The 144,179-nt window shown below is 42.3% G+C and overlaps 6 protein-coding genes across 6 annotated transcripts; 3 read left to right on the top strand and 3 right to left on the bottom strand.

The window, feature by feature from the left end:
* Positions 1 to 11,587: 11,587 nt before the first annotated feature.
* zgc:153913 (carboxypeptidase N subunit 2) lies at positions 11,588 to 14,541 on the bottom strand. The gene is made up of 2 exons (XM_014189863.3): positions 14,414 to 14,541; positions 11,588 to 14,093 (listed from the first exon to the last, which is right to left on the bottom strand). The coding sequence occupies exon 2, from the start codon at positions 14,085 to 14,087 to the stop codon at positions 12,489 to 12,491; it is 1,599 nt and encodes a 532-aa protein (XP_014045338.1). The 5' UTR covers positions 14,088 to 14,093; positions 14,414 to 14,541; the 3' UTR covers positions 11,588 to 12,488.
* A 3,111-nt stretch (positions 14,542 to 17,652) lies between these two features.
* Positions 17,653 to 24,477, top strand: cldn1 (claudin 1). The gene is made up of 4 exons (XM_014189862.3): positions 17,653 to 18,266; positions 19,519 to 19,683; positions 20,049 to 20,133; positions 20,358 to 24,477. The coding sequence occupies exons 1-4, from the start codon at positions 18,044 to 18,046 to the stop codon at positions 20,518 to 20,520; spliced, it is 636 nt and encodes a 211-aa protein (XP_014045337.1). The 5' UTR covers positions 17,653 to 18,043; the 3' UTR covers positions 20,521 to 24,477.
* A 46,483-nt stretch (positions 24,478 to 70,960) lies between these two features.
* Positions 70,961 to 76,510, top strand: bcl6 (B-cell lymphoma 6 protein homolog). Its single transcript, NM_001140313.1, is given in 8 exon segments — positions 70,961 to 70,977; positions 72,756 to 72,927; positions 73,037 to 73,258; positions 73,435 to 74,426; positions 74,538 to 74,705; positions 74,862 to 74,992; positions 75,072 to 75,209; positions 75,466 to 76,510. Coding segments are annotated over 7 exon segments (1,956 nt in total). The 5' UTR covers positions 70,961 to 70,977; positions 72,756 to 72,766; the 3' UTR covers positions 75,610 to 76,510.
* A 1,371-nt stretch (positions 76,511 to 77,881) lies between these two features.
* LOC106598849 (UMP-CMP kinase) lies at positions 77,882 to 86,748 on the bottom strand. Its single transcript, XM_014189860.3, has 5 exons — positions 86,630 to 86,748; positions 81,931 to 82,083; positions 81,660 to 81,736; positions 79,691 to 79,787; positions 77,882 to 79,387 (listed from the first exon to the last, which is right to left on the bottom strand). The coding sequence occupies exons 1-5, from the start codon at positions 86,651 to 86,653 to the stop codon at positions 79,346 to 79,348; spliced, it is 393 nt and encodes a 130-aa protein (XP_014045335.2). The 5' UTR covers positions 86,654 to 86,748; the 3' UTR covers positions 77,882 to 79,345.
* On the top strand, positions 86,055 to 89,914 carry LOC106598847 (protein FAM78B). The gene is made up of 3 exons (XM_014189859.3): positions 86,055 to 87,428; positions 87,813 to 88,092; positions 88,824 to 89,914. Exons 1-3 carry the CDS (start codon positions 87,094 to 87,096, stop codon positions 89,064 to 89,066), a joined length of 858 nt encoding a protein of 285 aa, XP_014045334.1. The 5' UTR covers positions 86,055 to 87,093; the 3' UTR covers positions 89,067 to 89,914.
* Positions 89,915 to 92,598: 2,684 nt separating this feature from the next.
* On the bottom strand, positions 92,599 to 128,952 carry LOC106598841 (UDP-N-acetylglucosamine transporter-like). Its single transcript, XM_045714506.2, has 8 exons — positions 128,437 to 128,952; positions 110,152 to 110,428; positions 109,712 to 109,866; positions 109,423 to 109,545; positions 109,000 to 109,174; positions 106,183 to 106,301; positions 94,273 to 94,406; positions 92,599 to 94,012 (listed from the first exon to the last, which is right to left on the bottom strand). The coding sequence occupies exons 1-8, from the start codon at positions 128,437 to 128,439 to the stop codon at positions 93,886 to 93,888; spliced, it is 1,113 nt and encodes a 370-aa protein (XP_045570462.1). The 5' UTR covers positions 128,440 to 128,952; the 3' UTR covers positions 92,599 to 93,885.
* Between the last annotated feature and the right edge of the window lie 15,227 nt (positions 128,953 to 144,179).

The following is a 144,179-nucleotide window of genomic DNA, read 5'->3' as shown; positions in this document are numbered from 1 at the left end:
TGTCACACTTTTAAGATATCACCCCTAGAAAATGGCTGAACACCTTTGGGTTAAATAAATTTGCTTTTTTAAACTTTGGTGGCTCAGTAACATAATTACGTTTCATCATAAAAGGTATTTTCATTATCGAACAACTTTCTAACTCAGCATATTTTCAACTTGGAAACACAGCAAAATCCCTCTCTCTTCCCAAATAATGTCAGTCAAACCCACTCCTGCTCATAATGCAGTCAATTAAGTTTACAGTACATCTCTGTTTGACCAAAACATACCATCCTGGCAATGTGTAAGAGCCCTAAAAGCCAAATAGAGCCTCCCTGATCAGAACTGGCCTTTGAGAAAGGGCCCCACAACACAAAAACAAAGGCAGGCCCCTCAATGGCTCAATGACTCCTCTCTGTGTGGCCCTCTCACTCTTCATAAAGGACCCAGCTCTTGTTTATCCAGGAAGAGGTTTAATGGTCCGCAGGGGGGAGGACCATGCTGTCACTTTCACCATGCTGGGACTAGAGGCTCATTGTTGAGTAGGTCCCAAGACTCCTCTAAGGCCAGGCTACTCTCTTCAGAGACAAGAGGGCTACTACTGAGTCTCTGCTCAGATTTTAGTTTCTTCTAGCCAATCGCCAGCTCCTCTCTCAACTCCTTCCTGTGGACCACCTGAAGTATAATGGATGCATTTGGACTGGTGTTGGGTGGAGGCCGGCCCGGGATTTAACAACAGCTGAGGGTCACTCTACTCAGAGAAATATCAACACTGTTTACCAGTGCTAGCTAAGACATTGGCCCAGCCAGTCTCATTCTTCTCCTTTCCCCTCCTTCCTGCCTCTTTTCTTCTATTGCGGGCCTTCCAGGCCGTCCCTCTCGCCCCCTGGGTTTGATGCTCGTTTTTCCCATACCTTCTAAAAGGGAGTATGACAAGCTTTAAGTTAGCTCAGGCCTGGCCCCTCAGTGTAATCTGTGATGGATGAGTTGTTGGTCACAAAGACAGTGACATGGTGACAGGAACCCTGCTATGGGAAACCTATCTTCCTGACATGTATCGGAAACCTCCGCTGTGACTGCCTCTATGGTGAATTGGCCTGTATTTTTCTTGGGGGCTGTAACAATGTTTTCCAAGGGTGAACTCTATGGGCAAATAGTTCACATGCAATGGTGACGCTAAACAAATCCATAGATTATGCATTTGACATCAGTGGTGAATGAATTCAGATACTTGTGAACTAGAGAATGGCCCCTCGTCAACCCATCCTATTCTCTTGTCTTTGAGTTATGAGCTTGTTATTGAAAACAAGATAATTATTCTCAAGGACTTACATACTTGGACGTGAAGGTTGTGCAGATACATGAATGTGTATCATCACAGGCCAGCAAACCCTTTCATGCTTGGGTATGAATGCCTAGAATTCTCTAGTTATACATGCATAATGTGTCGCTGACTATTAGTGTCCATATAATATTGTTCATTATTATCCAAAAGGCAAACACAGATCCTAGATCAGCACTCCTACTCTGAGACACTTTTTGAAGGTCCTATGCCGTGTTTACTTAGCTTTTAAACAATGTTGTCAAGTGGCAACATGACAATCTGACATCTGAATGGTTGAATTTTTCGCTGTAGAGACGACAATTGCTGTGGAATGATGTCACATGTCTCAAATCAAGGATATGACTACTGCACTTCATCACTAGCTACCAGATGTTCAAAGATGTTGGCTTTGGTGTCTGCCGGTCTCGTTTGAGGGTTCCTTTCTACTCCTGTTCTTGTTACGCTTGGCTCTCTGCCCATATGGGGTTATGGCCAGTGCCATAAAGATACACTTTCACTGCAGGTGTCCCTTCAAAGTAAGACAGCCCCATAACTCAGGATGGTTCGGTTACAACCTTGGCCTTTTAGGCTGTCGGTCTTTCTGACGGGGCAGGCGGACAGGAGACTGAAGGACCATGTGTGAGGCATCCGAGGGTGACCGTTGAGAAGGCTTGCAAAAGTTTTATGGGGATTTTAGCGGTGTGTATGTATCCCTGACCCAAGGTGTGGTTTAGAGGGAGTTTTAGGGGTGTGTATGTATCCCTGACCCAAGGTGTGGTTTAGAGGGGGTTTTAGCGGTGTGTATGTATCCCTGACCCAAGGTGTGGTATAGAGGAGGTTTTAGGGGTGTGTATGTATCCCGGACCCAAGGTGTGGTTTAGAGGAGGTTTTAGGGGTGTGTATGTATCCCTGACCCAAGGTGTGGTTTAGAGGGGGTTTTAGGGGTGTGTATGTATCCCTGACCCAAGGTGTGGTATAGAGGAGGTTTTAGGGGTGTGTATGTATCCCTGACCCAAGGTGTGGTTTAGAGGGGGTTTTAGGGGTGTGTATGTATCCCTGACCCAAGGTGTGGTTTAGAGGGAGGTTTTAGGGGTGTGTATGTATCCCTGACCCAAGGTGTGGTTTAGAGGGGGTTTTAGGGGTGTGTATGTATCCCTGACCCAAGGTGTGGTTTAGAGGGGGTTTTAGGGGTGTGTATGTATCCCTGACCCAAGGTGTGGTTTAGAGGGAGTTTTAGGGGTGTGTATGTATCCCTGACCCAAGGTGTGGTTTAGAGGGAGTTTTAGCGGTGTGTATGTATCCCTGACCCAAGGTGTGATTTAGAGGAGGTTTTAGGGGTGTGTATGTATCCCGGACCCAAGGTGTGGTTTAGAGGGGGTTTTAGGGGTGTGTATGTATCCCTGACCCAAGGTGTGGTTTAGAGGGGGTTTTAGGGGTGTGTATGTATCCCTGACCCAAGGTGTGGTTTAGAGGGGGTTTTAGGGGTGTGTATGTATCCCTGACCCAAGGTGTGATTTAGAGGAGGTTTTAGGGGTGTGTATGTATCCCTGACCCAAGGTGTGATTTAGAGGGAGTTTTAGGGGTGTGTATGTATCCCTGACCCAAGGTGTGGTTTAGAGGGGGTTTTAGGGGTGTGTACGTATCCCGGACCCAAGGTGTGGTTTAGAGGGGGTTTTAGGGGTGTTTATGGGGACTTGTGGATGCCTTGCCCAAAATATTGCAGGCCTGTTGCATCCTGGCTTATTGTGGTCCAAAAGTCATCCTGACTAGAAGCAGGACTTTCTGATCATGTGATCATGCTCTTATTAAAATATAATCATATGATTTGTATCTGTTTGTCGGATCCCCACCTGAAGCATGGTAATTATAGCCTATGTCCCAGATCTGTTTGTGTTGTTTGTGTCCAACTCATATGGTGTTATCACGACAATGACCATAGGAGTTGGACACAACATATGGATATTCCTATTTAGATTGCTGAAAGAAGCCATCAACATGTCAATCACGCCTCCACAGACATCGTAGTCTTTTAAAGCTGGAATCCTTACAGCTCTCCAGCCTCTGTTTCGGTAACAAGCTGAGGGACGGGGCTGGAGAAATGTAACCACTTTCAAGTTCATAGACAGAGTTATGGACGCAAGGACTGACCATCCATGATATCAAATGTGTAGTTTTAACCATGTTTTGAGGCTTTATGGTGTTTACGTTGTTTACAAACATTGGAGTAAAACAAGCTTATATTTTGGGTTCTGATGGGGTACAACTGTTGAACTAAGCTCATGAGACATTATTTATAAGTTATATTCTTCAAGAATCAATGGATATATATCATTCATTTATAAGTCCAAAATTGGATGTAGCACCTAAGGACTCTAAATTTAAGGAGTACCACCATGATTTTGTCTAATAATTATTTGCAGTATGATAGATACGTTGTTGTTTTAAAAAGGAGGGATTATCTTTCCAATATTGTCTTGGAACCTCTACAACTCTTTCTCCTAAACTCTTCATTGGAATCCCCATTGACTTGGCTATCTACAAACTACACTGAATAACAATATAAAACACAACATGCAACATGAGTTACAGTTCATATAAGGAAATTGGTCAATTGAAGTAAATGAATTAGTCCCTAATCTATGGCTTTCACATGACTGGGAATACAGCTATGCATTTGTTGGTCACAGATACCTTAAAAAACTAAATGTAGGGGCGTGGATCAGAGCACCAGTCAGTATCTGGTGTGACCACCATTTGCCTCATGCAGCTCGACACATCTCCTTCGCATAGAAGTTATAAGGCTGTGGAATGTTGTCCCACTCCTTTTCAATGGCTGTGCAAAGTTACTAGTTACTGGTGGGTACTGGAACACGCTGTCATACGCGTAAATCCAGAGCATCCCAAACACGCTCAATGGGTGGTGACATGTCCGGTGAGTATGCAGGCCCTGGAAGAACTGGGACATTTTCAGATTCCAGGAATTGTGTACAGATCCTTGCAACATGGACTGTGCATTATCATGCTGAAACATGAGGTGGTGGCGGCGGATGAAAGGCACGACAATGGGCCTCAGGATCTCATCACGGTATGTCTGTGCATTCAAATTGCCATCAATAAAATGCAATTGCGTCCGTTGTCCGTAGCTTATGCCTGCCCGTACCATAACCCCACCATGGGGCACTCTATTCAAACCGTTGACATCAGCAAACCGGTTGCTCACACAACGCCTTACACACTGTCTGCCATCTGCGTTGCACAGTTGAAACCTGTGAAGAACACACTTCTCCAGTGTGCCGGTGGCCATCGAAGGTGAGCCTTTGCCCACTTAAGTCGGTTAAGACGCCGAACTGCAGTCAGGTTAAGACCCTGGTGAGGACAACGTGCAGATGAGCTTCCCTGAGACGGTTTCTGACAGTTTGTGCAGAAAGTCTTCGGTTGTGCAAACCCACAGTTTCATCAACTGTCCGGGTGGCTGGTCTCAGACAATCCCACTGGTGAAGAAGCTGGATGTGGAGGTCCTGGGCTGGCGTGGTCACACGTGGTCTGCGATTGTGAGGCTGGTTGGATGTACCAAATTCTCTAAAATGACATTGGTAGAGAAATGAACGTTCAATTCTCTGGTAGCTCTGGTGAACATTCCTGCAGTCAGCATGCCAATTGCACGCTTCCTCAAAACATGAGTGTCACGACTTCCGCCGTAGTCGGCTCCTCTCCTTGTTCGGGCGGTGTTCGGCGGTCGACGTCACCGGCTTTCTATCCATCGCCGCTCCATTTTCCATGTATCCATTTGATTTGTCTTGTTCCCTGCACACCTGGTTTTCATTCCCCAATCAATTCATATGTATTTATTCCTCTGTTCCCCATCATGTCTTTGTGTAGGATTATTTGTGTTACGTGTATTTTGATATTGTGGATATTGTTACGCGCATTACTTTTTGTCTATGTTCCGTGTTTTGGGCACATTTTTATTTTTGTGCTGTCATTTTGACCGGAATAAAAAGTGCGCCTGTTTACTACACTCTGTTCTTCTGGCCATGGAGACGCAGGGGGTTCACGATGAGAGAATCACTCTCTTTCTCATTGACATTTTTACATTTTAGTCATTTAGCAGACGCTCATCGTGATATTGTGAGCGGACCAGCCACCACCGGCCTGAGGAGAGACACATGGAACGAGGGGTTAATATGGTAATCGGGTGGAAGCTGTAACCTGTAACATACCTCATTTACTCTCCTCGGGACTTTGAATAGCCCCACAAACCGCGGGCCCAGCTTCCGGCAGGGCAGGTGGAGGGGCAGGTTTCGGGTCGAGAGCCAGACCCTGTCCCCTGGTGCGAACACCGGGGCCTCACTGCGGTGACGGTCCGCGCTGGTCTTTTGGCGCAGCGTGGCCTGCTTGAGATGACCATGGGCGGCTTCCCAGGTCTCCTCCACACGTCTGAACCACTCGTCCACCGCAGGAGCCTCGGTTTGACTCCGATGCCACGGTGCCAGAACCGGCTGGTACCCCAATACACACTGAAAGGGGGAGAGGTTAGTGGAGGAGTGGCAGAGTGGCGGAGCGAGATCTGCGCCATCTCTGCCCAGGCCATGAACGCCGCCCACTCCCCCGGCTGGTCCTGGCAATAGGACCACAGAAACCTGCCCACATCCTGGTTCACTCTCTCCACCTGCTCATTACTCTCGGGGTGGAAACCCAGAGGTAAGGCTGATCGAGACCCCCAAACGTTCCATGAACACCCTCCAGACTCTCGAAGTGAACTGGGGACCCCGGTCAGACACTATATCCTCAGGCACCCCGTAGTGCCGGAAGACATGTGTAAACAGGGCCTCCGCAGTTTGTAGGGCCGTAGGGAGACCGGGCAGAGGGAGGAGATGACAGGACTTAGAGAAACAATCCACAATGACCAAGATCGTGGTGTTCCCCTGTGAGGGAGGAAGATCCGTTAGAAAATCAACCGACAGGTGTGACCAAGGCCGTTGTGGAACGGGTAAGTGATGTATGTAGCTTACCTCTGGGCACGTGCCTAGGAGCCTTACACTGGGCGCACACCGAGCAGGAGGAAACATAAACCCTCACATCCCGAGCCAAGGTGGGCCACCAGTACTTCCCAGACAGACAGCGCACCGTCCGACCGATCCCCGGATGACCAGAGGAGGGTGATGTGTGGGCCAGATAGATCAACTGGTCACGGACAGCAGACGGAATGTACTGAAGTCCGACGGGACACTGGAGTGGAGCGGGTTCAGTACGCAACGCCCGCTCAATGTCCGCGTCCAGCTCCCACACGACCGGCGCTACCAGGCAGGAGGCCGGGAGAATGGGAGTCTGATCCATGGGCCGCTCCTCTGTGTCATACAGCCGGGACAGTGCGTCTGCCTTAACATTCTGGGAACCTGGTCTGTAAGACAGGGTAAACACAAAACGGGTAAAGAACATGGCCCACCTTGCCTGACGAGGATTAAGTCTCCTAGCTGCTCGGATGTACTCCAGGTTGCGGTGGTCAGTCCAGATGAGGAAAGGGTGTCCAGCTGGTCAAACCACCCTCACGTTTGACCAGCTGCTCAAACGTGAGGGTGGTGTCACTGCAGGCCAACTCCCGACGGACTTCCTCGCGCAGACTGCAGCGGTAATGGTTGATCAGGGCCCTGTCATTCCATCCCAGGGTCCTAAACTCCAAGGTGAACTCCTGGGCACTCCTCGTCTCCTGCCTCAGATGGAAGAGGCGCTCACCCGCCGCTCTATCCTCGGGCAGGTGGTCGAAGACTACCTGGAAACGGCGGGTAAACTCCTCAAACTGCTCCAACGCTGCATCTCCCTCTCTCCACATGGCGTTGGCCCACTCCAGGGCTTTCCCGGTGAGGCACGAGACGAGGGCGGACACCCTCTCACGGCCCGACGGAGCCGGGTGGACAGTGGCCAGGTATAGGTCCAGTTGTAGAAGGAACCCCTGGCAGTTCGCAGCCTTCCCATCGTATTCCTGGGGCAGGGAGAGACAAATCCCACTGGGACCAGGATGAAGAGGGGCGCTCAGGGGAGACCCCGGTTGTGCTGGTGGAGGCGGTGGAAGAACTCCCTGTCTCTCCCAGCGGTCCATTGTCTGGACAACGCGGTCAATGGCGGTGCCAAGATGTTGGGGCATTGCTGCGTGCTCCCAGACGCGCTCCTCCACCCCTATAACCGGGGTACCTGCTCCTGCTGACTCCATAGTATTGGTCCGTAATTCTGTAATGCGATGCTACTGGCAGCAGAGAAGCCAGGCGCAGGAGAGAGGAAACTTATTTACAACGGTTGTGTTTAATAACCATAAACCACCGTCAACAGAATAATACAATAAATGGGTCAAACAAAACCCAGTAACTACCAGCATACCGTGCACAAGCACTACAACAAACAATTACGGACAAGGACATGGGAGGGAACAGGCGGTTAAATACACAACATGTAATTGATGGAATTGGAACCAGGTGTGATGGAAGACAATACAAAACCAATGGAAAATGAAAAATGGATCGGCAATGGCTAGAAGGTCGGTGACGTCGACCGCCGAACGCCGCCCAAACAAGGAGAGGAACCAACTTCGGCGGAAGTCATGACAGATGGATTGTTTTGGCAAAGGAGAAATGCTCACTAACAGGTATGTAAACAAATTTGTGGACAAAATTTGAGAGACATTTTCTGGGATATTTTATTTCAGCTCATGAAACATGGGACCCAGTTTACATGTTGTGTTTATACTTTTGCTCAGTGTATAATTGAAAACAACAATAAAAACATTGAAATGGGGAATCTCCATTGAGATACAACAAAGCATGAGTTGCATGCATAATAACAAACACTCCATCTGGAGTGTCCCAAGTGTCACAAACAAAACCAGGATCTCCGTTATAAGAGCAGGTCCCTCAGGTCCCTCTGTCCAGGGCTGCTGATTCATTCTTCCTCAATAATTGTAATTTGATGATAAGAAGCTTAAATTCTCTTGTTATCCTCCCACAGAGGAGACTGGGTGAAGAGCAGTGCAGCTAGAAGGGATTACCATTTGGGCCTGCTCTCCTCATCCACTTAACATCAGCATCAGGTCAGCTGTTCCTAATTTGGTCAGCGAAACTCATTGTCTCATGCCTTGGGTGTTTGGATGCATAAAGAGGGAGGAATATTAACCCCCAGGAATGAAGGGTAAACAGGCCTGTTTGTGTTTAGGGGGGGGATGTGGCTCATCATTGTATCATGGTGCATGAGTATGAGGGAGAGACCTGTGGCAGAATGCGACAGGTAGCCTAGTGGTTAAGAGCATTGGGCCAGTAACCGAAAGGTATCTGGTTTGAATCCCTGAGCTGACTAGGTGAAAAATAGGTATATGTGCCCTTGAGCAAGGCACAGAAGAGCATCTGCTAAATAACCAAAATGTTTAAAATGGCACTGAATCCACAGTGCTGGCTCTCAATCCGCCATTGACTGAATCGGTCGACAACTGACTGTAAGTGAGATGATGAGGGTAAACATTGTAGATATAAAACATTACTACCTTGCAAAATGGTTTTATCCTGTAATGTAGACCTATTGTCTTTTATACGAGTGAATTGATATATGACCTTGTCTTATCTCTATGATGTCCTGACTTGAACCTGTTACAATTACACTCTCACAACAAAGGTGATACCCAGAGGCTATAACTGACCCAGAGGCTATAACTGCCCCAGAGGCTATAACTGCCTCAGTCTATAACTGCCCCAGAGGCTATAACTGCCCCAGAGTCTACAACTGCCCCAGAGGCTATAACTGCCTCAGTCTATAACTGCCCCAGAGGCTATAACTGCCTCAGTCTACAACTGCCCCAGAGTCTACAACTGCCCCAGAGTCTACAACTGCCCCAGAGGCTATAACTGCCTCAGAGGCTATAACTGCCCCAGAGGCTATAACTGCCTCAGTCTACAACTGCCCCAGAGGCTATAACTGCCCCCAGAGGCTATAACTGCCCCAGAGGCTATAACTGCCTCAGTCTAGAACTGCCCCAGAGTCTACAACTCTCTCAGAGGCTATAACTGCCCCAGAGGCTATAACTGCCCCAGAGGCTATAACTGCCTCAGTCTACAACTGCCCCAGAGGCTATAACTGCCTCAGTCTACAACTGCCCCAGAGTCTACAACTGCCCCAAAGGCTATAACTGCCCCAGAGGCTACAACTGCACCGGAGTCTACAACTGCCCCGGAGTCTACAACTGCCCCAGAGGCTATAACTGCCCCAGTTGTGTATCGTCTCAAAGCCTCTGACCACAAATGATGGCCATAACCAAACCCCTCTCCTCAGGTTGTAGATCTCAGACGAACTATCCCCTTTGTCCTCTGAGCTCTGGTCTTCCCTCTCAGCCACTCTCCTCTCCTTGGCTGTCCTAAACTCTGTGGGAAACCTCTCAGCGCATTTGTGTCATTGGACATTGTGTGTCCTGGGAGATAATGCCCCCACTTCGAGATCCCGCATCCCTTCCATACAATCCCCACCCTTCCAGCTGAAGAGGTGCTGTGTGAAGTATGGTGCCCAGCACTAACTAGCCTATAAGTGAAGGACTGGGGGTTAAAAGGTGGTTTTCAACCAGCCTCGCAGGACAGCAGCACAGCCTCTTAACTCCCTCCCCACTGCTGTAAATTTACCATTCCATCATTTCTATTCCCCTGCTAATCTGGTAACTGTCAGTGATGGTCTAATGGATCTTAATGACTGATTTGATGGTGATGATAACTCTATTAAAGTTACAGGAGAAAGGATATAAGAGAGGGGTCCCGATCTGGCTAATTGACCTCTCCTCAGGACATCAGTCATTGCAGCTGCTGATTGGGTTATTAGCTGTATGGTTGTAATCAAGCTAATTTACAGTCTGATTGATTTATGTTGATGTTAGTATTTTACCTGTTATAACTGTCCCTAAGTGCAAATAAAGATGGTTAACTTTATACCGGTGTAAATAAAGGGACAAACTTCATACCGGTGCAAAGCTGCTCTGCATTCCATACCGAGTAGCTGATTGATTGAAAAGACAAGTTTTAAATTAATTCTAGATTTGTGTTCAATCAACAAAATGCTAAACCTCAAATTCCATTTGTATTTTTGGGTTAGTGTCCAGCTTCGTCTTAATGGCTGAATAGACTTGTTGTGCACCAAAGCTATAGGCAGCTGGCCCCAGGCATAAGCGACAAAAGCGGTTGCTTAGGGCCCCAATTTTAGGAACTTCTATTGAGAGTAAGAATAGTAGTACACCAAGCGCAATTTCTAAATTCGGCTGTGCTTCAGCAGTAGTTGGTAGTTAGTCTAGCCAGCTATCTAAACTTGCAGTTATCATTGCCAAATACAAACCGGTTCGCAGGGCACATACCCTTACCTCTAGGGGGCCCTCAATGATTTTGTTAGTCATTCTCACTCAGATACCATACTGTATTAACATGGCATAAGTCATTGCAAAATGGGTACAATTAAAGGAAATTAGCTTTAAAACTACGCCCCATGAGAAAATGTGTAGAATTGCAGGAAATGAACTTTCAAACTTTCATTTTTCTCTCCTCTGTCAAGAGGGGGACCTCTAAAAAGTTTTAACGCTAGTTGGGTGGCTCCCCAACCAAATCTCGCTTAAGGCCCCTAAAAGGCTAGGGCCGGCCCTGGTTATAGGACCAGTGATATTTGAGTGAACACCACAGTACTTATATTGTGCTCATTTGGTGATCATTAGATATGTGTATTGGGACAAATATTTCCCAACAATTCATGTTTACCTCTTAGTTTTGGTCAAGTGAGGATTACTCTGTTTCATGCCATCCCTGCCAACTTTGGACGCTGCTACTTTGTCATTTGAATTGTGATGTCAGCTCAGACCAAGGACACAATTGACCCGATGACCCCTGACCCTTATAAACCCTGGGGTTAGAGTGCTTTATTCAAGGTGTTGCCATCTGTGGGCCCCACTCATCCCTTTCCCCTTCTCCCCCCTCCTTCCTCATCTCTCTCTTTTCTCTCCCTGGTACTATCATCTTCTCCTGTGTCCAGGGGCAGAGGGGTGTGAAGACAAGTCTCTGTGGACGACTTGTTTGTCTCGATCAACTTTTAAACCCCAGAATAAAAGAGTGAGAGAAGCTCTTAAATTGATCTCCATGGGGGAGATTTGTATGCACCTGCACCCATGCTTATGTTTGTTGGATTTGTGTTCCAGAATTTTGTTTTCTCTGATTTCCCTATAACATGTTTGATCTTTTGCAGGGTCTTTCTTATTTAAATTATTTATAATAAAGGATAATACAAGAGTTATTCAAATATATTTCCAAATGGATTACTGCTTAGATTTAAAAAAAAAAAAATCATATCCACATGTTAACTGCATTGATTACTTTAAAATGGAGAGAAACAAGGTTACCACATTAATTATATTGTCTTCCACAGGAGGATTGATAGTTTTAGAGATGTTCAATTAGCCATACACTGATTGTCAGTTAAATTCATTCAGACTAATCAACTACACAAAACAACAAAGTTCATTGCTGGCGTGGTTGAAAGCAGCATGTGAATTTGTTGTTGCATGTCAATAGAGTTACCATCTACTACATCTAAACATGTGTGTTGATGTTTGAGAATCTACAGATAATCTACAAGTGACAGTGGTGCCGAAAGTGTGAGTAAACTTAAGGAACATGGCCAGTGAAGTCAATGGAGGAATAGAGTCATCTGCTGGCAAGAGCATACATTGCAGTAGATATATCTATTAGTATATGATTGTGTGGATGGTACTATGTTCATTACATAGTCTCTAGAACTCTAGGGATGAACTTTGAACCTCACAAGAGATAGTTCATCCACCTCTCTTATCTCTCAGCTATGAGTGGGAAACACTGTCAGCCTGGTTATCAGTTTTTAGTTTAAAAGTCTGTACAATATTGACATTGGCAGTAGGAGAGATTTGTTTAAGCCCATACCAATACTGCTTGTGTCCGCAAGACATCATATTATAAATTATTCAAAGCCAATACCTTCAAAATTAAATGAAATTCAGGTGGAATTCACTCTCATCTCATATACAGTATGTTGGCATATAAAATATTGTGTGTTTGATAAAACTCTATGATGTACATAGATGGATAAAGAAAATCCAATCTGCATAGAGAAGTTATTGCAAAGCTTCAGCCAATGCACTGACAAACACCATTCACACAGTGAGAGTTATAGTCCCATTGCTACACTGTGAAGATTCTGCCCAGTCCTTTTTCATGATGTACTCAGACGTGGTGCCGTCCCCTTCTTTGAAATGCACCATAAGTCTCAGTGGGGAACATTTAGTCACTTTGCACTTGATAGTAATGTTATCGTTGATGAACTGGACAGTACACTTGCTAGGGTGTGGCCTCTCTTCCAAGCCTTGGAAGGGGGTGGCTTTAGCTCTAGAAGAGAAATTACCTGGACACACCAGCTGGTCCCTCTCTAAGGAGACCAGACCCTGTCCTCTCAAAGGCTCAGGGCCTTTACAATACACATTACTCAGGTCCTCCACCATGTGACCGTGCTCCGCCACATAGTCATACAGATATAGCATGTGGCAGTCGCAGCTCCAGGGGTTCCTGCGCAGTCTCATCACATTCTCGTGTAAGAACGGGTCAAAGAAGCCCCGAGGAAGGGTCTGGAGGTTGTTCTCTGAGAGGTACAGCTGCTCCAAGAAGGCCTGGTCCTCAAACAGCATGGCCTCCAGAGAGCTCAGGTTGTTATTCTGCAGGTGGACGATTTCAATCTTGGTGAGATCTTGGAAGATAGTTCCCGGCAGCGATGTGAGCTGGTTCTCCGAGAGGTCCAGGTTTTGCAGGCTCGTCAGGTTCCGAAAGACGTCCTCTGGAAGGTTAGTGAGCTGGTTCATTGACAGAAACAGGTGTGTGAGACTGGTTAGACGGCCGAACGAGTCAGGCGAAAGCTGAACCAGCCTGTTGCCTTTGAGATCCAGCTCTTTCAAGCCAACGGGAAAGGTTCCAGAGCTCACATTTGTGATCAAGTTGCTGCGAAGGTTCAGATCCTCTAGTTTCTGTAAATGTGAAAAGACACCCTGAGGGAGGTAAGATATCTGGTTTCCCTGCAGGCAAAGCTCTTTCACGTGGGAGATGTTGTGGAAAGTGTCTGGCAAGAGGACGTTGATCATATTGTAGCCCAGTTTGAGGGACTCTAGCTGGGACAAGCCGCTGAGGAGCTCCTTGTCCACCCCTGTGAGCATGTTCAGGGACAAGTCAAGAGTGTGAATACTCAGGTTCTGGAAGAGCTGCCTGGGCAGGTGGGAGATGATGTTGCCCTTCAGCTGAAGAGTCCTCAGCTTCTGAAGCGAACTGAAGAGGCCGTCATTCAGTGACTTGAACCTGTTGAAGTTGAGCAAAAGTTTGGTGAGGTTTCTCTGCTTGCTGAAAGTACCTGGGTTCAAACAATCCAGTAAAGAGTTGCCGCTGATCTCCAGCTCCTCGAGCCCGGTCAAGCGATCAAAGGCCATGGTGGAGACATCCCGCAGCAAATTGTTGAAGAAGACCAGCTTGGTGAGATGGCGGCTGTACTGCATCGTGATCGAGCCCAGGTGCGTCATTCCCGTCGTCATAATGACCAACTCCTTCACCTCTGTGGAGATGTTCGTGGGCATGCTTCTCATGCTCTCCTCAGAACACATCACCTTAGTCGGCGTGAAACACTGGCATCTAGGAGGACAATTTATGTCGGAAGTGTTCCCTTGGTAAGAGAGGTGGAGCATCAGCCATAACATGGAACCAAAGTCTTTCCACATTATTCACTGTAGAAATAGAATGAAGAGATTTGAATGAAATGTATATTCTAGTATTTCAGATACCTCTGTTCTTTGAGTGAGCACATTGAGTACAGTGGGCAAAATGGAACACTTTCTCCAAATGTATTGGGTGAGGGGAATTACAATTCAGCTAGATGCTGACTGTGATGTTGACATCAACCCTCTAGAAAAGCCTCCCTGATATTTAGCATTTCACAGAAAGTCATGCTATTAGCTAACAATTTTTAAGACATAGCAGGGCCATTGCTGACTGTTTGATATTCTGTTTCTTAATCTCATAATCAAGAAAACCAATCATAACTTACCTGTGTTTTGTATCTGTGTTTAGAATTCCCACAAAGCAAAGGAAATAAATTCCCTTGTGGATTTGAGGGCTGAGTCCAACTGAGTCCAACACTGTGCAAATCCACCCACAACATACCTACATTAGGCAAGACAAACCCTTTGGCTGTTGGACAGATTCTGTCATTCAATCATTAGCTCACAGGGGACGAGGACGGGGCAGTTTCCGAAATCAAATGGGGCTGCTGAGATTCAAGGTGGTTGGTATGATATACAGTAGATATAGGGGGCCCATTTTGGAGACACTCTACACTGGTCATTGGGCGCTGCACTGTGACTGCCCTCTGAATCAGCCTAATCAGCCTTGTGTGTGTGTGTGTGTGTGTGTGTGTGTGTGTGTGTGTGTGTGTGTGTGTGTGTGTGTGTGTGTGTGTGTGTGTGTGTGTGTGTGTGTGTCAGACATGTTGGGTTCAGGAAGCAGAAGAGAAATGTCCATCTCAAAGTATTATTTTATACCAGGCCATGTGCAAACACTTTTACCAGAGACCAAGTGACTCGTAGTACATTGCTCATTACATTCAATTACAAACAGTAGCAGAGAAGAAGAAAAAAAACAAGACGTTCTGGCTTGGATGATAATTTAAGTGTGAGACTTTACTAAACCGTTACTGGACAACTGCCGTCTGTCATGGCCTGACCCTTGGAAGAGGTCATTTTCCATAGTAGAGTGGTCAGGGCGTGACAGGTGGTTGTTTTGGGTGGTTTTGGGTCTTCTGTTTATATGTGGGCTTTTTCTAGATTTCTATATCTATGTTTTGTTTTCTATGTTTTGGCCGGGTATGGTTTACAATCAGAGGCAGGTGTCTATCGTTGTCTCTGATTGGAAGCCATACTTAGGAAGCCTGTTTTTCCTTTGGGTTTTGTGGGTAGTTGTTTTCCGTTTTGTCAGTGTACCTTACGGAACTGTTGTCAGTCGTTTTATTGTTTTGGTTCGAGTGTCTTCATTAAAAGTTTAAATATGAGCACTATACACGCTGCGCCTTGATCTACTCATTTCAACGCTTGTGACACCGTCATGGTTCCCAGCTGAATCTCTTTTGAGTGCAATTTGCCTTGGAACAGTATAAGAAAAATGTGACTTCTTACTTAAAACTGGAATTTATATTCTACCTGAAATTGTATTTCTTGTTGAGTCATTAGACTACAGCAGGAAAATAATCCTGCAACAACTGGAAATTTGAATTATTATGTGGATTATAATTAATGGACATTTTTTGTAAGGGTTGCTACATTTCTCATTAGGGAACATCAAGTCTGACATTTTAAAGTGGAAATGACAAATTTTAGAAGCCTTTTTAATTATTGAAAATTCTCAGCAACAGTGTGATCAAATTAAGATCATAGTCTTTAATTTCTCTCACTAACTTTATTATGTAAGATATCCTTTTTTTCTACACAAAATGATGTTTTCCAATTATATTTTCTAGATGTAATGTAAATGGAGAAATTCTCAACTGACATGAAGTCATATTTTAAAGCTAAATCTGTCGAATTTGGAATAATAAAAAACTGATCTGTGTCAAAGTCGCTGTCTTCGTTGTAGTTGTAGAGTTCTGAAGGCATATTCAAATGATTCCTTTCCTTATTGTGACATCATTAGAATAACATCAGTGTTCTATTAATTATATGAATACGATTCTGTGGTGATGCCCTCTGTCATCATGTATGGAATTATAGGGTTCTGATGGAATTTGTTCGATTAGGTCTTTATGAAAGCAGGTTTGTGTGTCTTTTGTTTTTATGTTGTGTTTTCTCATTCATTACCTTCATTTATGATCAAATACCTGATAGACTTAGCATACCATTGGAAACGTGCTTTTTCTATCAAGTCATTGGTAGCCTACGACTACATTTTCTTGATCAACTAAATAAAACCTTTTGATCATTAAATAAAATAAATAAAAACCTGTAAAAGAAACTGGTGTCACACTTCACTGCGCCCTTTTAAAATAGGACAAAAAACTTCCACTAAGCGGCAATACAACCCTTTTCCAAAATGAATGGAACTCCAGGACATTCCTTCAGGTGGCCCCAAAGGATGCACTGTGTGTAGACTAAATCAGGGAGGTACTGCAGTGGGGTCCGACAATATATATGTATGTGTTTTTATGAATATCGCGAGCAACAACCGAATAAACACATTTTGAATAACAGTAGAAAAGAGGAGAACGAAGTATCTTCGTTCTAATAATGTCAACTTTATTTGTCAATCCTAATATTGAGCAAATTACACTCATTGAAGCCAATTACACTCACTGGAGTATCTGACATAGGCTTTGAAAAAGCAGCTGTCAATAGGCTACCAGTAAGGCTGAATGCTGGTAAGCTTTCTTAACATCAACATACATGTTTTGCCATGGCATACCTTCGTTTAACCAGCAAAACAGCTGCTCTTATCGAAAATGTGTTTGGAATTACCTTTCTAGCTAGCAGGCTATATTAGAGTTTACACTTCCTCCAATGATAATGTGGGTAGGTCAAAATAATGAAAAAACGATCTCCCAAATCTATTCATTTTAAATGTTGATTAGCCTGCTTATCCTTGCTATTACCATTAAGCTGGTGATAAGACAAGATATGTGATAAAAACGTATGGTGGGGTCTCCCTGGGTCGCCGGTTTGCCTGGGAGGGGGTCCCTGGGCAAGAAAAGGTTGAAGACCTCCGGACTAAATTACAAAATGTAAACTACACCTTTACCAGTGCGCCAAATAAGCGCAGGTTGACGTTAATTGGGATGAGTCCTGTCCTGGAGACAGAACTGAGTGATTTCTGCTAGATGGGCCAGCTGAAAAGTCAAAATTGGCTATATTGTACAAATTCTTGAAAACCAAAAAACGCTTTTTGGTCTTGATTTAAGGGTTAGGCATTAGGGTTAGCGGTGTGGTTAAGGTTAGGGTTAAAGTTAAAGTTAGGGTAAGGTTTAAAATCAGATGTTATGACTTTGTGGCTGTGCCATCTAGTGACCACTCTGCGGAGCTGCCTCCAGAATAAGATTACATACAAAAAACGCTAAACTGCCAACCAAGCGCAGACTGATATATCGAAGATGTTCTATTATATTGACAAGAAAGTAAAGTGACCGCTCCAACAATGGAAAATACATATCCTCAAAGATGGAGGCAGCGGGAGGAGGCGAGATCACGTGGGACCATTCTAGCCAATGAGAGGGTAGATACGCGTGTGACTATGCAGAACTCCGATATAGAATAACTGTTTTCAAAGTTGCCGAAATGCCACGTGCGTCCACTTATATCAGTGCATTCGTAATAACCTAACCATTACGAAACTTATATTCGATCAAATAAGGCTCTGTAGCAAATTAGCAATTCCATTTTTTATTGAACAAATCCGACAATCTCTCATTGGCCATAAAAAAAATCCTCACTTCGTGGTCTTATTTTCCTGGAGAGATTTTGGGCGGAGTAAACCCTCTCGCTTCATCTCTTCCTCTCTGGCTATACCTGAAGTTTCGTGGACCCTTCTGGAATTTGGGATTTTCTGTGGATTTTCTGTGAATACTGAGTGGACCCAATTGATCTCTCCTATATTATTGAGGATTTATCTTTAATTTATTAACCATTTATTTAGTGAAATGGCAAACGCGGGGATACAGCTCCTTGGATTCGTCTTGGCTTTTCTTGGCTTCATCGGGTTGATAGCATCCACGATCATGGCCGAGTGGAAACTGTCATCCTATGCTGGGGACAACATCATAACGGCGCAAGCCATGTACGAGGGGCTTTGGAAGTCCTGTGTGTCACAGAGCACTGGTCAAATCCAGTGTAAAGTGTACGATTCACTGCTCCAACTAACGGGTAATTTATTACTTGCATTTATGTTTCATGCTTTACAGTACTATAAAAACAATTATAAACGACTTATCAAGCCTTTTTCATGGTTCAAAACTTAGCACCAGAAGGCCTATAAATGAATCCACATCTGTAAAGTGTTCATAAAATACTTGATACTACTCCACTGTTGGAGCTAGGAACACGAGCATTTCACTACACCCGCAATAACATCTGCTAAATATGTGTATGTGACCATTAAAGTAAATGAATCTGATCTTTGAAAAGATGCATTACCCTACAATAAACCGAGGTTTAAGAACGTATCCCCCCATGCTACAGAAGATCTCATGCATGTACAGACAAGTCTTGAGAATGCCAAGGATAACCATCATGCCTGCTCCCCATGGTAACAGAGGAAAACACCTGAGCTCTATCTACACCAGGTTTAAAACACAACCCCATTGTGCGCCAGTGTCTGATAAAATGGAAATCTGAAGTCCATATTAATTCAAAATCCAATTTCTTAACAAATGTTTGAAGAATGTTTTAATAAAGAAAGCAATAATGCCCGAGTGGGTGTGGTACAGTATATTGCAATATACCATGGCTAAGGGCTGTTCTTACGCACAACGCAACACTGAACGCCTGGATACATCCCTTAGCCGTGGTATATTGGCAATATACCACAAAACCCAGAGGTGCCTTATTGCTATTAGAAACTGGTTACCAACTTAATTAAATCAGTAAAAATACATGTTTTGTCATACCCGTGGTATACAGTCTGATATACCATGGCTTTCAGCCTATCAGCATTCACCACTAGAACCACCCAGTTTATAATTAACATTCAGCATTTTCCTTGTCAATTGAAACTGCATTTTTTTTTTTACATTCAAGGTGATGAGACGCTATAATACATTTGCATTCTTGCCCAATTATCCATTTTCTATTATAATTTTATTAGCTCTGAATACATTGAGAATATAATATTCTTTAGGCAATCTGATGTTATTCAGTAGCTAGGCTATGAGACGCTATAATACATTTGCATTCTTGCCCAATTATCCATTTTCTATTATAATTTTATTAGCTCTGAATACATTGAGAATATAATATTCTTTAGGCAATCTGATGTTATTCAGTAGCTAGGCTATATGTAGGCCCTATGACGTATGTAATAACATGTAATGGCATAGTAATGACATAATCATTAAATATCAAATATGAAATTCTATTATTGATTGATCGTGTCTTCTGTCCTTTCTCTTGCCCCCAGGGATGGTGCAGGGCACACGAGGTCTCATGGTGGGTGCCATCCTGCTGGCTGGCATTGCCATCCTGGTGGCCATGGTGGGCATGAAGTGTACCACCTGTCTGGCTGAGGACCAGGAGCAGAAGGGCAAAGTTGCCCTGACTGGAGGAATCGTCATCATTATCGCAGGTAGGGTTTATAGTCCACACAGTGCCATGCAATAGATCTTTATTCATCTATTTGCATGAATATTGTTCTTCTTTTTTTGTTTGTTGCTGAAACAGTTCCCGACTTGACACACCAAAGAAAGTGTTATACAAAGGTGTTGACTAAAGAAAAAACACACTGGAAGTCATGCTAACTTGTAGTTAGTACCTCACCCACATGTTTAAAAATAGTAGGGGGTACTTACTTTTAAACTTGATGCCATTTTTCATCTGCCTACCCTGTCATCTCATACTGCATTACAAGCCCACATTTGTTTTCAACCAGATTCTTTCTACATAAATATCTATTGATGATTTTTCCTATGATGTTGTCCTCCTGTCACTTAGGTCTATGTGCTCTGGTGGGGACTTCCTGGTACGGGAACAGAATAGCAAAGGAATTCTACGACCCCTTCACTCCTACAAATTCCAGGTGTGCTGTCATCATCATTTTGACAGGGGACTAGGAAGGCTTTGTTTGTCTTCAGGGAGAATCATAACCTAGCTGGGTTTTGCGTAAATTATGCAATATATTACGATTGTGTGAATATTGTAGATACGCAATATTTCAAGGTTGCAGTTGTGCCTCTATACATAACTTACCATAATCAATATTTAGTTGTTGATTGATATTGTTATTGAAATGTCTATCTGCAGGTATGAGTTTGGCAAGGCCCTGTTCGTAGGTTGGGGTTCTGCCTGCCTCACCATCATAGGTGGAGCCTTCCTCTGTTGCAACTGCTCCAGTAAAGGCTCCGGAAAGTCCTCCCGCTACCCCCCGAACCACTCTGCTGCCCCGCCAGGCAGAGACTACGTCTAGAGCCTGGGGATATCCAGGAGACCAGGGTCGTGTTCATTAGGGTAGACGTTTCAAACTGTTGTGCAACGGAAAAATCGAAAACAAGCCTTTACTTTCTGGTCGGGTAGTGCCTTCCCGTTTCACTCCATTTAAGTCTGTTTTCCTCTGTTTTGCTCTGAACATGACTCACCTCCATCCATCCACTCTCTATTCAGGGTACAGCACTACCTAGGGTCAAAGCTGGAGTTATTTTTGTTGATTTGATGGTTGGTTTGGTTTGATTCATGATTTCTGGCATTTTCATTTCTGCTTGTTTTACTGTGAGACACTCTACTAGCAAGCAATATATCCATGATGCATACAGTACTCTATTACTATTTTCACACTATCGATTCAACCCAAACTGCACTGTGCTGGCTCTGATATTTTCTTTTCACACCGTTCATGATTCCAGCAACTATGGCGGATGCGTAACGAGGACAGCACTGTTCAGCTCGGCCCCGCTTAGCTCGGCTCAGTAGTGTGAAAATAGTATTTGTGTGTAGTTTGAGATGTACAGTGCATTCGGAAAGTATTTAGACCCCTTGACTTTTTCCACGTTTTTTTACATTACAGCCTTATTCTAAAATGTATTAAATTGGTCCCCCCTCATCAATCTACACACAATACCCCATAATGACAAAGCAAAAACAGTTTATTTTTTATTTGAGCAAATGTATCAAAAAAATTGAAATATCACATTTACATAAGTATTCAGACCCTTTACTCAGTACTTTGTTGAAGCACCTTTGGCAGCGATTACAGCCTTGAGTCTTCTTGGGTATGACACTACAAGCTTGCCACACCTGTATTTGGGGAGTTTGTCCCATTCTTCTCTGCAGATCCTCTCAAGCTCTTTGTGTTAAACGCTCTACAACAAAGCTTTCTTAGTGTCCAACAAGCTTTCTCTGCCCTTAACCTTGTTCTGAACACCTCCAAAATAAAGGTCATGTGGTTTGGTAAGAAGAATGCCCCTCTCCCCACCGGAGTGATTACTACCTCTGAGGGTTTAGAGCTTGAGGTAGTCACCTCATACAAGTACTTGGGAGTATGGCTAGAAGGTACACTGTCATTCTCTCAGCACATATCAAAGCTGCAGGCTAAAGTTAAATCTAGACTTTCCTCTATTGTAATCGCTCCTCTTTCACCACAGCTGCCAAACTAACTGATTCAGATGACCATCCTACCCATGCTAGATTACGGAGACATAATTTATAGATCGGCAGGTAAGGGTGCTCTCGAGCGGCTAGATGTTTTTTACCATTCGGCCACCAGATTTGCCACCAATGCTCCTTATAGGACACATCACTGCACTCTATACTCCTCTGTAAACTGGTCATCTCTGTATACCCATCGCAAGACCCAGTGGTTGATGCTTATTTACAAAACCCTCTTAGGCCTCACTCCCCCTATCTGAGATATCTACTGCAGCCCTCATCTTCCACATTCTGATAGTCACATTCTGTTAAAGTTCCCCAAAGCACACACATCCCTGGGTCGTTCGTCTTTTCAGTTCGCTTCAGCAAGCGACTGGAACGAGCTGCAACAAACACTCAAACTGGACAGTTTTATTTCCATCTCTTCATTCCAAGACTCAATCATGGACACTCTTACTGACAGTTCTGGCTGCTTCGTGTGACAGTTGTGGCTGCTTTGTGCTGTTGTCTGTGCCCAATAATGTTTGTACCATGTTGTGCTGCTGCCATGTTGTGTTGCTACCATGCTGTGTTTTCATGTGTTGCTGCCATGCTATGTTGTTGTCGTAGTCTCGCTTTATGTAGTGTTGTGGTGTCTGCTGTCGTGATGTGTGTTTTGACCTATATTTAAAAAAATTATAATAATTCAATCCCAGCCCCCGTCCACGCTGGAGGCCTTTTGCCTTCTGGTAGGCCATCATTGTAAATAAGAATATGTTCTTAACGGACTTGCCTAGTTAAATAAAGGTTAAATAAAAAGTTCTGTCAGGTTGGATGGGGAGTGTTGCTGCACAGCTATTATCAGGTCTCTCCAGAGATGTTCAATCAAGTTCATGTCCGGGCTCTGGCTGGGCCACTCAAGGACATTCATTGGAAGGTAAACCTTCGCCCCAGTCTGAGGTGCTGACCGCTCTGGAGCAGGTTTTCATCAAGGATCTCTCTGTACTTTTCTCCATTCATCTTTCCCTAAATCTTGACTAGTCTCCCAGTCCCTGCTGCTGACAAACATCCCCACAGTATGATGCTGCCACCACCATGCTTCACCGTAGGGATGGTGACAGGTTAACTCCAGACGTGACGCTTGGCATTCAGGCCAAAGAGTTCAATCGTGGTTTCATCAGTCCAGAGAATCTTGTTTCTCATGGTCTGAGCTCTTCTCCCCCGATTGATCAGTTTGGCCGGGCAGCCAGCTCTAGGAAGAGTCTTGGTGTTCCAAACTTCTACCATTTAAAAATAATGGAGGCCACTATGTTCTTGGAGACCTTCAATGCTGCAGAATTTTTTTGGTACCCTTCACCAGAACTGTGCCTCAACACAATCCTCTCTCGCAGTTCTACAGACAATTATTTTGACCTCATGGCTTGGTTTTTGCTCGGACATGCGCTGTCAACTGTGGGACCTTATATAGACAGGAGCCTTTCCAAATAATGTCCAATCAATTGAATTTACCACAGATGGACTCCAATCAAGTTGTAGAAAACTCTCAAGGACGATCAATGGAAACAGGATGAACCTGAGCTCAATTTCAAGTCTCATAGCAAAGGGTCTGATTACTTATGTAAATAAGATATTTCTGTTTTTATTTTTGTTACATTCGCAAACATTTCTAAAACCTGTTTTCACTTTGTCATTATGGGCTATTGTGTGTAGATTGCTGAGGATTTTTGGGGGTTTTAATACATTTTAGAATAAGGCGGTAACGTAACAAAATGTGGAAAAGTGGTCTGAATACTTTCCGAATGCACTGTAGCTTGCTAATGCTGTGAGCAGTATCTTCTCAAAAATGGACTGAAATACAGTGGCGTAAAGTAATTAAGTAAAAAATACTTTGAAGTACTACTTAAGTAGTTTTCTGGGGTATCTGTACTTTACTATTTATATTTTTGACAACTTTTACTTCACTACATTCCTAAAGAAAATAATGTACTTTTTACTCCATACAGACAGCCAAAAGTACTCATTACATTTTTTTATGCTTGGCAGTACAGGAAATTCACACATTATCAAGAGAAAATCCCTGGTCATCCTACTGCCTCTGCTCGGGCGGACTCACTAAACACAAATGCTTCTGAGTGTTGGGGTGTGCCTCTAGCTATCCAAACAAATAAAAAATAAGACCATTTTGCCATTTGGTTTGCTTAATATAAGCAATTTGAAATGATTTATACTTTTACTTCTGATACTTAAGTATGTTTAAAACCAAATACTTTTAGACTTTTACTCAATTAGTATTTTACTGGGTGGCTTACTTGAGTCGTTTTCTATTAAGGTATCTTTACTTTTACTCAAGTATGACAAATGGATACTTTTTCTACCACTGCTGATATATAAATGTGATTTATTTTACTGTGCATTTGTGGGTTAGAATATTACAAACAAATAAATAGGATTGGGTAGTTACTATACTTTTATGCAATTTTTTTATGTAAGAGTTTCCTAAATAGTTTTGTTTACATTGTATTTTCTGAGTCACATCAAATTATGTCCCATTTGTTTTTTACCAGATTTTGTTAAGTTCTGTGTGATAATAGACAAATAAACCTTTTGTTAAGTTCTGTGTGATAATAGACAAATAAACCTTTTGTTAAGTTCTGTGTGATAATAGACAAATAAACCTTTTGTTAAGTTCTGTGTGATAATAGACAAATAAACCTTTTGTTAAGTTCTGTGTGATAATAGACAAATAAACCTTTTGTTAAGTTCTGTGTGATAATAGACAAATAAACCTTGCTGTTGTTTTAAAGGTAAGTGTTTATAATAGTTTTGATATCGGATGTTTTTTTGCCTGTGTTATCACAGAATAGCTTTTTCTTTTATGTAGAGGTCAGGTATTATGAAATGCAGAGAGTGCGTAACACAGTAACTAAATTAGATCTATAGTTCTCCTGTCTCCCGTTAGCTCCTGCGTTTTATTTTGAAAAGGGAGTTGTCCCGACCTGATTTGTGCGGATATACCTTGTGCCTGCAGTAACATGCCTCTGAGGGTCTTTAGAACATTTGAGAGGAATTTCTAGAAAATAATTTATATTTTAAAATCACCATTGAATTTTCAATAGATATGAACATGTATATCCCACTCTCAATTATGTATTATTATTGACAATATTCATGTTTATTCAACTGTATCCACATTTAGACTAAAACTAGTGAAATAAAGAATAAACATTCTCATCCTTGATGTTCCAACATACTGTAGGCAAAACCTTTACTCCTCTCCAAGGAAATCATCGGTAACTTTCTTCCAGATACTAGCTTTGGAATGGGTTTCAATACAGTCGTTGGTTTCAATAAACAATCCTTAGTGGTAAAATGTGTAACCCCAGGGTTATGATTTCACGGCACGCCCGGTCATCCTAACAGAGCCAAGATGCTGGGGAGTGACTAAACCAAAAGGCATTCTTCATATCTCCAACAACCTGCCTTTACATGTTCCTGGAACCTTCTCTCTGCTGGGAGAGGGAGTTGTCCTCTGAATTTAGCCGCAGCCATCCAAAGTCACCTCTATTCACCACATCCACCCATGTTAGAATTCAATCCACTGACACAACTTTACTTATGAATGTTAGAGCAGGTAATTATAGTGAAATAACTAAAGTGATATAAAAATAGATTGTTGTGATTTTTCTATTGAAATAATGCTGTGTAAGTTCTTAGCACTATCGCTAGGCTAATGTTTAAACCTGAGTTGAGTTTTCCAGGTGCAGCTGTGCCTCTTTAACTGTCCAGTACAACAGTATGGATGGGACTATAAAGGAAGCGCACATGACCCGAAACATCCTCCTTGCCAATTTTGGATCTGAAAGGGGTCACAAGAACAGATCAGGTTGGCTATAGACTGATCCAGAAACAGTGCCTAGCTCCAGGGCCCTAGCTCCTATGTACTTCTTAGAGGTCTGAAAAAGTTGGATAGGTATGAGGAATTTGTTATCTTTAACCTGATAGGTGGAATGCTAGCCATATTTCTCAAACCCATCAACTCCTTTCAAATCAACTAAGGTGCTTGGGGGCTGCGGCTAGAGGGGGAGTTTACAAACCACCCAAAGGTTTTCTCTTTTGCACTGATTCCTTAGCAGACAGCACCACCCTCTGGCGCCACCTATAATTTATGTTTAGTATTGTACTAGATGTTCATTGTCCATCAGGTAAAATAGTCTTTTAAAGCCCAAAAGGGACAGACGTCCTTGAGAGATCAAAGAAGTTATACTATAAAGGCCAGTAAGTCTGAGGGCATCATTTCAGGGTTTATATCATGAAAACCATGTAGCAACCCAATCAATCTCTCTCTCTCTCTCTCTCTCTCTCTCTCTCTCTCTCTCTCTCTCTCTCTCTCTCTCACGAATAAGCATTCATAAACAACTTATACGATTTTATTACATTCATAATAATTTATGAAGCATTCATAAACATAAATAAATATGTATTAGCATTCATTTCATAAATACTTATTAATGTAAAGGATTATAAAGTGTCAAGAATTGATACGTTAGAAAACTCCCATACAGTGATAACGGCAAAGCAATCTCCAAAGAAAACGCCATACGTGACCATACCTGCCGCCACGGAGATGCTGTATGTTCACCCAGGAATTGCCTTGCAGGTAAAAGACCACTAGAGGGCAGCAGAGATCCAAGTTAGGTGATTGGATCACACGCCCCTCCTGTGGCGATAAGAGCGACTAGAGATAATTTGTGTTGAGTATTTATCGTCTTGGCCATTTAAACAAGTGATCCCAGAAGGCTAAACAGCATCGGGGAGATAAGCAGGATGAACAAAGTGTGCTAATTGACGACTATCTCCGAGGTAAATTATCTGAGTTCCCACAGAGTTTAGTAACAGTAATTCCTTCACATTAGTAGGTTATTTTCTTACATTGGGGTCAATTTAATTTCAAGATATGACTGTAATCGTTCCATGACTTTTATTGATAGTAGCGAAACAGGCATTTAGACTGACGAAATGCATTCCCACAGCAGCACTTAACACAAGGCATGGTAGGCTACCCACTTCTGCATAAGTGTATCAGACCTGGATTACATCCAGCTCCTACTAATGCAATCCCTCTGCAGGTCGAGAGCTGTGCTGCTGTGCTGTTCGCAAATGCAGACATTTCAACTGCATGGCACAGTGTGTCTGGTATGTGTCAAACCTAAATGACAAATGGAAATCCATTGCATCATCAACATCCATGTTGCCATGCCATTTTATAGACGCACTCGAAATAGTACAGATGTTGGATCTTAATTCGACTTTGTTGCTGAGAATTGTCCTGCACAGCAGGAAAATTAGGTTTTAAAGTCTTCTAAAGTCTTCTAAAGTTTGTAATTTACACTTTAAAAATGTCAGACTTGATTTGCCCCAACGATAATGTATCAACCGCTTCAGAAAATGATGTGTGAGGCACCCATTAGATTTATATCTAAATTCGACAAAGTTTCAGACAAAGATTTTGTCCTTTCTCCTTGCTTTTGAATGAAGATATACTTGTTCACTGTATCATATAGACTTTGAACAAGTATAGCTTCATTCAAAAGCAAGGAGAAAGGACTAACTCTTTGTCAGAAAACTATGTTGAATTTAGATATAAATCTAATGGGTGCCTCACACATCAAGCGTTTTTCTTATCAAAGACACACACAGCTCTGATTCATTCATGTGTGACGGAGCTTTGGAACTTTGAAATAATTTCATCCTATTACCCTCAAGCGTGAATTAGCAGAGACAACCATAGACATATAATGTTTACCAGTCATATTGTCAGGGTTAGAGGTTCCAAGCCTGTTCTGTTCATTCTATTTCTATGTGGACAACTGTGTCACGCGGGGCCATGAGATGAGAAATAGATTCCTCTGAATTACATCCAGACCATAGAACCCCGCTGCCCAACCCTTCTCTTTGCCAAAAGATAATCAATGCTTCTCAGTCTGTGAGAGATACCATAATTTAGCTCAAAGAGGTCGTTCAAGGCTCAGGGAACAGTTTGTTCAATGTGAGTAGCCTAAAGAGGCCATTGGTGCATTCGCAGACAGCACTGTTTATCGACTGTTTAAACGACTTCTTTGGAAAGAGACAAAATAAGGAATCCTGCATTTCTTGAAGTAAAGAATTTTTTACGTATCCAATAAGGTTCTTGTGAATTCAAGAGAATTAGTCAATAATGAGATAGAATGGCAAAGGCTTGTACTGTACCATCATGACTTCAGTAAGACATTCATTCTAGTTAAAAAGACTAAGATACTGTTTTTGACTGTAGGGCAAGAGGCCATGTATACTCTAAATCCATTGCACAAGCCATTATGTAAATGAACCCATATTACGTCTGATCCTCGCCTGTTGCCATACACCTGCCACTGAGCTTCCACCTGAAACTGAGCTTCCACCTGCCACTGAGCTTCCACCTGCCACTGAGCTTCCACCTGCCACTGAGCTTCCACCTGCCACTGAGCTTCCACCTGAAACGGAGCTTCCACCTGCCACTGAGCTTCCACCTGAAACGGAGCCGCCAACGAGTTGATCATCTCCAAAGCTCTCTCCAGCAGCAGACTTCCTGAAGAAGAATCTGTGGTGACGCTGCTTCTGGATTAACACTTTAAAATCTGATGATCCAAGCTTCACGGACGGTTTGTATTCCTCAACGCTCACCTAACGTGACCTCTAATGAAAACTTCACACGGGACTGGAAATCTGGAGAGTGTTGGCATTTAGGCTAAAGAGTATGTGGGACCACTAAGGGTTAACCGGTTCACCGGTACACTGGAGAGAGTTGGCATTAAGTCCAAAGTCCATGGGTTAAACCAGGCAGAAACACCTGTCAGGAATCTCTCTTTGACAAGAAGTGAGATTAGTTCACATTAGTGTACTAGTTGATTAGTGTCTCGGGCCTCCAATCGTCATCACGGACCAAGGATTGTAAATCAAGTGACTGACCCATAACAATAACACTGGGATGGCACAGAAGCTAAGAGGAGAGAGCTGGCCACTGGAAGGCCTGATTAGAACGGTAATAATTACCAGTATCTCTGCTTCGTTGAGTCCACATGGTTTTGACTAATTTACTAATCAACTAACTGACTAATTGACCTTCGGGTGACAATACAGAATGTCACCAGCACATACACAGCTAACAGCAGCATTTTCATTATCGAAAAGTTACATACAGAAACTGTATTTACGCAAATGAAATTGTATGAGACATCACCGGTTATGGTCCATTGCAGTTTGTAATAGTAATAGTAATGGAAACTCACTGCAAAGCCAGTGATCTGACTTTGCAGAAGATAGTGGGGTTAGGACCCATAGGATCCAACAAAAGGAGAACTAGGCTTAAAGAATCAGCAATGCAGGAAACAGATAACCTATGCATGAGCAAAGATGTGTGCTTTTAGAGGTCAACTCACATAGGTCAAAACATGTATATAAGATCATGGCAACTTGGAAAGACAGACCTTAACCTCTCTGACTTCAGATCATCTTCAACTGTTGGTATTTTTTATTTGAAGCTGATTATGAGTCAACACGGAGAGTTATTCGCAGTCGAGATCATCTTCGTTAAGACAAACTAATGAGATCATGCTCGGTTGATGTTGATTGCAATTGACTCTGCGTCTCTCAGCGAGTTGGAGTAGTGGGGGTGGGTTGGGGAAGGGTGGAAGACAATCTGAACAGCAGCATCTCCAGCAAACAGCATGTCCACAAAGCTCTCATCTCATTCTCAACAGCGTCATGAACTCCCCTGACCTGAACAAGCTGCGGGATCACGATGTACACCGGGAGAGGATGGAGGTTACCACGGCAACGTGTGTGTCATGCATTATGCAGTGAACTGTGATTATTCACCTCAGCTGGGAAGTTACTGTCTTCATCTGCTCAGCAGTGTGTGTGTGTGTGTGTGTGTGTGTGTGTGGCGTGTGCGTGAGTGCGTGCATCCATGCATTTGTGTGTGCGTGTATGTGTGCCTCTTTCATCTGCTTCATACCATTTTGTCACAGTATACTAAAATACACTACAGTGATTGTTTTAACAAGGTGGTCCTTGTTTACATGGAACACTGATGTCCCCTAAAAGCATATTCCTGCTCTGCTGTGCTCTAATTGATCACATCATCCCGCCAGCATGTGGCTCATATCATGGGACACAGAAAACCAAAGACATGGATGATCTTTTATCAATAGATTCTTTTCATATCTATCTAGTTCTTTTCGGTTGAGTCAGAAAACTTTCAAAGGACACAGGCTATCAACCTGAGAATGAAGTAGTGCAGTGTCTCTGTGCCTCTCTACTTAAATGTCCTCTTCAGCAAGAAACTTTTACATCTCCTAGGCCTATGTGAATGTACCTGGAGCTGAAAATATCCACATACTGTATCCATCAATGTCGATTTATCCATACCAGAAACGCTAACGGAAAATCTTTAGTGATAGCGAAAACCGTGAAAGAAGATATGCTTCAACAAAACACAGCAGGTGCAACCTTGGTGTAATCAGGCACTGGCTATGGAAATGTCTCTTATGTCGTATGACATAAGAGGTAAGTAGCATAGATTAATATATCTTCCTGTGATATTTATATCTTGAGAATGGGTGAAACCAGGCTGCCATGGCATTGTTTTGAGAGTACAGTTTAAGCACCGGGTCACCACTGTCGCTACTCTACCATGCTAAAGATTACAACACAACATGTAAAGAAAGATTAGCCAAACATGTTACAGTCATTTTGACCCTAGCTCAAGCTAATCATTCACCAAGGTCCCCTTTTTTCCTAACACAAATCATGTGTAGATCGTATGGATTCCGTACTGTAAACATTCAGCTTTTCTCAGGTCAGGAAAGGGTTAGCGGGCGATAGAAGAAACCTCAATGAGTTAATAGGAGCTGCTGTGGCAGGAAGCTCCGGGAGCCAGCTAAGTTCACGCTGCGCGGAATGTGTACACAGTGTTCCCAACTGATTCAATTTACAGGCAACGTGGGCAGATCAAGCAGTGCTCTGAGGAACGTCGAGAGGGGGAGAGGGGGACAAGAGAAAGCCACCTGCGAATGACAATGGTCATTGTGAAGGGTGGTGTAACAGTACCACGTGTGTCGCTGCCTGTGACTTTCTTTCTCTTCATCTTTCTCTGTAGGTGTGCTCTCTCAGAAACCCCAAAAGAGAGCGTGTGCAGGTAAACAGCAGTTTACTGTTGAGCCTGAGCCCCTTCAGCATCGACTGGAAACTCTAGAGAGCTTCTGTTGCCAAGGCCCATCTCAGGCAATAAACCCACGGGTCACTAAGTGTGCGGCTCAAAGTGATTCATCTCAAATGGAAAAATCTAAGGGGGCTGGCTACACTGTCCTGCTGGCAACGCAACATTGCTGGGCTTTCAGGGTTTTTAGAACCAGTAGAGGCATCCCAATACAAATGATTTGTATGGCTCACTTTCATATGATGGGCCACGCATGCGGTGTGAACAGCTCAGGAGTGTTGAACACAATGCTCTCTGTATCTACCAAGCTCAATGTGCCTGATTCAGAGGGGTGGGGTTAAATGCGGAAGACACATTTCAGTTGAATGCATTCAGTTGTGCAACTGACTAGATTTCCCTTTCATGTTGAGGATAGTTACAATCAGAGGAGGCTGGTAGGAGGAGCTATTCGAGGACGGGCTCATTGTAATGGCTGGAATGGAATAAATGGAACGGTATCAAACATATGGAAACCACATTTGACTCCATTCCTTTAATTCTATTCCAGCCATCACAATGAGCCCATCCTCCTATAGCTCCTCCCACCAGTCTCCTCTGGGTAAAATACTGTCATATCTCTGTGCTAGTTGGGCAGTTATACCATATGTGAGATAGGACTCTCCTGATATAGAGGTACCATTTTTGTTGTTGTGTGTTAAAGAAAAAAGCCTGGGATAGATATCGAGTTTGCAACCCGCACTAAACATAGATGAAGTTGCTATTGAATTGATCTGGCACTGACAGGAAGGTGGTATTTTGTTTGCGAGAGTGATCGCTGATTGCTATTGACCCATTGTAGCTGTTTCAGACAGAGAGTGTCATGGAACTGATGAGCCCGAGGCTAGGTCTTTTCCAGTCTGAGTTTAAAGTGTGTACTTAATGGGGATGGATGTTATTGGACATTAGACCTCTCGCTACTGAGCTACTTGATGATAATTATGCATAAAAGGCTAGTTATAGTTGCTAGGGAGTAAAACCAAATTGTGAAGTTGTGGCTAGACATTAAAGCGAAAATCAGTCATTCTGATGAGAAATTATAGGGGAGACCTAGGGGTGTGGGGTCACACAGATGTTACTGAAACAAACCGAGAGGCCATGGTGACTATGAGTGATTAATAGTAAATGGGGATTGTAACGGTGAACGGGGAGGGGCCCATGTTATATAACTTGTGTCCAATCACAGTGTGATCAGAGAAATCCCATGAGAACAGTGCCCAACTACAGAGGGCTGATGTGCTGTGTACACAACTGACCCCTTTACAGGAAATGTATTTCCTGCCTTTAAATGACCATTGTAATACAAATCTACTGGAAGTTATACTGTATGTAGGCAGTCCATAATGTAGTTTGTGGTACAGATAACTTTAAATGTTTTCCTTGATGCCACAGGCCTGCCTAAATAACTTTTCTCCTCCAAGCCAAAACGCTGAGCTGACCCTCAACATCTCAAATCAAATTTTATTGGTCACATACACATGGTTAGCAGATGTTATTGCGAGTGTAGCAAAATGCTTATGCTTCTAGTTCCGACAGTGCAGCAATATCTAACAAGTAATATGTAACAATTCTACATATATTATTAATATTTAAATATATGGATGAGCAATGACAGAGCGGCATAGGCTAAGATTCAATAGATAGTGTAGAATACAGTATATACAGACGAGATGAGTAATGCAAGATATGTAAACACTATTAAAGTGACATTATTAAAGTGACTAGTGTTCCATTTATTAAAGTGGCCAATGATTTCAAGTCTGTATGTAGGCAGCAGCCTCTCTGTTAGTGATGGCTGTTTAACAGTTTGATGGCCTTGAGATAAAAGCTGTTTTTCAGTCTCTCGGTCCCAGCTTTGATGCACCTGTACTGACCTCACCTTCTGGATGGTAGCGGGGTGAACAGGCAGTGGCTCGGGTGGTTGTTGTCCTTGATGAGCATTTTGGCCTTCCTGTGACATCAGGTGCTGTAGGTGTCCTGGAGGGCAGGTAGTTTGCCCCCGGTGATGTGTTGTGCCGACTGCACCACCCTCTGGAGAGCCCTGCGGTTGTGGGCGGTGCAGCTGCCGTAGCAGGCGGTGATGCAGCACGACAGGATGCTCTCAATTGTGCATCTGTAAAAGTTTGTGAGGGTTTTAGCTGACAAGCCAAAGGCTGTTGAAGATGATCCTCCTGAAGCTGTTGCGCCTTCTTCACCTCACTGTCTGTGTGGGTGTACCATTTCAGTTTGTCCGGAATTTGAAACTTTCCACCTTCTCCGCTGCTGTCCCGTTGATGTGGATAGGGGGGTGCTCCCTCTGCTGTTTCCTGAATTCCACGATCATCTCCTTTGTTTTGTTGACATTGAGTGAGAGGTTATTTTCCTGACACCATACTCCAAGAGCCCTCACCTCCTCCCTGTAGGCTGTCTCGTCTTTGTTGGTAATCAAGCCTACTACTGTTGTGTCGTCTGCAACTTTATGATTGAGTTGGAGGCGTGCATGGCCACGCAGTCATGGGTGAAGCAGGAGGTGGCTGAGCACGCTCCCTTGTGGGGCCTCAGTATTTGTATTTATTAAGGATCCCCATTAGCTGCTGCCAAAGCAGCAGCTACTTTTCCTGGGGTCCAGCAAAAGGCAGTTTATACAATTTTAAAAACATTACAATACATTCACAGATTTCACAACACACTGTGTTCCCTCAGGCCCCTACTCCACCACTACCACCAGTGGAACTGGCTTCGAAGTCCAGTTGTGTTAGAGGGCGCTAAAGTATACCAGACCTGAAATGTCTTACTCACATCGGCCACGGAGAAGGAGAACCCACAGTCCTTGGTAGCGGGTCGCGTCGGTGGCACTGTATTATCCTCAAAGCGGGCAAAGGTATTTAGTTTTTATGGAAGCAAGACGTCGGTGTCCATGACATGGCTGGTTTTCCTTTTGTAGTCCGTGATTGTCTGTAGTGCCTGCCATATACAGTGACAAGAAAAAGTATGTGAACCCTTTGGAAATACCTGGATTTCAGCATAAATTGGTCATAAAATTTGATCTGATCTTCATCTAGGTCACAACAACAGACAAACAGTCTGCTTAAACTAATAACACACAAACAAATACATGTTTTTATGACTTTATTGAACACACCGTGCAAACATTCACAATGCAGGGTGGAAAAAGTATGTGAACCCTTGGATTTAATAACTGGTTGACCCTCCTTTGGCAACAATAACCTCAACCAAATGTTTTCTGTAGTTACGGATCAGACTTGCACAATGGTCAGAAGGAATTTTGGACCATTCCTCTTTGCAAACTGTTTCAGTTCAACAATATTCTTGGGATGTCTGGTGTGAACTGCTCTCTTGAGGTCATGCCACAGCATCTCAAATTGGGTTGAGGTCAGGACTCTGACTGGGCCACTCCAGAAGGTGTATTTTCTTCTGTTGAAGCCATTCTGTTGTTGATTTACTTCTGTGTTTTGGGTCGTTGTCCTGTTGCATCACACAACTTCTGTTGAGCTTCAATTGGCGGACAGATAGCCTTACATTCTCCTGCAAAATGTCTTGATAAACTTGGGAATTAATTTTTCCGTCGATGACAGCAAGCTGTCCAGGCCCTGAGACAGCAAAGCAGCCCCAAACCATGATGCTCCCTCCACCATACTTCACAGTTGGGATGAGGTTTTGATGTTGGTGTGCTGTGCTGTGCCGTTTTTTTCTCCACATAGTGTTGTGTGTTCCTTCCAAACAACTCAACTGTAGTTTCATCTGTCCACAGAATATTTTGCCAGTAGCACTGTGAAACGTCCAGGTGCACTTTTGCAAACTTCAGACGTGCTGCAATGTTTATTGTGGACAACAGTGGCTTCTTCCTTGGTGTCCTCCCATGAACACCATTCTTTAGTGTTTTACATATCGTAGACTCGTCAACAGAGATGTTAGCATGTTCCAGAGATTTCTGTAAGTCTTTAGCTGACACTTTAGGATTCTTCTTAACCTAATTGAGCATTCTGTGCTGTGCTCTTGCAGTCATCTTTGCAGGATGGCCACTCCTAGGGAGAGTAGCAACAGTGCTGAACTTTCTCCATTTATAGACAATTTGTCTTACCGTGGACTGATGAATATCAAGGCTTTTAGAGATACTTTTGTAAAAATGACCATTTTTGTTACGCAATCATGTCAGATATGATCAATAATTTCACTTTGAAAGATAACATACCAGTTGTAGTAGTAGTAATAATAATAATGTAATTATATTGTGTTTCCATCTGTATATGTACAACTACACAGACTATAATAATAGTATGAGAACAAAGACAATATTTGTTGTTGTGCAAAGCTGTCATTAAGGCAAACGGTGGCTATTTTGAAGAATCTCAAATATAAAATATATTGTGATTTGTTTAACACGTTTTTGGTTACTACATGATTCCATATGTGTTATTTCATAGTTTTGATGTCTTCACTATTATTCTACAATGTAGAAAATAGTAAAAATAAACAAAAAACCTTGAATGAGTAGGTGCGTCCAAACTTTTGACTGGTGCTGTATATACACTGAACAAAAATATAAAAGCAACATGCAACAATTTAAAAGATTTTACTGCGTTACAGTTCATATAAGCCAATCAGTCAATTTAAATATATTCATTAGGCCCTTATCCATGTATTTCACATGACTGGGAATACAGATATACATCTGTTGGTCACAGATACCTTTAAAAAAAAGGTTGGGGCGTGGATCAGAAAACCAGTCAATATCTGGTGTGACCACCATTTGCCTCATGCAGTGTGACACATCTCAAATCAAATGTTATTGGTCACATACACATATTTAGCAGATGTTATTGCAGGTGTAGCAAAATGCTTGTGTTTCTAGCTCCAACAGTGCAGTAGTATTTCCTTCACATAGAGTTGATCAGGCTGTTGGTTGTGGACTTTGGAATGTTGTCCGACTCCTCTTCAACGGCTGTGCGAAGTTGCTGGATATTGACGGGAACTAGAAAATGCTGTCGTACACGTCAATCCAGAGCATCCCAAACACGCTCAATGGGTGGTGACATGTCTGGTGAGTATGCAGGTGTCATAAGGTGAGTGTAGCTGGTGCATGAAGTCAGGCGCAGGAGAGCAGAATGAGTGAGCAACATACTTTACTCAAAAATAAAGGCACAAGGTAACAAATACACTTGACCAAATACAAACGGTAAATATATTACGCACAGATGAAAACAGCACCCGTCGAAATACCAGCCATCATGAGCTGAAATGAACATTAAAACAATCACGCACAAAAAACATGGGGGAAAGAGAGGGTTAAATACATTAATATGTAATTGGGGAATGAAAACCAGGTGTGTAGAAAACAAAGACAAAACCAATGGAAAATCAAAGGTGGATCAGCGATGGCTAACCGACTTAGGCGGAAGTCGTGACAGCAGACCATGGAAGAACTGGGACATTTTCAGCTTCCAGGAATTGTGTACAGATCCTTGCGAAATGAGGCTGTTCATTATCAAACTGAAACATGAGGTGATGGCGGCGGATGAATGGCACGACAATGGGCCTCAGGATCTCGTCACGGTATCTCTGTGCATTCAGATTGACATTGGTAAAATGCAATTGTGTTTGTTTTCTGTAGCTTATGCCTGCCCATACCATAACCCCACCGCCACCATGGGGAACTCGGTTCACAATGTTTACATCAGCAAATCGCTCACCAACATGACACCATACACGCTGTCTGCCATCTGCCCGGTACAGTTGAAACTGGGATTAATCCGTGAAGCGCACACTTCTCCAGCTGCCATTGGCCATCAAAGGTGAGCATTTGCCCACTGAAGTCGGTTACGACGCCGAACTGCAGTCAGGTCAAGACCCCGGTGAGGATGACGAGCATGCAGAAGAGCTTCCCAGAGACGGCTTCTGACAGTTTGTGCAGAAATTCTTCAGTTGTGCAAACTCACAATTTCATCAGCTGTCCGGGTGGCTGGTCTCAAATAATTCCGCAGGTGAAGAAGCCGGAAGTGGAGGCCGGGTGGACGTACTGCCAAATTCACTAAAGTAGAGAAATTAACATTCAATTATATGCCAACAGCTCTGTTAGACATTCATGCAGTTAGCGTGCCAATTGCACGCTCCCTCAAAAAAAATTACATCTGTGGCATTGTGTTGTGTGACAAAACTGCACATTTTAGAGTGGCCTTTTATTGTCCCCAGTTTAAGGTGCACCTGTGTAATGATCATGCTGTTTAATGAACTTCTTGATATGCCACACCTTTTAGGTGGATGGATTATTTTGGCGAAGGAGAAATGCTCACTAACAGGGATGTAAACAAATTTCTGCACAAAATGTTAGAGAAATACGCTTTTTGTACATATGGAACATTTTGAGATCTTTTATTTCAGGTCATGAAACATGGGACCAACACTTTACTGAACAAAATATAAACGTAACATGTATAGTTGACAACGTTCTCTCTGTAATCTTTCATGGAGCAAAGACGTTTAGGGACTGGAGAGAAAAAGAAAGCTGTGAAAATGACCCAATGTGTTTCTGATAAGATTTCAGTTCGACTTCGATGCAAATTTTACGTGGTTGAAAAACGCTCACCTTTCATGTTGGTTTTATGATGAAGATGGAAGCTCTACAGATGGTATCTAACTGAGCATTGCATTCTATTAAGATGCAGGAAGAAAAAAGCATATTTCTTCACTCCTGTTCCCAAGTCCAAATTTAACCTACTTTTATTTCTTCATTTTACTGTAAGAATTGCTTAATTCTACAGGAGTTATCATTAAGGCTATGTGAGAGGTTATAGATCTACAGTCAGTGTCCAGATTTCAGTTTCCATTTAACCCATCTAAACAGCAAGCTACAGTTCCCTTGACATGCCATACGCCTATTTGAAGTCTCGTTTTGTGACTGTTAAATTTGTATAGCGCCTCACAAGCATCACACATAATACTGCTATCATCCTCTTTTACCACTTCCCCAAATCTTTTCCAAACGTTACTTTTCTGGCCCTCCCTTCTCTTTATTTTCAACTCTTCTTTCGCAGCTTTTGTTTTATTCAATTAAACTTCAAAAATTTCATTTTTGCCTCTGTAGATTTACCCCTTCCCAAAATAACTATTTGGCGATTGGCTGTGTACTGTAGGCTATTTACATTTACATTTACATTTAAGTCATTTAGCAGACGCTCTTATCCAGAGCGACTTACAAATTGGTGGATTCACCTTATAATATCCAGTGGAACAACCACTTTACAATAGTGCATCTAAATCTTTTAAGGGGGGGGGGTTAGAAGGATTACTTTATCCTATCCTAGGTATTCCTTAAAGAGGTGGGGTTTCAGGTGTCTCCGGAAGGTGGTGATTGACTCCGCTGTCCTGGCGTCGTGAGGGAGCTTGTTCCACCATTGGGGTGCCAGAGCAGCGAGCAGTTTTGACTGGGCTGAGCGGGAACTGTGCTTCCTCAGAGGTAGGGAGGCGAGCAGGCCAGAGGTGGATGAACGCAGTGCCCTTGTTTGGGTGTAGGGCCTGATCAGAGCCTGAAGGTACGGAGGTGCCGTTCCCCTCACAGCTCCGTAGGCAAGCACCATGGTCTTGTAGCAGATGCGAGCTTCAACAGGAAGCCAGTGGAGAGAGCGGAGGAGCGGGGTGACGTGAGAGAACTTGGGAAGGTTGAACACCAGACGGGCTGCGGCGTTCTGGATGAGTTGTAGGGGTTTAATGGCACAGGCAGGGAGCCCAGCCAACAGCGAGTTTTTGGCACATTTAGTTAAGCCCTGAAGCTTAGGTTTATGCACTAATACCAGATAACCTAAAATAATGAAATAAAAACCTCAATGTAGCCTATATAAAGTGCACAAGAATTATACAATTTTGGATTTTTTAAGGTATTGTTTCTCTTTATTCAACCCGCTCGCCACCTGTCCTTCAGCCACATAATATTTAATGACCCTAAACCCATCCACCATGCGAATATAACCAAGTCAACCCGTGCATCACTAGTTCGAACCATTCACTTTGAAAGGTTCGCCATTGATTTATATTAAGAACAGTTTCCAAAAGTTGAGCCAACATAGTGTAGTTAAAACACTTTCCTGCAGGACCAATGTTAGCCATATTTGCATATGCAACAGTAGTGTCAATGTGTGCTTTGTGAAACGTGATACAACTTTAGTGTTTACATAACCCATCACACTACCCAACTACATTGAAGGCCATGACTACCAGAGAGCTAAAATAGCTTTTCAGAAATCCACCGACCTGCCATTAGGTTAAAAACAGCTCCAAAGGCATTCATTGACTGACATTTGGCTAGCTGTAGGGTGATCTGAGTGATAGTTTACATAAGCCAAACAAAAATCACCCTTACAGTCTAGTCTCCAAAACCCGACCCTAGAGCAACACAGTGACTAGGATCTGCTTTCAATGGACTCCTTTGGACTCCAACCATGTCACTGTCTATGTCGATAAGGACAAAAAAATCTGGGGAATCTCCCAACAAATCATAAGGCAGATCTGCCAGAAAGTTGCGATTCAAAACCTACGTTTGCAGGCAAAACCTTTGCAGTGGTTTTAGTTAACGTACTTGATGCAAACTAGCCACTTGTGAAATACACTCATTAAAAATAACCTCTGTGATCTCAGTCTTGCTAGCTACTATTTTGTATTTTATTAAAGTGGATAAAGTAGTGATGTAGGCAGTGACGTGGTTCCTCCATGTCATAAAGAGTCCATCATTGAAACCAGACCCTAGTCAGTGACTGTTTTGCCTAGGGTCGGGTTTTCCTGACTACTTACAGACTGGGCATGTGCAGATGTGGGATCTTAATTTGATCACTCTTTTGTTGTGGAGAATTTTACTGCACGGCAGGAAATGCAAAGTTGTGGTGTATTTGAGTTTTAAAATGGCTTCTAAAGTTTGTAATTTCCACTTTGAAATTGCAGACTTGATTTGCCCTATGAAAAATGTAACAACCCTTACACAAATGTCCATTAATTATAATGCACCTTTCCTAATGCTGCACAATTATTTTCCTGCTGTAGAAAACTGGCTCAAATTAAGATTCTACATCTGTATGGCTTAGAATAAGCAAGAGTAACTGAACGTAGAGACAGTTGAATAAATAGCAAGCTACAGTGAGCCAGTGGGAAAGGTCATAGGAAAAATTAGAGAGATTGTGAACATTCATGCTTAATTACAGTACAATGCAGTCCTTTGTGAGTCATGACGCCGCTAACGGCTAACCGCTCATGTTGTGGCAACCAGGCCTCCGAGCCCCGCACCTTGTGAAGAAAAAATAAATACAAATTGTGAAACAAGAATCTGACATTGCAGAAAGTGCAAGCACATGCATTTCGCTACACCCGCAATAACATCTGCTAAACATGTGTATGTGATAAATAAAATGTGATTTGATTTGAAGAGGTCACCAGGTAATGACCTGAGATCAACCTAATTTCACAGCAACTGTTGTCTTGACATAAAGCTAGAAAAAAATCCCTTAAATCCTTAGTGTAAAGTGATTCATTCATAATTATTTGTGAATTATGTGTACTGAAACCCCATTTGAAAGTGTTTGCTTAATGAATATCTTCTAAACCTGATTACATGCCTTAAAGCTTGTAATTTCTTCCCTTTGCTGTCACACCCTGACCTGAGAGAGACGTTTTGTTTCTCTATTTTGGTTAGGTCAGGGTGTGATTTGGGTGGGCATTCGAGATTTGTAGTTCTTTGTTCTATTCTATGTTTTCTATTTCTAAATTGTCAGGTTCTAGTTTGGTATTTCTATGTTGGGTTTTGTTTGGGATGATCTCCAATTTGAGGCAGCTGGTCCTTGTTGTCTCTAATTGGAGATCATACTTAAGTAGGGATTTCTCCACCTGGGTTTATGGGAGATTGTCTTTGAGTTAGTGTATGTTTCACCTGTGCTTCACGGTTTGTTGTTTTGTTATTCAGTTTATTTATATGTATTGCATAGTTTCACAGTGAAAATAAAATATGGAACGACACACACCCTGCACTTTGGTCTGCTCCTTCCTACTACAACCATGACATTTGCTCATTAGTTTGCACATTCAACAATACCACCTCACCAATGATGTTTGTACCTAATTTACTCACTCACTCTCCAAATCACAAACCATTTCCATCCAACCTTTTAACACGAATAAAGTACATGTCATATAAAAAAATGTAACGACAGGCCTGATGGAAACAGAAACCGTTTCGGTAAAGTTTTCAAATGTTGACAAAACAAAATACTCTAGGCAAGGTGATATATTTTTGTACGGGTAAAATGAATTATGCAAGAAATGTCAGTGGAAATGCGCAATTATTTATATAATAAGCATCATATCGAAGTAACGCGATGACATATTGTATGGTCATTCCAGTACAGTCATCCCAGTACCACTACGACGGAAAACACGCTGTTAAACTACAGATTAAATAAATTATGATGAACTTCACTGGGTGGTAATAGTGTAAAGTTGATGCGCCTTTTCTATAAATATCAAGGTTTTTATTATGGTGACATGATAATCCATTTTTAGCTGCAGTTTGACAAATAAAAATAATCTAGATTTTTTGGGTCCATAATAATCTCATCATGTAGGTTGTGTGCTCTAGCCAGCTGCGCGCAGATAGTGATGTTGGCTAGAGAGCACGTGCCAGTACCGGGCACACTCACTATATAACGCAACATTTGTTGTGAGAACACCATCACATACTTTTATCGGCAACAAGTAAATTTGATGGAAACACATTACTGGTGGGAAAATGCGCATATTTTTTTTATTGGGATTTTAGAATATTCGCATTAAAATCTGTTGCCAATTGGATGGAAAAGAAAATTAGAGCTGCACACTCTAGGAGCTCAGATGCAATAATGTAATAACCTAATATCCAACGTTTCAACAGACAAGCTGTCTTCATCAGGGTGTAATGACAAACGCTGCGGGGTGACTAGTTTATATAGTGTCAAAGGACACACAGGTGTCTGTAATCATGGCCGGGTGTGGCCTGATTTCGTTGGTTAATTTTCAGATATAAATAGAACATACAAAAAACATGAATGGATAGCATGCGATCACATATACAATTTGGCTACATAGGCCTACAAACATTTACAATGAATAGCAAAATCACAATAATCACAAGATTGGCTTCAGATCAAAATCTACTTTGAGACCGAGGGGAGCAATGGTCTTTAAATTAAAGATCCAGGCAGCCTCTCCTTTTAACAATACATTTTCAAGGTCACCCCCTCTCCTAGGGAGGGTGAGGGTGTTCGATGCCGATATAATGTAGGGACGAATTCGAGTGGCTCGCTTCCAAAAAGTGGGCTGCAACTGGGTACGTCAAGTTTTTGTACCTAATGGTGGTACGATGCGCTGAGATTCCAATTGGATGGAAACCTAGCTAATGTCAATGAACATATTTGGATCATTCAGTGATTGAATTGAATCCATATCACTGTCATATATTGTCTAAACTGTTCAATTATGCCTTCATGAGAGACCGTCTCCCTATTCATTGCTTGATTAGACAAATTAGCTCTAAATGCATTACTATTTACGTTAATTAGGAGGGAAAGGCCATAATTATTTAGACACACAATGCCCAAAAGCAAGTGATTATGTAAACTGTGCAGTAACGAGGATGAACCCATATAAAATGCATGAAAGGCCACAAATATTAGACGGTCACATTTTGATCAGTTCAAACCACTTACAGTGATTCAATCTTCGGTACTTACCGAAGTTAAACTCAATAGTAGTTTATGGGCTATGTTGTCATATGATTTTTCTGATAGGATATCAACATTTTACTGAATTGATGTAACTCTGTAACAATTGAAGCACCTAATGAGTGTCCTAGGGACAGGCATGATGAAGGGTCATGACAGCTCAGCTTCTAGAACATTAGACTTATACAAAGTGTCAAACCAAACAGACCAGCATGAACCCCAAGTGGAGAAAGCATAGACATCCAATGGGCAAACAGAGACAGGAGGGGGGACAAAAGTATGTTATTCTTTCTAGGTGACAGTAATGCCTTGACTACACTAGTTTGTCTGTAACTAATGCTAGCAATAGCAATAGCATAGCTGGCTAATCCTGGCAGAACAATCAGTTGTTTAATTTATGAACATTTAGTGAAATGACAGACTGATTGATGTAACTATTTGCAACAGTTGTTATTTTGACATTATAACCACGCTATAAATGTATTTCTGACAGGTAAATTAACCTTAGTTTAAGGTCTAATCTGTGGGAGCCGGCTGTGACGTCATGAAGAGTGTACCATCCTTGTGTAACCTGAAAATCCCTTTTATGTAAACTTAAGAGTGAATGCAATTAAAGTAACAGTGTATCAACCAACATGTTTTTCTAATTTGATATGTTGTCACTTTTCAGTGATAGAAACAAACTGAATATGAATACCAACGCACATGCTCTTCTGAACGTCATCTGCATTGCCATAGCTAGACTACGATCAGTTCTATTCGTCTGAGCCCTGCATCGCTTCCCCACTCCACTTCTATAGTATACATCTATGTAGGCTAGCGTGTACCGTAGCAGGCTGTAGTACCTTCAGTGGAGGCTACTGAGTGGAGAACGGCTCATAATAATGGCCGGAACGGAGCAAATGGAATGGCATTAAACACATGGAAACTCATTCCACTGATTCCGCTCCAGTCATTATCACAAGCCCGTTCTACCCATTTAAGGTGCCACCAACCTCCTGTTCTGTATACTGCAAAGCCAGCTCATCTCCAAACATGCTGAGCATGGATACTGTATTTCACTGGCTCACTGAAATGGGATCAATTATCAGCTGGGCCTTTTTATAGGTCAGTGGGTAGTCTAATGCTGAGATCTAATGCTGAGATCACAGATGGCTTTACACTTAGCCTATCTGTGACATCAGTCATGTGACAGATACGCTTTCCACTTCCTGGTAAAATGCGGACTGGACTTACCTGCTTTCTTGTGCAAGCACGTCTCATCTCATCAAACAACTTAGTGGTGTTGCTTGACGACAGACTTCATTCATAGTAACCTTCCCAGTGAGCACCATCCCACGCTCACTGGTTTGTCATCGAATTACATCATTAAAATATTCAGGACAATGTACTAAACGGATTAAGTGGACAATGGCAGTGCTTTAAACTCTCAGTGGCCCGAGTTTGTCTGTCTGTTCTCGTCCACTTTAATTGCTAACCTCTCCAGTCTCCTTGCTTGTTTGGCTCTCTTTGAGAATATGATGATTCTAGTGATAGACAAGACGACAAGTGAAATGTAATGTTCTAGATCAAATGTAATAACAAACACCCCTAAATATGCAACTACAGTTATTAGCAGACCTGGGTTCGAATACTATTTTAAATCTTGAAAATAATTTGAGTGTTTGCTCTAGCCTGCCTGGAGTGCCAAATTGGTCAGTGTTTGCAGTTTTGGGAAAATCTGCCGCCAATTGGATGGAAACCTAGCTACTTTGTTGGTTTTAATACATGGTTGATAGTCCTGCATATAGGCCTGGACTAAATAGCTGGTATTCGACCCCCCCGTACAGTAGGTGGCGCTAATACACCAATAGGTGTAGTCTGCCATAACCTTGACGAAGAAGAAAAGGCGCCAGTGCATTCACGCTGTCCTTTCCATCCATTTAAATTGTTGATACGCGCGTAGGCTGATAATTACTGCTTTGCCTAGCTTGAAGTAGCTTCATCCGTTGCATTTTTCACATGCGTATTGGCTAAACATATTGTGTGTGTAAACCTGGGGGGTAAGCTCTGCACATTTGGCCGTTTCTACATAATTTGGCGCTCGCATCCTTTGAACTGAATTAACATGTTGTGTGTGTAAACCTGGGGTAAGCACACACAACCTGACAAATGGACACTAAACTGCACCTCAAACAACTTTCCAAGTTGGAAGACATCTTAGTCATTTAGCAGACGCTCTTATCCAGAGCGACTTACAGTAGTGAATGCATACATTTCATACATTTTATTTTTTATTTTTCCGTACTGGCCCCCCCGTGGGAAACGAACCCACAACCCTGGCGTTGCAAACACCATGCTCTACCAACTGAGCCACACGGGACGGGAAGAGACATTTGCAGTGTTCAAAGAGTGGAAGGTCAACTATAATGAAAGATGAGACAGACATACAGGAGTTCTACAAGACGTGACTTTATTCATGACAGGAAACAACCATCCCTTGTGTATCTTGGCTACATTACTATTTACATTTGGTGGAAATTGTTTGTCAATTTCAGTTAATAGCCTACTGTATGTTACTCTGGTTGTTGGAGCTATCTGTTGTGTGGAGAACTTGGGCTTTATCAAGGTTTATTTGTGAGTAAATCTGGCTTAGATAGTAGCCAGTGCCTACCCAGACACCAACCTCACCGCACGTCACTGGTCAGTAGGTAGGTTTTTGTGTTGTGGCCTTTTGAGTGACCCTAGAAATGGAGTGAAGGACATCCTGTAAACAAGTTGTGTTGCATTTGATCTAGACATGTTGGCAACCCCACAAGACATGCCACCAGAGGTCTCTTCACAGTCCCCAAGTCCAGAACAGACTATGGGAGGTACACAGTACTACATAGAGCCATGACTACATGGAACTCTATTCCACATCAAGAAACTGACGCAAGCAGTAAAATTAGATTTAAAAAGCAGATAAAACAACACCTTATGGAACAGCGGGGACTATGAAGCAACACAAACATTGGCACACACACACACACATACGACAACATACGCACTATACATACACATGGATTTGGTTCTGTAGATATGTGGTAGTGGTGGATTAGGGGCCTGAGGGCACTCAGTGTGTTGTGAAATCTGTGAATGTAATGTAATGTTTTAAAATTGTATAAACGGCTTTAATTTTGCTGGACCCCAGGAAGAGTAGCTGCTGCTTTGGCAGCATAATAAATACAAACTCAGCACAAAGACAGGTGTTTCAGTTAGCTCCAGTTTGACATGTATGTGGACATTGGGTTGCTGTTGTTGTTTTACATTGATGTAGTCCTTCATTCTACAATTACATTTCTGGTCAAATCAAATATGGCCAATTTATAATACTGTTGAAATCAATTGCTTAGAACTCCATTTAAGTTCAGGTCAATGGATTGGGTAACTTGATTTCTTGGTGAGGGTCATGTGAGGTAACTGTGAGTGTGTCAGGTTAATTTGGTATCATTGAGCGGAATCCAACTGCTGATCCAGGACCAGCATAAGGCTAGATATCCTTTCACAGCCAACTTGTGCACTACTTATGGGAAGGATCTTCCAGTTATCTAATTAGTAGCTAACAAGCTCACTGAAATAATAAATAACTGAAGTAGACACTGTGGTTGACTGGACAGAAGTTGGTGGATAGCTCAATAGTTTGCTCTGTAACCACCTGGCTTTCAAGTTGGTTAGCTAATGGTTTTGCAAAGTAATAGCTTATTTGAACATTTGAAGGAATAATGTTATGGGGAAGTGATTCTGAGCAGGCAAGCACATTGGGCAGTTACTCAATCACTTTTATTTAGACACTTTTCTATTATTAGATTTATTAGGTAAGAGGATAAGCGGGTTAAGCAAGGGTCATTCTAAACTATGTTAACAAGCTCTTGATTGGGATCACTTTAAAGCTTCCTTGCAAAACATGCAAATCCAACTCTTTAGGCTTACTCGTGGCAAACGTCAGCTAACATTAGCCACAGATAGCTAGGAGAGTGATGGGGCATATGTGGCACTTGTTTAAAAAAAGTGGCTAATTCACCTTTAAGTTATGTCAAATCAAATAATTGAGTTGATTTCAATAGATTTGGCCATAACGTTTTCACCTTACAGTGAAATGCTTACTTACAAGCCCTTAGCCCTTAACCAACAATGCAGTTCAAGAAATAGAGTTAAGAAAATATTTACTAAATAAACTAGTAAATAAAGTAAAAAAATGTAATCAAAAAGTAACACAAGAAAATTACATAACAATAACGAGGCTATATACAGGGTGTACAGGTACCGAGTCAATGTGCGGGGGTACAGGTTAGTCAAAGTAAGTAGGGGTCAATGTAAGTAGTCCGGGTGGCCATTTGATTAATTGTTCAGCAGTCTTATGGCTTGGGAGTAGAAGCTGTTAAGGAGCCTTTTGGTCCTAGACTTGGCGCTCCGGTACCGTTTGCCGTGCGATAGCAGAGAGAACAGTCTATGACTTGGGTGACTGGAGTCTTTGACAACTTTTTGGGCCTTCCTCTGACACCGCCTAGTACAGTATATTGGTCCTGGATGTCAGGAAGCTTGGCCCCAGTGATGTACTTGGCCGTTTGCACTACCCTCTGTAGCACCTTACGGTCAGATGCCGAGCAGTTGCCATACCATGCGGTGATGCAACCGGCCAGGATGCTCTCGATGGTGCAGCTGTAGGTAGAACTTTGAGGACCTGGGGACCCATGCCAAATATTTTCAATCTCCTGAGGGAGAAAAGGTGTTGTTATGGTCCTCTTCACAACTGTCTTGGTGTGTTTGGACCATGATAGTTCGTTGGTGATGTGGACACCAAGGAACTTGAAACTCTCGACTCGCTCCACTTCAGCCCCATTGATGTTAATGGGGGCTTGTTCAGCCCTCCTTTTCCTATAGTCCACGATCAGCTCCTTTGTCTTGCATCACAGTGTTTTGCGGCATAACTACAGCCTGGGGTTCGATCCCGTGACGGGGAGTCCCATAGGCTGTATCACAACCGTTTGTGATTGAGGGTCCCATAGGGTGGCGCACAATTGGCCCAGCGTCGTCCGGGTTAGGGGAGGGTTTGGGCTCATCGGGCTCCAGTGACTCCATGTGGCGGGCTGGGCGCCTGCAGGCTGACTTCGATCGTCAGTTGAACAGTGTTTCCTCTGACACATTGGTGCAGCTGGCTTCCGGGTTAAGCGAGCGAGTGTTAAGGAGCAGGGCTTGAAGGGTCATGTTTCGGAGGATGCATGACTCGACCTTCGCCTCTCCTCAGCCTGTTGGGGAGTTGCAGCGATGAGACAAAATCGTAATAACAAAAAAGGGGGTAAAAATTACAAAACAATATATTTTAAAAATAAGTAACTTTCAGCCAGTTTTGTAGTATTCGAGACCGGTCTTGAGTCCAGTCTCGAGACCACATACTGAGTGTCTCGGTCTTGTCTCGGTGTCGGACAGTGAGGACTCTTAATTTCTTTCCCGAGACCAGCGGAATAAAAAACTCATTATCAGCTTCCATTCAGTCAGCGCATAAATCTGCTTCACCAGGCCAAATGCATACACTCCTTTCTTGAAACATTTATCTTAACAGTCTTTACATCTATTATAGACATGTTTGCGCAGTGGTGAACCTATAGGCCTTCAGTGGTGAACCTATAGGCCTTCAGTGGTGAACCTATAGGTCTTCAGTGGTGAACCTATAGACCTTCAGTGTGTGACAGGTTAGTACAGTGGTGAACCTATAGGTCTTCAGTGTGTGACAGGTTAGTACAGTGGTGAACCTATTGGCCTTCAGTGTGACAGGTTAGTACAGTGGTGAACCTATAGGTCTTCAGTATGTGACAGGTTAGTACAGTGGTGAACCTATAGGTCTTCAGTATGTGACAGGTTAGTACAGTGGTGAACCTATAGGTCTTCAGTGTGTGACAGGCTAGTACAATGGTGAACCTATAGACCTTCAGTGTGACAGATTAGTACAGTGGTGAACCTATAGGTGTGACAGGTTAGTACAGTGGTGAACCTATTGGCCTTCAGTGGTGAACCTATAGGCCTTCAGTGGTGAACCTATAGACCTTCAGTGTGTGTGACAGGTTAGTACAGTGGTGAACCTATAGGTCTTCAGTGTGTGACAGCTTAGTACAGTGGTGAACCTATAGGCCTTCAGTGTGTGACAGGTTAGTACAGTGGTGAACCTATAGACCTTCAGTGTGTGACAGGTTAGTACAGTGGTGAACCTATAGGTCTTCAGTGTGTGACAGGTTAGTACAGTGGTGAACCTATAGACCTTCAGTGGTGAACCTATAGACCTTCAGTGTGACAGGTTAGTACAGTGGTGAACCTATAGACCTTCAGTGGTGAACCTATAGACCTTCAGTGTGACAGGTTAGTACAGTGGTGAACCTATAGACCTTCAGTGGTGAACCTATAGACCTTCAGTGTGACAGGTTAGTACAGTGGTGAACCTATAGACCTTCAGTGTGACAGGTTAGTACAGTGGTGAACCTATAGACCTTCAGTGTGACAGGTTAGTACAGTGGTGAACCTATAGACCTTCAGTGTGACAGGTTAGTACAGTGGTGAACCTATAGACCTTCAGTGTGACAGGTTAGTACAGTGGTGAACCTATAGACCTTCAGTGTGACAGGTTAGTACAGTGGTGAACCTATAGACCTTCAGTGTGACAGGTTAGTACAGTGGTGAACCTATAGACCTTCAGTGTGACAGGTTAGTACAGTGGTGAACCTATAGACCTTCAGTGTGTGACAGGTTAGTACAGTGGTGAACCTATAGGTCTTCAGTGTGTGACAGGTTAGTACAGTGGTGAACCTATAGACCTTCAGTGGTGAACCTATAGACCTTCAGTGTGACAGGTTAGTACAGTGGTGAACCTATAGACCTTCAGTGGTGAACCTATAGACCTTCAGTGTGACAGGTTAGTACAGTGGTGAACCTATAGACCTTCAGTGGTGAACCTATAGACCTTCAGTGTGACAGGTTAGTACAGTGGTGAACCTATAGACCTTCAGTGGTGAACCTATAGACCTTCAGTGTGACAGGTTAGTACAGTGGTGAACCTATAGACCTTCAGTGTGACAGGTTAGTACAGTGGTGAACCTATAGACCTTCAGTGTGACAGGTTAGTACAGTGGTGAACCTATAGACCTTCAGTGTGACAGGTTAGTACAGTGGTGAACCTATAGACCTTCAGTGTGACAGGTTAGTACAGTGGTGAACCTATAGACCTTCAGTGTGACAGGTTAGTACAGTGGTGAACCTATAGACCTTCAGTGTGACAGGTTAGTACAGTGGTGAACCTATAGACCTTCAGTGTGACAGGTTAGTACAGTGGTGAACCTATAGACCTTCAGTGTGACAGGTTAGTACGGTGGTGAACCTATAGACCTTCAGTGTGACAGGTTAGTACAGTGGTGAACCTATAGACCTTCAGTGTGTGACAGGTTCGTAATTCTGAAAGGACAGCAACCGTAATACCAGTGCTCTCATGTAGGAGAGCACTTTTTGTAAAACACAAAGGGCCAGTGGTGTAGTGTACACAAAAAAAACACAAAAAGGCGCCTATGCAAAGCCCTTACTCTGTCACTCAGAAACTTCTTCCAGTGTCTGCCTGCCAGCTGAAAATCTTTGCCAGTATGTGCGTAGGCTACCTGACCTTCCCCCTCCAAAGCATAGGCTACTGTAGCATACTGACGATACAAGCGTGATTCAGAAATTAGGCAGAAATTTTGAATTAGGGAAAAATGGATTCACTTTTTCAATGCTAGTTACGGATACTATAGTCATCACGTTTCACATTGGATTTATTAACTACAAAAAGTGAAGACATGTTTTAATTCTGCACACACAAGCTTGTTAGCTAGCTCAACGTTCTTTTATTTTATTCTTATTTAACTAGACAAGTCAGTTAATAACAAAGTCTTATTTACAATGACAGCCTGCCCCGGCCAAACCCTAACCCAGACGACGCTGGGCCAATTGTGCGCCGCCCTATGGGACCCTCAATCACAAACGGTTGTGATACAGCCTGGAATCGACCCAGGGTCTGTAGTGACGACTCTAGCACTGAGATGCAGTGCCTTAGATTGCTGCGCCAATCGGGAGCCCTGAACGTTAAGCCAACTCTCGGAAGTTCAAAAACATACAAAGTTCCTCCATAGACGCCACCCCTCTGTAGGCATAATTCTGTGGGACAAATTCAGATAATGCATGTCATAACAAGATGCCCAGCGCTTCAAGCCAAGCCTTCTCCTCTACCCTGTCTCACTTTCTCCCCACCTGAAAAATGTGTTACATCTTATGTCATACACTTGTCTGTCCATCACGCAAATATACAACTATGGCTTGCCTGCTCCATAGCAAGCTGCTCTAGCAGCACTTATTGGCGAAGTCATTTAACGTCAAGCTAATGAACTGTTACTTTTTTAGGGTTCGAACCGGTTCAGAACTGTATTTTGCTGGCCGGAGCAGTGAAACGGAACGAAACAATTATGGTTCTTTTCAGAACGAATCGATTGAAAGTGGTTTCAACCCCTGGTTTTCAGTGATATTCACCCAATAACCAAGTCGAGTACAGACTTAAAGGAATGAACAACAAAGACGGAATGCAATATGACATTTTATTAAATAGTTTGGGGAATTTGCCTCATCTCGGAGGGAAGATCCTCAGTCAGATGAAGTGACGGCAGGTAGCCCAATGCAGGGCTGCTGGCATCGAACCCCGCCACACACACACACACACACACACACACACACACACACACACACACACAGACAGACAGGGGAAAGGAGTTTCAATGACTGGCCTTAAGGTTATTATAGCTGGAGGTGTTGGAGGTGGATGGTTGTTGAAAATTGTTGCTGAAAAACAGCAGGTGAGAAAACGAGGGTAAGTTCTTATATTCCACCCCGTTCTTATATGCCACCCATGTTAGCAGTTCAGAACAATTGCAAGGTGTTCCGATATCTTTTTCAACTGTCCCATTATCTGGTTTTAATGTCCATTCTAGAATGCCCTTTTAGCCAATCAGAAAGGAGTATTCATCAATGCTGTGGTATAAATATAAGTAATGACACTCAAATTGAAAATCATTAAACGAAATAGGGATTTATATCAGCCTAATCGAGGAATAGATTACATCACACATTCCAGTGTTTAAACTTGTAATGCAGCTGCATGGGATTTCTACTAATGCAACTCAGTGCATCCAGTGGCAATGTCCACAGTAAGTATAACACCGCACTGATATGCTATGCGTTTGTCGCTTATTGCGGGTTAATGCTGATCTGATTGAATCCTGGCCTTAGTTGAATATCTTGAGCAATTTATGGCCAAGAATTGATCCATTCCTCCTTGTCTTGTTTGTGTGTGCAAACCTCAGAGAGACACAATCGCACACCTCAGAGAGACACAATCACACACCTCAGAGAGACACAATATCACACCTCAGAGAGACACAATAGGACAAAGGGAACAAAACAACTGGAACGTTAAAGGCCCAATGCAGTAAAAAATGGGATTTGCCCGTGTTTTTATATATATTTACACACTATGACGTTGGAATAATACTGTGAAAATTATGATAATGCCCTTTTAGTGTAAGAGCTGTTTGAAAAGACTACCTGCAATTTCTGCCTGTTTTAGTGGGATGGAGTTTTGGCTTTCCATGGTGACCTCAACATGTGGTAAATTAGTTCATAGACCAATAAGAGAGTTCCAAACCTCTCTGCCAATAACAGCTACTTTTCAGTTTTCCCCTCCCCACTCAGACCACTCCCAGACAGTCCTGGGAAAATTCTTGCTTGAGAAATTGCTCTTTGCTAAGAAGCTATTTTTTTTTGTTTTCAATTAAAATTGTCAAAAATAATCACAGTAAGGTACTTTATTGTTACTCAGAAATTATTTGATATTGATAATAGTGTATAAAGTGTACGTGTGTGGAACGTGGATTCATCTTGACATTAGACTACTTTAGATTTTTTGAAAACATCTAGCATCTAATATCTTGCGATGCTCTGCCTAAGTTTATAACCCACCAGGTGGCACCATGGTGACTGAACAAGAGACTGGGTTCCATTTCAAATTAAGTGATTTTACATCTGTGTGAATTACTTTTCAAAGGGAGCATTTTGTAATGAACCCAGCCTCTGTCCCAATTGTGGAAACGGCTTTTCTTAATCTTTCCAAGCTATGATTCCAACATTTCTGACTTCTACTCTTTCTTCCACGTGTTGGAACCAAGTTTTGATTTTTGATGGCTTGATTCCGAGACTTCTCTAGACCAGGTCTTTCCAGCCCTGTTCCTGGAGAGCTACCGTTTTGTCGGTTTTCACTCCAACCCTAATCCGATGCACCTGGTTCTAATAATGCACTGGTTGATAAAGCTGAATCATGTAAATTACAACTGTGGTTGGAGTGACCCTACAGGAGGGAAGTTCTCCAGGAACAGGGTTGGAGTGACCCTACAGGAGGGAAGCTCTCCAGGAACAGGGTTGGAGTGAAAACCTACAGGAGGGAAGCTCTCCAGGAACAGGGTTGGAGTGAAAACCTACAGGAGGGTAGCTCTCCAGGAACAGGGTTGGAGTGAAAACCTACAGGAGAGTAGCTCTCCAGGAACAGGGTTGGAGTGAAAACCTACAGGAGAGTAGCTCTCCAGGAACAGGGTTGGAGTGAAAACCTACAGGAGAGTAGCTCTCCAGGAACAGGGTTGGAGTGAAAACCTACAGGAGAGTAGCTCTCCAGGAACAGGGTTGGAGTGACCCTACAGGAGGGAAGCTCTCCAGGAACAGGGTTGGAGTGATCCTACAGGAGAGTAGCTCTCCAGGAACAGGGTTGGAGCCCTGCTCTAGACTCTCCCATGTAGGCAGGCGCACACCACACACACACACACACACACACACACACACACACACACACACACACACACACACACACACACACACACACACACACACACACACACACACACACACACACACACACACACACACACTGTTCCTTCCAAGAGAGCATGACACGCCAACACATGACCCCTACAAGCTGTGTAACAGCCAACAAAGCTACCATTCATTTCCATAAACACATGTACCCCTTATTTATAGAACTGTTCCAAGTCCAGGCCTGACGCACAATCTGGGGATGCCCACAAACCCCCCTAATACAGTTAACAGTCAGGTCATTTGAACTTGACCTCAGACTGGCTTGAAATAACATGTGTTTTATGTAATTGCTAAAGGACCAGGGGTTATCCAAATATACAGCGCTGTTATGGTACTGCATCACTACTAGATCTTGCGAACATCCACTCATCAACTCTTCTCGTGACATGGTGACCTGATTCAAGTCTTGAGCAGTTTGAAGCTCTGTTATTCAGGCACTAATTTCGCCATTTGAACCCAAATTCACTTTCTACTCATCTCGTGAATGGAGCTCTCACAGTTCAATGGGCTCTTTCTTCCACCTGTTCGATAACTTTTCTCCCACAGGAGCTTTATTGACCAAAAACGTTAGTGAACAGTCATTCGATTGGATGATAAAAATGTCATTGTATTTAACCGGGTAAAATAAAGGTGAAATAAGTATTTAAAACAAATGGTTGATTTTTGAACTGAAAAATACAAAATTGTTCTTATTATACTTTATTTGAGTGAAATAATTCATCCACCTGGCCTTAAGTGATCACAGGGATTGACTTAATTTCTCTCTGTTTATCACAAGACAATAACTAGCAGCGTCACACATCCTACCACTGCCACCAGATGTCATGCTTTTTTTGTATTCTCCACAAGTTCACATTGTCGACACGCCTGTTTCAACAACAACAACAACAGCAGCAGCAACAGGATTGTGGGTTTTGAACAACAGGAAATGTCGTGCAGATTTAAGTCTAGGAGAAATAATACGCTCACACTCATAGTAACGACGGGTTACAAAACCATTCTCATACCCCACAGATGAGCTGAGTTCATATTTCAGAAACCTCTTGCTTATTACATGTCATGTGATAGTATCCGGTTTCTCTCTGGAGTAACCTGACACACTACTAGACTGTGGAATAAATTTTACATGAGGAAGTTCCTAATATGTATTCTGCACTAGTCTATGGAATTCACTCTACATGAGGAAGTTCCTAATATGTAATCTGCACTACTGGACTGTGGTATTTAGTCTACGTGCCATAACGGTCAGTTCAAGGGTTTTGAACCAGTCTTTATTATCAATCAATAATTTTGCACAATCACTTTTTTTTTTAAGGAGTGGAAGTGGAGAGTCACTCTCCTTCCGTATTTTTTTTAATGCTTTATTGATAGACAAAGTATTCAGACCCCATGACTTTTTCCACATTTTGTTACGTTTAAAGCCGTATTCTAAAATGGATTAAATAAAAAAAATCTTCATCAATCTACACGCAATATCCCATAATGACAAAGTGAAAACAGGTTTTTAGACATTTTAAAACCAGAAATGCGTTATTTACATAAGTATTCAGTCCCTTTGCTATGTGACTTGAAATTGAGCTCCGGTACATTCTGTTTCCATTGATCATCCTTGAGATGTTTCTACAACTTGATTGGAGTTCACCAGTGGTAAATTGAATTGATTTGGAAAGGCACACACCTGTCTATACAAGGTCCCACAGTTGACAGTGCTTGTCAGAGCAAAAACCAAGCCATGAGGTTGAAGGAATTGTCTGTAGAGCTCCAAGAAAGGATTGTGTCGAGGCACAAATCTGGGGAAGGGTACCAAAAAATGTCTGCAGCATTGAAGGTCTGACAGAGCTCCAGAGCGCCTTCCAGAAGGACAACCATCTCTGCAGCACTCCACCAATCAGGCCTTTATGGTAGAGTGGCCAGACGGAAGCCACTCATCAGTAAAAGGCAAATGACAGCAAGCTTGGAGTTTGCCAAAAGGCACGTAAAGACTCTCAGACCATGAGAAACAAGATTCTCTGGTCTGATGAAACCAAGATTGATCTCTTTGGCCTGAATACCAAGCGTCACATCTGGAGGGAACCATCCCTACGGTGAAGAATGGTGGTGGCAGCATCATGCTGTGGGGATGTTTTTCAGCAGCAGGGATTGGAGGACAAGTCAGGATCGAGGGAAGGATGAACGGAGCAAAGTACAGAGAGATCCTTGATGAAAACCTGCTCAGGATGTCAGATTGGAGCAAAGGTTCACCTTCCAACAGGACAACCATCCTAAACACACAGGCGAGACAGGACAGGTGTGGCTTTCGGGTAAGTCTCTGCATGTGCGACCCTTTATGGGACTCACGATCATGGCCAGTTGTGATACAGCCTGGGATCAAACCAGGGTCTGTAGTGACACCTCTAGCAATGCAGTGCCTTAGACTGGTGTGCCATTCGGGAGCCCCTGCAAACATCTCTAAAAACCTGTTTTTGTCATTATGGGGTATTGTGTGTAGATTGATGAGGGGGGAAAAAGCTATTTAATCCATTTTAGAATAAGGTCCATAATGTAACCAAAATGTTGAAAAAGTCAAAGGGTCTGAATTCTTTCTGAATGCACTGTATGTGAAGGGAAGACACAAAGAGGAGGGAGCACACAGGGATTACTACCCCGGTCTCCGGCAGGGAGTCTTATATGTGCATCGAGCCGGGAGTGTTACCCCCTAACCACAGCTCCCCACACAATCACTTCTTTCACCTGGAAATGTCTACATTTAGTTACACCTAGAAACATCTATAGGTTTTTGCTTTTGTCAAACCATGTATTTATTTGGAGGAAGGGCCAAACCAATGTTATTGAGTTAGTTACCAATTTTGAATTGAGGAGAAAACCATTGGACTTGTTTGATTTCTCACCAGGCAAAGATGCCAGATCAACATCAGTTGTTTTTTATTGACATCAAGTCATTAACAAACGTGATATACATTTTTTTCTCGAGTGGGATGTTTTCTACATAGCATCAACCAAGTTGCTCAACCAAGGAAAGGTACTTGAACCCCAGGTTCTGTGTGCGTGCTTAGAAATTTTGCTGAGTGTATACATTGTGCACATGGAGAGATTATGCAGTGGTTATGCAGCGGTCAGTACTTTGCACCGGCCTCTGCTGAACTTCAAATTTCTGTTAGGTCCCAAAAAGCGGCAATAAGCAACTGAAACAATAGCAAAACATACTCCCTGCACCTGTTTTGGTAAAAAGCTGAGGGATGGGGCTGGAGAAATGTTACCACCATTCTGAAAATCATAGACAGCTATGGCTGCAAGGACTGGCCATCCATGATATCAAAATTATAGATTTAATCAGGTTTTGAGGCTATAGCTAATTTTCCCCCAACATCGGACACCCCCTAACTTTGGACACTCTCTAGTGGTTTGATGATCAAATCACCTTTTCTTTACGACAAATCACCCTTTTAGCTACCTGACCACCGATTTTCATTGCAATTTATGTAAGTTAGGTTTTGAGAGTTTTCAAAAAAGTAATATAGAGCGTGTCCCCCATTTTGTGGGACACACTGTATATTGTAAAATTCGACTGCGCGACAGACCACACATCATTTAATATCCAACTTTCTATCTCTTTTTTGAACAAAAGTAAACGGATATATCTTGTAATTGAACAAAATACACTGCTCAAAAAAATAAAGGGAACACTTAACACAATGTAACTCCAAGTCAATCACACTTCTGTGAAATCAAACTGTCCACTTAGGAAGCAACACTGATTGACAATAAATTTCACATGCTGTTGTGCAAATGGAATAGACAACAGGTGGAAATTATAGGCAATTAGCAAGACACCCCCAATGAAGGAGTGGTTCTGCAGGTGGTAACCACAGATCACTTCTCAGTTCCTATGCTTCCTGGCTGATGTTTTGGTCACTTTTGAATGCTGGCGGTGCTTTCACTCTAGTGGTAGCATGAGACAGAGTCTACAACCCACACAAGTGGCTCAGGTAGTGCAGCTCATCCAGGATGGCACATCAATGCGAGCTGTGGCAAGAAGGTTTACTGTGTCAGCGTAGTGTCCAGAGCATGGAGGCGCTACCAGGAGACAGGCCAGTACATCAGGAGACGTGGAGGAGGCCGTAGGAGGGCAACAACCCAGCAGCGGGACCGCTACCTCCGCCTTTGTGCAAGGAGGAGCAGGAGAAGCACTGCCAGAGCCCTGCAAAATGACCTCCAGCAGGCCACAAATGTGCATGTGTCTGCTCAAACGGTCAGAAACAGACACCATGAGGGTGGTATGATGGCCCGACGTCCACAGGTGGGGGTTATGCTTACAGCCCAACACCGTGCAGGACGTTTGGCATTTGCCAGAGAACACCAAGATTGGCAAATTCGCCACTGGCGCCCTGTGCTCTTCACAGATGAAAGCAGGTTCACACTGAGCACATGTGACAGACGTAACAGAGTCTGGAGACACCGTGGAGAACGTTCTGCTGCCTGCAACATCCTCCAGCATGACCGGTTTGGAGGTGGGTCAGTCATGGTGTGTTGTGGCATTTCTTTGGGGGGCCGCACAGCCCTTCATGTGCTCGCCAGAGGTAGCCTGACTGCCATTAGGTACCGAGATGAGATCCTCAGACCCCTTGTGAGACCATATGCTGGTGCGGTTGGCCCTGGGTTCCTCCTAATGCAAGACAATGCTAGACCTCATGTGGCTGGAGTGTGTCAGCAATTCCTGCAAGAGGAAGGCATTGATGCTATGGACTGGCCCGCCCATTCCCCAGACCTGAATCCAATTGAGCACATCTGGGACATCATGTCTCGCTCCATCCACCAACGCCACGTTGCACCACAGACTGTCCAGGAGTTGGTGGATGCTTTAGTCCAGGTCTGGGAGGAGATCCCTCAGGAGACCATCCGCCACCTCATCAGGAGCATGCCCAGGTGTTGTAGGGAGGTCATACAGGCACGTGGAGGCCACACACACTACTGAGCCTCATTTTAACTTCTTTTAAGGACATTACATCAAAGTTGGATCAGCCTGTAGTGTGGTTTTCCACTTTAATTTTGAGTGTGACTCCAAATCCAGACCTCCATGGGTTGATAAATTGGATTTCCATTGATTATTTTTGTGTGATTTTGTTGTCAGCACATTCAACTATGTAAAGAAAAAAGTATTTAATAAGATTATTTCTTTCATTCAGATCTAGGATGTGTTGTTTAAGTGTTCCCTTTATTTTTTTGAGCAGTATATTAAGGTGATCAATAACCGGGGACCGTATGCCGATAATACGGAATGTATTCTTTTTTTGCTAAACCACTTTTCAAAAAGCTGATAGTAGTAGTATTTCCACTGTAATGTCAAACATGCTAACTGCTAACCCGTTAGCTAACATTTTTAAAACACCAATAATCACAAAACATTGATGGTTTGATCACAAGATAACACTGTTGAAGGTAATATATTTCTTCAACGCTGTTGACCATGCCGATAATACGGGGTTTGTTTACATTTAAACAAACAATATAGTTCTCTGCTGCCAATGACTGGAACGAACTGCAAAAATCACTGAAGCTGGAGACTCATATCTCCCTCACTAACTTTAAGCATCAGCTATCAGAGCAGCTTACAGATCATTGCACCTGTACATAGCTCATCTGTAAATAGCCCATCCAACTACCTCATCCCCATATTGTTATTTATTTTATTTATATATTTTTTGCTCCTTTGCACCCCAGTATCTCTACTTGCACATTCATCTTCTGCACATCTATCACTCCAGTGTTTATTTGCGAAATTGTAATTACTTCGCCACTACGGCCTATTTATTGCCTTACTTCCCTAATCTTTCTTCATTTGCACACACTGTATATAGATTTTTCTTTTCTGTTGTTGACTATACGTTTGTTTATTCCATGTGTAACTCTGTGTTGTTTGTGTCACTGCTTTGCTTTATCTTGGCCAGGTCACAGTTGTAAATGAGAACTTGTTCTCAACTGGCTTACCTGGTTAAATAAAGTTGAAATAAATCAAATTAAAAAAATTAAGTAAACTATCTTATATTTTGGGTTCTGATGGGGTATTACAGTTTAACTATGTTATATTCTTCAAGAATCAATTGGTACATATAATTAATTTACAAGTCCAAAAATGGATGTAGCAACTGCAGATTGCTACATAAAACAGCTAAAAGTTCACTCGATACAGATAGAATGTGATATATCATGGGGAAAATCGTTAACTTTTATGGTTTAACTGATTGCCAGATTTACTAGGAATTTTCATTGAGTCACAGTCTGCCTCTTGCATCATGAGGCATTAAAGGTGAACTGCATGTGTTTCTTCCGGTGCTCATTAAGAAATGCAGCGGCCATAATTGAATCCTAAACAAGAGTTGTCTTTGGGGTGTGGTTTAATTTGGGTGTTTCTTGGGTGTGTCTTTGCCATTCAATTACAACAAACAAACAAGTAGTGAGTAACTTAGTTACAGTGAGGAAAGCTGAGCTAGCTTTGCTATGGATAGAAGTTCTGAAGTTGAAGACTTGTCCCCTCCTGAGTGACCCGCCATCTCAAGATGATCTGCTGATTCAGTTCTATGTGTAGGCTAAAGCCTGCGCTAAACCTTGTGTTTAGCCAATCTGACAGAAGCTAGCTAGCTAGCTAGCTAGTATAGCTTGGGGATAGCTACAGCTGGCTAGCCTATCTAGCTAGCTGATATTTCTCTGACAAATCACAGCTATAGCAAGATAGCAAGAAGTACCAGTGTCTGGAATGTGTGTCATGAGACACACATCCTACAACACCTTGCTAAAAAAGTAGCTTCCAACTTGAAGTTTTGTCACGTCATGTAATCACATGATCACGTTACTGTGAATCGATACCAACAACTGCCAGTTGATTATCTGGTCTTCAGCTGTCAACACAGTTTTCTATAACTGGCTTGATTTGTCTCGTCTCTCCTTATGTCCACTGTTAGATCTTTCCCTAATATAGTGTAGGCTACATGTGGACATTGCACAACACAGGAGGCTGCTGAGGGGAGAACAGCTCATAATAATGGCCAAAATGTGGTGATTGGAATTTCACCAAACACATGGAAACCATGTGTTCAATGTATACTGAACAAAAATATAAACGCAACATGCAACAATTTCAACGATTTTACACAGTTACAGTTCATATAAGGAAATCAGTCAATTTAAATAAATTCATTAGGCCCGAATCTATGGATTTCTCATGACTGGGCAGGGGCCCACACACTTGGGAGCCAGGCCCAGTCAATCATAATACATTTTTTAAAGACAGAAACAATCCTCTCAGAAACACTCCACTCTCTCCCAGACATCTGTATAAACCTGTCTTTTAGTCAGGGGACTCCATGACAAACCATCTCTCCTGTCCTCCGTCTGTAGAAAAACAAGGTAGAGTTGGTACACACAGCACTGATTACATTATCAGTGGTTGTTAGGTGAATTCCAGTACAGACAAGGGATAGTATTTTGACCTATGACCAGATCAAAAGTGACCAACCTGAAGTGGGACTGGTGTCTGGCCACGTACTTCCTCAGCCTTCTGTTCCTGATATGGTAGAGGTGTTCCCACGACACTGCCGATCAGCAAATCCACCACACTGTTAAAATAGAAAGACTCATAAGACCATCATTGTGTAGTAAAACCATGAAAAGTAGTGCACCTAAGCTGAGATCTGGTGTTTGGAGTTTTTTTTAAATGTAAACCCAATGTAAGTGTTATGATACACTGAATATATTTCAAAACAGAATGGATGTACTCTGAAACACCCAAAGTGGTTCTTCAATGTGAGTAATTGTGTTTTTAAAATGGTGTAAAATAGTAATATGTTTGAGAAATTGAAGTAATAGCATTTCTAAGGTATTTGAATATCGCGCCACGGGATTACACTGGCTGTTGAGTAGGTGGGACGCAAGCGTCCCACCTAGCCCATAGAGGTTAAGAGAGTGGTGTGAAAACACTTCTTGGTGTTTCAGTGCATGTAAAAGGCTGCAGCCAAACACAAAATGTTTTGGCAGACTGTCTCTCATATAATCAAATGTTTTTAAATTGCAAATGGTTTAAAGCATAAATATTGATTGATTATAAATATTGATTTAATTTTCTGTCAATATTTTAATTAACATTTTAAATAATGTTAATATTTTTTTTCCTAGGGTAGACTTTGGCACTAATTATAGGCTACAGTTGCCAGGCAACTTTGTGAGATTATAAATAATGTTACAATCAAAATGTTTAGGGCTACACTACCGGTCAAAAGTTTTAGAAGACCTACTCATTCAATGGTTTTTCTTTATTTTTACTATTTTCCACATTGGAGAATAATAGTGAAGACATTAAAACTATGAAATAGCACATATGGAATCATGTAGTTACCAAAAAAGTGTTAAACAAATCAAAATATAATTTTGATTTAATATAATTTATATTTTTACTTAGCCAACCTTTGCCTTGATGACAGCTTTGCACACTCTTGGCGTTCTCTCAATCTCAGCCAGCTTCACCTGGAATGCTTTTCCAACAGTATTGAAGGAGTTCCCACATATGCTAAGAACATTGTTGGCTGCTTTTCCTTCACTCTGCGGTCCGACTCATCCCAAACCATCTCAATTTGGTTGAGGTCAGGGGATTGTGGAGGCCAGGTCATCTGATGGAGTGCTGCAAAGCACCCCCACACCATCACACCTCTTCCATGCTTCATGGTCAGAACCACACATGAGGAGATCATCTGTTCACCTACTCTACGTCTCACAATGACACAGCGGTTGGAACCAAAAATCGCAAATTTGGACTCATCAGACCAAAGGACAGATTTCCACTGGTCTAATGTCCATTTCTATAGGGCTATCTTCTGTATACCACCCCTACCTTGTCACAACACAACTGATTGGCTCAAATGCGTTAAGATGGAAAGAAATTCCACAAGTTAACTTTTAACAAGGCACACCTGTGAATTTAAATGATTTCCAGGTGACTACCTCATGAAGCTGGTTGAGAGAATACCGAGTGTGCAAAGCTGTCATCAAGGCAAAGGGTGGCTACTTTGAAGAATCTCAAATATCAAATAAATGTTGACTTTTTTGGTTCCTACATGATTCCATGTGTTATTTCATAGTTTTAATACCCTACAGATCTTTATCAATATAAAAATGTCTATCAATATAAAAATGTTTAAGACCTTTTAATGTTTTGTCGTTTTATAATTTGCAAATAGAATATAAAGCATCTGAAGCTTCAATCATATCTTGAAAAAGTAATTTTATACTTATTAATTATTATCCTGGACAAACATATTTATTTGTAATTTCACCCCCAAAAAATTCTCATGTCCTTTTGTTTGAGCATAATACTGTACATTTCACCTTTTAGAATTACCGATTAGGAGTTTATCAACACACCATATAAGAGCAGGGAATATACAAAAAAGGAGGAACTCCCATTTACAGTATTTGGAAACTCCAGAAGAAGAGATCTAATTCTGCACTAGACAGGATTCAGAAAACCATCATAGTGTTTAGGAGCTTTAGAGAGAGGAAACAACACCAAAAGAGAAGGGATTTAATTCTGCACTACACAGGACTCGAAACACTGTAATAATGTTTTCAAGCTTTACCGGGTTAGGGCTCCCAGTCTTTGGCAAGATGTTGCACAACTCTTGACTATTTGGTGTTACAACATACCATGTCATGTTTCATAACACCTCAAGATGAATGTTTCTTAAATCTGGCCCAATACCATCCCAACCATGTGTTTCAATACTCAAGCAAAGTTAAAGGAAAACTTCACCCAATTGATTCATTAGTCCATTGTTGATATAGTCCCAAAATGTTTTGCTTGTCAGCAATCAAGTTTTCAAGATATGTAACTTTCAAAAAAAAAATGAAATTAGTTTTTGGATGGAGTTTTCCTTCTAAGGTTTTGTCTCGTTTAAGGTGGTGGCAACTCAGTTGCCACTACCGTAAATTCCGAAATATAAGCCGCAACTTTTTTCCCAGCTTTGAACCTCGCGGCTTAAACAATGACGCGGCTAATATATGGATTTTTCCCGCTTTCAATTTTTTTTCTCTCCAAAAAAACACATTCTGTGACGTGCTCAGTTTTTTGGCGGCATGAAGCTTTCATTAGACCAATGAAATTCCCGTATGCATATGATGCAGCTTTCAAGTTGAAGGCGATTGATCTGGCTGTTGGAAAAGGAAATAGAGCTGCTGCACGGGAGCTTGGTCTTAATGAGTCGATGATAAGACTTTGGAAACAGCAGCGTGAGGAATTGACTCAGTGCAAAAAGACAACTAAAGCTTACTGCAACTTTTTTATTTTTTATTACAAGCCGTGTTTCGTTAAAGCCTATTTATTTTTGTTACAAGCCGTGTTTCGTTAAAGCCTGTGTAAAGTTAATTTGTTTCAATGTACCGGTAGGCACCTGCGGCTTATAGACATGTGCGGCTTATTTATGTTCAAAATACAATTTTTTTTTTTATTCAGTGGGTGCGGCTTATATTCAGGTGCGCTTAATAGTCCGGAAATTACGGTAGTTTTAGTTTTACAAAGCACTTCATTGTTGACATGCAAGTTTTGTAAGTAGCGTTGCTGAATGCTTGCTGCCATATATTTGTAGCATGTTAGCTAAAAAGACTGGTACTCAGGCTAGACAAGTACCATCCTTCATTTATTTTTACCATAGAAAATACACAATAGATTGTTTAAGAGAACAGGCATGTTGTTTTAGCACTAGCAGCAGATGAAGCCCTCAAATGCTAGATAGCTAGTGCTAACCAACCTTGATCATGACTGCCAACTCCATTACAGTAAAGGCAGAAAACCACCAGGGACTGAGTTATTGAGAGCAAGTACTAACCCAAACAACATGCGTATTCTCATAAAAGTAGCTAGCTACCTAACTTCCAAATCTGGTTTAGTTATCAATATCTTTGTCCGAGGGATCTTCTTAGCTAACTAGTTCCAGTGGAAAAATGATCGATAGCAAGCCAGCTAACGTTACATCTTATCGTCAGGTGCAACGTTAGCTATGCAAATCTCCTCGCTATGACATTACATCACATTACACATTAGCCAGAGGCTATGTACTTATCTAGTTAATTCACAGTATCATAGCTAGCTACTCACCACAGACCAGTCACAGTCATCATGTCGTACGTTTGTTGTATGTAATCCATTCTTTGCCATATTGTTGAATGCATTAGAACTTTGCACCAACTTTACAGAAGTCCATTTTCACTCCTATGTCGAGCAAGTGCGTGTGCTTTGCAGACTTGAAAAGATGTCCACAACACATGGCAGCTGGGGCCGGACCACATCTTGTTGTCTCTGGGCAATTGGACATCATTGGCAAAAGCTGGCATGTCAGTAATCCATACCCCACCCATCCATACCCCACCCATCCATACCCATTGTGACACATTCACTTCCAAATCTTGTTTTGGACAAGACTGATTTTATGAACAAAATTGTCCTATTTACACTTTGTATTCAATTTTGATATTGTAATTAATGTTTCTGACTCATATTGATGCCCCAATAGGCTGTTTATAACCAGAGAAGTTGGTTCTAGTAGGCAGTTCCCCTTTAAAGTGTGCCTCCTGTTTTCTCCCAAGGGAAATCTATATAGAAGGTAAATAAAAAGATGTATGAGAAGGAAGAGGATGTGAAGTTTAATGTTTTGACTTTGTTGTACCTAGTGTACAGTAAATGTTCTCTTTTTTGCTATATGAAAGGTCAAATAAAGAGTGTTTAAAAGTATTTCTCAGAGTTGCACATGTTAATAATTTAACAATATTTCACATGCCTGCAAACACATCTGTTGTTGTTATTTGAGGGGGAGGGGGGTTATGATAAGCCAAGAAAGTTGTACTCAGCTGTTATTTCAGACATTTCTAGGTCATATTCTTCAAAACAACAAGTTGAAATAGATGAACTATTACAGCGGCTCAAACAGTTTTTAACCACAGGAGAACACTTGATCACCTTGAGGCAATATGTGAACGCTCCACAGGTATGCAGAGCCTATGGGCGTGGCATTTCACATGACATGTGCACACATGGAGATATACTGGGTGGTTTTACCCTCCTATATATCAAATGAATGCCTGTTTGTAGATCTCCCGAGGACACGATCAATGCAGGTTAAAGTTAAATCCATATAGATTGCATATGGCTTACCATGAGTAAATATAATTTATCTTTGCCATATCTTTTTAATGGCTATAGTAACTGTTAAAGACAGTTGAACATGAAACCTTATGCAATATTTAAAAAGGCCTTTGCCTCTCCTGGCATTCTGCATTACGTAATGATACACTATCATGTACATTTTGTGTGTGCCTGTTATTCTTTATTATTATTATTGTCTTTGTTTATGCCCAGCTTTCTGTCTTATAAAGGTAAAGCATTATTTTACAGCTCAGTTTAATTTTTAAATCCTAAATAATAAGGTTTTGAAGTGTCTGCCCTATAACTAGGAGATATAAGAAAGCTCTGGAAATATGTAAATATATTTTTACACATATGTGGTTAACCACTTTATTTTTTTTTACTAGATTGACACAATAGACTCTAGGGGGTTTTAAGCTCGTACTTAATTGTTATTACCATGGTAACAATGTATACGTTCTGGTACTTACATCAAACTCAAATATATTTGCTTATCTCAAAGAAACCAAAATGTAATTACAATGCAATATTAGGTAATGTAATTTCTAAATAACTACCTGGTACACAAAGTTCTGGAAAAGAAGAAGAAAAAGAAGAAGCATTACCAATAAAAAAATAAAAAAAAAATCTGACCTACTTTGAGGATTCATGAGGTTCTTTTTTATCGAGAGAATTTAACAACATATCACTTTCAAATGTATGCAATAATTCTGTCATCCTGGCCAATTTTGTAAGGTTTAAATATTCTCTGCAGAATCCTTGCTCTGAAGCTTTGTACTTTTTTACCTTCACACTATCCGTAATGAATGAGCCGGTGTTTTGCAAACATGACCTTTGACCCCTGTCAGGTAACTATGCACCTAGGTAAAGTTTTGTTATGTCACTTTATTACTGTTGTCCCTAATCTAGAATATCCTGAGGCAATAATGTGTTTACCTCCCTCAACAATGTCTATAGAGAATTATACATTTTCATATAATCAAACAGAGATGGGCCTATGGAATTTTGTTGTAAAATATACAGTATGCTCATTTTTTGTTAACATCTTATTGCTGCCTTGTGTTTTTGTCAATCTGAACCTTTGTTCTCGAAGTGTTTGAACATTCTCCTTAACGTCACAACCAATTTAGAAAGACTGTCTTGTCTAAACTACACTAAATCCATGACCATAAAAGAACATTATAAACACATTGTATATTCTATTTGTATGAACATAATATACATGATGTAATGTCATGATGAGATGTTTCCTGCATTGTGATGGAAGATATGTGGTCAGTGGCAGACAAAACTAGCCTCATCCTGTAACATGTTTCTCTTTTGAACTGCCAATGTTTTTTTACCTACCAACAGTGTATGAGAGCTGCAAGATGAACATGCACCAGAACTGTTAATCTTCTGGCCTCTTCCATGGAAAATACACTTGAAGTTAAACGTATGCAAGAGACAAATTGATTTTGTCTCAGACAACATAAGAGGAATCAGTCAATGTTAAGTGTGAGAAACTTATTTTTCTTAATGCTCATCAAAGTAGGGCTACTGGACAGCTGAAAATATGCAGTTTCCTGTATCTTGAAATCAATTATTGTTGGTGTTGTTTAGTATCCATCCATCATGCCTCAAATGGATACTAAACAACACCAACAATGACTGATTCCTCTTATGTTGTCTGAGACAAAATCAATTTGTCTCTTGCATACGTTTAACTTCAAGTGTATTTTCCATTGGCCTGACTCTCTGTACATTACGGTTTAGCTCCTACTCTGATATAGGAATGGAAGAGGCCAGAAGATTAACAGTTCTGGTGCATGTTCATCTTGCAGCTCTCAGGAAAGATGGTTGCCTCGCTGTCACTGTGGTGAGTGGGAGGAAGACAAAACAACTGCACACCAGTGGGACTTTGAAACCTCACAAACCCTGACTATTGGTCTTTTGCTTGAGTAAGTATTTACCACAAGCAGTGTATGTATGGGTTTCTTCTTGCTCATGTTCAATTACACCAAAGTCTCGAAAGAATGCTGCTAAGATGATTAAACCACATGATGTTTCAACCACTAAAGATAAGCGAGGACAACATAGGCCTATGGAAGAGACATCACGTCCTAGAAATAGAACTATCAGTTACCATAGTCACCTAAACCTCTTTACCTTTTGTTTAAGTATGTAGGATTCAGAACAGCTGGAGGAGACGTTCCCACTTCAAATGCTTTAATTCAAATATTATTGTTTTAATCCCTTGACTTATTATGTACAGAGTAGCATTTCATTTAACATTTCAGCTGGTGTTTGTTATTAACTAAGCAAGTATGTAGTAACAATTCATATTTTGCTGTTACTTGCTTTAAAAAATCATCCAAAAGTATCTCAAATTGATTGTGAAGCTCAACAAGGTCACTTAGTCAGTTATAGAGGATTTGAACATGATGCGCAAAAAAATGCTAATATCAGTCCCATGACTTGAATGGGTTTTGTGCCACAAATGCTAAAACATTAGCATCTGGAAACAGTGCCAGGGACACTAAACCAAAGCATGGATTACTGTCATACCTTGTCCATAGACTGCTTACAGGGTAAGGAAACCAATATGTAACTTTGTAATTTGAGTGAACTATCCCTTTAATTACAGGTAGGATATGGTAAGTAATAATGTTATTTTAATAACAAACAAGAATCATCATTATGTAACTATTATGAAATAAACCTTTTACATGGCTATACCATTTCCTCTACCATCTCAGCAACATCATTGGGATTTTTTGCCAAACTTGCCCAGGTTTGTTACCACACTCCCTCCTAGATTAGCATACTCAAGAATCATAATATAGATTACAATGCAAATAAAATTGACAACCCAGAGAGTGCTTTTCCCAAATGTTTTAGAACTCATAGCTAGAATTGCATCAGTGCCATATGTTGCGTATGGCTTCTTGAATTAGCTCTGTTTTACAGAATGAGGAAGCATGTTGGGAATCCCTTTGGCCTTCGTTTCTCTCCATTTGACCAAAAATGAAATCTCTGAGATTCTGGAGTGAGGCAATAGTGGCTTAAACGGACAGCATAAATATATGATTAAAAAAGCACTATTGTATTGTATGTAAGTATCTTATAATGGGATGTTTGGGTTGGCCATGTGTTATTTCATGTATTAATTATATTGTATTTAATGTATACAAATATGTCAATATTTTCTTATTATTAGGCTATTTGCTTATCCGAATAGATTGCTTTTAGTATTTTACTTTACAAATACCAATAAGCACTACTTTACAACAAGCATTTACTTTACAATAAGCATTATTGTACTCTTTTTTTCTTTTATCATTATGTCACAATGTGTCATAATGCAAGTTGTTCAACTAAAAATGTAATAAGGCTTTCATTACTAATAAAGTTAACACATTTCAAAATGACAACTGAGTTAGACAAACGTGATCTAAAAGCCACAGTTGTTGCTGCTGTTGCCATACATGTGAAGATTTTAAGATTTATCTAGAGGATGTGGTGTCAAAGAGCTGATTTAGAGAGAAAACATTGCTGTAAGAATCATGCCTGCTCCACATCAACAAGAAACATCAGAGAAGAAAAATAAAATTGCGAAGAGCAATGCTTCTGAATCAGCATTAGGTCCTATCTGAAAGTCAGACTCTCTCTCTCACACACACACACACACACACACACACACACGCACACACACACACACACACACACACACACACACACACACACACACACACACAATGTTACTTCATTTCAAGTATATATTGTAGCTTACTAAACAGTGATTTCAAGCAAGTAAGGTTCACTACAGATGGTGGCTACACAATGAGAATATCACCTTTGTTTACATTTTACCTGGCACCTTAATAGGTTAGGCTACTCAAGTTCAAACAGTGGAGGCTGCTGAGGAGAGGACGGCTCATAGTAATGACTGGAATAGAGTCAATGGAATGGTATCAAACGTGGTTTCTATGTGGTTGATACCATACAATTGACTCCATTCCAGGCATTACTATGAGCCGTCCTGTCCTCAGCAGCCTCCACTGAGTTGAATAGATGAAACAGCATAAACACAGGCGAAAGTTCACACCTCATTTAGTGGTTCAAAGCTGCCTACTGGACAGGCTATTGTCCTTTAAGGGATGATTTAATATTTGTGTCCCTATCTCTTGATTGACTGAAGGTGCAAGGGGATAATGTCAACAACTCATGTAAAAGTACCAGTAAATAACCGGGATTAAGTGTAAATCCATTCCAACATATGTATTACAAATTAATACAATTGAATAAATAGATAAATCACACAGAGCCGCGCGCATTACTATAGCGCATAAACCATTGCTGCCGTTGGAGCTCTTGCGCAAGATTTTTACGCACGCCTTTAGGTGGAGATTTCTGTAAAGGCAATTCTTCACAACAGATTTTTGGCTGTGCTTACTATTAACTATTACTATAAACACAGAGTCCAATTAACTTACAACGTTTGACATTGTCTGCCACTGTGGTGCTTTGCTATTTCCAAAGTCATACGTGCGCAACCATCAACGATTATAACGTTCATTATTGAGTCCCCCAAAATACAAAAATGAATGTAATCACTGGCACTTTCACACAAAAGCACACGGAATTTTTTTTAAAATCCCAGGTCGATAGCTGAACGTGACGAAGTCAACAAAGTCAGGTCGACGATGTTCGGCCATAATTATTAGTGGTAGGATTACCCGTAAAAGTAAAAACAAGTGTCTAACTACAAGCCACCTATCGCCTGATTTATAGATCAAATGCTCATGCGCAGGCCGTGCTCGTGTCAAGCCTCGTGTACGAGCTCAAATTCTTCGAGGTCTACATAATGGTCAGGTGACCTTGAATTTCGACAGTTCCACTTTAGAGGGAGACTAGAGCAAGAATAAAATAGTTGTCATAGTTCAAATCCATATCACCGTTTATTTTCGAATCTGAATCAGTAGTATAGTATGTGTAATTTACTGTCTAAATTGAATATCCAAATATATTTCCTGTAATGACGATAAAACGAAATCCACAACATCATGTACCATCCTCACTTTTTTGGAAATGGTATGGCCCTCTGGTAGAATTCCGAGAATTAAGCCCTTGAGTTTCTTAGAACAGCATTCTCAGAACTGGTGATGCACGAAGTTTCCAGGAAAGTTTTACAAGGTGATTTTTTCCCCCATTATTTGACAGTATTATACCAGAAGTTACTTGTAGTGGTAGACATGCGTTGTGGCGCATTGGCTTCATTGATCAAATGTAAAATCTTAAAGATACTTTTGTTTTCTTTCGTTTTGTGAACAGTGGGGTTTCTTAGACTGCAGTTACTAGACTTCTTGCTGATGTTTATGCATGGTCAGGTAGTTTAGTATCTGCTCTGCTTGAGCAGCATGTATGTGAGACATTTTCTCGGAAGTTCGTCTTTCATTGCGAAACTATATATATGTTCATTGCCTATGCTCTCACCTTTTGATCATGTTGGTTTATCGAATATATAGATATTATCGCGAGATAATATATTAGTATTGATGTGCAGTTGGTTTATAGCCTATCCTACTGTACAGAGAGATTACCTTTGTGTTATATAGTTAATCAAAGTAATTTTTCCGGGGTAGTATTAATTTAATATTCTCAAAAAGTATTTATCTGTAATAGTCGTTAAATATCAGTAAACGAATAGCAAGAAAAGTAGCGCAACAGGGCGAGCCAGTCTGGTTAGATCACTGCGTACTACTTTTCAGCTTTGCGCACTGTTTTCCTCTCTTATGGTGGTTTCACTTCGCTGTTAGATTTCGACTGCTAAACTGTCGAAAACCGTAACGATCGGTAGTGAGTCAGAAACAAAGTCTAACAATATGTTGACGCAAATGTACATTCTTGATCTGTTTTTATGGGACGTTATTATCAATAACTGCCTACTAATTTTGTTCTAAACTTATAGGGAGCCTCTGTGTAGGCCTATGTGCACATGCATTTGAAACTCCTAAAATCCTACACCCTATTTTACGCATAGGTCTACTTTGCCATATTCCATTTTTTTTGTTGTTCTCTTTTCAATGTAAAAATAAATTGGGTATACCCAGTGTGAAATGTCATGGGGTTAAACAAGGTGGCTTTCCACTTCTAGACCTATCGAAAAGCAGGAAACCTATTTAGAAGCAACCTAATCTGTGCGCACCCAAGACGGAATGTACTCAATGCGAGACACGTTCCAAGCGCGATACTCGGGCTCCTCTTGAGGTGCCGTCTGTATTCGTGGGCTTGGACATATGCCAAAAGCAAATCGGTCATAACCGAATATCAATCAAATTTGATTGGTTACATACACGTGTTTAGCAGATGTTATTACGGGCTATTAATGGATGAAATTGGTTTTAAACGTGTTTTTCACAAACTGTTTCTAAGTAATGTAGCCTATAGTAAAACATTGGCAGTAGAGTAAAACACAATTTATAAAAGTACACATTTTATTTTTAAGCATATTGTTTTTGGTAGGTCTAAAAACAATATGTAACCTGCTATGTGCACCAACAAATAGCCTAACTTGTTCACTGTAGCCTGTACAAGTCTACTTTCCCACTGGCCACAACAATCATGGCTTGTCACTATGTTATGAACATCAGTTCAATGCCTATTCCCTATGGTTGACATGGTTAGTAATATCAGTCTGTAGCCTCACTCGCAGAAACGTGGTCCACTTTCCCCAAATTATTTTTATTTTTGTTGGACTTTGAAATGGCGCCACCTATTGAGTAAATATTTCTGACCTGCCAACTTCAATGGGAATAGAATGATAGTGCTATGTCCTCATAGAATATTACATATTTAAATAAAATCAAAAGGAACATCTTTGCTTACTTTATGTTAATATCATCCTGCAACTCTCACAATCTGTGTTTGGCAGATTGTCTATATTTTACAAGGTATTTCCCATGTTTCCTCAGATTCTGACACCATGGCCTCATTGGCAGATGGCTGCATTCAATTTACCCGCCATGCCGGTGATGTTCTGCTCAACTTCAACCGCCTCCGCAGTAGAAATATCCTGACGGATGTCACTATCCAGATTGACGGTCAGCACTTCTGCGCTCACAAGACGGTCCTCGTGGCCTGCAGGTATGTTCAAGACCAACTACCAGTTTTTAGGCCAATCATCCTCCTTGTGCTATAGGATTGTCATTGTGAGAGAAGGGGCATAATCATATTTTATTTTTTATTTTGATAGTGGACTTTTTTACTCCATATTCACGGACCCCCTGAAGAGTAACCTGAGTGCCATCAGCCTGGACCCCACGGTGGACCCTGATGGTTTTGCCATCCTGCTGGACTTCATGTACACCTCCACTCTGACCCTGAAGGACAGCCTGGTTCTGGTTACCATGAACACAGCCTCCTACCTCCAGATGGAACATGTGGTGGACACCTGTCGCAGGTTCATCAAGTCCAGGTATTGAAAAAATGCATAATTGCTCATCTATTTATACTTGGTCTGTAGCCTACTAGTGCCTGGAACCTTTCCTGGTCAGTTCTGGGAATATTTCCAGGCCCTATTTTCTTATTCACATCTGAATAGTATCAGTTTGGAACTAAATGGTTGCTGTTCCTTACTTCCTGCCCTTTTAGAGAGCAGTCTGTGAGTCTGCAGAGAGAGGAGGTACTGGCCAGCCCGATGCATCTCTCTCAGGACCTCCCTGCTTTCAGGGTTCTGGATAGGGTGGCGACCAGCCCCAGCCACACATCCATATCTCCCCTCAGAGACTGGAGGAGCTACTGCCCCAGTGTATTCAGTGGTATCAATGCTTCAGGTAGCTCCCACCACATCCACGGAAAACACATCCCCATCAGAAAAATGTCAGATGCCTGCAATGTCAGTGACATTCCCAAAGGGGGCGCCATCTCTCAGAAACTCTGCTCTACCGTGAATCGCACAGAGACCACCATCATCCACCACCCTTTGTCATCCGACTCCTCATCAGTTACCATCTGCCCTCTCCCCTGCTCCAGCCGTCAGCCGGGGCCACTTGGGGGCCTCCAGGGGCCTGAACACAGAGGGGCCTCCCCCATGGAGGAGGACAGGAACCAGCACCCACAGCCCAGCTCCCTCAGCCTGTCCCCAGGCTGCACCAAAGGGGTGATCTGCAGTCCTCAGAGCCCTCTCCGTTCTGACTGCCAACCCAACTCCCCCACTGAGTCCAGTGGCTGCAGCAGGAACGCAGCCCCGGCCCTGACCCAGCCACCCGGCTGCTCCCAGGAGCCCAAGGCCCGCAACTGGAAGAAATACAAGTTTATCGTTATGAACCAGACCTCTGGGGAGAAGGAGGAAGAGTCCCAGGTAGGGAGTGTTGAGGCTGGGGACTGCTCCCCTCCACAGGGCCGCTACAGGACCAGTGGATCAGAGGGACCCGTTGAAGAGCTCCAGACTGGAGAGATGGTCAACGAGAATTGGGAAGAGATCCTTGTGCCACAGGCCAGCCATCGCAGCATTAGCCAGCAGAGATGCTCCTCCTGTGGTACGGACGCCCCTCAGCACCTGGAGTTGTGTTCCCGCTCCCCTGGGTCCTACATGGGGGAGGACACCAATGAGCTGCACTCTGAGTACTCCGACTCAAGCGGTGGTGAGTAGTGTGTTTCAATGAGTGGGGCCGATGCAATAAACATTGACACAGTATAGTTACATTGATGCTGTTACACTTTTCATTGACTAAATCTCAATGTTTCCGTTGCAGAGAATGGTTACTACTTCTGCAACGAATGCGACGCAAAGTTTGCGGAGGCGGACTCCCTGAAAGGCCACATGCTCCAGGTCCATGCTGATAAGCCATACAAGTGTGACCGATGCCAGGCTGCATTCCGTTACAAAGGGAACCTCGCCAGCCACAAGACTGTCCACACTGGTAAGACTTCTGTTACATCTTAACTCATATCTGTCCTGTCAAACTAATAAGGTCATTGTGTTGTCAGACGTGGGATCCGTATGACTAAGAACAGTGTATTTACAGGGTTCTGTGTGGCATCAGGGTCATGGTTTCTTTATGCCTCTTGTATTCCAGGAGAGAAACCATACCGCTGTAACATCTGCGGCGCTCAGTTCAACCGGCCGGCCAACCTCAAGACCCACACCCGCATCCACTCGGGAGAGAAGCCGTACAAGTGTGAAACGTGTGGCGCTTGCTTCGTACAGGTGAGGAAACCGCTATGAGCTGTCATTCACTCATGAAGGACAAATATCATTCATATATAATTCTGTATTTGGTTTCTAGGTAGCTCACCTCCGGGCCCACGTGCTGATCCATACGGGGGAGAAGCCGTATCCCTGTGAGATCTGTGGGACGCACTTCCGCCATCTTCAGACCCTCAAGAGCCACTTACGGATCCACACGGGAGAAAAGCCCTACCACGTAAACGCCTTGTCTTTCCCTTCACATGGCCCAGTGTGTATCTGATTCATTTGGACTGCTTCCTCTAATCCCATTCCTGGCTTCCTGTGACTGCCTATCAATAGCCTAAACTGAGTACCCAGAGCCTCAGCTTAAATGCATAGTGGCTATAGCCTTTGTCCTCCTGCTACTCCTGCGTTTAATGTATGAATTAACCCATTGAGAGGCAGTTTGATTCAATTAGTGACTCATTGCGTTTGTTCTTTTTCTTCTTCAGTGCGAGAAATGTGACCTTCACTTTCGCCACAAGAGCCAGTTGAGGCTGCATCTCCGTCAGAAGCACGGCGCGGTCACCAACACCAAGGCTCAGTACCGCCGGGCGAACACGGACATGCTCGTTGGCTTGGCCAAGGCCTGCTAAATGGACACTGGGACGATGGAGTGCGATTTGCTGGCAGTTTTTAGGTTGTTTTAGGAACATGTTGTCATTGTACCACGCTGTCAGTGATTGTTGTGTTTGTTGGCACTGGCAGACAGGTTTCCTCCAAATGTGAATATTTCATATAGTTTATAGCCCTTTTATGGATGTTTGTATATAAATCTAGTATGTACTGTGTATAAATGTTAATGTGTTTTAAGAACTTGTGAAATTTACTGCATTGGAATATACATTTTGAAAATTAGAATTTTGTAATATGAATTCTTATCGGGTAATAATGTTTTCAGTTAAGTGTGACTTTTTTCCAGAATGTTTTCAGTTGAAGGACAGTCGTCTTCTAGAGAACTGTACGACACATTTTCATTCAGATTGAGAAACACTGTTACATTTGGTACAGTTCTGTTATAGATAGTATATGGGGGCATGTTCAGCTGGACATTACATAATATATTACCCAGTTCTTTGTAGTTTCTCATCTTATTATTGTGAATATATAATATACTACCTACCCAGATTTCCCTCTGCTGGCAGAGTATATGTCTGCATTACTAAGGTACAGACGCTTTTTATGTCTTTCTACCTAGTGAAAGTTTGTCATTGAATCTGTCTTTTGGTCAAAATAATATATTATCCGACACGGATACATGCATACGCAATGTATTCAAGGTGCTTTACACTGAGTTGTCAGATTTTCTGTTCATTAGCGCAATGTCCCACGTCAGCACTTTGTACTGTATTTGTTTTGTCCGCTTTTTGTCTCAAGCCCACAAGCTGTAAGTACACCAGGTCTCAAGCTACAAGTCCTCAGGAATGTTATCAACATTTGTCTTTGTAAACTGCAGAGCTTTATGTGAAATATAAAGGAATGTATTATGGAAACATACATTTGTCTCTTGGTATCATTTGTCAATGTGAAAATGCGCATAACATCACTAATTACCATCTTCTATCCCATAATCATATCATGGTCTTATAGTCAGTGTCAGTTTGCATCTACCATAGAATGACACACTCAAAGGCATCAGGTGACAATACAATACCATCAACTTCCCCAGAGGATTAACCACAGTATGAGATAGAATGACACACTGAGTGTAGACAACATTCAGGACACCTGCTCTTTCCATAACATAACTGACCAAGTGAATCCAGGTGAAAGCTACGATCCCTGATTTATGTCACTTGTTAAATCGACTTCAATCAGTGTAGATGAAGGGGAGGAGACAGGTTAAAGAAGGATTTTTAAGCCTTGAGACATTTGTGTATGTGTGCCATTCAGAGAGGGAATAGGCAAGACAAAAATTGAAGTGACTTTGAACAGGATATGGTAGCAGGTGCCAGGTGCACTGGATTGTGTCAAGAACTGCAACGCTACTGGGTTTTTCATGCTCAACAGTTTCCCGTGTGTATCAAGAATGGTTCACCACCCAAAGGACATCCAGCCAACTTGACACAGCTGTGAGAAGCATTGGAGCCAATATGGGCCAGTGTCCCTGTGGTGGGCAGTGGTTCCTCCTTGATCATTTACAGATAGACAACACTGCTTTCATTTTGTTTTGGCCAATAAAGTTTGTTTGGATAGATTCTGTTCATATTTGGCCAAACAGTTGAAAAAGCAAAAATAATGACATGTTTATGAGTGCTCTTTGAAGAACCAAGAGGGCCAAGGAATCACAATATGTCATTCAATTAACTAATTCACTGAATAGTATGTGAATGTGACACTTTAAAAGTGGAAATTTACATGAAAAACTAAAATAACTAATAAAGTAAGAATGGTGATGTGGCATTTCTCAACACTAGCCAATCAATAGTAATGTCAGTCTGCCCTCTGCTGGTTTATTGGTTGACTGACATGGGAGTGATTCCTATCTGTGCAGACCTGTATCTACAATGTAGAGTTACATGGGTAGGTACAGTGTAACTGCCCATTGCTACATAATACTTACTCTCCTGGCTGTTTATATATTTAATTGCATAATGAAATTCTCATCAGATTAAACTATAACACATGATGAAATAATAAGGAATGTAAACAATGTTGAATGATTTCTGTGACATGAGTTGGTCTGTATGGCAAAGTTTTTCACTTACAGCACAATAACCGTTTAAGGCTTGTGGCGGAAACAAAATAAATAGATCGTAAATATCGTTACAGATATCAAAATCTCAGTGAGGAAGAATTCTATTGTTCCAGGAAGACTTTGTCAAACCTTTTTTGTACCAGGGACTTAAAAGCTATGGCCTCTTTTGTGTCAGGGATCAGCAAGCTGTGGTCTTTTGTCCTCAGGAACCGCTTACATTAAAGAGCACTGTAGAACTGACCAAATTAGAGTCCCAGGGACCGCCAGCAAACAGTTGAGAGACACTGATATAGCCTTGAGATAGTGTGATCTTCTGTCTGTGAGTGTGGAATTATCCGTTTGAGTGGGTCCGTCAGTAAGTATTCACCTGTCAAAGAAAAATGAAGTACAAACAGACAGACACGAGAGGGAGGTATATTTGGTTTGTCTGTCATTAACTTTTTCTCCCACTTTACATGGTAACATACTCAGATTCAACAAAACGGGTACTTTTTTTCCTTTGTTGTGTAATCAATGATTAAACAAATAAAACACAACAAAAACTTCAGTCGAGAGCTGATCTTTGTGCACTTTTGTAGTGACGCATAAAGCCAGAGCCAAGTGATCATGGAGAACTAGGTATCTATTGGACTTGACATTTTCAGACAGCCTACATGGGACCACAAAGACACTCAGTATTTCAGCATTCTGGAGAACACCAAATAATCTTTCATGTGCAGTGATGCACACTCACAGATAAACAGAGTTTAAATGTAGGACTAAGCCCAGTTTAAATTTCGAACTGGTCCAACACCGTATGTGCTGGAACCAACTATCTTAGTCATGCCAGTTTAATCCACTAATTTGTACTACTGCAATCAAGGTTGCTTGTTTCTCGATTACCTTAGTTCATATTTCTTTCAACATGAGACAGGTGTTTTCTATGTTTTATTAGTATACAGGGGAAGCCCATAAGACAACATTGTGTATCTAAATTGATTTAGCTGAGATGCTCTCTCTTTCCCCCTCGGTCTGTCCTTTTCTTCCGAATCCTTCTCTATCTAGTCCAGAGAAGTGGTTGGTCTGTGAAAAAAGCATGTGCTTGTCTAGGTTATCACTGACAGTGATGTACAGAGATTTTATCACAGAAAATGTCATTTTGTTAACATACTGTACTGTATATGCCTCTGCTTGACAAGAAAAACAAGCACCTCGCGGAGCAGAGAAATTCTAATAGTCTTGTCTGTATACAAAGACCCCTGACTAAAATGACAGACCTGTCAGTCAGTGTACTACTATCATAGTGAACCCCCTCAGAGGGTTCATGGAAGGTTTTTCAGCAGAGCATCTTACTACCTATCTCATTCACTTTAACACACACACACACACACACACACACACACACACACACACACACACACACACACACACACACACACACACACACACACACACACACACACACACACACACACACACACACACACACACACACACACACACACACACATATACCCCCCCTTGACATTGACAAAAAAATAGGCCCCCCCAAAAAAATTATAAGTGTAAAAAGTAATGAATGGAAATAAACTAACTATATTGTTGCTGCAACTAAAAGTAGCTGTGAATGGTAGTTGTTGGCAGTGTGCGGAATTTCAAATCTCCTTGTCCAGGATGGTTTTGACATTGGCAAACACCTGAAACAGAGGGAGAGAAAGAGATGCATTGGAGAAAACCAGATTCGTGTTTGTGTTTTTGTACATGTGCAATCGCCTGGGCAGAAGTGTGTGATTGCCCTCCGGAGGGTGCAAGGGAACAGAGAGACAACCAATAGGGAAAGAAACAGCTCAGATTGAGGGAATTCATACTGAATTGTAAGATCATAGTGAATGAGTGTGTACTACTGAGTGTTTACTACGGAGTGTGTATTACTGAGTGTGTTCCAAATGCCCATCATGTGTGACTGCAATGGCGCAGTGCTGTATTCTCCTATTGCTTACCTTGTCCACACCGCACGAGGCATCCACAGTGCGCACCTTGCCCTGTTTCTCATACAGTGAGATGACGGGCCGTGTTGACTGCAGGTAGGTCTGGATCCTTCAGGGGAGGAAACGAAGGCTCAGAAACAGGCTGACCAGCGCCTAGGAATCAGAGGAGACCCAAGTACATACAGCCAAGCTAAAACATGCTCCAGGGTATATTACTTTTAAGGGTGAGTCAAGGTGGGACTGAAAATCGGAATCTCAAAAGCAACGCCCGTCAATGTTTTTTCACTATTATTAAAGGTGCATTATCTAGTTGTGTACAACCTGACTGATTTCAGATAGAAATGTGAGTTATAGACCTATCATTCTCATTACAAGCAAGTCTGATTCACGATAGATCTGTTCTATATGAAATATTTCTATGCTTCACCTCGTTTAGTTTTTGCTTCATATTACTTCATATTAATAATACAATATCTTTGGTGACAAACTATATTTCACAGCGGTTTAGATAGCATGATGATTCTCTACACTATACATTGCTTGTTGTGTCGCATTAACTGAAATTAGAATTTTAGAAACCAGGAAATGGCAGAGCTATTTCAACATATGGCGCTTTATAAGTACCATTTTTTTTTATTGAGCAAGAGCCGTGTCTCCTTTTGAAAGGTCCAGTTCATATTAAAAAGGTCAATGCTCAGTGATCATAGAAAGCTCCCAAGCATACTACTCGCCAATGTCCAGTCTCTTGACAACAAGGTAGACGAAATCCGAGCAAGGGTAGCATTCCAGAGAGACATCAGAGACTGTAACGTTCCTTGTTTCACGGAAACATGGCTCACTCGAGACACGCTATCGGAGTCGGTACAGCCAGCTGGTTTCTTCACGCATCGTGCTGACAGAAACAAGCATCTTTCTGGTAAGAAGAAGGGAGGGGTGTATGCCTTATGATTAAGGAGACGGGGTGTGTCAACAAAACAAAGGAGATGATCATCAACAAAACAAAGGAGATGATCGTGGACTTCAGGAAACAGCAGAGGGAGCAGCCCCCTATCCACATCGACTGGACAGTAGTGGAGAAGGTGGAAAGTTCCTCGGCGTACACATCACGGACAAACTGAAATGGTCCACCCACACAGACAGCGTGGTGAAGAAGGCGCAGCAGCGCCTCTTCAACCTCAGGAGGCTGAAGAAATTCGGCTTGTCACCAAAAACACTCACAAACTTTTACAGATGCACAATCAAGAGCATCCTGTCGGGCTGTATCACCGCCGGGTACGGCAACTGCTCCGCCCATAACCGGAAGGCTCTCCAGAGGGTAGTGAGGTCTGCACAACGCATCACCGGGGGCAACCTACCTGCCCTCCAGGACACCTACACCACCCGATGTCACAGGAAGGCCAAAAAGATCATCAAGGACAGCAACCACCCGAGCCATTGCCTGTTCACCCTGCTATCATCCAGAAGGCGAGGTCAGTACAGGTGCATCAAAGCTGGGACCGAGAGACTGAAAAACAGCTTCTATCTCAAGGCCATCAGACTGTTAAACAGCCATCACTAACATTGAGTGGCTGCTGCCAACATACTGACTCAACTCTTTAATAACTTTAATAATCACTTTAATACTGGAAGATTTGATGAAATAAATGTATCACTAGCCACTTTAAACAATGCCACTTTATATAAAATGTTTACATACCCTACATTACTCATCTCATATGTATATACTGTACTCCATACCATTTACTACATCTTGCCTATGCCGTTCGGCCATCACTCATTCATATATTTTTATGTACATATTCTTATTCATTCCTTTACACTTGTGTGTATAAGGTAGTTGTTGTGAAATTGTGAGATTACTTGTTAGATATTACTGCATGGTCGGAACTAGAAGCACAAGCATTTCGCTACACTCGCATTAACATTTGCTAACCATGTGTAGGTGACAAATAAAATGTGATTTGATTAGTTTGGGCGCTACCTTTTCTCCAGGCTCGCTCTGTTGTCATCGGTGAGCCCGCTGCTCTTCCCTCTTTCTACACAGCTGTTGACACAGACCTGTAGACAAACAAAAACAGAGCTCTCAGGATAAAGATTACACTGTCAGCCAAGCAATAAAGACATTCACACTCGGAGGCAACTTTCAGAAATAAAAGTCGTACTCCAAATGTGTCATATGTGATATGTTGCCCTCCCTGTTCGTCCCCTCCCCTTCCTCTTGGAGATCCTTGCCCCCAAAGCCGTACTATTACCTCATTGCCACAGTCGAAGAAAAGCACAAATTTGACATCAGCCTCCCCATCCATGATGGTGGTCCACCCCTGGAGGTTTTCCTCATTTCGGGGGAAGCCGTCGATGAGGAAGTGGATCTTCTTCTCATCTAACTGCCTGGTCTCCTCCATGGCCTGAGGACAAAAACATGTGTATACTTGTATTGTAATAGGAATGTCCAGGTGAACACAAAGGAGAGCACTCGTTGGTAAAGTAAATCAAAAAATCTATCTGGTTTAGTACAAGTTGCAACAGGGAGACACCGTCCAACCAACACAGAAGCAGAGAAAATGTCTAAATGGCCTCTTCTGAGCAGGCCCTTACGTCCAAATCAGACAGCACCAAATGTTCTGTAAACACCCGCCTCTTGGAGACAGGCCCTTACGTCCAAATCAGACAGCACCAAATGTTCTGTAAACACCCGCCTCTTGGAGACAGGCCCTTATGTCCAAATCAGACAGCACCAAATGTTCTGTAAACACCCGCCTCTTGGAGACAGGCCCTTACGTCCAAATCAGACAGCACCAAATGTTCTGTAAACACCCGCCTCTTGGAGACAGGCCCTTACGTCCAAATCAGACAGCACCAAATGTTCTGTAAACACCCGCCTCTTGGAGACAGGCCCTTACGTCCAAATCAGACAGCACCAAATGTTCTGTAAACACCCGCCTCTTGGAGACAGGCCCTTACGTCCAAATCAGACAGCACCAAATGTTCTGTAAACACCCGCCTCTTGGAGACAGGCCCTTACGTCCAAATCAGACAGCACCAAATGTTCTGTAAACACCCGCCTCTTGGAGACAGGCCCTTACGTCCAAATCAGACAGCACCAAATGTTCTGTAAACACCCGCCTCTTGGAGACAGGCCCTTACGTCCAAATCAGACAGCACCAAATGTTCTGTAAACACCCGCCTCTTGGAGACAGGCCCTTACGTCCAAATCAGACAGCACCAAATGTTCTGTAAACACCCGCCTCTTGGAGACAGGCCCTTACGTCCAAATCAGACAGCACCAAATGTTCTGTAAACACCCGCCTCTTGGAGACAGGCCCTTATATACTAATCAGACAGCACCAAATGTTCTGTAAACACCCGCCTCTTGGAGACAGGCCCTTATATACTAATCAGACAGCACCAAATGTTCTGTAAACACCTGCCTCTTGGAGACAGGCCCTTATATACTAATCAGACAGCACCAAATGTTCTGTAAACACCCGCCTCTTGGAGACAGGCCCTTATATACTAATCAGACAGCACCAAATGTTCTGTAAACACCCGCCTCTTGGAGACAGGCCCTTACGTCCAAATCAGACAGCACCAAATGTTCTGTAAACACCTGCCTCTTGGAGACAGGCCCTTATATACTAATCAGACAGCACCAAATGTTCTGTAAACACCCGCCTCTTGGAGACAGGCCCTTACGTCCAAATCAGACAGCACCAAATGTTCTGTAAACACCCGCCTCTTGGAGACAGGCCCTTATATACTAATCAGACAGCACCAAATGTTCTGTAAACACCCGCCTCTTGGAGACAGGCCCTTATATACTAATCAGACAGCACCAAATGTTCTGTAAACACCCGCCTCTTGGAGACAGGCATTTACACTACCAGTCAAACGTTAGAACACCTACTCATTCATGGGTTTTTCTTTATTTTTACAAATTTCAACATTGTAGAATAATAGTGAAGACATCTAAACTATGAAATAACACATGGAATCATGTAGTAACCAAAAAGTGTTAAAGAAATCCAAATCTATTTTATATTTGAGATCCTTCAAATAGCCACCCTTTAATGAGAAAAACCCTTGAATGAGTAACGTTGGGTGTTGTAAAACTTTTGATCGGTATGCTAATCAGACAGCACCAAATGTTCACCAAATGTTCTGTAAACACCAGCCCCAGAGGCTTGTAGGAAGTCAAAACTAAAGGCAGTGCTGTCAGCTGCTACAGAATCACACAGTGTTCACAGCATGTCATCAATACAACAGTGCATAATCAGTGTTCTCTGTCCTTATACATTCCGTTTGGCGTCACCCACTATCAACAGATATGAGAATAATCCATAACATTCAGCATCAAGCCAAGTGACCATCAACACACACCTTCAGTGTCACAAACACTAGAAATCATGTGTATTACAGAAAGGACAAATATATTCACATTCTGTTTATCACTCTAATCTAAATAGGAACTTTAGTCACCTTAAATCTCCCCATGACATATTTCCTAACAATTTAGCTAGCCTAATTTGTTAACGAATTAATTGGGTTATGAGAATGAAATTGTCTGGGAGTAATGTAGATCCTTTAAAAGGAGTGCAATAGTAACAATGTCCTAAGCAGAGAATAAATATAAAGGAGTCACGTAGTATATGCCTAGATGGTTATTGTTCAACAGTGAGTTGCTGTGCTCCATTGACACTGAAAGCAGGGGAGGGGTTTAGGGAGAGACGAGTCAGCATCACTAGTGCCCTTTAACTCTTATTGTGCTGAATAAATGGACACTACGCGTGGGTTGGTGTTATTTCATGCTGGAACAGAATGCTTGCTCAAACTCATTTGGCCACAGCCCTAAATTATGAATATAGGGCAGGGATTGACATTAAGGTCTTAAAGACACGTCAGGAATACTTTTAGGTTGCCAAAAGATTATGATCACATGCCCGAAAATTTTAAGAAGCTATTTTCACCTACACACAGGGGAGAAACCAGAAAGATCTGACTAATGGATTTATTTGCATTTTGGCTGCTATCAGGAGAGAAAAATGAATTGCCAGCTCAATGGGACAACCACAGAGAAGGCTCAACTTGCACAACTGCTCAGGTCACTTGCCCGGGGCAATAGGACAACCCTTAATGCCAATCCCTGATATGTCAAAACACACATCAAAGTAGTTGGCAAATACATGAAACAACTTGTCACAGAAGAAAGCCATAGGAGGCCTGCTGAATATCAGTAGTAGACACTAAATCTTTGCTTGAGTTTATCTATTGACGCAAAACACCACCCAGACAGACATCTGCCTTGATTTCTCATGCCTCCCTGTTCAAGTGCCCCATTGGTTGGAGGGGTAGAGCAGGTGATTAAAAAAAAGACCTTTACATAAAGTGAATTGCACGACAGCTGAACATGATAAGATGTACACTACACATCCGCATGACGTCAATAGCAGTGCATAGGCTACTCTGTATGTAGTTAGAAGCCGACCACCATAAACACATTCTCAACAGAGGCACCGTGTGTTCAATGTAAGACATGAAAACACTAGCTACTGATTAGAATAGAAGTCATGTCTGTTTTACATAACAAGCTAGCTAGCCTGTGTCTGTCGTTGGTGAACTATAGCCCACGTTGAATTCCTGAGGGGTAAACTACAAAACAGAATCAATGAGTTAGCCAGCTAAATAACTTTTTATTTTTAAGAAAGATAAGCTACAAATGAACATGTTCTAATTGATACAAAAACCCAAAACAATAGATTGTGATTATTTCTGGTTGTTTATCGAAGTTATAGTACCTGGCGAACTGATTCATAGCAGCTACTATACCCCTCTCTCAGTAGAACCTTTATCCATAGCTAGTTTGCTAGTCGAAAGTGTAATGATGGAAAAAATATATATAATTATTATTCATAGTTATTTAGCTAGTGTGGTGCTGGCATAGTTATACTGGTAACTGCTCCTTCTTCTATATGTGGCTATGCTAACATACATTGATACATTTAGCTGGTCTCCACTCGACAGAAGTTGCCACGACCCCCTCAAATCTATTAGTGGTTTCTTTTCCTAACACAATTCAACGCCCTGTCAAATGATCACGGTCCTTTTCATGGCTCTTTCTCGCCGTCTCACCGAGCACGAACACAACCTGCGTCTTCTTCATGTCGATCAACGCTCCGCACCTTCGCAGATAAACTACTCAATAAACGGAAAGTCATACACCGAAAACAACAACCGATCAGGGAGTCGCAGGACAGGTTGAAAGAGCTGTTTATGAACGTCAGTGGGAAGTCCGCAATAGCCAACACCACTTCCCACTGTTGACGTTGCCAACCAATGGCAGCACAGGAGGGTCCCCGGGGTGTTAACCGCGACTATATGATGTCTACGCAGGGGTCTGGAGACGCCTCTCCCTCACTGGTTGTCGCTGTCTGTCCTCCCAGCATCAGCACCTATCCCAACTGAACAGCGACCGACCGAGACTAAATGATGCTCTACCAAGCGAGGGAGTTGGACGGATAATGGTTAATCGGTCGACGGAGATAGAAATGGATGATTCGTGTCACCAAAACATTTAAGGGATAACTGAGCGGCTGGGTATCACACGAAGTCCCGGGCACGTTTGTGCAGCTCTGGCTGCTTTCTCTCATCATTCATAATGCACCATTCATGATGCGAGCTTCCCTCATCCTTGATCTCAAGAATGGCAAGAAGAAAACATTGAAATAGCCTAGCGTTATTGGCTCGACAGGGCACCATAGCCTGCCACGCGCTGTTTCATTGATTCATATATACTATTAGGCTATAACTAGCCTACTATCATCGGGTTTGGGTAGCATATGAGCCAAAGTCTTCTTGTTGTGCCGACCAAGACAATCTTCTTTGAGGGCGCAGTACCAAAAGCAGGGCTATGCAAGCCATCCAAACAAAGGCACCCCAACACCCCCATTGACTCACCTGCTGTCCCGTCGCCACTGACATGACAACGCCGAGCAGAAAGAGCAGGATCAAAGGGCACCGACCTGCAGCCGGACGCGTGGACTCGAAAAGGAAGGGGGCGACGGACTCGAAGCGAGGAAGCAGCAGCCCGAGGGATACCCAATTGCAGTATCTGGGGATAAGCACCAAGGGCAGTGCGGCACTCAACAGTCATATCGGGGGAAGGTGGTGGGGGAGCGGTTCAGTGTACCTTCCCCCACTCTTCGTTCTTCTCCTACCTTGTCCTTAACGTTCCATTTTCCTGGCGCGAAAAAATGCTTGAAAACAACTGCAGTATTGATTTGATTTCGAATGTTGGCTCTGTGTTTATATTCAAAATGATTCATCTATTTCGTTTTCTTAAGCCATTTGACTGCATCAGTGATGGGCAATTCAAATATTAATCTTGATTTACAAGCTCGCTGGAATCCGAGAGGGGACTGATGTACATACTGGTCAGGTATCATCTCCTCCCTCAGTCTCTTGTTCTGCTTACTGTGCTACTTGCCAGCACCATGGGCTGTATCCAGAGCATCGCCTGCAAGCCGCGCATTAGAAGGGAGAACATTGTAGTCTACGAGGTATCGGCCTCCATTGACCAGTGCCCAACGGTGATAGAGGAGAACTCGCCTATAGTGCTGCGGTATAAGACACCATATTTCAGGGCCTCCGCCGGGATCGTAATGCCTCCGGTGCCCCGCAATGAAACCTGGGTGGTGGGTTGGATCCAGGCTTGTACTCAAATGGAGTTCTACAATACTTATGGTGACATTGGCATGTAAGTTCTGAGCTGTCACCATCAGTAATCATTCAATCTGACTGACTCTCTCTCTCTCTCTCTCTCTCTCTCTCTCTCTCTCTCTCTCTCTCTCTCTCTCTCTCTCACACACAGACACACAATAGGCTTTAGTTCAGTGTGCTAATGTCTTGAGTCACTTGGCCAGACGATCCAGGTTTGGTACCGTCTGTCACATAATGTGAGCTGTTCTGTCTATATGTAATGCGTTGGATGACTGAAATTCTAGCTATTGTACATTTCCTAGGCTACTATTAACATAGTCCATTAAGCGAGGCTATTGTAATGTATCATTATCATAAACTGTTGTACTGTTTTGTAGCCTGATATGATATAATAATATCATCTTTTTGTTCACTACCAAAGGTCCAGCTGGGAGTTACCAGAGCTCCGCGAGGGCCGGGTCAAGGCCATCAGCGACTCGGACGGGGTCAGCTACCCCTGGTACGGCAACACCACCGAGACAGTCACCCTCACGGGCCCCACGTCCAAGCCGTCGCGCCTCACGGTCAGCATGAACGACAACTTCTACCCCAGTGTGACCTGGGCCGTGCCCATCAGCAACAGCAACACAGCCATGCTGTCACACATCAGCCGAGACCAGAGCTTCATCACCTGGCTGGTTGCCATCAACTCTGTCACCAAGGTACTGTCGGCTTCAGAACGTGGACTTCCTTGAACTGCTCTGTTTAGTTTTTGTTTCATTATCTTAAAAGGTATAGTTCACATCAAAGTCAAAGTTTGTCCGTCGTTTCCCAACCTCTAAAGTGGTCTAATCTCGAGATAAATCCACATCCCACACAATCAGTTGTATGGAGCCAACAATATGTTCCTCAATCCCAAATGAGTGGGAATGATTAGCACCATCTAATTAGTTTGATCAACCCAACAAATGGTGTGTAATGTGGACTCATTCCAACATCCCTTTGAGTTCTGAAAACATCTGACAAACACATTTTGGACTGAACCAAGCCTTTAAATTAGTGTTTTCTATGGTGTTCCTGGAGTACCCCCAGGACTGTTCATTTCTGTCCTAGCCCAGTGCAGCCTTGGGCCGGGGGTAGTTAATGTAGGCTACATATTGGGAAACACTTCTCTATGTGCTAACTGTAAAGCTCTTTGGGCTGCAGCGTATTACATGACAGTTGCTATACAAGACTCAGTGCAGGCTGCTGATGGGAGAACGGCTCATAATAATGGCCTGAACGGAGCAAATGGAATGGCATCAGACACCTGGAAACCATGTTTGATGTATTTGAAACCATTCCACTGATGCCGCTCCAGTCATTACCACAAGCCCATTCTCCCTAATTAAGGCGCCACCAACCTCCTGTGATGCAAGTTAACTTTTACGAATATAATTTTTTCACTTCCCAGGAGCGCATTGTGCTGCAGACGGTGCGGTGGCGGATGCGGGTGGACATTGCCGTGGACCCTGACATGCCCCTTGGCTCCAGGGCCTCCCTAGTGGGCCGTCCTCACCAGGAGCAGCCCCACATCCTCAACTATCAGGAGCCAATCCTTTCCAATGCCCTGGGACGACCCAATGCCAACGACGCCCAAGTGCTGATGTGGAGGCCCCGCAGAGGGGCACCCCTGGTGGTCATACCGCCCAAATAAGGTCGAAAAGACTGAGAAAGAGAGATGTGATTGGTTCACGGTAATGAGGAAGTGTGGCCCATCGCAAAGCAGGGAAATTATGAGTTATCTTGCCAAGATGTCAGCTCTTCACTCATACCTACTACTGTCAGGGTTCAATGGATGATAAGAAATTGTGAAAAACTGTAGGTATTTTCTCTGGACTGGACTGCATTGGAATTGGCACAGCGGAAATCTACAGAGCTAGACTGGTTTCAGGTGCAGACTCAACACTGCATCAGCGTTTGATTAAGTAGGACTGTTTTTGGACGGCCAGAGTCCTGAATTAGAGTTGTATCCATTGGACAGAAAGGGACAGAGCTATCGAAGTTTCGTTGAGGTGGACTGAACACAGAACTGCATCCTACTGTAGATCTTATTGCATGAGAAAGAAAACGGTCTTTGACTGGAATAAGAATACCATTTTATATAAGCTCATCACATTAAGGATATTGAATGGAACTCTAACATTGGCCATGAAATCCTGCAAGCTGGAAAATCTCCTCAGTGCCAATTATGGATATAACAGCCTTTAACGCTCATACAACATTTTAAGAACACATCGTTAGATTTAATTATGAGTCAAATCATATTATATAAATCTTCTGTTAGTTTAAGATCAATCAGATTGTATTAAGAACACCGACTTGGCATAAAGTTCTACAAAGAAATGGGCTGATTGTAGTCTTATTGAAATACGCCATGTTTATCCATTCACATAGAAACATAGAACATGGACAGGTTAAAGGTGTGGGTTTTCTGGTGTCAGTTGAGTATCTACATGTACAAACATGAATGTCCAAGTCTAAGTCCAACCCTTGCCCCTACCCATATTGCTTATCTTTACAATCCTTTCCGATTTACTCAAAAGTGTCTTGGGTGAAGGGATAGGGGTTTATTTGGGATTGGGCCATAGTCCCACATTACACTATTAAGGCAGTAGTCTGAGCTGGTATTGAGTTTATTCAGAGGGGTCCCTGTCATATTACACAATGTCACATGATTCACGCTCCATCTATGCTGCTCACCAGGTTCAGTCCACACCTTCCCATCTTTCTGTCCATTTCTCTCTCTCTTATCACTCCATCATTCTCTCTCCTCTCTACATGTCACAATCCCTGAATTTCTCTCCACTCCAAGACTATGCAAACACAGAGGGACTGTTGAGTGAGATAAAAAGTACCAGTCAAAAGTTTAGACACACTTAATCATGCAAGGGTTTTTCTTTATTTTTACTATTTTCCACATTGTAGAATAATAGTGAAGACATCAAACTATGAAATAACAGATATGGAATCGTGTAGTAACCAAGAAAGTGTTAAACAAATCAAAATATATTTGAGATTCTTTGAAGTAGCCACCCTTAGCCTTGATGACAGCTTTGCACACTCTTGGCATGCTCTCAACCAGCTTCACCTCGAAGGCTTTTCCAACACTCTTGAAGGATTTACCACATATGCTGAGCACTTGTTGGCTGCTTTTCCTTACTCTGCCATCCAACTCATCCCAAACCATCTCAATTGGGTTGAGGTCGGGTGATTGTGGAGGCCAGGTCATCTGATGCAGCACTCCATTACTCTCCATATTGGTCAAATAGCCCTTACCCAGCCTGGAGGTGTGTAAGGGGTCCTTGTCCTGTTGAAAAACAAATTATAGTCCCACTAAGCACAAACCAGATGGGATGGCATATCACTGCAGAATTCTGTGGTAGTCATGCTGGTTAAGTGTGCCTTGAATTCTAAATAAATCACAGAGTATCACCAGCAAAGCACCCCCACACCATCACACCTCCTCCCCCATGCGTCATGGTGGGAGCCACACATGCGGAGATCATCCGTTCACCTACTCTGCGTCTCACAAAGACACAGCGGTTGGAACCAAAAATCTCAAATTTGGACTCATCAGACCAAAAGACAGATTTTCACCGGTCTAATGTCCACTGCTCGTGTTTCTTGGCCCAAGCAAGTCTCTTCTTCTTATTGGTGTCCTTTAGTAGTGGTTTTTTTTCAGCAATTTGACCACGAAGGCTTGATTTACGCAGTCTCCTCTGAACAGTTGATGTTGAGATGTGTCTGTTACTCTGGGTCTTCCTTTCCTGTGACATCCTCATGAGAGCCAGTTTCATCATAGCGCCTGATGGTTTTTGTGACTGCACTTGAATAAACTTTCAAAGTTCTTGATATTTTCCGTATTGACTGACCTTCATGTCTTAAAGTAATGATGGACTGTCATTTCTCTTTGCTTATTTGAGTTGTTCTTGCCATAATATGGACTTGGTATTTTGCCAAATAGGGCTATCTTCTGTATACCACCCCTACCTTGTCACAACACAACTGATTGGCTTAAACGCATTAAGAAGGAAAGAAATTCCACAAATTAACTATTAACAAGGCACACCTGTTAATTGAAATGCATTCCAGGTGACTACCTCATGAAGCTGGTTGACAGAATGCCAAGAGTGTGCAAAGCTGTCATCAAGGCAAAGGGTGGCTACTTTGAAGAATATAAAATATATTTTGATTTGTATCACACGTTTTTACTAACTACATGATTCCATATGTGTTATTTCATAGTTTTGATGTCTTCACTATTATTCTACAATGTAGAAAATAGTAAAATAAAGAAAAACCCTTGAATGAGTAGGTGTGTCCAAACTTTTGACTGGTACTGTAGGTGGATAAATGATTAGGAAACACAGGGTGGAGTTATTTTTCACAATGATGGCTTTCGTCATTTCCCCAAAATGGCTGCCGTTCATTGATTAAACTGAATCTTTTTCCAGCCACATTCACAATTGTCATTCTTGGGTAAGATGGAAGCTCTTTCCATGTTAGATACTCAAATAAATTAAAATAGATTATATATGAACACAGCTTATGCACCTCTGACTAGGCACCAAACATATTCAGTGATCTGTTGTTATAGAGACTGTTTTGGTTTGTCTAAACTCGACACCATAGGAAGCAGGAACCAGGGTCGCCTTCATTAGGGCACAACGTAGCAGGATGCTTTGCAACACAAAAATTCGGGCAGTCACACCCTGTCTTTAGCCTGTTTTGTTCCGTTTGGTGCCCAATATGACCCAGTTGTTGTGAAACATCACACAATTTATTACCTCTTTGCTCATCAATAAATCCTGCTTTGTGATTTCATGCCTAGATGAAACAACACACATACATACATACATACATACATGCACACATGCATACATGCATACATACATACATACATACATACATACATACATACATACAGACATACATACATACATACATACATACATACATACATACATACATACATACATACATACATACATACATACATACATACATACATACATACATACAACTGGCTTTTTCAATACAAAACATCTGTTTAGACCCATATTTCACATTTGATCACTAATTATTAATTTCTGTTGTTGCATGAAAGGCAATTTTTGCATACAAACATCAGCAACTGGATGTGCAATTCTTTGGATCTGAATGTCCGGAAATGATCAGCAAGTTCAAAGCATTCCTTCCTTTAATCCTTTTCCTCCTTGTCCCCAATAAAAAGACATCCAGCATCTTTAGTCATTCGTCTCAACCCCTCCCCTCTGCAGTAAATGTGCTATGGCCCAACACTCCCACTAGGTAGAGCTGGCACTCAAAAACAAATGAGGAGGGGCTTTGTAACATGTGAGGCATTCAATTCATTTGAATGCCCTTGGTCTTATTGACCGTCAGTACCCCAAAATACATTCATACTACAAACTGTCTTTCCCCTACTCCCTTATTCCCCAAATACATAAATACATGATAAAATATATAAAAATCAAATATTTATCTCAAACTAACGTTGTCAGTGAATTCTTGGATTCATAAATACATTTTTGTTGATACCTGTAACGTCCCTGTTTTCCCATGATTCCATGATTTGGTGAGTTTGGCTCCATGATCACAGATGAAAGATCAAAGGTGAGCATAACCCTTCATAGGCAACAGCTTCAGCTCCATGAATGGGCCTGTAAGGGTGTGTGTGTGTGTGTGTGTGTGTGTGTGTGTGTGTGTGTGTGTGTGTGTGTGTGTGTGTGTGTGTGTGTGTGTGTGTGTGTGTGTGTGTTAACTGTGAAGAATTCACATTCATGAGCCTGTTCGAGTCAAACTTGATGGAGTCACTATGGTGAGAGCATTGTACCATTTTTACCCCCATGCAACATAAATCACTTTGAATTTCAATAAAAAGCTTAGTAAATGCTAAATAGTCATTGTCGGATGTTGCCCTCCATCTTGATTGGACAAACAAAACCCAGTCTGTGTTGGCGGTCTCAGTCATTCCGTTTCAGGCGACTCCTATCTATTGTGTGCGCTAAACATCGCAGGGCTACTTCTGTCTACACTCTTTATCCAGAAGTTGTGCTCCTCCTGAGTAAGTGAACCTCGTCCTCCTCAGCAACCTATTCCTCTCTCCATCTTGCCCTCTTTCCCTGTGTGTCTCTTCTTTGGGGTTCAAGGGCTGTGGTGGTGGGTCTCCAATCTAGACTCTGCTATGGCTGGTGGTGGGTCTCCAATCTAGACTCTGCTATGGCTGGTGGTGGGTCTCCAGTCTAGACTCTGCTATGGCTGGTGGTGGGTCTCCAATCTAGACTCTGCTATGGCTGGTGGTGGGTCTCCAGTCTAGACTCTGCTATGGCTGGTGGTGGGTGTCGACTCTAGACTCTGCTATGGCTGGTGGTGGGTCTCCAGTCTAGACTCTGCTATGGCTGGTGGTGGGTCTCCAGTCTAGACTCTGCTATGGCTGGTGGTGGGTCTCCAGTCTAGACTCTGCTATGGCTGGTGGTGGGTCTCCAATCTAGACTCTGCTGTGGCTGGTGGCAGGCCTCAGCCTCATAGCCATACAGGAAGGTGGCAGCAATGACCAGCACTGCTCCTAGGAAGAACACACTAGGGGGAGAGGGAGAGAGAGACAGAGAAAGAGAGACACAAAGAGAGAGAGAGAGAGAGAGAGAGATAGAGAGAGAGAGATCAGAGGTTGTTAGAGTTATAGACAGAACATTTATATTCAGGGCATTCTCATATTAATTCAGCTCTCTTTTTGTATTCCCTTCTGTATTTTATCAGGAAATCTGTTGAGATAAAGAACCTTTTATCCAAAATGGACCTGGCCAGATGATTTATCAAAGTGTGTGTGTGCGTATGTGTACCTGGTGGGGTTGAAGTCCTCCAAACAGAAGTAGGATATGAGTGTTGACAGGATGATGGAGAGTGAGGTGGAAAACCCCTTCAGGATGTTGTCTGCATACTTAATGACTGCTGCTATGACCAACCCGCCCAGAGCCTGGAAACACAAGCAACACAGAGAGGACATGTATTTAACCCTTTACTGCAGTGGGCTAAATCAGTGTTTCTTGGTAGCCTTAAACAAATCTACTTTGAAACAAAAGTATACACCTCACACACAGGGGGGTACACCTCATTTTTGAACGTTGCTATGGACACAGCCAAACAATTGAAGTGCAGAGTGAGGGTGGCAAACTTGTCAGAGTAAATTATTTGAAGGAGTCAATTTATAGAGTATACAAATCAAGTATACAAGTGTAAGTGTAATTGTATATTTATTTAATTCAAGTTCGCTAATGCTAGCTAGACCTACTAGTAGTTCTGTTGTGATAATAACGTTAGTTAGACCTACTAGTAGTTCTGTTGTGATAATAACGTTAGTTAGACCTACTAGTAGTTCTGTTGTGATAATAACGTTAAGTAAACCTACTAGTAGGCTAGTTCTGTTGTGATAATAACGTTAGCTAGACCTACTAGTAGTTCTGTTGTGATAATAACGTTAGTTAGACCTACTAGTAGTTCTGTTGTGATAATAACGTTAGTTAGACCTACTAGTAGTTCTGTTGTGATAATAATGTTAGTTAGACCTACTAGTAGTTCTGTTGTGATAATAACGTTAGTTAGACATACTAGTAGTTCTGTTGTGATAATAACGTTAGTTAGACATACTAGTAGGCTAGTTCTGTTGTGATAATAACGTTAGTTAGACCTACTAGTACGCTAGTTCTGTTGTGATAATAACGTTAGTTAGACCTACTAGTAGTTCTGTTGTGATAATAACGTTAGTTAGACATACTAGTAGGCTAGTTATGTTGTGATAATAACGTTAGCTAGACCTACTAATAGGCTAGTTCTGTTGTGATAATAACGTTAGTTAGACCTACTAGTAGTTCTGTTGTGATAATAACGTTAGTTAGACCTACTAGTAGTTCTGTTGTGATAATAATGTTAGTTAGACCTACTAGTAGTTCTGTTGTGATAATAACGTTAGTTAGACCTACTAGTAGTTCTGTTGTGATAATAACGTTAGTTAGACATACTAGTAGGCTAGTTCTGTTGTGATAATAACGTTAGTTGTGTTGTGGTAGAGGTTAACTCAGGCCCGGGCCGTCCACCAAGCCAATAAGTCTAACAATAACTAGAATTATAAACTATAGGCAACATAACTATAACATTTTGGTGAGCATCCACACTAGAGGAAAGTTCTACAGTCCTACACCTGTCAATCAACTGATTAAAGCATCCTACTGCAGGCTGCCTAGTAATAAGGTAGTGACACATGACCATTCATGAGTAATGTTCCCCCTCATTTATTTCGGCACTGAGCAAATGTAGGGTCTGCTGAATGCAAACTTGAACGATGTGAAAATTCTGTGCAACTTCTGGTGCATGCTTACTGTGAACACTGAGGCTGTAGCCGCTTTAAGTTACAGTTATAACAGTGGCCAAGTAGGCTACTGTGGCAATTTTATGTAATGTAGGACAACCAGACTACCATAATGTAGGACTACCAGAGTGACCTACCATCAAAAACAATGGAGAAAATGCATCCCATAACATTTTAACATGGAAATAGATGTTCTATTTTTCAGCCAATATGTGGTGTTCAATGTCGGCCTACATTCCGTGAGACTTTTGGAAAAAATATGCAGGGTTTGACATTGTCACGCCCTGACCTGAGAGAGTCGTTTTTCTCTGTTTGGTTAGGTCAGGGTGTGACATGGGGTAGGCATTCTATGTGTTGTATGTCTATGTTGTTTTTTCTTTATTGGCCGAGTATGGTTTCCAATCAGAGGTTGTCATTCGTTGTCTCTGATTGGGAATCATACTTAGGCAGCCTTTTCCCCACCTGTGTTTGTGGGTTATTATTATTTCTGTGTGTATACGCCACAGTTGCATTACGTTTCTTGCTGTTTACCTGTTTATTGTTTTGGTTCGGTTTTCTTCAAATAAAGATGTGGAATTACCGGCACGCTGCGCCTTGGCTCATATATGACAGGGAATTTGAAGATAGAGAACGTGACAGACATTAACTTGTTTATCCACTTGTCCTTCAGACAAGGTGACTAACAATGTGGTGTTTTGATGCAAGAAATCACTTTACAAAATGAAATTCATTCTTATTTCCATACCATTATTACAGAAAATCAGGCAAATAATGCCTATTGGCTACTTAAATTATTCAAGCCTGTTTCAAAATACAACACGGCCCCTTTAAGACAGATTTTTTTTCCCTGGCTCACTTTTCAAAGATGGCTAGAAATGCACACATTTTGTTCTCCTGTAGGAAGCAGCCACTCCCCCATTGCTGACTAGAAATGAGCTATAACTGGGCTAATAACTCACTTACTAGCAAAGAATATGAACAAATGTGCACACATGACTACATGCAGTTCTTGCTTTGATCTTGTGCATCTACTCGCAACCACTCATGCGGTAAACACTGTCTAGTTCAAAGAAAATGGCACAGATCCATAAATGGCAATGGTCTATTTGGCTCTGATTGGTTTTGCTGCACTGGTCTGTAGAGTAGGGGCTGAGTAGTTAGTTTCAATGCAATAGAATCCTACTCCAGTGCGTTCTGTCTACAAGAAAATCATGTGCACAGTTTGTTTTGTTTCGGTATGTTTCAGTGAAAGTGGCTAACATTGGCAATTCCCACAGTAGATTGAAACGTTGACAGTGTTAACTAAAGGGGAAAGCTGTGAAGTTCAATCTCATGCTTCTCTGCACAGGCTAATATTTATTCTGTGTGTGCACCTGCACAGTTTAGAGGGAACATTGTTTATGAGGTCTCTAATGCACAGATAGGCTACTGGTTCAGAGTGACCATTCAGTGTTTTCATGGTGTTTTCATTGTCATAGTGACCACTGCAGATAATAGGCTACTTCAATGTACAGTTGAAGTCGGAAGTTTACCTACACTTAGGTTGGAGTCATTAAAACTCATTTTTCAACCACTCCACAAATTTCTTGTTAACAAACTATAGTTTTGGCAAGTCGGTTAGGACATCTACGTTGTGCATGACACAAGTCATTTTTCCAACAATTGTTTACAGACAGATCATTTCACTTATAATTCACTGTACCACAATTCCAGTGGGTCAGAAGTTTATATACACTAAGTTCACTGTGCCTTTAAACAGCTTGGAAAATTCCATAAAATTATGGCATGGCTTTAGAAGCTTCTGATAGGCTAATTGACATCATTTGAGTCAATTGGAGGTGTATCTGTGGATGTATTTCAAGGCCTACCTTCAAACTCAGTGCCTCTTTGCTTGACATCATGGGAAAATCAAAAGAAATTAGCCAAGACCTCAGAAAAGAATTGTAGACCTCCACAAGTCTGGTTCATCCTTGGGAGCAATTTCCAAACCCCTGAAGGTTCCACGTTCATCTGTACAAACAATAGTACGCAAGTATAAACACCATGGGACCACGCAGCCGTCATACCGCTCAGGGCAGGAGACACATTCGGTCTCATAGAGATGAACGTACTTTGGTGCAAAAAGTGCAAATCAATCCCAGAACAACAGCAAAGGACCTTATGAAGATGCTGGAGGAAACAGGTAGGATCTATATCCACAGTAAAATGAGTCCTATATCTGTCACGTCTGCTCCCGCTCTTCCCTTCCTCTGGCGCTTGGGGGCGCCAGATTACCCTGCATTACACGCTCCTACCATCCATTACTCACACCTGCCCTCCCTCCCTCACTTGCATCAGAGATATTGGACTCACCTGGACTCATTCATCACCTGTTTATTTCCTCCCCTATAATTGTCAGTTCCCCAGCTCTGTACCCTGCTGCTGCGTTGTATTGTTTTTGTCTTTGTATTTGTTTCTGACGCTGTTCCTGTCTTGTCTATGTCAGTTGTTTATTAAATGTTTACTCCCCGTACCTGCTTTGTCTCTCCAGCGTCATTCCGCGTGACAATATCGACATAACCTGAAAGGCCACTCAGCAAGGAAGAAGACACTTCTCCAAAACCGCCATAAAAAAAGCCAGACAGTTTGCAACTTCACATGGGAACAAAGATCATACTTTTTGGAGAAATGTCCTCTGGTCTGATGAAACAAAAATAGAACTGTTTGGCTATAATGACCATCATTATGTTTGGAGGAAAAAGGGGGAGGCTTGCAAGCCGAAGAACACCATCCCAACCGTGAAGCATGGGGGTGGCAGCATCATATTGTGGGGGTGCTTTGCTGCAGGAGGGACTGGTGTACTTCACAAAATAGATGGCATCATGAAGGATGGAAAATTATGTGGATATATTGAAGCAACATGTCAAGACATCAGTCAGGAAGTTAAAGCTTGGTCGCAAATGGGTCTTCCAAATGGACAATGACCTCAAGTATACTTCCAAAGTTGTGGCAAAATGGCTTAAGGACAACAAAGTCAAGGTATTGGAGTGGCCATCACAAAGCCCTGACCTCAATCCTATAGAACATTTCTGGGCAGAACTGAAAAAGCGTGTGCGAGCAAGGAGGCCTACAAACCTGGCTCAGTTACACCAGCTCTGTCAGGAGGAATGGGCCAAAATTCACCCAACTTTTTGTGGGAAGCTTGTGGAAGGCTATCCAAAACGTTTGCCCCAAGTTAAACAATTGAAAGGCAATGCTACCAAATACTAATTGAGTGTATGTAAACTTCTGACCCACTGGGAATGTGATGAAAGAAATACAAGCTGAAATAAATCATTCTCTCTACTATTATTCTGACATTTCACATTCTTAAATAAAGTGGTGATCCAACTGACCTAAGACAGGGAATTTTACCAGGATTAAATGTCAGGAATTGTGAAAAACTGAGTTTAAATGTATTTGGCTGAGGTGTATGTAAACTTACGACTTCAACTGTACATGTAGGCCTAATGAAAAATAATATAGTAACTCTTATTTAAATGTAGTGATTCAACATCAAACGCCATTTAGTCTGCCCATATTTGACAGCATGTCATTGCCTCATTGCTCAAGTGGTTTGCAAGTGATTTCCATTTTTCTAATGGTTGTCAATTCCTTTGTGTCTTCTTTTGCACTGTCCTCATCTCTACATGTCCTGTGCAACTATTTGCAATGCATCAGTGCAACAATGTTATCATAACCGGCCAAAAGTGATCACACAATGCACTTTCCCTCCTCAACTTTCCCTGACATGCATGTTCTATGCTGTAGGCCTGTTTAATATTCAGCAATTAGCAAGAGCAAGCCTGATTCTTTCCCCCGAATAGGCTATTAGGCCTAGTATAAAAATAGCTTTGGTAGCCTATAGCGTTCCCTGGGAATTTCACAAGGAATTGCCTATTTTGGAGAGGCTTGCAGCCTATAGCCTGTTGCGCATGGGAACAGCTGGATAAGAGAGGCTAGTGACGTGTAGCCAAAGTAAGAAGCTAAATATTAGCTAGATATTAGGCCATTCACTAGCTAAATATTAAGACTATAGGCTAAATATTTACCTATCAACGTGCAAGAAAAATAAATGAACATATAAAACGGCAGATCTGTAGTCAGTTCCCACATGCGCTCTGTGGTCCCCGGGCATGCAAAGCTCCACTAATGATTAGTCCTTAGCCTACGTTTTTAGACAATAAAAGTACTATACCTGGGCTACAACAACACAGTGCAATGAGGAATAAATTATTGTTATTAAGTGAATATGCAAATATTGTCCATAGTCTGTAAACTGCAGTGATGTAGGCTAATTTGAATAACAGCTCACATGTCCTGTTTTGTTTCAAGCCAAAATAAATGCATAGGCCTACAGTCTAAGGCTGCTTATACAGCCATTTGGATCAGTGTGCGTCTATATTCGACAGTTTAGAAGGTTCAGAAAGGTACATTAGCAGGCCACTCATAAGGTGTAGGCCTATTTTGTCATGATGTAACCCGGTGTTAATCTAGGCCTAGGCCTACTATAAGAAAATATGGGCTTCTCCTTTCCAACTTCCCCTCGTAAATGCTGTAGCCTATTTTACATTCAGCAAGCAAGAGCAAGCATGCATCTCCCCTCCAATAGGATATTAGTAGACTAAAGAAAATAAGTCGAAATACGTGTCCAACAATATTTTGTAGTCTGTCTTTTCCTGGGCCTCCACAAGATTTAAGAGGAATAGCCGTGGCAGCGGGGAGGCCAAGTGTGTAATTGCGCAACAGAACAATAAAGACAACATGTAGCCTATAGCCTAAGTTAGAAGCGTATATTATACCATTATTATTATACCATTATTCATAAGCTCAATGTTAGTCGATGCCCCTCCTTGCTCGAGTGGTGCTCGGCGGTCGACGTCACCGGTCTTCTAGCCATCATTGATCAGTTTTTCATTTTCCAATGGTCTTGTCTTGTCTTCCTACACACCTGTTTCCAATCCCATTAATTACATGTTGTGTATTTAACCCTCTGTTTCCCCTCATGTCCTTGTCGGTGATTGTTTTGTGATGTTATGTTACGTGTGTATTTGTATCGGTGTGCGACGGGTATATGTTACCCATTGTTATTTTGTACTTTGGTTTTGAGTTTGTTTTTTCATTAAATACTCCAGATTAACCAATTTGGTTTCTCCTGCGCCTGACTTCCCTGCCACCTACATACACGATTGACAGTTAGAGTTAATACTGCACTGAATACATCCAGTCAAAGGAAAAAAAGTTTGTAATATAAAGAAATCAAAGGTAGCCTACACTACACTCTAAAACCAAGGGTTCTTCTAAGATCCTCAAAGTTCTTTGAAGAACCTTAGGGTTCTCGGCACTGAAAACGGCCCCCAAAAGGTTATTCCAAGAACCCCATAGGAGGTGGGGATCATCAAGGAACCTCCTTAGTTGGTGGGGTTCTTGCAGGAACCTAACAGCCCAACTGAAACATTTGGATTTGAATTTGAAAGGACAGCAGGTACAGGCACTTAACTGAAAAATGTAAATATTTCCTCAATTTAAGGTAATGTATGATTTACATTGATATTGTTTTATGATGATACCATCTATCTTTTCATTTTTGTTTCTTTCTAAAACAGAAAATGGACACAATTCAATGGATATCAATAAACAAAGAGGTAAGAATATGTAGGATATAACAATATGTTGTAGGCTAGCTGTATTGAAAAGATGGCGCCGAAGAACATGGCTGATGTTTTACATTCTCCCAACCAATTGTGCAATTTTGTAATTTTTTTTTGCATTTTGTGTAACTTATTTTTTAACTTATTGTGTAAATAATGTTGCTGCTACCGTCTCTTATGACCGGAAATAACTTCTGGACATCAGAAAAGCGATTACTCATCGCGGACTGGAAGAAACTTTTTCCTTTAACGAGTCCGAGAAGGACATCCTGCTTTCACTGAAACAGGCCCAGATCCACACCTTTTGCATGAAGAAAAGACGCCGGAAAAGGGGACGCAGATCGGGGATTCTTCTGAGAAGCCAAAGGGGAACTCCCAATGCCTTCCATTCTCCTTGCTAACATGCAATCGTTACAAAATAAAATTATCCTACTATTAAGATTATCCTACCAATCGGACATTAAAAACTGTAACATCTTATGTTTCACCGAGACGTGGCTGAGCGAAGAAACAGACAATATAGAGCTAGCGTGATTTTCCATGCACCGGCAGAACAGAGACGTTACCTCTGGTAAGACGAGGGGTGGGGGTGTGTGCCTTTTTGTCAATAACAGCTGGTGCGTGATGTCTAATATTAAAGAAGTCTCGAGGTATTGCTCGCCTGAGGTAGAGTACCTTACGATAAGCTATCGACCACACTATCTACCAAGAGAGTTCTCATCTGTATTATTCGTAGCCGTCTATTTACCACCACAAAGCAAAGCTGGCACTAAGACCGCTCTCAACCAACTCTATAAGGCCATAAGCAAAGAAGAAAATGTTCATCCAGAAGCGGTGCTCCTAGTGGCCGGGGACTTTAATGTAGGCAAACTTAAATCAGTTTTACCAAATTTCTACCAACATATCACATGTGCAACCAGGGGGAAAAAAATCCTAGACCACCTTTACTCCACACACAGAGATGCATACAAAGCTCTCCCCCACCCTCCATTTGGCAAATCTGACCACAATTCTATCCTCCTGATTCCTGCGTACAAGCAAAAACTAAAGCAGGATGTACCAGTGACTCACTCAATATGGAAGTGGTCAGATGACGCGGATGCTACACTACAGGACTGTTTTGCTAGCACAGAATGGAATATGTTCCGGGATTCATCCAATGGCGTTGAGGAATACACCACCTCAGTCATCGGCTTCATCAATAAGTGCATCAATGACGTCGTACCCACAGTGACTGTACGTACATATCCCAACTAGAAGCGATGGATTACAGGCAACATCCGCATTAAGCTAAAGGCTAGAGCTGCCGCTTTCAAGGAGTGGGAGACTAATCCGGACGCTTATAAGAAATCCCGCTATGCCCTCTGATGAACCATCAAACAAGCAAAGCGTAAATACCGGATTAAGATTGAATTCTACTACACCGGCTCTGACGCTCGTCGGATGTGGCAGGGCTTGAAAACTATTACGGACTACAAAGGGAAACCCAGACACGAGCTGCCCAGTGACACGAGCCTACCAGACGAGCTAAATGCCTAGTGGTTAGAGCGTTGCGCTAGTAACCGAAAGGTTGCAAGTTCAAATCCCCGAGCTGACAAGGTACAAATCTGTCGTTCTGCCCCTGAACAAGGCAGTTAACCCACCGTTCCTAGGTTATTGAAAATAAGAATTTGTTTTTAACTGACTTGCCTAGTTAAATAAAGGTAAAAAAATACAAAATAAAATGCTCGCTTCGAGGCAAGCAACACTGAAGCATGCACGAGAGCACCAGCTGAGCACCAGCTGCAGGTATACAGACAAGAAGGCATACAAAGGTGGGTGAATTTGTATTGGTATGTTATGCAGATCACATTTACCATCCTCCTTCCTTACCTCTTCAATGAATATCCCATAGGCCTCTACATTATGGACAAGGTATGTGTATGAAAACCATTATCAAAAAATATATATTTTTCATTCACATTCACCACAAAAACCAAGGTAACAATACTGTTGTGTGCATATTTTGGTAATCATCTGTATAATTACATTTTTGTGGATTCTCAGACTTCCCCCTCCCTACACCTCTGATGAATGAAACAGGAAACCTGTTAGATCACCATGCACTGCAAAATCATTCTGGCTATGGATACGGAGAACATCAACACATTAACATCAACACAACAGAGGATAAACCCATTGGACTTGGGGCTCTGCTGGGAGTTTACCTCATATCAGGATTTTCTTATTCTGCTTTGCCACTAAAATCATACTAAACACTGAGAACTAAAATATAGTGTTATTGTTATGCGTATTATTATTATTATTATTATTAATAACAGGGGAGGGGGGGTAGTACATGATGTATAAGCTAACAGAAACATGCTATTAAATTCAGGGATTTCTAATGGCGAGTAGATGAATTATGATAATGCATGAGCATGGAGGAAGTTGTATCCATAGTTTCTGAATTTGGCTTCTGTGTTTTAAAAGCATTTGGAAATTAGGTGGATATCTGTCAGCTAATGCAGGACTAGTAAAGGCCCAGTGCACTGCTTTTGTGAGAGAAAAAAAAGTCCCATATTTTTTTATTTATTAATATTTGGTTTTAATTCTGATTTTTCAGGGGATGCTGCAGCACCCTCAGCACCCCTGCTTCCCACAGCTATTGTTATGGGCTTTTAAAAAAAAGAATACACTTGTACCATGTCAGATATAGACTTGAAATGTATTACATTTTGTCCTCCTGAGCGGCGCAGCGGTCTAAGGCACTGCATCGCATTGCTGGAGGGGTTACTACAGACCCGTGTTCATTCCCGGGCTGTGTCACAACTGGCCGTGGCTGGGAATCCCATAGGACAGCGCACAATTGGTCCGGGATAGGGGAGGGTCTGGCCGGTGGGGCTTTACTTGGCTCATGGCGCTCTAGCGACTCCTTGTGGTGGGCTGGGTGCCTGTGGGCTGACCCCGGTCGCCAGTTGAACGATGTTTCCTCCGACACATTGGTGCGGCTGGCTTCCGGGTTAAGCGTGGTTAGGTGGGTCATTGTTCGGAGGACGAATGACTCCACCTTTGCCTCTCCCGAGCCCGTTAGGGAGTTGCAGCGATGAGACAAGATCAAAAATTGGGGAAAATTATTATTATTATTTTTTTTAAGAAATGTATTCAATTTTGATTTTAAATCCAAATATTACACTTTATATACAGTACCAGTCAAAAGTTTGGACAATCCTACTCATTCAAGGGTTTTTCTTTATTTGTACTATTTTCTACATTGCAGAATAATAGTGAAGACATCAAAACTATGGAATAACACATATGGAATCATGTAGTAACCAAAAAAGTGTTAAACAAATCAGAATATATTTTATATTTTATATTCTTCAAAGTAGCAACCCTTTGCCTTGATGACAGCTTTGCACAATCTTCGCATTCTCTCAACCAGCTTCAGCTTCACCTGGAATGCTTTTCCAACACTCTTGAAGGAGTTCCCACATATGCTGAGCAGTTGTTGGCTGCTTTTCCTTCACTCTGTGGTCCAACTCATCCCAAACCATCTCTATTGGGTTGAGGTCGGGTGATTGTGGAGGCCAGGTCATCTGATACAGCACCAACACTCCCCTTCTTGGTCAAATAGCCCTTACACAGCCTGGAGGTATGTTTTGGGTAATTGTCCTGTTGAAAAACAAATGATAGTCCCACTAAGCCCAATCCAGATGGGATGGGGTATCGCTGCAGAATGCTGTGGTAGCTGTGCTGGTTAAGTGTGCCTTGAATTCTAAATAAATCACAGACAGTGTCACCAGCAAAGCACCCCCACACCATCACACCTCCTCCTCCATGCTTCACGGTGGGAACCACACATGTGGAGATCATCCATTCACTTACTCTGCATCTCACAAAGACACTGCGGTTGGAACCAAAAATCTCCAATTTGGACTCCAGACAAAAGGACAAATACCCACCGGTCTAATGTCCATTGTTGTGTTTCTTGGCCCAAGCAAGTCTCTTCTTATTATTGATGTCCTTTAGTAGTGGTTTCTTTGGAGAAATTCGACCATAAAGGCCTGATTCACGCAGTCTCCTCTGAACATTTGATGTTGAGATGTGTCTGTTACTTGAACTCTGTGAAGCATCAATTTGGGTTGCAATCTGAGGTGCAGTTAACTCTAATGAACTCATCCTCTACAGCAGAGGTAACTCTGGGTCTTCCTTTCCTGTGACGGTCCTCATGAGAGTCAGTTTCATCATAGCGCCTGATGGTTTTTGTGACTGCACTTGAAGAAACATTAAAAGTTCTTGAAATGTTCCATGTTGACTGACCTTCATGTCTTAAAGTAATGATGGACTGTCATTTCTCTCTGCTTATTTGAGCTGTTCTTGTCCTAATATGGACTTGGTCTTTTACCACATAGGGCTATCTTCTGTATACCACCCCTACCTTGTCACAACACAACTGATTGGCTCAAACACATTAAGAAGGAAAGGCATTCCACAAATTAACTTTTAACAAGACACACCTGTTAATTGAAATGCATTCCAGGTGACTACCTCATGAAGCTGGTTGAGAGAATGCCAAGAGTTTGCAAAGCTGTCATCAGGCAAAGGGTGGCTACTTTGAAGAATCTAAAATATATTTTGATTTGCTTAACGCTTTTTTGGTCACTTCATGATTCCATATGTGTTATTTCATAGTTTTGTATGGCATGAGTTAAAACATATAAGCATATGTACATTACCTGCAGGGCCACAACAGTCCAGGTGAGTGGGTTGTAGCCTTGGAACACTCCGGACTCCCTCACTCTCTCTCCGTCGTACACAAACACTCCCATTAGACCAAACACCAGGCCAAATAAACCTAGGATAGGGAGGGAGAGAGAGAGGTCAAATCAACATTTATTTGTCACATGCACAGGATACAGCAGGTGTAAACAGTACAGTGAAATGCTTACTTGCAAGTTCTTCCTCAGCAATGCAGTATTCAATATAACAAAATGGAAATAAATAGAAAAGTGTCCTAAAAAGAGCACGGAATCAATGCTGAGTCAGATAAAATACACAGGAGAAATACAAAACACACTATATATTCCAGCCACCCAAGTCATAGACTGTTCTCACTTCTACCGGAGGACCAAGTCTGGGACCAAAAGGCTCCTGAACAGCTTGTACCCCCAAGCCATAAGACTGCTGGACAATTAATCAAATGGCTACCTGGTCTCTCTTTCACTCACTAGACTCTACCACACACTCACTAGACTCTACCCTCACACTCACCAGACTCTACCACACACTCACTAGACTCTACCACACACTCACTAGACTCTACCCTCACACTCACCAGACTCTACCACACACTCACTAGACTCTACCCACACACTCACCAGACTCTACCCACACACTCACTAGACTCTACCCTCACACTCACTAGACTCTACCCTCACACTCACCAGACTCTACCCACACACTCACTAGACTCTACCCTCACACTCACCAGACTCTACCACACACTCACCAGACTCTACCACACACTCACTAGACTCTACCCTCACACTCACCAGACTCTACCACACACTCACCAGACTCTACCACACACTCACTAGACTCTACCCTCACACTCACCAGACTCTACCACACACTCACTAGACTCTACCCTCACACTCACCAGACTCTACCACACACTCACTAGACTCTACCCACACACTCACCAGACTCTACCCTCACACTCACCAGACTCTACCCTCACACTCACCAGACTCTACCACACACTCACTAGACTCTACCCTCACACTCACCAGACTCTACCACACACTCACTAGACTCTACCCACACACTCACCAGACTCTACCCTCACACTCACTAGACTCTACCCTCACACTCACCAGACTCTACCACACACTCACTAGACTCTACCCTCACACTCACCAGACTCTACCACACACTCACTAGACTCTACCCACACACTCACTAGACTCTACCCTCACACTCACTAGACTCTACCACACACTCACTAGACTCTACCCTCACACTCACCAGACTCTACCACACACTCACTAGACTCTACCCACACACTCACTAGACTCTACCCTCACACTCACCAGACTCTACCACACACTCACTAGACTCTACCCTCACACTCACCAGACTCTACCACACACTCACTAGACTCTACCACACACTCACTAGACTCTACCCTCACACTCACCAGACTCTACCACATACTCACTAGACTCTACCCACACACTCACTAGACTCTACCCTCACACTCACCAGACTCTACCACACACTCACTAGACTCTACCCACACACTCACCAGACTCTACCACACACTCACTAGACTCTACCACACACTCACTAGACTCTACCCTCACACTCACTAGACTCTACCACACACTCACTAGACTCTACCCTCACACTCACCAGACTCTACCACACACTCACTAGACTCTACCCACACACTCACCAGACTCTACCACATACTCACTAGACTCTACCCACACACTCCAACACACACATACACACACACACTACATGCATATTGACACCGCACACACACACTTTCACATTATTCACATACGCTGCTGCTACTCTGTTATCTATCCTGATTTTCGTTGTCACGTTTACATCTACCTACATGTACATATTATTTCAACTACCTCGTAACCCTGCCCATCGCCTCGGTACCGGTACTCCTTGTAAATAGCCTCGTTGTTGTTATTTTATTCTGTTACTATTTCTTCTTCTTTTTCTCTTCTTTTCTTACTTTTTCCTTTGCATATTTAGAAAATGTTTTTTACTTTTTAACACTGTTGGGAAAGGGCTCCTAAGTAAGCATTGCACAGTAAAGTCTACACCTGTTGTATTTGGTACATGTGACACATAGTATTTGATTTATATACAAGGTCAATACCAGTACCAATATCAATGTGCAGGGATATTGGTGATAGTTATGTAATCAGGGGTAAAAGTGACTGAGCAGCAGGATACACATAATAAATTGTAGAAGCAACGTATACTATATGGTGATTTTGAGTGTGTGCGCATGTGTGTGTGTGTGCATCAATATGTGTGTGTGAGAGAGAGAGAGAGAGAACGAGAGGGAAAGAAAGAGAGAAAGAGAGAGAGAAATGGGTGAGGTTTTGAGGGAGGACTCTAAAATAATTGTCAAGTATTCCATTGCTTTTCACGGTTTATAATTACATGCTTGTATAGTTTATGGTTTCATGAGCTAAGATCACCATTTTGGCACCAGGACATTGCCTAAGGATTGGAATTACAAGGGCTATGGGATGGTGCCTCCAACCTAAAGTTGCTATACTGTTGTGAGAATACATTCGATTTAATTGAAGTCGATGATTTAACGTTTTTTTTTTTAGAAGCTCTGGATTACATGGAGAGACCATAAATTATATAAATGGTGTAATCGCTATAGAGAAAGTGGAAAGATATTCACACATACCAAGAGATTACCATTTATGTAGAATTAAATGAATCAATGAACCAATCATGTACAAACAAACAAACAAACAAACAAACAAACAGGTTCCAGTGATGCTGACCTAGCTGGATGTTACGGACCCACACACTCTGGTTGGTCTCTTTGAGGATCTTCTCAAAGTAGACTCCAGCGAAGCCACTGGAGAAGCAGGCTATCAGTATGGCTATCACACCGACTAACTGGGAGCCTGCAGACAGAGGCGTCGGAGATGGCCCACCCAGAGACTCTGTAGGCCACTGTGGAGACAAACACACACTACATCACTCAGTATGGATAAACCTGGGTAAAAATTCAATAAACTTTTCCTGGACATCATGTTACCACTGATTTATTCAAATTATCCTGAAAAACCTGTGAACTTTAGAACAATTTAGACTTCTGCCTCCCTAATGTGGATACTCGAAGATCAACGACTAATCGGACAAAACACATGCAAACAGGAATGATGAGTTATTGACTTGTCGGGTGTGTTTAGCCTTGTTACCTGAACGAGACCGATACCAGTTATGAGGATGAGCAGGGACAGCCACTGGTAGAGCCCCAGTCTCTTCCCCAGCATGGATACTGAGAACAGGGCCGTGGTCAGGATCTTCAGCTGGTACGTCACCTGGTTGGGGAGAATATCAATTTAAATTCGTGCCAGTCGAAATTGGACATGAAATGGAGTATGAAGGCCCTGAGTGTTCCCCTTATACTGAGTCCCTCCATTTGTTCCCCTTATACATGTTGCAGCACACACGCACATGCACACACACGGGTGTCACATCTCTCACCTGGTAGGTAGCAGCGTCCAGATTGGACAGGGCGATATAGAGAAGGTTATTCTGGAGTGTGTAGATGCCTGATGGGATGGCCAGCTTCAACGTCTCCATGGGCTTGTTGAGAATCTCTTCCTTCAGCACCCGATTCAACACACAAAAACTGAAGCCTGACAGAAAGACAGACAGAAATGTAATGGCCACACAATGAAGCCTAAGACAGAGATAGAAAGACAAAGAAACTGTAGGAGTCTTCTCTCTGCTGTCATTAGAAAGACAAAGATACTGTAGGAGTATTATCTCTGCTGTCATTGTTTATCCATTGACTGTGTTACAGACAGACAGCCAACCAGCCAGACGGACAGCCAGATGGACAGCTAGCCAGACGGATAGACAGACAGCCAACCAACCAGCCAGCCAGCCAGCCAACCAGATGGATGGATCACTAGACTTACTGTGGTCATAGAAGACGAGCAGCAGGCAGATGAGGATCTTAAGCAGTTCGGCCGACACCACGGCTGAGGAGGCTAGGTAGCGGGGCCCCTCGCCCTGCAGTGTGCGCGAGTACCTCATGGTGAGCACCAGTGAGGTGGTCTGCAGCACCAGCACGCCCAGGGACATGTACTTGAGCTGTGACTGGGATGGGGAGACACAGGGCGATGACATGGAAACGAGGTGGGATGCCTCCATAGAGTCAGGGGATGAGGCGAGGCGTGAAAGGCCTGGTTTAGGCTGTGGGAGAGATAGATAGACAGTGAGATAGGCTGGGTTATGCCATAAGCCCAGCAGATGCACATGCGTTTTGCAATACGTTGTTTTTGCCGGATGTCTAACCTGCATCTTCCGTACTTGATGCACATGTGCTTCGCAAAGCTGCAGAACGGTTTGCAGCTTGGAGAAGATCATTTTCGCCCTGTTTGACCAAAACTAATAATTAGAACAGATCGACCTACTGGTTTCATAGGCTGGCAGAGCTACCAACAGACTGGTGCGCACAAAGGCGCATTACAACAATGAATCTACTTTGTTTCTATTCTTCTGTCACATTAATCTCTAGCAACATAGTCATTATCATTTTGCCTCTGTATGGTGCCACCCCCTTCACGAGGAACTTTTTCTCCCCAATTTCGATCTTGTCTCACTGCTGCAGCTCCCCAATGGGCTCGGGAGATGAAGGTTGAGTCATGTGTCCTCTGAAACATGACCCGCCAAACCGCGCTGCTTAACACCCACCAGCTTAACCCAGAAGCCAGCCGCACCAATGTGTCAGAGGAAACACCATTCCACTGATGACCGAGGTCAGCCTGCAGGCTCCCGGCCCGCCACAAGGAGTCACTAGAGCGCGATGAGCCAAGTAAAGCCAATTGTGCGCCGCACTATGGAACTCCCGATCACGGCCGGTTGTGATACAGCCTGGGATCGAACCCAGGTCTGTCGACATTTAGAAAGTTCGCATAGAAAACAGATGCGACAATTGCCTGCTGGGGTGTGTTTCCATTTTATGCAGTTTTCATCGACTGTTTTTAAATCGATACAAGACAGTTAAATCTCTGACTTCCGACTTCAGTGTGTTCAAAACGATTGGGAACTTGAAGAAAAACAAAATTCCGATTGGGAAAAATCTTTTTCAACGGTCATCCAACTCGGAATTCCAACTCGGGAACTCAGGCCTATTTCTAGAGCTCTAACTTTCCAACCTGAAGATCACTGACATCATGATTTGACCTTGTATTTTTCAGAGTTCCCAGTTCTTTTGAATGCAGCATAACTTTCTTGTCTCTATAAAAACAGATGGATGTTCCTGAGTGTTTCCATTACCCATTTAGCCAAATTGCGCATTCATAAATTGGCAACAGCCCGTATGCCCTTCCACCTATCTATATTCTAATCATTCTCATGCGCCATGGTCCGTACCATGGTGAAACTTGCACTCTTGTAGATCTGAAATAATTGGATGGTGAAACTTGCCAGCCAACTACAAAAGCAAGGCGAAGCAATTCAAGCATTCTTGAAAGTCCGGACAAACATTTTTATAGTTGACCATTTTTATTTTGCAAGCAGTAGGAATTTAGAATTTAATGTGGAGTGGAGCTTATAGTTATGTGATGACATCCTGTGCCCTACGTACCTTCAAAATTATTGTGCCTGTTTTTTTTAACTAGGCAAGTCAGTTAAGAACAAAAAACAAAAACCTGCCCTTACAGTCGGTAAATAATTGGAAAGGAATAATTTGATTCAATGCAATTCTACCCTCCTGCAAAAAAATAAGTGTTTATCTGTTCAGCTTTTTGGTCTCTGGATATACCAATATTGTTAATTCTAGAGCATTTAAGAAACTCCCACATTTCCTGTGAGATCATGTCACTTGTTTCTTTTTAAAATTCAATGTTGTGATGGCCTTTCATGACAATTAGGCTATTGTTTCTATAATTTTACTGTCAAAATAGGGCTCCATAATTGTAGATTTATTTTGTTCAATAGAGATTAATTTGCTTACATCTAGATGTGAAAAAATATCACATAGGTGAATTCAATTGGGGCTAATTATTGGGGAAGGGGAAACTAGAAACCACTGTTTCTTCGTGCAATTGCATTTTTCTCTTCCTCCCCTTCTCTCAATCTAGGCTACTAACACAGGGAGAAACAGGAACAGGGCAAACGCTTTAACATGGGGAGAAACGGGCAGTGCAAACACTTATGCAGGAATAAGGATATTTGACCAAATCATGGTTTTATCCGCCCCAAAAATAGAACATTTCAAATGAAGTGACCCGCTAAAATTTATAGCTCACACGGACACGACCACATCAAAGCATGGAAGTGTAATTTTCACCTTTGTTGCCATTTGTTGCCTATGCTTTAGGCCTAGTGTTTATTTGGCACATTATATACGTTGCTTTATTTTACATAATTATTTGAAAGGATTTGAGGGTTAGTTTAAGATTTGGGGAAAACAGGGCAGCGGATCAGATGTTGAAGACTTTACGCAGTCACCATAGATAATAAGCACAGTTGTTACTGTACTGGATTGTTGCATGTTGCAAAATTAATATAACTATGAGTCAATGGTTTACCGTGTATTATGGTTGGATCTTGAAATTATCCTATAAACATCATAAAACTAACAGTCTATCAATTTATATTCCCCAGCCAATTCTATTCCTTAGTTGTCTTTCAACAATTGTAGCTCGCTCAATAGTAAACGTTTATGAATTAGTTTTTTGCAGTTCATATAGGGTGAATTCAGAAAGAGTGGGACTTCATATGAACTGGAACAGCTTAATCCTGACAAAAGACAACCAAAGCTACTGTTACTAAGCCCTTGCAGAGAAACCACATGATCAAAATACATAAATTCATTGATGACATCATAGAGGGGGGCAAAGAAAGCTTCAAACAGGAAGCTCACCCTGCACTGTGCCAAATTGTGAAGTAAATATAACATGTACTGATGCATCAAAATACATAAAAAAAACGATTTTGTAATTTAGTAATTGTTTGTTGTTGTACCGCTTTAAAAACCATAGCTAGCTAAAATTTGCCTTGTACAAACCATCCTGATCTCGCAAGCTTACATTCTGTTTCGCAACACGGATAGCCTCGTACCTAAGTTGTTTCAAATCAAACGGGAACATTTCTCTACTTCTTCAATTTGAAACTCATCCACCCCCCACAATTAACTGTACTTCACCTTTGAGAGAACGTTTCTGTTAAAACCAGGGAATGTGAACTCTATACCTGGTTGGGTTTTGAACATCTCTGCATTCCTGACAACACACACAAGTGCTAGAATGTCCCCGGTCTGGAGAGCAGCATGATGGATGCCAATAGACTTTGATGCCTCTCTCTAACAGCGTCTGTGGCGTCCATCAAGTCCTGTTTATTGTCACTTCCTGGTGAACATGGAATATGGAATGAAGGAGAGCTCAGTTTTTTGTTTTGGAAAGTTTTGAAAGTCTATTGGAAAAGCTTAGTTTCTAGCTAGCTACCTTTTGTGTTTGGATCCTGCGACTTTTCTGGCATCAGTTGCTGGGATTGCTACTATCTGTCCAGTGATCATTCCGTCCAAGGCCAGGTCAGAGGAGCTGCTTGGCGTAGCAGTTAGCCCAGCTGCCTATCAAGCTAACAGGGTTTTATGGAGGGCTTGAATGCAGACCACAACACGGTTAGCCATTGCAGCAGTGACCGTGGATTGTCCCGGGCTTGTGAATGTCTAGATCCCTGCTGTTTGTTGTTGTCATTTCCAATCTTCCAACGACCTGCACTGTCTGGAACTGCGAGGAGTAACAGCGTAACCCTCGGTGCTACAATGACAAAGACCAAAGCCGGCGGGAGTACTGTTAAGGTGAAGGATCTTTCAAATGAACAAACTGAGTTCTACAAGCAGTTGTTACAACAACAAGAAAATAGCTTCAAGTGTTTTGTTCAAATAATGGTGGAGTCAACTAATAAAAGAATGGACGACCTGACCAGAGAGGTCCGGGACCTGAAGAACAGTTTGCAGTTCACCCAGGACAGGAATTCTTATGGGGGAGGTGTTGCTGTGTATATATATATATATATATATATATCACACACACACACACACACACACACACACACACACACACACACACACACACACACACACACACACACACACACACACACACACAGAGAGCCATATCCCTGTCATGCTTTGGAACATCTTATGTCAAGTGTTATTGAAGTGTTGTGGTTGCAGGATCACCTGGCACATGTAAAGCCTTCTCTTTTGGGGCATTACTATAGGCCAGTCAGTATCTAAATAATATGTGTGAAATGCTTGATAGTGTATGTGATGTAAACAGAGAGGTTTACTTTCTTGGGGGCCTGAATATTGACTGGTTTGCATCAAAGCTGTCCACTCAAGAGGAAGCTTCTCACTGTAACCAGTGCCTGTCATCTGGTTCAGGTTATTAATCAACCTACCAGGGTGTTTACAAACACCACAGGAACAAGATCATCCACATGTATTGATCACATTTTTACTAATACTATAGAACTTTGTTCTAAAGCTGTATCTGTACCCATTGGATGCAGTGATCACAATATAGTGGCTACATCCAGGAAAGCCAAAGTTCCAAAAGCTGAGCCTAAAATAGTGTTTAAGAGATCATACAAACGATTTTGCTGTGACTCTTATGTAGATGATGTTAATAGTATTTGTTGGTCTGATGTGATCAATAAGGAGCATCCAGATGCTGCACTTGATGAATTTACGAAAATGCTTCTTCCAATTATTGATAAACATGCACCTGTTAAGAAATTGACTGTTAAAACTGTTAAGGCACCATGGATTGATGAGGAATTGAAAAACTGTATGGTAGAAAGAGATGGGGCAAAAGGAGTGGCTAATAAGTCTGGCTGCACATCTGACTGGCTGACTTTCTGCAAATTGAGAACATTCAGCATGCTTATAGGGAAGGACACCCAACATGCACTGAACTGACACAAATTACTGATGATTGGTTGAAAGAAATTGATAATAAGAAGATTGTGGGAGCTGTACTATTAGATTTAAGTGCAGACTTCGATAATATTGACCATAACCTGTTGTTGAGAAAACATATGTGTTATGGCTTTTCAATCCCTGCCATATCATGGATTCAGAGCTACAGCATCTATCTAATAGAACTCAGAGGGTTTTCTTTAATGGAAGCTACTTTAATGTCAAACATGTAAAGTGCGGTGTAGCACAGGGCAGCTCTCTAGGCTCTCTACTCTTTTCTATTTTTACCAATGACCTGCCACTGGCATTAAACAAAGCATGTGTGTCCATGTATGCTGATGATTCAAACATACACGCATCAGAAACCACAGCTGATGAAGTCACTGAAAGCCTTAATAAAGATTTGCAGTCTGTTTTGAAATGGCTGGCCAGAAATAAACTTTTCCTGACCATCTCTAAAACGAAGAGCATTGTATTTTGTATAAAAGCAAGTCCTGCAGGCTCTAGTTTGATCTTATCTTGATTATTGTCCAGTCATATGCAAAGAAAGACCTAGTTAAGCTGCAGCTGGCCCAGAACAGAGTGGCATGTCTTGTTCTTCATTGTAATCAGAGGGATAATATTAATGGTATGCATGCCAGTCCTGTGTAGCTCAGTTGGTAGCGCATGGTTCTTGCAACCCCAGGGTTGTGGGTTTGATTCCCCTGGGTGAACAGAATTAAAGAAAATGTATGACTCACTACTTTAAGTCGCTCTGGATAAGAGTGTTTGCTAAAAAGTAAGTTGAGGAAAAACATATCGTTTTTATAAGAAACTTTAATGTGTTGGAAATTCCAAATTGTTTGCATAGTCAACTTACACACACACTTACCCAACCAGACATGCCACCAGGGGTCTTTTCACAGTCCCAAGGTCCAGAAGAAATTCAAGAAAACGTACAGTATTATACAGAGCCATGAGTGCATGGAACTCCCTTCCATCTTATATAGCACAAGTGAACAACAAACCTGGTTTAAAAAAAACAAATAAAGCAACACCTCACAGCACAACGCCTCTCCCCCATGTGACCTACTTGTTGTGTGTATGTACTGACATGTATGTGGAACTGATAGATGTACACACACTACATGTTCATGTTTTTAAATGTATGTAAATTGTAAAGTCTTTTGTCTGTAATGTCTTTTTCGTTATGTGTCGGACCCCAGTAAGATTAGCTGTTGCCATTGGCGTCGGCTAATTGTTATCCTAATAAATCTAAATTAAGACACTAATGGACTTGGTAATCCTGTCTGCTGCTTCCTCTGTCATGGTTGGACCCTTCAAAAATGACTTGAAGAAGTTGAGGTGTCCCAGGTGTAAGTCAAGGGGTATATTCTTTCCCTTCCCATTCCAAAACCTGGTCCAGGTAAGACACTGTGCCAACCGTGAGGAAAGAGTGGCAATAACTTACAAGGTCAGTAGAAGGGTGCTGTAGGCATATTGGCTAGGACCATAGGCCTTGTAGAGCAACAGAGCTACAGTCTTGCTTCAGTATGTTATTTCTTTAGGTCCCCCTCACTAGACCTGGGTGTATTCATGACGGACACCGTATATCTCTCGTTCGCTTTTTCAGTTTGGAGTCAACGGTTTTGCAACAGATGAAACGTTTTGCAACAGAATCGGCATAATGATTACACCCCTGGATGCATCTGACACTGTACTACCAAGTCATGATGTTTTTTTCTCAAGGTTCTCCCTTGCTTTACTTTGTAAGTGTAGTCATTTCTGCAACCTGGCATATGGCATGGGAGACGCTTCCTCTGTAGAGGTTGGCCCATGGATGTATTTCTGACGCCGGTTGCAATGTCAGTGATGTCACCAAACATGACGAATCTGTCCACAATTTGTGACACAGAGGCATGCAGCCAGCTCCTCTTCACATAAGGTGAACTGCTACTGCCGTGAAACAGTCTGGGACATTTTGTTAGGAATGAAACAGTCTGGGACATCTTGTTGAGAATGAAACAGTCTGGGACATCTGGTTGAGACAAATTGAAAAAAAGTACACATATTTCTTAATGCAATCGACACGACAAAAGAGCTATGATATTTCAATAACATTAAAATATAACATAATAACATGGTAAACCAATTGTAAAGTATCTCATTGTTTTCTAGAATAAGAATACGTTTTCAGATATGTTGGACATTTAATTTTTACTTATGCACTATAGCTAGCAGAGTCCAATTAATGTACAACATAGCGAAACTCATTCAAATGATGTAGTTATATTTACCATTTTATGTGACGTGAACCTCATCCACAACCATCCCCATTAGGTTTTCTCCATACACTGTTGATGCCATATTCTGTCACTTGTCGTTCAGCCACCAAGACTCTGGGATACCGAAAAACAACCTGGCAACATCCATGGAGGATGTCCGGGTCATTATTAATATCAAATCAAATCAAAGTTGATTTGTCACGTGCGCCGAATACAACAGGTGTAGACCGTCCAGTGAAATGCTTACTTACAGGCTCTAACCAATGGTGCAAAAAAGATATTACCGAGCTGCATCACAGTGATCTCCAGCTTCACAGCCTCTCTGATCTGGTCATCCATGTAATCCATGTAATGGCAACACAACAACGAGAATCCCATTTTCTTGACTACCAGTGGAGCTAGCTGGTAAATCAAGCTCTTGGCGAACCAAGTCAGGAGAAGAAAGCAAAAACATAATCTCCCCCGAGAAAAGCCTTCAATGCAGTTATTTGCTGTTATTTCAATGAAGGTATGCCCTCCAGTTCCAATATAACTGCTCCTATAGAAGCATCAACACCAACCTCCTCGTCCTCTTTGGTATTATTGCGGTCCGCAAACAAATGTTATACGTGCATGCCACCACCTACTGTATTGGTTGTGTATCAGCCTACTATTTTGTAGTATGAATTGCCCTACCAACTAACCCTGCACCCATTAAAACCTCACCACTATACCAACTAACCCTGCACCCATTAAAACCTCACCACTATACTAACTAACCCTACACCCATTAAAACCTCACCACTATACTAACTAACCCCACACCCATTAAAACCTCACCACTATACCAACTAACCCTGCACCCATTAAAACCTCACCACTATACTAACTAACCCTGCACCCATTAAAACCTCACCACTATATTAACTAACCCTACACCCATTAAAACCTCACCACTATTCCACTACTTTGGCCCCATCTGATCCTACTCCAGGCCAGCAGCCTGGGAGGACGGGACACTATCGTTCAAAACGTCTTGTAACTCTTCTGCAGTAAAATCTCGTACACACAAGTACTTCTCTGCAGCTGCCACCACAACATCTGTCCTCTGTGATTTACGTTACATTCCTGTGGTACAATTGACAACCATGGCCATGAACGCCAAAAAAACACCATACTATCAGACTCTATTGGCCTTGGCCTAATAACAAAGATCCTCTTGTTGTCTTCTTAGGATCCCTCACCCTGGACCCATCTTCCTCTAATACTCTCTTCACTGCCTCAACATACGACACCTTCTGTACTACTCTGATCCTGGCAATCTCAACCTGCATTTCTCTCATTGGACACCTCAGATCTCCAGCACCATGGCTACCCCTATAGTTTACACACACACACACACACACACACACACACACACACACACACACACACACACACACACACACACACACACACACACACACACAAAACGTTTCCCAACGATACTACACATTCCTTTGTCTCATGTCCTCCTGCACACTTCTCACGTCTAAAAATCTCCCTCCTACACACTGCTTCCACATGACCATAAGCTTGACACCTAAAACACTGTAATGGAATCGGGACAAAAGCTCTCACGGGATAACTGACACATCGTAACTTGACTTTATCTGGTGAAGACTCTGCATCAAAACTCAGTAGTACAGACAGTATCTTCTCAGTTTCACCACGCTCTCCACCTGGTCTGTGTCGCACCAAACGGTGGATGTCACAGACTTAACGCTACTCCAGTTACCACTCCTTTCAAGGGTGCTCTGCTCCGGAGAGGAAAGCAAGTCACAATTCGACTTGTTCCAAGTCGCATGGTGCTCCTTCTTCCTTGCTGTCCATAACCATGTCTATCCATTCACCACACTCTTGGTGCACCTTCATCCGCTGCATGGCTTGCAGAGCACACACTGATTGTGTTTTTCAGAAAACCCAACTTCTGTTCCTTAGCCCAATTTACAAGTCTGGCTATCTCTGGCCTCATTGTTATCTCGTTACATATTTGCTCCTCATTGTTGTTATGATTTTCGACTTCGATGTTGTCATCAACTAAACCACCCACACAGATTATCAGAGGACACTGATTGGTCCAGCCATACGGTGAATGGAAGGGAGGCGCTTAAACGGTTTGAATCTGGTCGTGGTGGAAAAAGTACCCAACTGTCATACTTGAGTAAAAGTATAGATACCTTAATAGAAAGTTACTCAAGTAAAAGTGAAAGTCACGCAGTAAAATAATACTTGAGTAAAAGTGTAAAAGTATTTGTTTTTAAATATACTTAAGTATCAGAAATTTTAGAAATGTATAATGTGTTGGGCTAGATGTTGAAAGAGGTTACAGAAGACAGAAATGAAAAAGTTCCCCACTTATTTCAAATTCACTCTAACCGTTGAATCAAGAAATTATTGTAGGCAGAACTTTTTAGAACTAAGTAATACAATAGGCAGTGCTGTATCATGAATACAATCACAGGTAAATGGCGTTGTCAACCCATTTACCTGGGACTGTATTCAAGATATAACACTGCCTCGCACGCCATACAATTTCATTCTTCCACCAGAAGATATAGTTCAGATAAAAATCTGCTTGTTTGTTATTTTGGTCACGTTGCTACAGGCGCGAACAAGTCATTAATTATTTTTCCATACCGGCTATGCAAAAGTACTGGTCGTCCATTCTAAATAGAATCAATAACGTTCTTGTCACTTACTAGCTAGCTAGCCAGCTTCAGCCAACTCAGTCACGTCAAACATTGAACCTGGACAATACACTAGCTGCATTTGTTTGAGCTTTTTTTCTATTGGCATTTACTTGGATATTATACAGATCTCCTTTATATTTTCTCCGTAAAAGCACATGGACGTATGTGAAACGGATAAGCAAATACTTTGGGATATAGTTATATATGAGAAAACTAGTCTTATGAAATTTGTCTAAGGCAAGGCTAATAAGTAGTCTAGTCAAGGATGCGATGATAATGCATTATGGGCACTCTACACTTGAGACAGACCAAGTAAAGGAGAACAAAAGTAAACCTTGAATTTAGAGGTTTAAAGAACGACTGCCCCTAAAAACCAACTAATCCCTTTGGAAACAGCCTGTGTGTCATCAATATGAGTCAGAAACATTTATTCTAGTGTCAAAATTTACTACAAAGTGTCAATAGGATAATTTTGGTCATGAAGTCAGTATTGCCTGAGACAGAGTTTGGAACCTGAGTGCGTCACAGCAAGTAAATTAAGGTGAGGTTTGGATTACAATTATGTCAACAATTCATGCCCCCTTTTGCCAAGCTCCACGTGGAAATCACCCTTCCGCCCACTTCACTTCCCTTCATTGAATGGGGCACCGTTGTTTCATCGCCCCCAACGTGTTCAAAGGATCAAGGCCGTTTGAGACTGAAAAGCCCTCTCCGGTTCAACAATGCATGCTTCCAGCAGGATGTACCACCAACTATGGTTTGTTTGCATGCCCTGCTGAAGGACCCTACCGTGCGGTATAGGTGGTTGGAGTTCGTTGGTCCCCAATGGAGGTGAGTATATCGGTAGCTAGACCATAGACTGCTGTTTATGTATCTGGTCAAGTGTATTTTGATCATCATTATCATCGCTAGCATAGCTGGCTAACATTAGCCTACCTCAATACAACTCGGATTAGGCCCTTCTTTGGACACTGTGTTAACTAACCTCCAAACGAGCTTCAATGCCATACATCACTCCTTCCATGGCCTCCAACTGCTCTTAAACGCTAGTTAAACCAAATGCATGCTCTTCAACCGATCGCTGCCCGCACCCGCCCGCCCGACTAGCATCACTACTCTGGACGGTTCTGACCTAGAATACGTGGACAACTACAAATACCTAGGTGTCTGGCTAGACTGTAAACTCTCCTTCCAGACTCATATCAAACATCTCCAATTCAAAATCAAATCTAGAATCGGCTTTATATTTCGCAAACAAAGCCTCCTTCACTCACGCCGCCAAACTTACCCTAGTAAAACTGACTATCCTACCGATCCTCAACTAGCTTACCTGGTTAAATAAAGGTGACATTTTTTTATTTTTTTAAGTCTTGGATGACACAATGACCTTTCAAAAGAAGGCAAATAATTAGTAGGAAAACATTTAGTCATGATTGTGATGTCGCAAGATTGACTGTAGAGGCAATATAACTTTAGCCAGCTAACTCAGATTGAGGGGACCACCGTATTTTAGCTAGCTAACATTACCATTGCTAGCTATTTTTGACAAACTTTACTAGTAACAGTAATGGCAACATTGCCATCTCTTTAAAGTCAATTTGACAACATCATAATATGGCAAAGTTGTTTCCTACTAATTATTTGCCTACTCTAGCGATGCCATCGTATTTCCATGACACAATAAGTTATAAGGTAGCCTAGTAATTAGAGCAGGGGTGTCGAACTCCATTTGCCCCAGGGGCCGCGTTCGGTCTTCAACGAGGTCCAGAGGGACCGGACTGAATTTTTGTAATATTTCCCTTGCCATAAAAATTAGCAAAAAATATTTTTTTACATTTTCTACACTCCCTGACTGTCTGCGGATTATTAGCGAGCTGGACAGTCAAGAAACTGTATGAATATATGTCCATTATTATTTCTACACAGTTCCGATTTGGTTTTAGTCATTTTAAAGTATATTGAGTTCATTTCCCTCCACAATGTTTTGTATTACTATTATGATTTAATGTTTGTTTTTACAGGATTGGACCCCCTGGCCATATGTTTGACACCCCTAGGTTAGAGCGTGGGGCCAGTAACCCAAAGGTCGCCGGTTCAAATACCCAAGCCGACAAGGTGAAAAATGTCAATGTGCCCTTCAGCATGGCACTTAACCATAATTTACTTCAGGGACACTCTACTACTATGGCCGACGCTGTAAAACAACACATTTCACTGCAGCTATCTTGTGTATGTGACAATAAAAACAGTATTATTTATTTATTTATTTATTTGGGACGAAACAGTCACATTAGCCCCTGAGGTGCAACCCATGTCCAGGGCACAAATAAATATTGGATGCAGCTATTGTGGTACAAGCTAACTTATATCTGACTATAAGAGTGTAGTACCTAGCAGCAACAAACCCAAACCAACTCAGGGCCATAGCGAACATGTCACAGTTGGTTACATAGTGTAATGGCGTCACCGGCCTGACTCCAATCTGGAGCCAGTCAGTCTACATCTCTGAAGCATAGAACTATCTCCCAAACAAGATTGTTATTTCTCAAGCTACATTATGTTAATAATTAAGGGATGATGACCCTGTTTTTCTATTAGACAAAGTGCACAGTTGGGTGCCAGGCTGATTCTCTGGTCATGAACAGATGCCGGGACCTACCAGAAGGAGGAATGGTGGTATCATAATATGTCAAGCAATGGGATTGCAATGGTTTAGCGACTTTCAAAAATAATTGAATTCACTGTTCACTTGCTATTTTCACAGCTTGTCAGGCAAGACCTCCGAACAAAAGAGTATCATGTGACACAAGTAAACACTTGTGACACCTGTGTTGTTGGCAGAGACTCCCTCAACTCCCTGTTAATTGAGGTGACTCCCTGTTAATTGAGGTGACTCCCTGTTAATTGAGGTGACTCCCTGTTAATTGAGGTGACTCCCTGTTAATTGAGGTGACTACCTCATGAAGCTGGTTGAGAGAATGCCAAGAGTGTGCAAAGCTGTCATCAAGGCAAAGGGTGGCTACTTTGAAGAATCTAAAATATATTTTACTAGATGATTCCATATGTGTTATTTCACAGTTTTGATGTCTTCACTATTATTCTACAATGTAGAAAATAGTAAAAAGAAAAGAAAAACCCTGGAATGAGTAGGTGTGTCCAAACTTTTGACCGGTACTGTATATTTTCAGCAAAACAGTGTTTTTTTTTTAGACACAACTACAAACTTAAAGGAGTAGGGCATTCAAGGAGTTGGTCTGATGGGAGTTGGTGATGTCATCAGCCTCCCCCTTACTTGAGGAACAATAGAGAACAAAAGGGGAAAGGAGTAGAGCACACATGTGCTATTACATGACTTACCTTGACCACCTATTGAGATTTGCCTTAAGTAAATCAGGTGTTAAATGAGGTGAAAATGAGACTGGAGTGCCCTTACCCAAACCGTAACTCTTACCCTAACCCTTATTCTAACAGATCGTTTGTTGATATCATGACATTCTACAGAGCATCTACTTGGGACTATCCAAATAAACTCCACGTTTTTCTTATGTTCGCAATTATGGCCCCACCGCGATGTGGGATGACTAACAATCAATTGTATTCAGGCTTTACACAGTTATTAGCACATACCATCAGCATGCAGAGATCTAACCCACACACCTGGAACACAAGAAAGCAATACACATTTATTTATTTAACTAGGCAAGTCAGTTAAGAACAAATTCTTATTAACAATGACGGACTACCCCGGCCAAACCCTAACCCAGACGACGCTGGGACAATTGTGCGCCGCCCTATGGGAATCCCAATCACAACCGGTTATGATACAGCCTGGAATTGAACCAGGGTCTGTAGTGACACCTCTAGCACTGAGATGCAGTACCTTAGACCGCTGCGCGACTCGGGAGCCGCCACATGATGAATGCCCCAAAAGTTTGATATCAGAAATAGAACAGAGACTAGCCTGGTTGCAATCTGGTGTTTCTGCTCTCTTGTCAACTCCTTCTGGAATTGTCATGCAAAACATTTGGCTTGACAATAAAAAAGAATTAGGAAAAAGTACAATCAGATCTCGGACCAGGACAGACAACATGTTAACTTGAAATACCGGCACAAATGGCAATGTACATATCATAACAATCAATGTCTTCTGAACAAACAGTAATGCAGAACAATAGACATCGCACAACTAGTAACTAGTGAGAGGCAGAACTTAATCATAGACTTCTATATTGTCCAACATTATCCTTTCTAAGTGTGTATACCACCCTACCAATCAGTGGGGTGTATTCATAGATGCCAAGGGAAGCCAGGCTTCCCCAAAACATTGACCAATATTATTTTTTTTAATAATAATAATTTATATTTTGTGTCTCTGTGTTGTCATAATTTTCCTTCACTTCGCATGAGGCTGAATGTATCTCACCGGGGAAAGCATCCGAGCGAGCGAAACAGCACCCCTCTGTCTCTGTATGCCATCTATGTGATGCTGTCTGGTCGTAAAGAGTATGACATTGTTGCCACCTGTAGCATTGAATAAAAAGGAAGCCAACAAGCATTTGGCCTCCCTTGACAATTTTTTCTGTTAAATAATAGCCAATCAGAGTCGAGCTAAACTGAGTGAGCTCAACTGTAAATGGTCCTGGCGCACCAAAAAAAGTGTCAAGGGAAAACAGTTTGGATTTGGCTTCACTCCTATCACAGAAACAACTTGAATTGATTGACAGAGTCATAGACCAATATGTCAACATAAAAGAGAGGAGGATGATATTGGCGTTTCTCTACAAGTAGGGTTCCATGTTTTTTTCTACTTGCAAGAACGCACACACACACAAACAAACACATCAGAACCATGGACAGCCACATCATATTCAGTTTACGTTGATTGGACTCAATTTGTTTTATCTTTTAGTTGTCACTGTATTAGACTAAACAGAGGTGATTTTTATAATGTTGTAGTTGAAATGGTGCTGGAATAATGGAGGCAGCTCCTGTTTTCTTTGCAACTTGCAATAACTCTCCATGGTTCTAAATCAATAGTTGTTTAGTGGTCTGAAAATGTCAGAAACAAACTTTCTTGACCTGTCTGTTACTGTACATGCAATATGCTTTGTGAACTTCACTGGACAGAGGTTGATATCCGGTTTTGTGATGAAACAAAGTTGTGGTTGAATTTATTCTGCCACTGTGTCTTCTTATTGTCTCGGCCTTAGGCATATAGTTCATATGCCTAGTGACTGTGATATAACAGGATTTATAGAGCAAACAACGCAATTATCACAACACATATACACACAAATGTGTATACGATCAAATACACTACCTGACCAAAAGTATGTGGACACCTGCTTGTCGAACATCTCATTCCAAAATCATGGGCATTAATATGGAGTTGGTCCCCCCTTTGCTGCTATAAGTCTCCACTGTTCTAGGAAGGCTTTCCACTGTGTTGGAACATTGCTGCGGGGACTTGCTTCCATTCAGCCACAAGAGCATTAGTGAGGTTGGACACTGATGTTGGGCGATTAGGCCTGGCTTGCAGTCGGTGTTCCAATACATCCCAAAGGTGTTTGATGGGGTTGAGGTCAGGGCTCTGTGCAGGCCAGTCAAGTTTCTTCCACACCATTTCTGTATGGACCTCGCTTGGGGCATTGTCATGCTGAAACTGGAAAGGGCCTTCCCCAAACTGTTGCCACAAAGTTGTATGCACAGAATCATCTAAAATGCCATTGTATGCTGTAGCGTTAAGATTTCCCTTCCTCCACTCGAACTAGGGGGCCTAGCCGGAACCATGAAAAACAGCCATAACCACTATTCCACTGCCACCAAACTTTACAGTTGGCACTATGCTTTGGGGCAGGTTGGGTTCTCTTGGCATCCGCCAAACCCAGAATCGTCCGTCAGATTGCCAGATGGTGAAGCATGATTCATCACTCTAGAGAACAGAGTTTCCACTGCTCCAGAGTCCAATGGCGGTGAGCTTTACACCACTTCAGCCGATGTTTGGCATTGCATATGCTGATCTTACAGCCGTGCGGCTGCACGGCCATGGAAACCCATTTCATGAAGCTCCCGAAGAGCAGTTATTGTGCTGAGGCTGCTTTCATTGGCAGTTTGGAACACGGTATTGAGTGTTGCAACCAAGGACAGATGACATTTACTTGCTTCTTGCTTCAGTACTCGGCAGTCCCGTTCTGTGAGCTTGTGTGGCCTACCATTTCGCGGCTGAGCCGTTGTTGCTGCAAGACGTTTCCATTTCACATTAACTGCACTTACAGTTGACAAATTGACTTGTTGGAAAGGTGACATCGTATGACGGTGCCACGTTGAAAGTCACAGAGCTCTTCAGTATGGCCAGTCTGCTGCCAATGTTTGTCTATGGGGATTGCATGGCTGCATGCTCGATTTTATACACTTGTCAGCAACGGGTGTGGCCGAATCTACTAATTTGAAAAGGTGTCCACATACTTTTGTATATACAGTGCCTTCAGAAAGTATACAAACCCTATGACTTTTTCCACATTTTGTTACATTACAGCCTTATTCTAAAATTGATTCAATTGTTTTTTTCCATCCTCAATCTACACACAATACCCTGTAATGACAAAGCAAAAACAGTTTATTTAATTTTTTTGCAAACAAAAATATAAACAAATGGAATATCACATTTACATAAGTATTCAGACCCTTTACTCAGTACTTTGTTGAAGCACCTTTGGCAGCAATTACAGCATTGAGACTTCTTGGGCATGACGCTACAAGCTTGGCACACCTGTATTTGGGGAGTTTCTCCCATTCTTCTCTGCAAATCCTGTCAAGCTCTGTCAGGTTAGATGCGGAGCGTTGCTTCACTCCAGAAATGTTAGATCGGGTTCAAATCCAGGCTCTGGCTGGGCCACTCAAGGAAATTTAAAGAGATGTCCAAAAGCCACTCCTGCGTTGTCTTGGCTGTGTGCTTAGGGTAGTTGTTCTGTTGGAAGGTGAACCTTCACCCAAGTCTGAGGTCCTGAGCACTCTGGAGCAGGTTTTCATCAAGGATCTATCTGAACTTTGCTCCATTCATCTTTGCCTCAATCCTGACTAGTCTCAAAGTCCCTGCCACTGAAAAACATCCCTGCCACTGAAAAACATGGCAGGTTTCCTCCAGACGTGACGCTTGGCATTCAGGCCAAAGAGATCAATTGTGGTTTCATCAGACCAGAGAATCTTGTTTCCTCATAGTCTGAGAGCCTTTAGGTGCCTTTTGGCAAACTCCAAGTGGGCTGTCATGTGCATTTTACTGAGGAGTGGCTTCTGTCTGGCCGCTCTACCATAAAGGCCTGATTGGTGGAGTGCTGCAGAGATGGTTCTCCTTCTGGAAGGTTCTCCCATCTCCACAGAGGAACTCTAGAGCTCAGTCAGAGTGACCATCGGGTCCTTGGTCACCTCCCTGACCAAGGCCCTTCTCCCCCGACTGCTTAGTTTTGCTGGGCGGCCAGCTCTAGGAAGAGTCTCGGTGGTTCCAAACTTCTTCCATTTAAGAATGATGGAGGCCACTGTGTTCTTGGGGACCTTCAATGCTTCAGAAATGTGTTGGTACCCTTCCCCAGATCTGTGCCTCAACACAATCCTGTCTCGGAGCTCTACGGACAATTCCTTCAACCTCAGGGCTTGGTTTTTGCTCTGTCAACTGTTGGACCTTATATAGACAGGCGTCTGCCTTTCCAAAACATGTCCAATCAATTGAATTTACCACAGGTCGACTCCAGCCAAGTTGTAGAAACATCTCAAGGATAATCAATGGAAACAGGATGCACCTGAGCTCAATTTCGAGTCTCATAGCAAAAGGTCTGAATACTTATGTAAATAAGGTATCGGTTTTTTATTTTTAATAAATATGCAAACATTTCTGAAAACCTGTTTTCACTTTGTTATTATAGGGTATTGTGTGTAGATCGCTGAGGCTGTAACGTAACAAAATCTGGAAAAAGTCAAGGGGGCTTAATACTTTTGTAATATGGCTTTTTTCTGGCTTGACTTCACCACATTTTACCCACACACGCTACTGCTACTAATACACTGACAATGCCGAAATACAGATAAGACAACCAAGATGACCGGACTAGCCTGTCTGAAATATAAAGCTTAATATTACTGACCATGCCTTTACTGAACCTCATGCACACATAACAGCCAAAGCCCACTTAGTCTCAAGACCAAGAAAAGACCACAATGTGCTTTCACTAACATGTCCAATTTATCCAACTAACCTTTCCTGAGCAACTCATAACCCTCCTCAATCAATAAAACAAGACAAACCATAGCAGGACGGCTGAGAAGGCAACGTGGCTCCTGGAGGTAAAATCCGCCCGGTCACCTTGGAGAGGCAGGATGCCACTCCTTCCTATGTGTTAGCGCTCGGTAATGTTGCAAGAGCTTGGTCAAATTGCTGGAAAGTTGTCAACGGTTACGCATTCTGACTGGGCCAGCCATAGGCTCACTCACAGGCAGGCACAGCTCTTAAAGGAATAATCCACTCAAAAACTATTAGTCCACTGTTGATACAGTCCCAAAATGTTTTGCATTTCAGCAATAAAGTTTTCAAGATATAGGACTTTCAAAAAGCTAATTGTCACTTGCCGCAAAGGCATTTATAATTTTATTCAGGCTCCTGTGCACCAGTCTTCGGGTTTCTGCTGAGTGCCTTCAGGTGACTTCAAATAAATGTGTATCTGATTGGAAGGACTTTTTCCTGATCATCCGGTTTTGCATTTTTCCATCGGCACCTTCACTAACCTGTTTTGGGATTGCGGTTGATTCTGCATATTACCATAAAGCTGCAATATGTAACTTTTTGGGCAACTGTTACCACTGATATATTCGTGAAGACCAGTATGAAGGAGATCTACTTTTAGGCATGTATTTTAAGGCTGCTACGTTAGGTAAATGAGTAGGTAACGTGGGTGCAGGGAGAAGGTGACAATGCAACACTAGCCTCCTTGTGTAGACACTCTCAAGCTGTTGCTTGTGGGGCGTGGACACACAATCCCTCTCTCTCTCTGTGTGTGTGTGTGTGTGTGTGTGTGTGTACCGGGAAGGGGAGGAGGGTGTGGCGATATCAGAGCACCGGGTAGCCAGAAAGCCGCCCTTTACACACACGTACACACACAAACACACATTCGCCCTCACACACACATGCATGTGCACACGCAAAAACACACACACACACAACCACTCTGTCTTCATAGGAACCCTGGAAGTACACACAGTTTCCCTCTCACTCCAGTGGTTTAGCACTGAGGACCCAATGAACACAGTTGAACGGTTACACACTCACACACCTATTCCCAAAAGGAATTATATAGCACACTGTGTTCATTAAGATACTTTGTAAGTGAACACAGAATCCTTTTTGTGAATTATTAAGCATGGCTCAAAATGAATGACAATGCCCACTGGGCACAGACAGACGTCAATTCAACGTCTATTCCACGTTGGTCCAACATATTTTCATTGAAATGACGTGAAAACAAAGTTGATTCAACCAGTGTGTGCCCAGTGGGTGATGTGTGGCAAGCAGGCATTGGCCCCAGCACATTTGTTTTATTTGGTTTAATAAGACATTTTAACACAAGAATGTTGAAAAAAATGTGCAAAGTAGGCCTACTGTTTTTAGACTGACTTGCCTTTGTCATTCGTCAACTCGCACACTATGTCCTTCTGACAAAAGTTCTGCAGTGTATGTGTGCGTGCGTGCCACGGGTGTCGTAGGGTAGAGACCAAGACGCAGCGGGAAAATGTACACTCATCTTCTTTTTATTTGGTGAAGAAGGAAAACACAACATACGTATACAAAACAAAACGAACTGGACAGTCTCGTCAGGCAAACAGCTAAACAAGAACAATCTCCCACAAAAACCCATGAAAAACAAACTCCTAATTATAGGACTCTCAATCAGAGGCAACAATAACCAGCTGCCTCCAATTGAAGGTCCAACCCCAATTAACTAAACAGAGAAATACAAAAAAACTAGATAGAACTATACTAACATAGAACAATGACTAACAAACCCCGGACTAATAAATCAAATACCCCTGTACCTAAACACATACACAAAACACACCCTGAACCACATAAATCAAACACCCCCTGCCACGTCCTGACCAAACTACAATAACAAATAACCCCTTTACTGGTCAGGAAGTGACTGTGTGTGTGTGTGTGTGTGTGTGTGTGTGTGTGTGTGTGTGTGTGTGTGTGTGTGTGTGTGTGTGGTGTGTGTCTTTACCAATCAGATTCACGGAAATTACAGGTCGGACATGTCACATCCACTTCCCTCCAATATTATTTTAGCAAACAGGAAAATAACTAACTCCTGCCAGCCACAAGCAAAAGCTCTTTACACAAATGTTGTAGCAGCCTACCTAAACATTAGCAATCAGATAACCTGTATTAGTCTGATCAACTGTAGGCCAAAGGTGCGTTTAATTCGCTTGAACGTTTGCTACGTAGCGGAACAGTTTATACTGAAAGACGCGTTTACACAAAACGCATTTTTTTGTTGTTGATCAAATCAAATGTTATTTGTCACATGCTTTGTAAACAAAAGGTGTATACTAACAGTGAAATGTTTATTTACAGTTGAAGTCGGAAGTTTACATACACTTAGGTTGGAGTCATTAACTTGTTTTTCAACCACTCCACACATTTCTTGTTAACAAACTGTAGTTTTGGCAAGTTGGTTAGTACATCTACTTTATGCATGACACAAGTCATTTTTATAACAACTGTTTACAGACATATTATTTCACGTATAATTCACTGTATCACAATTCCAGTGGCTCAGAAGTTTACATACACTAAGTTGACTGTGCCTTTAAACAGCTTGGAAAATTCCAGAAAATGATGTCATGTCTTTAGAAGCTTCTGATAGGCTAATTGGCATCATTTCAGTCAATTGGAGGTGTACCTGTGGATGTATTTCAAGGCCTACCTTCAAACTCAGTTCCTCTTTGCTTGACATCATGGGAAAATTAAAAGAAAGTCTGGTTCATCCTTGGGAGCAATTTCCAAACACCTGAAGGTTCCACGTTCATCTGTACAAACAATAGTACGCAAGTATAAACACCATGGGACCACGCAGCCGTCATACCGCTCAGGAAGGAGATGCGTTCTGTCTCCTAGAGATTAATGTACTTTGGTGCGAAAAGTGCAAATCAATCCCAGAACAACAGCAAAGGACCTTGTGAAGATGCTGGAGGAAACGGGTACAAAGGTATCTATATCCACAGTAAAACGAGTCCTATATCGACTGCTCAGCAAGGAAGAAGCCACTGCCACTGCACATGGGGACAAAGATGGTACTTTTTGGAGAAATGTCCTCTGGTCTGATGAAACAAAAATAGAACTGTTTGGCCATAGTGACCATCATTATGTTTGGAGGGAAAAGGGGGAGGCTTGCAAGTTGAAGAACACCATCCCAACCGTGAAGCACAGGAGTGGTAGCATCATGTTGTGGGGGTGCTTTGCTGCAGGAGGGTCTGGTGCACTTCACAAAATAGATGGCACCATGAGGAAGGAAAATTATGTGGATATATTGAAGCAACATGTCAAGACATCAGTCAGGAAGTTAAAGCTTGGTCGCAAATGGGTCTTCCAAATGGACAATGACCTCAAGTATACTTCCAAAGTTGTGGCAAAATGGCTTAAGGACAACAAAGTCAAGGTATTGGAGTGGCCATCACAAAGCCCTGACCTCAAGCCCATAGAATATTTGTGGGCAGAACTGAAAAAGTGTATGCGAGCAAGGAGGCCTACAAACCTGACTCAGTTACATCAGCTCTGTCAGGAGGAATGGGCCAAAATTCACCCAACTTATTGTGGGAAGCTTGTGGAAGGTTACCCGAAACGTTTGACTCAAGTTAAACAATTGAAAGGCAATGCTACCAAATACTAATTGAGTGTATGTAAACCTCTGACCCACTGGGAATGTGATGAAAGAAATAAAAGCTGAAATAAATCATTCTCTACTATTATTCTGACATTAAACATTCTTAAAATAAAGTGGTGATCCTAACTGACGTAAAACAGGGAATTTGTACTTGGATTAAATGTCAGGAATTGTGGAAAAACTGAGTTTAAATGTATTTGGCTAAGGTGTATGTAAACTTCCGACTTCAACTGTACGTGTCCTTTTCCAACAATGAGTTAATTGATAGAAATCACCTAGTCCGAGAGAGATTTACATGATTATCAAAACATCACACCAGGGTAAACCTACACGAACCACAGCCCTTATTTTAAGTGTTTCTAAAATCCCCTATGGGAAAAATGAATGGTGGAAAAACGATTGGAACCATTTCCCTGTTTGACCACTAGGTTTTATGGGTATTATGACACCTCCACTGTGGGGCTGTAGTATTCCCCAACCCACAACCCAACCCCTCCCCGTTTTTCAATTAGTCGTTCAGTCCAGCACCGTTTCCGTTTGATTGAACGTTCCAGAACGTAAAAAGTTACTGAACGCAGACCTGGTGTACAAAACTCCTCCCACTCCCCTGCTACTTGGACAGAAGCCTGCTCCTTATTGGCCGTACGTACCTCAGTCAATGTAATCAACCAGATCACATCCACATGAGAGGTGGGGCTATCCCTTTAATGCCCCCAGCATCTGTTGTAAAGCAGACTGAAGCAGGTTTCCCGCTAGGATTTTTTTGCAGTATTACATTAGTACCTTGTTGCATACATATGCATGTGTTGGAATATTTTATTCTGTATATTTTTATTCTTGTCTCTCAGTCATTTAGGTCATTATTGTGGATTCACTACAATATTGTTGATCCGTCCTCAGTTTATTCCCATCACTGTAACTGTTTTTAAAATAGCCAATGGCCTCATGGTGACATCCCTAAGCAGTTTCCTTCCTGTCCTACAGCTCAGTTTAGAAGGACAACTGCATCATTGATGTGTCTGGGTAGTTTAATACAGTGGCTTGCAAAAGTATTCACCCCCTTGGCCTTTTTTCTATTTTGTTGCCTTACAACCTGGAATTAAAATAGATTTTTGGGGGGTTTGTATCATTTGATTTACACAACATGCCTACCAATTTGAAGATGCAAAATATTTTTTATTGTGAAACAAACAAGTAATAAGACTAAAAAACTGAAAACTTGAGCGTGCATAAATGTCCCCCCCCCCACACTCAAAGTCAATACTTTGTAGAGCCACCTTTTGCAGCAATTACAGCTTCAAGTCTCTTGGGGTATGTCTCTATAAGCTTGGCACATCAAGCCAAAACTGCTCCAGCTCCTTCAAGTTGGATGGGTTCCACTGGTGTTCAGCAATCTTTAAGTTATACCACAGATTCTCAATTGAATTGAGGTCTGGACTTTGACTAGGACATTCCAAAACATTTAAATGTTTCCCCTTAAACCACTCAAGTGTTGCTTTAGCAGTATGCTTAGGGTCATTGTCCTGCTGGAAGGTGAACCTCCATCCGAGTCTCAAATCTCTGGAAGACTGAAACAGGTTTCCCTCAAGGATTTCCCTGTATTTAACGCCATCCATCATTCCTTCAATTCTGACCAGTTTCCCAGTCCCTGCCAATGGAAAAACATCCCTACAGCATGATGCTGCCACCACCATGGTTCACTGTGGCGATGGTGTTCTCGGGATGATGAGAGATGTTGGGTTTGCGCCAGACATAGTGTTTTCCTTGATGGCCAAAATGCAAAAATTCTTCAATCTGACCAGAGTACCTTCTTCCATATGTTTGGGGAGTCTCCCACATGTTTGCTTATTTTTTTCTTTAAGCAATGGCTTTTTTCTGGCCACTCTTCCGTTAAGCTTACGGTTTAAAGTGGTCCTATGGACAGATACTCCAATCTCCGCTGTGGAGCTTTGCAGCTCCTTCAGGGTTATCTTTGGTCTCTTTGTTTCCTTTCTGATTAATGCCCTCCTTGCCTGGTCCGTGAGTTTTCGTGGGTGGTCCTCTCTTGGCAAGTTTGTTGTGGAGCCATAGTCTTTCCTTTTTTAAATAATGGATTTAATCGTGCTCTGTGGGATGTTCAAAGTTTCAGATATTTTTTTATAACCCAACCCTGATCTGTACTTCTCCACAACTTTGTCCATGACCTGTTTGGAGAGCTCCTTGGTCTTCATGGTGCCCCTTGCTTAGTGGTGTTGCAGACTCTGGGGCCTTTCAGAACAGGTGTATATATACAGAGATCATGTGACAGATCATGTGACACTTAGATTGCACACGGGTGGACTAATTATGTGACTTATGAAGGTAATTGGTTGCACCAGATCTTATTTAGGTGCTTCATAGCAAAGGGGGTGAATACATACGCACGTACCACTTTCAGTTTTTTATTTTTTGAATTTTTTGAAACAAGTTGTTTTTTTAATTTCATTTCACCAATTTGGACTATTTTGTGTATGTCCATTTCATGAAATCCAAATTAAAATCAATTTAAATTACAGGTTGTAATGCAACAAAATAGGAAAAGCGCCAAGGGGGATGAATACTTTAGCAAGGCATTGTACATCATCCACAACATAATTATTAACTTGACCATGCGTAAAGATTTATTCAATGTCTGATCTGTTATTGTTACCCATGTACCAATCACTGCCCTTTATGAGGCTTTCAAAAAGCTCCCTGGTCTTTGTAGTTGAATCTGTGCATGAAATGTAATACTTGACTGACGGACCTTACAGATGCTGTATGTATGAGGGACTGAGGAAGGGGTAGTCATTTAAAAAATCATATCAACCCCTATTTCACACAGTGAGTCCATATAACTTGTGTGATTTGTTATGCCAAATTTTACTTCTGAACTAATTTAGGCATGCCTATACAAAGGCAAATACTTAAGCAATTACTATTTTAGTTATTCATTTGTAAAAATACGTATAATTTTCTTTTCACTTTGACATTATGCAGTATTTTGTGTGGATTAATGATTAAAAAAAATACAATTAAATGTATTTCAATTCCACCTAAAATGTGAAAAAAGTTCAAAGGGATGTAGACTTTCTATAGGCACTATAGATGTTTGTCTGATAGAGTGTTGTACATAAACAGAAAGTGCACTTCCCTTGTTTGTTAATTGTGTAGCACTGTCGCGTTTGGAGCATTTCAGTTTGGGTATGTTTTCCTTTTCATTTCCCATGTGCCTCTGTTTGTACCTAGACAAACCATTTACATCACTATCATATTTCATCTCCTGTTAGCTGTGACATTTGAAGCCTACTAAATAACAAACCTAAAAACAAGAAAGATCAAAAGTAAAGCTGGGAATTGTCAGGGACCTCACAATATTATCCCAATACTAACAGTCACTATAGAAAGTCTACACACCCCCTTGGATTTCTTCACATTTTATTGTTACAAATTGGATTCAAAAGAATTTTTTCACCTAGCGTCTGTGCACCCGGTCTCATTTCAAGTAACTTGCTACAGTCTTAAAGACATTTTCAATCATATTCTTTGCATAGAAACCCGAAATAAAAGCATGTAGATAGAATGGTGTGTGTCATGTATCCTAGAATGGAGGTTTAAAAATGACAGCTGCATCTGCAAATTAGCCAATATGGCATAGCCTTCACATATAGCATACCTTGCGATACAATGCTCTCTAAAAACAGTTGTACAATGTGCTCTGAAATAAGATAACCAGTGGTCAGCATGCATACTATCGGATGCCTTGGAATATAAGGTATGGAGAATTATAAAGAGCCTGTAGGATTATAGAGAAAGCAGTTGGGAAATGAATGTTTGAGTTTAAAAATACAACATTTTAGATCAATGTGAGGTGGTTTGAATTATTAACTTTCCTACTAACCTTGTAAAAGTTGATGGTGCTAAAATCTTGCCAATTAATTAATTATTTTACTATGACGGAGTGTGAGACCTGTTTTCCATAATGTACGTTTCATGCACATACATTCCAACAAAGAACACCATCACAATTAGTGATTTACCGTTTACTGAGTACGGAGAAAAACAGCAAAGGTGTGTCAGGCAGTATTTGAAGAATCTAAATATAGTGTAACATTCCAATCAATGTATATCAAGTGCCATGGAGAGCACAATCTTACAATGTTGCGGTCCAGAAATGAGAGCTTCACCATCTATGCCAAAAGCCTGGGCCTCTGATGGAGACTGTAGAACTGTCATCAACGGATGCTTCCGTATTCCCCCTTCTCTCTAGGAGCATTTGTGTGCCCAGGCCTCATAGGTGTATCGAAAGGATTCCACCCTGGTCACCAATGTAGATGACTGATGTCAAGAGAGACAAGTGCCTTGGCCAAATGCAATCTAAAGATTGTGTGGTCGAGAGACGAGAACTTTATGGCAAAAGCTTGGCTCCTGACGGGGACAATTGGAATTCTCCCCACTGCATGTTACCATAGTAAAAGAATCTGTTTGTCACCAGTTAAACTGATTCTACATTGAATTTAGTCTTCAAGGTGCTCGAACTGTCACACCCTGATCTGTTTCACCTGTCCTTGTGCTTGTCTCCACCTCCCTCTAGGTGTTGCCCATCTTCCCCACTTATCTCCTGGGTATTTATACCTGTGTTTTCTGTCTGTATGTGCCAGTTCGTCTTGTTTGCCAAGTCAACCAGCGTTTTTCTCTCAACTCCTGTTTTTCCCCAGTCTCTCTTGGTTTTGACCCTTTCCTGTCCTGACTCTGAGCCCACCTGCCTGACCACTCTGCCTGCCCCTGACCTTGAGCCTGCCTGCCCCCCTGTACCGTTTTGGACTCTGGCCTGGCTATGAACTCTTGCCTGTCCCCGACCTGCCTTTTGTCTATCCCTTGGATTACAATAAATACCAGAGCTCAAACCATCTGCCTCCTGTGGCATCTGGGTCTCGCCTTGTGTCGTGATACAAACAAGCACATGTGTCTGTAGTTGGTGTTCTTCAACTCTAAAATGCACTAGACTGTGTAAGACAAAATACACAAAGAAAAGACATGGTCCCAATTTCTAAATAGTGACATGACAGGGGCTAGTTCAAACTGCAGTAAGATGGTTCTCCTCCAGATGATGAATGGGAGCAGAACACAGGAAAGCTAAATAGGTTGTGAGACAAAAGTGAAAGACAATAATTAATTAAATAAATCATCACAGCAAAAGAATTTACAATGAACAAAAATATAAACGCAACATGCAACAATTTCAGAGTTTCAGAAAATCTGTCAATTGAAATAAATTCTAATCTTTGGATTTCACATGGCTGGAAATACAGATACCTTTAAAAAAAAAAGGTAGGGGTGTGGATCAGAAAACCCGTCAGTATCTGGTGTGACCGCCATTTGCCTCATGCAGCGTGACACATGTCCTTTGCATAGAGCTGATCAGGCTGTTGATCGTGGCCTGTGGAATGTTGTCCCACTCGTCTTCCATGGCTGGGGGAAGTTTCTGGATATTGGCAGGAACCGGAACACGCTGTCATATACATCAATCCAGAGTATTCCAAAAATGCTCAATGGGTGACATGTCTGGTGAGTATGCAGGCCATGGAAGAACTGGGACATTTTCAGCTTCCAGGAATTGTGTACAGATCCTTGAGACATGGAACACTGCATAATCATGGTGAAACATGAGGTGATGGCGGCAGATGAATGGCACGACAATGGGCCTCAGGATCTCGTCACGGTATCTCTGTGCATTCAGATTGACATTGATAAAATGCAATTGTGTTCGTTGTCCGTAGCTTATGTCTGCCCATACCATAACCCCACCACCACCAGCGAGCACTCTGTTCACAACTTCTCCCACACGACGCCATACACGTAGGTCTGCAGTTGTGAGGCTTATGGTAGAGAAATTAACAATCAATTATTTGGCAACAGCTCTAGTGGACATTCCAACATTCAGCATGTCAATTGCACACTCCCTCAAACTTTGAGACATCTGTGGCATTGTGTTGTGTGACAGAACTGTACATTTTAGAGTGGCCTTTTGTCCCCAGCACAAGGTGCACCTTTGTAATGATCATGCTGTTTAATCAGCTTCTTGATATGCCACACCTGTCAGGTGGATGGATTAGCTTGGTAAAGAAGAAATGCACACAGGGATGTAAACAAATATATATGTCTGGAAAAATTCTAGGGTATTTTATTACATGGGACTAACACTTTACATGTTGCATTTATTTTTGTGCCATGTAGTTTGAGCTATAAAATGAACATCTTGACAGTCTGCAATCATCCTACTCCAACTATTGACAGGGATAATGTTGTAAGGGATGACGCTGGAGATGAGAAGCAGGTATAGGGAGTGAACATTTAATTAACTAAGGACATGGAACAGGACAGAACAGTGTCTGGACAGGAACACACAACGACATTAATGCTGATACAGGGATCGAACCAAAGAAACAGACAGATATAGGCGGGGCAATCATCAAGGTAAGTCCAGGTGAGTCCAATGATGCGCTGCTGCGCATGATGGTGACCGGTGATGAAGCGCAGGTGCGCGTAATGATGGTGACAGGTGTGCGTAATGAAGGCAGTCTGGCATCCTCGAGCGCCAGAGAGGGAGAGCGGGAGCAGGCGTGACAGTACCCCCCAGGGGAGCCACCCAGATTCCCACCTAGGCGAGCCTGACGGTCCGGCCAAGGCATGGGCGCTGGACAAGCCGGCTGGGGCGTAGAAGCTGACGAACCGGCAGAGGCGTAGGAGCCTGGCGAGCCGGCTCAGGCGTGGGAGCCTGGCGAGCCGGCTCAGGCGTGGGAGCCTGACGATCCGGCTGAGGCATGAAAGCCCGATGATCTCGCTGAGACGTGGGAGCCTGACGAACTGGCTGAGGCGTGGGAGCCTGATTGCCGGCTGAAGAATGACGTGGGGTGGACGCCTGCCGAGCCAACCGAGGCAAGATGACCTCTCAAGCCAGCTAAGGCGTGGAAGACCAAAGAGCTAGCTGAAGCACCCCCGGTTCCCTCGGTGATGGCCCCCGGACCCGACGTCACCAACCAACACTCCCTGATGCTTCTTTTCGTGGTGTCAGCATTCTGTAAGGGATGACGCTGGAGATGAGAAGCAGGTACAGGGAGTGAACATTTAACCTCTAGGGAAGGTGGGACGAAATCGTCCCACCTACGTAACAGCCAGTGGAATCCTGTGGCGCGTTATTCAAATACCTTAGAAATGCTATTACTTCAATTTCTCAAACATATGACTATTTTACACCATTTTAAAGACAAGACTCTCGTTAATCTAACCACACTGTCCGATTTCAAAAAGGCTTTACAACGAAAGCAAAACATTAGATTATGTCAGCAGAGTACCCAGCCAGAAATAATCAGACACCCATTTTTCAAGCTAGCATATAATGTCACATAAACCCAAACCACAGCTAAATGCAGCACTAACCTTTGATGATCTTCATCAGATGACACGCCTAGGACATTATGTTATACAATACATGCATGTTTTGTTCAATCAAGTTCATATTTATATCAAAAACCAGCTTTTTACATTAGCATGTGACGTTCAGAACTAGCATACCCCCCGCAAACTTCCGATGAATTTACAAAATTACTCACGATAAATGTTCACAAAAAACATAACAATTGTTTTAAGAATTATAGATACAGAACTCCTCTATGCACTCGCTATGTCTGATTTTAAAATAGCTTTTCGGTGAAAGCACATTTTGCAATATTCGAAGTAGATAGCCCGGCATCACAGGGCTAGCTATTTAGAGACCCACCAAGTTTGGCACTCACCAAAGTCAGATTTACTATAAGAAAAATGTTATTACCTTTGCTGTTCTTCGTCAGAATGCACTCCCAGGGCTTCTACTTCAATAACAAATGTTGGTTTGGTTCAAAATAATCCATAGTTATGTTCAAATATCCTCTGTTTTGTTCCTGCGTTCAAGACACTATCCGAAGTGTAAAGAAGGGTGACGCGCCCGACGCGTTTCGTGACAAAAAAAATCTAAATATTCCATTACCGTACTTCGAAGCATGTCAACCGCTGTTTAAAATCAATTTTTATGCCATTTTTCTCGTAAAAAAGCGATAATATTCCGACCGGGAATCTGTGTTTTAGTACAAAGAGAGAGAAAATAAAAACATGGGGTCACCTCGTGCACGCGCCTCAGTCTCATTGTCCTCTGATAGACCACTTACCAAAGGCGCTAATGTTTTTCAGCCAGGGGCTGCCTCGACAACATTCAGCTTTTTCCCGGGTTCTGAGAGCCTATGGGAGCCGTAGGAAGTGTCACGTTACAGCAAAGATCCTAAGTTTTCAATAAAAAGAGTCAAGAAGCCCAAGGAATGGTCAGAGAGGGCACTTCTTGTACAGAATCTTCTCAGGTTTTTGCCTGCCATATGAGTTCTGTTATACTCACAGACACCATTCAAACAGTTTTAGAAACTTTAGGGTGTTTTCTATCCAAAGCCAATAATTATATGCATATTCTAGTTTCTGGGCAGTAGTAATAACCAGATTAAATCGGGTACGTTTTTTATCCGGCCATGCAAATACTGCCCCCTAACCCCAACAGGTTAATTAACCACAGACATAGGCCAGCATCTGGACAGGAACACACAATGACATTAATGCTGACACAGGGATCGAACCAAAGAAACAGACAGATATAGGAGAGGCAATCAACAAGGTAATGACGTCCAGGTGAGTCCAATGATGCGTTGCTGCGCGTGATGGTGACCGGTGATGAAGTGCAGGTGAGCGTAACGATAGTGACAGGTGTGCGTAATGAAGGTAGTCTGGCGCCCTCTAGTGCCAAAGAGGGAGAGCGTGAGCAGGCGTGACAAATGTGGCATTTCTTATTTGTGAATATGGCACTGGAGGGGATGTCTGCCATTTTACGGGCACTTAACCAATTGTGCTATTTTGTGTGTTTTTTAATATTTTTTGTAACTTATTTTGTACTTAATGTTAATGCTACCATCTCTTATGACCGAAAAGGGCTTCTGGACATCAGAACAGCGATTACTCACCTCGAACTGGACAAAGATTTTTTCTTTAATGAGTCTGACGCGAAAGATATAATGCTGCTCCCATCACAAGACCCAAATCCCCGTCATTCACATGAAGAAAATAAGGAAATACAGGGGGTGCAGACCAGGGTACCTTGTCAGAATTCGTCGATGAGTGGGTAGCACCTATGGTGGAAATTACAAGCCTATGTTATAATACTTTATTGCATCAAATGGTTGTTTTATGCAACAGAATAGAGGGTTCTTATAACTCTCTATTGTGTCTGTGTGAACTGAAAGTGGGCCTCTGGGAGATAACACTGACTGGAGATTCACGATGTCTTTGGGGATACCGTATTCCAGAGCGTGAGTTAATGTTTCTGTTCTATACGGTACCAGGGAGACATGGCTCCTGTATGGAGTTGGGGGGCCAGACACTAGTCTCTACACAATGAAAACTGTTGACACAGCAGATATTGTCTGCTGTGAATTATAAGTATCTTTCATTCCATACATCTGTTGTGTGTCATGTAAACTGAAGGAAGATGGACTTTGCTATAAAATGCTGTGGCTCAAACCAGCTAGTTGAGTTCTCAGTCATTCTTAAAATAAAGTGGTGATCCTAACTGACCTAAAACAGGGAATTTGTACTTGGTGTATGTAAACTTCCGACTTCAACTGTATGTATAGGTGATGGAGGTAGATATGTATAGGGGTAAGATGACTAGGAAACAGGATGTAAGATAAACAGAGTCGCAGCAGCTTGCATGTAAGTGGGTGTACGGGGGTGTAGAGTCAGTGTAAATGTATGTACATATCAGTGGAGGCTCCTCAGAGGAGCATTTTAAACATTTGAAAACATTTCAAAAGTGGGCCTCCCGAGTGCCGCAGTGGTCTAAGGCACTGCGTTGCAATGTTGCGGCATCACCCCAGCCTGGGGTTTGATCCCGGCCGTGACCGGGGGTCCCATATGGCACCGCCCAATTGGCCCGGCGTCGTCCGTGTTAGGGGAAGGTTTGGCTGAGGGGGCTTTACTTGCCTCATCGCGCTCTAGTGATTCCTTGTGGCAGTCCGTGCGCCTGCAGGCTGACATCGGTCGTCAGTTAAATGGTGTTTCCTCTGACACATTGGTGCAGCTGATTCCCGGTTAAGCGAGCGGGTGTTAAGAAGCGCAGCTTGGCGGGTCATGTTTTGGAGGACGCATGACTCAACCTTCGCCTCTCCCGAGCCCGTTGGGGAGTTGCAGAGATGAGACAAGATCGTAATCACGAAAAGGGGGTTAAAATTACAACAACATTTAAAACTTTATCCTTTTTAGATAAAACTAAATAATCACCAAATAATTTATTAAAACACACTGTTTTGCAATGAAGGTCTATAGTAGCCTCAACAGCACTCTCTGGGGTAGCACCATGGTGTAGCCAGAGGACAGCTAGCTTCCGTCCTCCTCTTGGTACATTGACTTCAATACAAAAAATAGAAGGCTCTTGGTTCTCACCCCCTTCCATAGACTTACACAGTAATTATAACAACTTCTGGAGGACGTCCTTCAACCTATCAGAGCTCTTGCAGCATTAACTGACATGTTTTCCACCCAATCAAAGGATCAGAGAATTAATCTAGTGCTGAAAGCATAAACTACAGCTAGCTAGCACTGTAGTGCATAAAATGCGGTGAGTAGTTGACTCAAAGATTAAGACAATAGTTAAACAGTTTTCAACAAATTAATTTATTCAAGGAGAAGCAAGAGAGAGAGAGAGAGAGAGAGAAGTGTCATTTTTTTCACGTTCAGTTTCACTTACTTAGCTAGCAAATGCAGCTGGCTAGTTTAGCCTACTCAAACACCCGGCTCAAACAGAGGGATGCTATGTTAGCTAGCTGGCTATGACTATCCAACACAACACAACAACACACAACAATGCTTCCAAGTCAAGGTAAGCTTTTGGTTTTATTAATTTATTGCCACTGCCCCGGCTAAACTGCTTACTGAATATACACTGTAACATTACTGCATGGTTGTAGCGGGTTTACTAACGCATTAGTTAGATTAGCTATGTTGACTAGGACGTTACTTTAGCTAATATGGGGACAACGATGTAGGCTGTGCGTAGCGGTTATGACATGGTTTGACTTGGAAAGGTTTTTCCGCCTGGTCACATACAGCTGATGTGTTGTGCAATAAAGTCCACAAACGAAGGGAAAAAGTGAGAGAAGAAGCGTGCATAGAGGCGAGAAGGAATACAACGTGGCTGCAATGAAAGTGAACTGTGTTACGCGTGCTCAATGCTGTATTCATTCCGCCGATTCTGTTGAAAAATATTTCTTAAATGGAAGCAAACGAAACAGGGATAAAAATACCATAATTTGTCCAATAGAAACTCTCGTTTGCAACTGTTGGACTAATGATTACACCCTAGATAAGATAGATTCAGGCAAGAGTGTGCAAGGCGGTATTGAATGTGTCACTGTCTGTCACCTCAAATTATTCTCTCGACCTGTGTGCACCTAAGTTGTAAACTTTAATTCATAGGCTAGGTTGTAGCAACCTCATGATGGGTATAGGGGAAATTTGAGTATCATGTAGTAGCCTAAACCTATCGATTTTACATTGAACTGGGTGGATGGAATATGAATTACAGTCATCCAATATGCTGTAAAAGAAATAAGGCCATGCTCATGAAAAAATACATTGTCCTCCCTCCTCATGAACGGCACTGACTGCCACTGGTACATATTATGTGTGTGAGAAAATGATGGAGTGAGTGTTTGTGTGTTTGAGGGAGTGCCCTGTGAGTGAACATAGAGACAGTGCAAATACTGAAATAAAAGATCAATAAAGATACAAGGTACAATGGCTGTTGATACGTAGCACAACCTAGCATGCATGCCAGCTTATTGGCACCCACATGAGGGCGAAGCTAGTGTGGCTAGGCGAGTTACCGCTATAGAGTGTATCTCAGCCGGGGCAACAGGATAAAGTGGCTCGCGTTCTGCTTGCCCTGACCATCAGTTTTAGGCTACGCCTACTGAAATTCCGAACAAAACATTTATTTTTTTCTGTCAAAAATATCACCTGGGGCAACTTTAGAGCAGGCTC

The sequence above is a fragment of the Salmo salar genome, chromosome 03, assembly GCF_965601325.2.
Source record: "Salmo salar chromosome 03, fSalSal1, whole genome shotgun sequence".
Lineage (NCBI taxonomy): Eukaryota > Metazoa > Chordata > Actinopteri > Salmoniformes > Salmonidae > Salmo > Salmo salar.
Note: the sequence above shows the minus strand (reverse complement) of the source record. Positions and strands in the feature narration are given on the sequence as shown.

Excerpts from the sequence above, each read along its gene's own strand:
- zgc:153913 (XM_014189863.3), bottom strand. The coding sequence starts at position 14,087 with ATGTGGAAAGACTTTGGTTCCATGTTATGGCTGATGCTCCACCTCTCT.
- cldn1 (XM_014189862.3), top strand. The coding sequence starts at position 18,044 with ATGGCAAACGCGGGGATACAGCTCCTTGGATTCGTCTTGGCTTTTCTT. Across the intron at positions 18,267-19,518 it reads TTCACTGCTCCAACTAACGG|GGATGGTGCAGGGCACACGA; the intron begins GTAATTTATTAC and ends TCTTGCCCCCAG. Across the intron at positions 20,134-20,357 it reads TTCACTCCTACAAATTCCAG|GTATGAGTTTGGCAAGGCCC; the intron begins GTGTGCTGTCAT and ends GTCTATCTGCAG.
- LOC106598849 (XM_014189860.3), bottom strand. The coding sequence starts at position 86,653 with ATGTCAGTGGCGACGGGACAGCAG. Across the intron at positions 79,788-81,659 it reads AGAGCGAGCCTGGAGAAAAG|GATCCAGACCTACCTGCAGT; the intron begins GTAGCGCCCAAA and ends CCTCCCCTGAAG. Across the intron at positions 79,388-79,690 it reads CCTCGTGCGGTGTGGACAAG|GTGTTTGCCAATGTCAAAAC; the intron begins GTAAGCAATAGG and ends CCTCTGTTTCAG.
- LOC106598841 (XM_045714506.2), bottom strand. Across the intron at positions 109,546-109,711 it reads TGGACGCTGCTACCTACCAG|GTGACGTACCAGCTGAAGAT; the intron begins GTGAGAGATGTG and ends CTCCCCAACCAG. Across the intron at positions 94,013-94,272 it reads GAGGACTTCAACCCCACCAG|TGTGTTCTTCCTAGGAGCAG; the intron begins GTACACATACGC and ends CTCTCCCCCTAG.
- LOC106598847 (XM_014189859.3), top strand. The coding sequence starts at position 87,094 with ATGTACATACTGGTCAGGTATCATCTCCTCCCTCAGTCTCTTGTTCTG. Across the intron at positions 87,429-87,812 it reads ACTTATGGTGACATTGGCAT|GTCCAGCTGGGAGTTACCAG; the intron begins GTAAGTTCTGAG and ends TCACTACCAAAG. Across the intron at positions 88,093-88,823 it reads CCATCAACTCTGTCACCAAG|GAGCGCATTGTGCTGCAGAC; the intron begins GTACTGTCGGCT and ends TTCACTTCCCAG.